General features: G+C 41.4%; 1 protein-coding gene across 4 annotated transcripts; it reads left to right on the forward strand.

Annotated features, from left to right (window-relative positions):
• The first annotated feature begins 25,513 nt into the window (after window positions 1-25,513).
• On the forward strand, window positions 25,514-113,927 carry Mfhas1 (multifunctional ROCO family signaling regulator 1). Of its 4 annotated transcripts, none has more exons than XM_090353977.1 (4): window positions 25,514-28,520; window positions 100,055-100,181; window positions 106,981-107,091; window positions 111,430-113,927. In XM_090353977.1, exons 1-3 carry the CDS (start codon window positions 25,523-25,525, stop codon window positions 107,006-107,008), a joined length of 3,153 nt encoding a protein of 1,050 aa, XP_090210103.1. In that variant the 5' UTR covers window positions 25,514-25,522; the 3' UTR covers window positions 107,009-107,091; window positions 111,430-113,927. The 4 variants fall into 4 exon arrangements, with proteins under 4 accessions (XP_090210103.1, XP_090210104.1, XP_090210102.1 ...); XM_090353978.1 differs by lacking the exon at window positions 111,430-113,927 and adding an exon at window positions 110,725-110,761; XM_090353976.1 differs by lacking the exon at window positions 106,981-107,091.
• Window positions 113,928-120,993: the final 7,066 nt, after the last annotated feature.

The raw sequence follows: 120,993 nt of genomic DNA on the forward strand, positions 1-120,993 counted from the left end.
ATAGTAGATCGGTTGAAAACACAAATAACTGTCTCTGCCAGGTGTGATGGTTCATTCCTGTAATCCTAGCTACTCAGAAGGCTGAAATCTGAGAATCAAGGTTCAAATCCAGTCCGGACACAAAAGGACCAGAGATTCTTATCTCCAATTAACCTCTAGAAAACTGGGAAGTGGGGCTTGGCTCAAGGTTAGGGTGGTAGCCTTGAGCTGGAGAGCTCAGGGACAGCGCCCAGGCCGAGTTCAAGCTCCAAGACCTATAAAACAAAACAAAACAACAACAAAAAAACCCATCTCCATTTTATGTCATCACATAATACAATGATCACATAATTTAAAGGTAAACAGTTCAAAATTGGAAATGTCATAACATTTTTCAAAAGAGCTTCTGCATCTAAAAAATGTGTTGATCTTTATTCATATATGTGTATGTGTTCTTAAGGACACTCTTCAAACTCTGAATACTTGTAGAATTTTTTTATCCTAATTGTAGATGCTGTGTTCTTTAGCATTCTTATGAAATACACACTTAGAGATTAGCCAGTGCAGATGGGTGGCTCAAATTTGTAGTCCTAATTACTCAGGAGGCTGAAATCCGGATGACAATGGTTAAAATTCAACCCAGGAAGAAAAGCCTGATAGTCATTTAACAGGTAGAAAGAGCTGAGTTGGTGGTGCAGAGCACTGGCCAGACAAGCAAGCTGAATGAAAGCCAAAAGTCCTAAGCCCTGATATTAGCACAAAACACCAACCAAAAAAAAAAGTAAAAAGGCATAGCCAAACATAAACACATGGCTTTCATATGTGACCTACTATATTACCAGGTCCAACACTGCTATTGTCAAAAGTGAGATATTCCTCCTTCTCTTCCTTTCCTTCCATCATTTTTTAATATATTTTTTATTGTAATTAATAGTAGGGTTACATGATATTTGCCAGATAAATGGTGCCTTAATTCCCACACATTGAAACCCTTTCACACGTCACGGTCGCCATTTCCCTTCCCCCCTCCCCCACCCCTCATCTTGTCCTTCCATCATTTTTTATGGGGGTTTAAACTCAAGGTTTCAAACCTTCAAGCACTGGACCACTTGAGCCACATACCTAGCTCTTTTGCTGTTAGTTTTTTTTTTTGTTTGTTTTGTTTTTTATTGTTTGTTTTTGGTGCCAGTCATAGGGCTTGAACCTAGGGCCTGAGCACTGTCCAAGGCTAGTGTTCTACCACTTGAACCACAGTTCCACTCACAGGATTTTTTTTTTGCATAGTTTATTTTTTTTTTATTTTTTATTTTTTTATTGTAATTAGTAAAAGGGTTACATGATATTTGCCAGATAGAAGGTGCATTAATTCACATACATTGATACCCTTTCACATGTCTTGGTACCCATTACCCTCCCCCCCACACCCCCCATCCGTCTTGGTTTTCCCCCCTTCCCTATCAAATCTCAAATATCCAAATACAAATAAATTCAATATATCAGATAACAAAGTGAGATACTATACCAATATGAGATAACCAAGGGACAGCAAAGGAGATGAGAGACAACATAGTACATTAAGGACAACAATCATTCATTATATGGCTTTTGTTTCAATATCCTGGAGGTCCTTTCAATTAGCTTCACATTATATGGCCTTATGTATCAAGATTTTGCTCTACTGCAGATCTCTGCTTGTAGAGCCCAAGGTTTCTACTGATTATGACGAATGAGGGAAACCATTGAGCCTAAGTTCCTTTGAGTCTGGCTTACTTCACTTAATAGGATTTTTTCTAAGTCTTTCCATTTCCTAACAAATGGGGCAATGTCATTCTTTCTGACAGCAGCATAGAATTCCATTGTGTACAAATACCACAACCTGTTGATCCACTCATCAACTGAGGGACATCTAGGTTGGTTCCATATCTTTGCTATGGTGAATAGTGCTGCAATGAACATTGTTGTGCTAGTGGATTTAGTATGCCCTTGTTTCTGGATGGTTGGGTAAATGCCAAGTAGTGGAATTGCTGGGTCATAGGGGAGTTCTATGTTTAGTCTTTTGAGGCACTGCCACACTGCTTTCCATAGTGGTTGAACGAGTTTGCACTCCCACCAACAGTGTAGTGGTGATCCCTCCTGGCCACATCCCCTCCAGCATCTGTTGTTATTCGTTTTCCTGATCCTGGCCATTCTAACTGGAGTGAGGTGGAATCTTAGAGTTGGTTTGATTTGCATTTCTTTTATGACCAGAGATGTTGAGCATTTCTTCATGTGTCTATAGGCCATTTTTGTTTCTTCTTCAGAGAAGACTCTCTTTAAGTCTTTGGCCCATTTTTAATGGGATGGTTGTTACTTTGGAGGTTAGTTTTGGAGTGATTCAATTTTTTGAGTTGTTGATATATTTTAGATATGAGGCCTTTGTCCGTTGTTTGGTTGGTGAAGATCTTCTCCCATTCTGTAGGCTTCCTGATTAGTTGACTAGCTATGTCCTTTTTTTTTTTTGCATAGTTTATTGAAGATAAGAGTCTTACAGGCTCTCTTGCCTGGGCTAGCTTCAAATCGCAATCTTCAGATCTCAATCTCCTGAGTAGCCAGGATTACAGGACAAAAAAGGAACTAGTATCTGACATAGCAGAGCTTATGTACCATAGACAAAATCCAGCCTCTCAGAGAATCGAGCAACACAGAAAAGATTGGAAAGATAGATCTGGAGAAAATGAACTACAGCCAATGGGTATCATCAATACAGCCCTATTATGGGAAAGCTTGCCATCCTTCTATGCTTCTTGGATAGAATTCTATGATTCTAATATAATCATTGCAACCCTTGTAATACAGAGTTGATTGCTATTAAATATATTCAAATTGTTGTGTAACCACCACTACCATCTATTTCCAGAACATTTTCATCATCTCAAAGTCAGAGTCTGTATCTACTAAATCATAACTCCCGTAGCCTCATCCCTCCAGCTCTGGCAATCACCACCTTCTCGTTGTCTCTGTCAACCTGCTTATGTCTGGAGTTCCACAGAAGTGGAACTCTAAAGTATTAGTTGTGTTACATCTGTATTATTTCACCTAACATAATATCTTCTAGGTTCTTTCCATGCTGTAGGATGAGTCAGAATTTCATTCCTAACTTTTTTTTGGCCAGTCTTATGGCTTGACCTCAGGGCCTGAGCACTGTCCCTGAGCTTCTGTTTGCTCAAGGTTAGCATTCTATCACTTGAGCAAAAGAGCCACATCTGGCTTTTGTGTGTGTATGTGTGTGTGTGGTGTTGAGCAAGAGGGCTTCATGAATGCTAGACAAACAGTCTATGACTGAGCCACTTTCTCAGTACCTTTCATTCCTTTTTAAAAGGCTGATTAATATGTGTGTGTGTGTGTGTGTGTGTGTGTGTGTGTGTGTGTGTGTGTGTAGCTCACATTTTGCTTATCTAGTCATGTATTGAAAGACACTTACTTTCCACCTTTTGGTACTATGCATCTTATAGACTTTGGTGTACAAATTTTTGAGTTCTGTGAGTTTCACTTTTAACAGAAATTCCATTTTTAACACATTCAGCATGTGTGCTATAGTTTAAATCTGACTCTTCTTTTAGATACATTAGAGCTCAAAAGCCCTTGTAAAGAAATTACACAAATGAAATATTATAGTTTTGAAATGTGAATAGCTATAAACAAGGAGAGAGGCTTAAAAGGTGGCAGTAGTGGGATAGCTCATAGATAGGATATAAATAGCAAGGGCCATAACCACATAGCACATCCTGTGTTTCTCCTTTTATAGATATTAGTTCTAGCTTCCTGGAACTGAAGATAAAGAGAGAAGACTAGATTAGAGTGTTCTTAGGATAAGACTTAACTGTTAGAAAAATTATCTCAAAATTGGCTTAAATTCCTCCAACCGAGTCTTTGGATTTAAATAAATTGTGTTTTTACTTAAAAAGTAGATTTTGGGAAAAACTCTATTTATGGGTTACAAAAAGCACTGCCATCATCTGGCATCAAGGAACTTTGAAAGACATTCTGTTTTGTCTCCAAATACTGTTGTATTTTCCCCCCACACCCTCACTGATTTTTCTTAAACATTAAGTCAAATCAACTTTTCAGTAGGTGAGATATGACAAAAAGGATAGATAATCAGATGAACATGTAACCACTGAAGGCAGTTTTTATTTTACACGTACAAAGATGTAAGAAGAGTGAAGATGTAACTCAAGCAAGTTTCCAATGCAGCTTTGCTCTTCACTGTTGCTAGGTAACCATTTGGAAATGGACACCTAGCAACGATTAACCACCATCTTGCTTTTCTACCCTGTCTATAAACAGCAATCCTAATTTCTAAACGCAGAAAAACATCGGCAATCTAGGGTGGAGGAGGAAGATAGAGAGAAACTTATGGAAATAATTAGAATAAAATCATGCTATTCATGGATACTTTTAAAAACTATTTTCATTATTTTAGATTCCAAGTTCACAATTTCCAAACCAAATTCATTTGTGTTGCACTCTCTATCTCTATCTATCTATCTATCTATCTATCTATCTATCTATCTATCTATAATTTTTTTGTGGGTCATGGGGCTTGAAATCAACCTGGGCTCTGCTCTTCAACTTTTCAGCTCAAGGCTACCACCCTACTCTTGAACCAAGCCCCACTTCCCATTTTCTAGAGGTTAATTGGAGATAAGAGTCTCAGATTCTTTTGTGCCCAGGCTGGCTGTGAACCTTGATCCTCAGATCTCAGCCTCCTGAGTAGCTAGGATTACAGGCATGAGCCACCACGCCCGGCTGTTGCTCTATATTTTTACAGGTTATACTTCTGGGCTTTTTCTCCAAATTCAGAAATGTGTGATTCTGACATAAAAACTTAGCAAAAGCTAATTTTAAATGTATTTTATTCTTTTTTATATTGTAAAGGTGATGTACAGAGGGGTTACATGTATTTTCTCACAGTTTTTTCCTCCTGTCCCCACCCACGAGTTGTATAATTATTTTTTTAACATAGTGTCCCTGAATACAAAAGCGAAACTTTTGTTGTCAGCTCATTTATAAAACATTTTGTGTATGGCTGGACACTAGTAGCTCACACCTGAAACCCTAGCTATTCAAGAGGCTGAGATCCGAGTATCACAGTTTGAAGCAGCTCAGGCAGACACTTATCTCCAATTAATCACCAAAAAGCCAGAAGTGGAGTTATGGCTCAAGTGGTATTGAGCTAGCCCTGGGCACAAAAGTTCTGAGTTTAAGCCCCAGGACCATCATACATAACATACACAACAACAACAACAATAACAAAAACTCTGTTTTGTGAAGATGATGACCAAATACAAATCATAACACTCAGTATGGGTTATTCTGTGCTAAGGCATAGTCTTTACTTCATAGCCACCTCTCATGGATCAGAATTGGATGCTTGAAAATATTCAGGATGTCTCTCAAGGAAAGTTATATCAACAAAAGCTTGCAAATTGTGGCAAATCATGGCATTCTTTTTTCTTTCTTTTCTTTCTTTGGAGATCATGGGGCTTGAACTCTTGGCCTGATCTCTGTTCCTAAACTCTTCAGCTCAAGACTAGTGCTCTACCACTTGAGCCACAGTGGCACTTCTGGTTTTCTGGTGGTTAATTGGAGAGAAGAGTCTGATGGACTTTCATTCCCAGGCTGGTTTGAACCTCTATCCTCAGATCTGAGCGTCCTGAGTAACTAGGATTATATGCATGAGCTACCAGCACCTAGCTTTCCATAATGGCATTTCTTGTTTCCATAATGTCTCAAGTCTCCTTTTCAAAATAGTACTTCTTCTTCCCATAATTCCCTGGTTCCAACTCCAAATCCTACCTCAGTAATGAGGTAACGACTTTTGCAAAAACTGCATCAAATCTACTTCTGCATTCCTCTGCACATGGACACAAGTGATCTAAATTATGTCTCTGCTTATGCTCAGTGGCAGAGATGAATAAGGAACCCTAGTTGGCTCATGAGCCCTAACTTGCCAATTCTGTCCCTGTGTAGAAAGAGAATTAGAAAAGAATAAAGGCCATGGATGTCTGGTTCTGAGATCTTTCTATGGAGAGTCTATGCTTTCTATCTCAGCTTTTGAGGGAGGTAGGACACAGGTAAGGAAGGAAGGATATGTTAGGATTAAATATACTTGTGACAGAAAAATCCAAACTAAGTGTGAATTAAACAAAATACAAGTTTGTTGTCCTATAAATTTAGCTTGCTATGGATGCTCCCTAATCATAAGAAAATAGACATTTCTACTCCTCAGTTCCATCATCTTATAGACTTTGTCTTCCATCTTATAGCCTCCAAGGTGGGTGCTCCATGGCAGACAGCCCCTCCTCATTCCACCTAGCAGAAGAGAAGTGATAAGATCCTTTGTCTTTACCATTAGTTCCAATTCCATTTCCAACCATTCATTTCCAATCTTAGAAAGTTGACATCTTTTTTCTCATCTTCTTTATCGAGGTTGACTTACTCTTAACTGTATTTTGTTACATTCTGCATTCCATCCTGGGATCCCAACACCTCCTGAAGGACTTACAAATTTATATACATGAAGGCTCCTTCTTTGTTCCATGAGATCCTATGTGTTCCTACATACCATCTTTAATATAAATAAAATACATTATTTAAATGTCACTTTAATAATCATATTTTAGCCAGGCACTGAATGGCTTAAATCCTAGCTATCCAGGAGACTGAACCTGAGGATTGTGATTCAAAACCAGTCTGGACAGACAAGTCAGACACTTATCTTCAGTTAACTGGCTAAAAGCCAGAAGTGGAGGTGTGGCTCAAGTAGTAGAATGCCAGCCTTAAGCAGAAAAGTCAAGTGAGAGAACTAGGCCCTGAGTTCAAGCTTCAGTGCCAGTACAAATAAATAAAACAGGCAACTAAATCTGCATGATGATAGCAGATAATAGATTAAAGGGCACAGACTTAAAAGGCATGGGGAAGGGCTAAATAAATGAAAGTCCACCCGACGTTCCTTGTTTTTTTTTTCTTCTTGTTAGATTCCTGTCTTTGATCCATCCACCCTCTCCATTTGCTTTCCTGTTTCACTCTCTTGCTCACAGCTTGTGATGAACTCTTTAAGGCTTTTCCTCTTGCTTCTCCTAGGATGGCTGATGACCGAGAAGGACAGTAGGAAGGGAAGAAAATGAATGTTGTAGGGCATGTTAGCAGGGAAAAAGCACCCACTGGTTTTGTAGGCAGTGAGATAAGATTCAGAATTAAAAAATAAAAGAGGTCTTCCAACATGAAGATCACTAGCAATCTTCTCTTACCTGTCTTTCCCAAGTTACACACCTGTTGGATGATACCAGGCTCATGGCCATACAGAATAATGTCTTTTAAGCACTCTAAAAATGACTAGTTTAAAGCTGTCTCTCATGGGCTAACAAAATTCTGAAATGCTAACAGCTAGCCTGGAATCGAACAATTCTATCAATGAGTGTGGATGATGGGAGCCACCTTTCTTCTCCTGTTGGAGCAGGGAAGGAAAAGAAGACTGCAGTGATATGTGGGTTGATGGATGGAACTGGAGACATTCCTATCCATGCCCATTTAGATTGTGAGAGATACAATTGTTATCTGCAGAAACATTCATGGATATGTAGAAATGTATAGGTTAGCATGTGCAGATATATTTTCTTCCTTGTTCAACTAGTAGACAAAGACTCAAACTTCTACAGGCATATCTAGCATCTACCTCTTAATTTCTAACTAATTCTCCAGTGAAAGGAAGTTGAGCTCTGAAGAAATGTCTGACTCTAGAAGAGGAATAACACATACACAGCAAAGGCTAGACTGTCTGGAAGAGCCAGAAATTAAGGAAGCACTCTTCTCCCCCAAGAGAAGAACATAAAAATCCCCAAATAACACACACACACACACACACACACACACACACACACAATTAGGACTATATTCAAGAGACAAAGGAACCAAGAGAAAGCGCTCCCAGTGGTCAAAGATGGCAAAATTTGATCATGAAAATAAGTAAAGAACTATTGAGGTATAGCCCAAAGTATGAAAAAAAAGCATCAAGTCCATATCGATAAAATGAATAAGCACTTCAAACAGTTTATGTAAGGAGTTTTCCTCAAGGAAGTGCACCACAATTCCCTGTCCCCTAAGAATGGACTGTGAAAAGACTTCCTAAAGGTGTACAATGGAGGCTGTGTGTGGAGGTAACTTTATAGTGGAAAACCAACCCAGATGAACACTGTCTTGGTTTCAAGATGTTGTCAATTGAAATAAGGCATACAGAGGCCATGTAGAATACTATGACAATGACCTTCTGATCAGGAACATTCAGTTAACCCCAGTCCAAAGAGAAAAACACCTGACTAGTTCCACAGAGACATAAGATAAATACCTGGCTAGAATTCCAGATTGTGATGGACGTTAACAGAAAGACAGTCTGAGAGTCTGTTCTAGTCCAAGCAGAATCTGAGGAGACATGGTGACTAAAAGTAATGTGGCATTTGGGATAGAGCACCATGCCCAAACCATAGATAAAAAGGGAATATATATGGATGCTAATCATTTTGCATTCGCATTTGTACAGTATTATGTCATTGCATCAGTAGTCCTACAGATGCCATACTCCAGTAAGATGTTAAGAAGCTTATTGGAAACAGAGATGAGAATCAGTATCTCATTCTGGAACCTTAGCTCCTCAGGAGGCTGAGATATGGAGGATCAAGATTTGAGGCCAGACTGGGAAGAAAGGTTTGAGAGATTACATTTCCAAAAATAATATTTAATAAGCCATGCTGAAAACATAGTTCAAATGATAAAGTTCCAACTGAGTAAGTAAGGTTCTCAGCTTAACCCCTGGTACCACCAAAAACAAAAAAAAAACAAACAAAAAAAGGTGAAGGAACTGGATAGGGAGTATATGGGAATTTTCCTTTTTCTTTTCTTTTTTTATTTCCAATCCTGGGGCTTGAATTCAGTGCCTGGGCACTGTCCTTCGACTTTCTCATGGCTAGAGCTCTACCACTTGAGCCACAGCACCATTTCCATCTTTTTCTATGTATGTGGTACTGAGGAATTGAACCTGGGTCTTCGCACATGCTAGCCAAGCATTCTTTATAATATTGTACACATCTACAATAGTTTTTGAAAGACTGGCATATGAAATGGACCTGGAACATCATAACTATCCAGCACTGGTGGCCTAGCACAGCGGTGATTTTGGTACATGTCCTCAAATGCAGAGAACAAATGACTTCATTCTGCAGAGCAGACTAACATTATTGAAAAGATCCCAAATCCTTGTGGTGCAAGTTCCACTTCAAAAGAAGGAATACAGAATGTTTGTAGAAAGAAAAAAAAATCAGCTTTTTTTTTTTTTTTTTTTTTTTTGCCAATCCTGGGCTTAAGCTCAGGGCCTGAGCACTGTCATTGGATTTTTCTCAAGGCTAGAGCTCTACCACTTGAGCCTCAACACCACTTCTGGCTTTTTCTAAGTATGTGGTACCAAGGAATCGAACCCGGCTCTTCGTGCATGCTAGGCAAGCACTCTACCACTAGGCCATAATCCTGGCCCAAAACCAGCATTTTAAGAGAAGTGTAGAGCGAGGTGATAAATACAGACTTACCCATCAGAGAATTGGGAGGGATACGTGAGCACAGAGCCAAAGTTGAAGCTGTCTCACTTCACAGCAAGTAACATAGATGCAGCAAACTGATGGATTAGTCACACACCCTCTCTGCTTGTGATTACAAAGCCACACTGTTTTTTAGGGGCAACACCCAGTGGGCCAGATTAAACAGGAGGAATTAAGGGAGTATACAAGCCAGGGTGCTGAATGATGACACCAGCCTGGCTGCTTCTGAGAACTACACCAAATGCAAGCCTCTAGGCCTGGAGCAAAGCTGGAGGAGAAGGCCAAAGTAATCAAGTGACAAGAATGGAGGCCCATAGCCAGTTAAGGGAGAGGAGGGCTGGGAATACCTACAAGGATAAAAGTGCTGAACCCTTACAAGTGGTAGATTTTCTAATTTTAACTCTTAACAATCTCAATGGCCATTGACATTGAATTTGGCTGCTTTTTTATTCCTTGCTTCTGTTTCAGCAATTCTTTCTTCATTTGCATCTAATTTTCGGTTACCTTCATTATCATTCGCAATTAAGCAAGCTAACTAAATATACACCATGTGTGAGAACTGAACAGCAAACAAACTCATGTATGATATGGCTCTTCATGTAGAAAGATGTGTACTATTAGAAGAACCAGTGTGTTCCTATGATGCTCTGGAGAAGAACTTTTATTTTTAATTTAGTTTTTATTATCTTTAAGTAGGAATCACTGTGATGCATTGTGATGAGAGCCATCCCTTCCACCATTCTCTTTCTGTCTATCCCAACTCAGCCAACCCCCTCAAATTTCCTAGTTCTTTTTTATTGTATGTACATTGCATATTATGACTATATTTGCTCATCATTTCTTTCTCCACTCTCTGCCACTCCTCCTTGAGTACAACGCCCCTCAGACAAGATATATTTCAGCTTCCTGGCATTCATTTGGTTAAGTTTTAAGTTAATTGTCCAAAGAAGTTACACTAGTATAAATTTAGTCCATTTAATCATGTGTATTAGCATGCAGTATTATATATGTTTTCACGTATAGTTTTTATTTTAGATCTACCCTTCTGTAGAACTTTAAGGTATGAAAAACTATTCACTTTCATGCAAGATTGGTTAATGATGAAATCATGCTACTGAAATTAATGTAGACATTTTTCATGCTTATTTCATTCAACATTATGTCTGAGGTAGTTTGTATTATGCATATAGCCACATTTGTTCTGTGCAGCTCGTGTGTCATGTCAAAGTTTCATTCAATAATAACCACATTTCACATTTTCTTATCAATATATATATTTTTGTTTGGCAGTCCTGTCCTTGGACTCAGGGCCTGAGCACTGTCCTTGGGCTTTCTCAATGCTAGAGATTTTCCACTTGAGCCACAGTACCACTTCCGGCTTTTTTTTTATGTATGTGGTACTGAGGAATCGAACCCAGGTCTTTGCACATGCTAGGCAAACACTCTACCACTAGGCCAAACTCCCAGCCCTCATTATATATCTTTATAGATATGTATCTATAGAGATATTGTATTGGTGTGTGTGTGTGTGTGTGTGTGTGCATGTATGTGCTGGTTTTAGAGTTTGAACTCCAGTGCTTGGTGCTTCTTTGCTCAAGGCTAGTGTTCTGCTCGATCATTTAAAAACTCCAGTTGCAGCTTCTAGGCTTAAGTGGAGATAAGAGTCTCATGGACTTTCCTGAAGCACTGGCTTTGAAACACTGATACTCAGGCTTCTGAGTAGCTAGGATTACAGGCCTGAGCCATCAGTGCCTGGCTTAGCTATATTTTTAGGATTAGACCTCACACTTTATCTTAATATGTGTCACCTTGATAGCCTTTTCAATTTAATCCAATTTAACATTAATCACAGTTTCTGAAATGAGACCCTTCTCAGAAATCACCCTAGGGTGAGAAGCATTATAAAGCATTGCTAATGACAACACTGAAATAGTTCAAAGTATATAGAACCAAACAGATTCAGAAACTGTTTTATATTCATGGTACTCTAGCTTTGCCTCCTTTTGGGGACTCCAGTATCAGGTCTTGGAATGGGAAACCCTTGTACTGAGCCTTTGTATGAAACCCTATAATCTGGTTAAAACAACTTAAAAGTTTTCCTCATCCCAGGTCAATTAAGCCACAATTTCTAAGAGCAATATCCAGGAATCACTATTTGTAAGGTTTCTAGAGAATTTCAAAGTACAGTTTAACTTGAGAATTACTGTTCCTATTAAAAAATTCCTGCCCACTGCCAGTGGCTCAAATCTATAATCCTCAGGAGGCTGAGATCTAAGAATTATGCTTTAAAGCCATCCTGGACAGGAGCAATTGTGAGACTCTCATCTCCAATTAACCATCCAAGAACTGTAAGTGGAGTTGTTTCTCAAGTGGTAGAGTGCTAACCTTGAGCAAAACAGCCCAGGGACAGCATCTAGGCCCTGAGTTGAAGCCCCAGGACAGACACACACACACACACACACACACACACACACACACACACACACACACCACACAAATCATTCTTGAAAACTGGGACTATGTGATATTAATTATAAGAAAAATCAATAGTAAAACTCGTCGGGGAATCTCTTTTATAGACACTACACAAAGGCTTTCCCCCATGTTTACAGTAGATCTGGGCTAGTATAACCCTTGTTAAACTTAGGGACAGACAGCCTGTAGTGAGAGTACTAACTCATAAATTACTTGCAATATTACTTCATATATTTTTGCTGAGACAGCAACTTTCTTTGCATGCTACCTGACACAGATTGAGGAATGCAATCTTGAAATAGAATTTACAGTGACTGAGTCACCTACTGTTACAAGGAATCATTGTTCATCTGCAAGACGTGTTTCAATTTGAGACTAATAAAACACATATGGATGTTTTTTAAAAGCACAAGATACAGCTAAACAACTCTGAGTAGTCAGGTTATTGCTTATCTTTTTTGCTCAAGGTTTGTGTGCTACCACTAAAGCCAGATTTCCAGTTCTAGCTTTTTGCTGGTTAACTGGAAATCAGATCTCAGCCTCCTTGAATAACTAGGATCGTAGGGTCTGCTCCTGGCCCTGGGCAAGACTAAATATTTTTATTTTCTCCTTTTACACGTAATCATTCATGGCCAATATTATTTCTTCTCTGGTTTTTCCTCACCAGGTTATCCTAAGGCACATGATAGATATCATTGCATCTTCAAATGTTTCATTGTGTACTACTAGAAATCCAAACCATCAGAAAATACTTCCTTTATGTTATTGTATATCTGGATCATGTTCAAATTTCCTTCATTGTCTCACATTTCTTCCCTTTTGGCCAGTTTAGGCACCTCATATAAGCAGAATCATCCATGTGTTCTTTGATGATTTCATTTAGTGTAAAGTTTTGAAGGCCCACCTTTATGCATTTATTGTGGCAACACCACAATTTTAAAATAAATTAAGTAAAAGACATTGATGTAATTGAACTCCTTCCTTTCATGGCAGATGACACTGACCACCAGGATTGCTGTTGGGCTTGACCCAGACAGCCTCAGAGAGAGGCAGGGAAAAGACTTCCATCCAGTTGCAAAGCTGTATCTATAATCACATGGTTATGAAAGTTCCAGAGAGAGTTCATCTATAACTTAGGTGGCTTGGTGTGAGATGCCCATGTGTTCCTCACCAGCCAGTCTCTTCTGCACCTGTCTACTTTTCTCCTAGCACATTTTTGTGTTTAACTTGGACAATCTATGTCCTCCATTTTGAGGGTCCTATCAGAAGTATGATCTAGATCACTAGAACCTTTTCTTTCATGCTAATTCTTTCAGGCTCTTTTCTTTACCTACTGTTAACCTTGCTGCACAGACATTTGTTCCTAACCTCAAGGTGTGGCTAGACAGGGGATGGGGTAGATGAGTCTCTGGCAGGCTTAAAGTTAAGGAAAAGCAATATTTACTCCTCCTTCTTATCCTCTTCCTCCTCCTCCTTCTTCCTTCTCAACTAGAAGCAGAGCTCTGAGATGTTTTGTATTATAATATGAAGCAACCAGATTCCTGACATTGTTGAGATGTATTTAAAAACTCCCCAGTTTTACGAGTCTCATGCAATTAAGTTAGAGAAACTGCACATGTTGGGTAAGGGTTGTGCTAAGGCCAAGGAGGAAGTTTAGATTCCAGGAAAGAAGGGGGATTTCCTTATGTGATTTGTTCTCAAACAATCACAGATGGAAACAGAAATATAGCACTCAATGTAACAAGAGCTTTTTACATCTGCTTAATAATATTTATTTTACATGTATGTCTTATGACATATCATTTATTCTGATGATAGAGATAAATACTTCAGAAAATTAAGAGAACATAAAAGGAAGAAAATAAAATTCCTGTAATTCCAACCAAAAGAAGTCATAGTAACTGACAATTTGAAACATATTTTCTGTCTTGTACACAGAATTATGGATATAGCCACTTTGCATCTAAATAGGGCCATGCTTTATTTGAAAAACTGTATGTAGATTTTTTTCCCTGAGACAGTATTTTGCCATGTGTACTCATGTTGGACTTGTGTACTCATGTTGGACTTGAAGTTGTTAGGTAGTACAGGCTGGTCTCAAACTTGCGATCCTTCTGCCTCAGTCACTTAAGTGCTGGCATTATAGCTATGTGCCACTTGTATCGTGATATTGTCAACAAGGTACAGTATAGCATACATATTTTTCAGCTATTAAATTTTCCTGGAAATCATTATTTTCTTACTTAACATGATGTTGGAGATAGAACTGAGGGTCTTGTGTAGCTACAGCAGAGCACATGTTTTTTCATTGATTTACAGTCCCAGTTCTAGGAAATCCTGGTTTTGAATACCTGCACAGTGGATTATACCAAGCTTCCAACATTTGTCTACCCATTGCTCTAATATCAGAATTGCAGAGTATTATCAATTTCCCACGAAATGTCCTTGTACATGCATCCTTCCTGCATCTTCCAAATCATTTCCAGGAATAGAACTTTGTACTTTTTTTCTAAAAGGCTTTTCCTGTGTATTAAGTGTTTTGCTTATGTTGTACAAAAGCATCTCTTTGTCCTGTTTTATTAATACTAGGTAGTTATAAACCGGTGGCAATTTGATTGACTAAATATGGCATCTACTATGATATGGGTCTGATATGAGCAGGTCCCCAACGGTCTCCTGTATTAGGAGCTTGGGTTTCAGTGTAACCTGATTAAAAGGTTGTATGCCTTTAAGAGTTGGGCCTAGTAGAAGGTTACTAGTTCTTTCGGGGGGGGGGCATTACATTTGAAAGAGATTAAGGTAGTTCTTGTGGGATCCTGAATTCATTTTCAGGAGAAGTTTGTCATAAAAGACCAAGCTAGCATGCATTCCTCAGTAGATCTAGTTTTCTGTCTCACTCCCATCAGTGATGCTATCTACCATGTCGTCCATACTAGAAGCAAACCAATGCCATTCAGAACTATGAGCTAAATAAACCTTCTTTCTTTTCAAAATTCTCAGCCTCCAGTATCTCACTACAGTCACATGAATGGACTAATAGCATATCCTATTTTAAGTTGTACCACTAAAATGAATCTTCTTTTTCATATGTTAATTAGCTATTTGCTTGTCTTCCAATGGAAAATGTTGCCTACTTTTCTATCACAGTAATAATCTTTTGCAGATTGAGTTGTATGAACTCCTTGTATAATCTGACTACAACTTCAGTCTTTATCATATTTTTTAGCTTATATTGACACTTTTTCCTCTGCTATGTCCTGAGCCACATAATTTGAGCTAAATTGCTTTACAAACTAACCTCTGTCATGGATAAGACTGTACATTTTTCTCAGCGATGGATCCAATTTTAGTTTCAAAAATGATGCAATACAGCATCTGGCTGCTGATAAGAGACATGATTGGTGTCCTGCGAGATAGTCTGAGGCTGACTGACAGCAGTCTTAGATGTCTGGCTAAAATTAGCTGCTTGCACTCCCATCTCTCCTCTCTCTCTCTCTCTCTCTCTCTCTCTCTCTCTCTCTCTCTCTCTCTCTCTCTCTCTCTCTCTCTCTTTCTCTCTCTCTCTCTCTCTTTCTCTCTCTCTCTCTTCTCTCTCTCCTCTCTCTCCTCTCTCTCTTTCTCTCTCTCTTTCTCTCTGTGTCTCTCTCTCGCTCTCTCCGTTCCTCCCTCCCTTCCTTCTTCCCCATTCCATCTCTCTTTTTTGTTTTAGCTATTTCTTGGGTCTCAAGTTTATGTCTGGGTCAGCCCGGACCTCAGTCTTCCTACTTATGTTTCTCTCTGGTGATATGTGCACCATTGTATCCAGCCTTATTGGTCAAGATGAAGTGTTGCTAACTCTTTGCCTGCCTGGGTGCTGGGATTATAGATGTGAGCCACTGCACCTGGCCTCATCTCCTTTTCATAAGGCAATCTGGCCTGAAATTTCTCTTCTTACTCTTATTGTACTTTGAAAAGCTGTTAAGAACTGAGCCTGCTCCCACGTGCTGTTCCTGGCTGGAGGACTCCAGTCTCATGCCATCTGCCTTGGCACAACCATTTTCTTTGATGTATTGGAACTTGAAGACTCATTTATGAATAAAAAAATTTCCATGCTATAATGGTTTCAGTTTCACAGGAGGCAATAAAGTAACAACAAGGGCAATCTAGCCAAGATGGAATATTTATTATAATGTTCTAGGGTGGGCACAGGACTCACAGAAAGCTTGACTTCTCTTGTCTCCAAGTCTCAAGTTCAAATGTTTAGGAGAAGGACTTTGGATGAGTTTCAAGTAAGTGCTGGCCTGAGGTCAAATGCACTGACTGGCCATGGAGCCACATGAAATAATGGCTGCTAGGCAGATTGGGGAAAGGTCACAGAACCATTGTGAATTATAGGTACCAGAGTCGGGCATCATGCCCTGTAATCTGTATCAGATACAATGTTGTATACAGGAGATTCAAAAAGGTAAGGCAATTATCTATTCGAATGTTACCATGTGCAAGAAAGTGACCACTGAAACTTGAGAGCAAACCTGGGAGTTTGTTTGTAGGTAAATGCAGTTGTTCTGTATCAACACAATCTCAACTATGACAATGGCCAATAGGAGAATATGTCACATTATGACCAGTTCAAGGAACCTGAATACTAGCATAAGCCTCCTGTAATCTTTCCAGCTAATGGGGATCATATTTTAATCTGTATATCATATTAGATTTGCTAAAAAGCTTAAGAAACCCCACTAAAGAACAACAGTAATAAATTTTATTTCATGCTAGAACAAATCACAAGACCCCAAAGCATCCATTTCATGTTCAAATTGTAGTTGTGCGAATGTTAAATAAAACATTAATATAATTACATTCAAGAATTATGCAGACAATGGAAGGACAGTCCCTCCCAGAGGAAGGGCAAGGCTTCCTCAAATTGTTCCTTAATACCTGAGCAGCCACTGTAGCTGGGAACAAAAGGACCAAACTATCTTTCGGCTATTTTTGCAGGTCCGCTGAGAATTCTGCAATATATAGTCTCTCCTTAACATAGAGGACCACAGCCAGTCCTGGGCTGAGCTCAAGGCCTGAGCACTGTCCCTGGACTTTCTCAAGGCTAGAGCTCTACCACTTGAGCCTCAGCACCACTTCTGGCTTTTCCTATGTATGTGGTACTGAGGAAGTGAATCTGGGTCTTCATGCGTGCTAAGCAAGCACTCCACCACCATTAGGCCAAACTCTCAGCACCAAGGACCACAGATTTTGGTCAATAACAGCAAGATAAAATGTTAAACCTCCATAAATGAACAAAAACCAAAGTCTTCTCAAGTCATCTTGTACTCAGCCACCTTCTACACCATCACTCACAGATTTGCGGGGCAAATGAAAAACATGCCAACCATGAGGCTACCATGATAATATGCCATCATTTATATTTATGTGGTAACTTTGGCTTCTCTGTCATTTAATAATTACATGGCTTTCATTATGGTACAGATCAGGGATGTATCCCAGGGTTCTTGGGTTAAAGGTTCAGTCCTCAATTTGGTGCTGTAGGGAGGTGGTCATATCTTTAAGAGGGATAGTGGGATGTCTAGGTCATTGGGAGAGCATGTCTTTGAAGGAGATATTGAGACCTCATGCTCTTGCTCTTGCTCTTGCTGTTTTCTTTCTTATCCATGAAATAGTTTGGTCTACCATGTACAGCCAACCATGATGTGCCACCCCATATCCAGAGGAACAGGGCTAATGGACCATCAACTGTGAACCAGAAAAAAAAACAACAACCACCAAAAAACACCTTTCTTCTTTATAAGCTGATTATCTCAACTAGGTCTTACAGTAGAAGAAACAGTGATAGCTGTGACTGATACTTTCATAATGATGATGACACTATATTACTACTACTACCAAAACTCAAATTATAGTTCTTTAGATGGGCTGCATCTTTGATGCTATAATTTACAATGCGTTATACTGTGCTCTTGTAAACATATAAAAATTTTAGAATGTCAGGGTTCAAAAAGGAAAGCCAAGCTGTTGGCATGGCATGGCATGGCATGTTAGAGTTCTTGTCTAGTAAATGTGAGTCACAAGATTTGAATTTCAGCATCATCAAAAAGGAAAGGAAAGGAAAAAAAAAGGAGGGCCCAATATCCATGTGCCATATATTTAAGAGAGAAGGGTTAAGTCAATTTATTTTTTAAAAATGGGACAATATTTTCAGAATTGTACAGATAGAAGCAAGGAGTTGAATCATTTGTCACATTGTCACCAAATCTTATAAAAAGTTTAGTCACTGAAACCGATAAAGGGAAATCAGGTTCCATACATGGCACACAGGGGCCTGGGAAAGTTCAGTAGAAGCTGAAACCCATGGACTTCAATGTACATCCCCTGGATGGCAGTGAGCTCTTGAAAGAGCTTTGTACTACCCTCGAGGCACCATCACAGAGCTTCAGTATGGAGTGGCACCTGTCCACAGCTGACCAGCAACGTTAGGCAGGAAGTAGAAGACATCCCCTTTTCCCTACTCAGGAATGTGCTTCCATATAAAATACCCAGTGTGCTGTAGTTAGCTTCCTTTGTAATAACTACTTTATGTACGTTTCCACATATCTTTCACTGGACTAACAGTCGATCTTTGTTTTCTCTGAAGGAACATACTTACGCTATGATTGGAACTGAGAGGGGTAAATGATGGAATGGGAAAGTTCTAGAATATTAGGTGATATTGCAGCAACTCCTTTGGCCTTCAGTGAAAGCAACTGTCTCCTGCAGCATATCCTCAGCTGAAAGCACTTCCAATAAAGGCTAAAAATACATTGCAGTTTATTTTGCTCAGTGGGGAACCTGTGTGTTCCCACTTGACCTGAAAACAGAAAGCTCCACTATGAAATTTAACGCTGCCTATTCCAAGACAAATTTGCTTTCTGTAGGCCAAGGGAAAGAGAAAACAACAGACATACTGCCTTTGCTCTTTGTAGGAGTCAGCGTCTTGAGCACATATTTTATGCTCCCTGCTGATAGGTAACAGGCTTACAGGCTTTGACCCTATGCTGATATGACCTGGCTCATATTCAAACCCGGGGATACATTCAAGGCAGACATGCAGTTTGAGGAAAGAAAGTGTCCTGTTTTAATTCTTAAAACAAAAATATTAAACAAAAGATGGTAGACTCTGGATTAATCATAGTTTGATATATCAGCCTTTCATCTATCTGTTCGTCTGTCTGTCTGTCTGTCTATCTGGTGTTCATTCTGGGGCTTGAACTCAGGACTTAGTATTTGTTCTTGCTTAGTTTTTTTCTGGTCACGTGTACCACTTGAGCCACATTTCTCTAGCTTTTTGTTGGTTAATTGGAGATATGTCTCCTAGATTTGTCTACCTGGTCTGGATTTAAACTGAGGTTTTCAGCTGTTAGTTTTATGCTTTTTAATATTTTTTATCAAAATAGAGTCTGAAATGCTTTCTAATTGATGTACAGATTTTATGATACTGGTATTAGACCCTTTAGTCTAAAACAAATCAAGAAACAATTAGGTCTTGGTTGATATCTTACAGTAATACTTAACAGAAGAGGTTAAGCTCTGAACTTGTGGTTTGGAAATATTGTTTATTTAGAGCTTTGGGATGCTCAACATTCTTTGGTTTTGTAATAGTAAAGTTCAATTTCCCCAATGGTTGGTACTTGAGCTCCTTTCTGTCTGATATCACAGCTCTATTGTAGTCTGTTCTAGAATAATCTTACAGGCTTGGTCCCTTCCACATTCTCAAACCTTCAACAAACAGCACAAGTACCAATACATGAATTTTGTAATCAGCTTTGCTTTGAGTCTGGATTTTCCTATATATTAGCTCTGTCTTCATTTTCTCCATCAGTAAATTGAGGATAATAGTTGGACCTACTATTTAAGGAGGGTTTGACATAAAATTCTGTGTGAAAAGCCTCTATCTGACACAATGGCTGCACAGAGAACCCAGACAGCTTTACTCTTAGGTACTGTGGTCTATGACACCAAGTATCAGGAGTGTTGATGACAGAACCTAAAACATCTATTTCAGTAACCTCTTCTATATCAAATTTTAAAATGGTTTTATTTGATTCTTTTTGATTGTTACCTATTAGTTGTAACTATTAGTAGTTTTCATTGTGGTATTTTAACTTATGCATACAGTGTGCACTGATAAATCTGGACTTCCCTCACCAACTCTTCTCTTCCTGCTGCTCCTCCTCTTCTTCCTCTATCTCTCCCTCTTCATCCTCAATCTACCACTCACCAGTCTTCATTCAAGTGGATATTTTTGTAGATTTCACATATGAGAGAGAAAATGCTGTACTTACCTTCTTTTACAGTCTGGCCTCTTTAACTTAATGCAGTATCCTTCATTTTCACTCATTTCCTGTCACCAACAATAGGATTTTATTCTTTTTATTTTTGTCTGGGTGATGTATGGAAGGATTACAGTTATATTCCTGAGGTAGTGGGTATATTACTTGTTGAGGGATTTTATTCTTTGCGACTGAAAATCTCCCATTGTACATATATACCATATTTTCTTTTTCCACTCATCCTTTGATGGGTACCTACATTGATTTCGTATCTAAGCTATTGTGAATAGTGCTATGATAAACATGGCCATGTTAATATCGTAATTTTATTTTTGAACTCAAGGCCTTGTGTTTGCCAGGCTGTTATGAACCCACTTGAACCACCATCCCCGCCCTTTTGTTTTAATTATTTTGGGGACTGAGTCTCCAATTTATACTGGTACCAACCTAGACTACACTTTTTCTTTCTTTTATATTTTTATTTTTCACCAGCCCTGGGGCTTGAATTCAGGGCCTGGGCAGCGTCCTTGGCTTCTTCACGACTAATGCTCTTCCACTTAAGCTACAGCTCCGCTTCCAGCCTTTTCTGTTTATGTGATTCCTAGGAATCGAACCCAGGGCTTTGCTCACGCTAGGTTAGCACTCTATCACTACCTACATTCTCAGCCCCAATCCTTCTATTTTTGCTTCCTATGTAGGTGGGATGGTAAGCATGAATCATGATGTTCAAGTACTGTTTGAGATGATGCCTCTTGAACTTTTTGACAGGGATGGCCTTGAACTATGATTTTCTACCTCCCAAGTAGCTGGAATTACAGATGTGAGCTACTATATATGGCCTGGTGTTACCTTTTAAGGCTTATTTCTAATCCTCTTTTGGGGACAAAGAAAACCTTTTAAGGGATATCACTAAATCTTATAGAAGGATTTCTCATCCATTCCTTTGTTTTCCTTTGAATCTCACCACTCTATACAGCTAAACCAAGGAGAGCAAGGACTAACCAAAAAAACAAAAATGAGATATACTTAGTTACTTTTAGCTGGGTAGGAGGAAACACAGTCATTTTTGCTCATTCAAAGCAAATTATTGGTAGAATATAAAATTATAGGAGAGGAGAAATGTATGCAACCTCATTCTGCATCATACTAAAAACAAAATTTAAGATCTCTAAACATCAGGGAGAGTTCAAGTTTATTTTCTCAGGAAGCGCTATACCTCAACCCTTTGTGCTTACAGTGTTAAGGAACTGCCAAATTTTCTTTCATGACCATACAGGTAGTTTTCATACTACAAAATTGGTTAGAACCTCCAGCCCACATATATCTTCTCTAAGCAGTGAAGTAAAGGAAGTCAGACTTAGTCAGAAAGTTTAAAGCTACTGAATCAAATGAAAGTGCTGTACTTCATGAAGATGAAGGAAGAGCCAGGTAAAGGGCTCTTTGAAAAGACCCAGTAAGTGGACTAACTGTATTTGTTTTCTAGTTTTAACAAAACTAATTCCTGATTTTAATTAAGCACACAATGTTTTTCTTCCATTCTGGGAAATATCTCAGCCTTTTGCAAATGGGGATATTGGGTTGCTTGTGATTGACAAAATGAAGACTAAGTGGAAAAGAGTTCTTATATGATCCTCAGAATTATACTTCTTAATATAAGAATAATATAAGAAATGTACAGTAAGTTATCTGCCATAAGAAGCTATCCATATCTAGGCAAACCATGACCTATTTGCCTGTGTAGTTACAGGTGGTCATTTGGAAGGAGTTATTCTAATTGCAAACCTGATGTCTAGAATAAAGTAGCCTTTACAACCTCTTTAAAAAACTAAAACATTAAAACAACACCTAATGGAAGTGGTTCTAAGGTGCATGTGGTAAAGGACTAGCCTTGAGCAAAAGAGGCTCAGGTTCAAGGTCCAAGCCCTGAGTTCAAGTCCCAGGACCAGCACAAAAATAAATAAATAGATAGACAAACAAATAAAAGAATACCTAATATACCAAGAAAGGAAAACATTTCCAAAGGAAGAGAACTTTTCCAGAGAATGTTTGCTACTGTTAATGATGGAAGGTTCCTGGGGAGAGGAGAAAGGGGCTGAGGTGAGAGAGCCAGGCTGATGTCATGAGGGAACCAGGAGAAGAGCCTGGCACACTGTGAGCACCTCTGTAAACTATTTTACAGGGAAAGGAAATGGCACAAGTGACCAAAGTCCAAGCATTAGCAAGAAGAAATCTTTTCGGGATGGAGGAAAATTGAGTATGTTGAAGACAAAGCAAAAGAAAATAGCAGTGAAAGCTCACTTCTGATCTTAGCAAGAGATAAGACCTATACTCCTGCATGCTTTCCTGCTGTTTCAGACTGGTATTGAAGATGTGAAAATGAAGGACCATCATCTGTAATGCCCAGGACTTTCCTCTTTAACTAGCCATGACTCTTAAGGCCTGATTTAATGCACTGTCTCTTCAGGTATATTCTTCCTGGCCTCTAAAAGACTGTGTGCCCTGCAGAGCAGGCACTCTGACCAGGGACCCTGTTCTCAAAATTGAGAAGATTGCTTTGTTATTGTTGTTTTAAGAAGAGTGTACCATTTTTTAAGGCCAAGAGTACCATTGGGCCATATGGGCAGCCAGCTATAGTCAAGCCCCATGTACATTCCTCAGGACCGGACCATATGCTCATGAGCAACTCCTTTGGAATTACTTAGAAACACTGCCTCATCCTGCTTGTGTTAGTCAGATTTCTGTGCTGTAATAGAAAGTTGTTACTCACCTTATGGCAGCCAGGAAAAGAAAGAGAGGAGGAGAAAGCTTCTCATTGTCATCTTTTTTTTTTGGTTGGTGGTGAGTTTGAACTCTGGGCCAGGGCGTAGTCCTTGAGCTCTTTAGCTTAAGGCTAGAGCTCTACCACTTTCAGCCAGAGCCCCACTTCTGGTTTTCTGGTAGTTAATTGGAGATAAGAATCTCATGGACTTTTGTGCCTGGGCTGGCTTTCAACCCTGATCCTCAGATCTCACCTCCAGAGTACTTAGGATTGCAGGTATGAGCCACCAACGCCTGACCCCATTATCATCTTTGAGGACATCAATAACCTAATTTCCTCCCCTGAAGCCCTACTTTCTTTAATGTTTGCACCACCACCATGCAAGGCACTAAGCCTTCAACACATGGGCTGTTGAGGCCAGTCCAGATTCAGATTATAACACTCTCCAATCAAGCATGAGGTTATTGACACCATCCCACCAGAGGAGTCAGCGTACCCCTCTCTACTTTTCCTTTTCCTTCAGACTGTAAAGTCATTTACTGTCTTTAGACCCCTTTCTGTCTTTGTGAAGAAAACATCAACCTTCATAACTTAGGAATTTTCTTGTAAATAAATTCCCTACCCTGTCTGTGAGGGTAGCAGGGAATCCTTATGCAATTTTAATTTCCCCAAAAGTCCTTTAGAGTGAATATAGATCAGTTGTGGCTGTGGAATTACTTACCTATGTTTCTCCTGGGGTGTCAAGTGAAATCTGACCAGAGTGACATCCTCCAGTTACAGGATGCAGGCCAAAGCTTGATAATCATCACTGGGTTGCTCTCTTTCAAGAGACAAACTATGCTACTCAAATAACTGTGCTGCAAATAGTCCTCAAATGACCACAGTGTGGGGCAGAGCTGCCATGTGTGGAGTGGTGTATTTAACCAATTAAGTGTAGTTCTGCCTCTTTGAAAATAACGAAAAATGAAAGGATTCCATTCATGAGGCAACGGTGGACATGAAAAAAAGTCACAGGCTCTGGCAAATTCTGAAGAAATCAAAGAAAGAGAAACCTCAAAGGGGAGTGGAGTTTGCCTGAAACAAGCTGTCATTTTCTTAAACCTACAGAACAACAGGTACTGTACCAAGAAGGCTGTGTTACTTGCTCCATGCTGTTGCTGTGAAGATAAAGGGAATACCCCAAGATCAAACACCTCGCATTGCTCCCTCCCCATACACACATTAGGTGAGGGAGGTGATTCCTTCAAAGCTCACTCCTGGGAGCTGAAAACTGGGCTTTTCGTTGGTCTGGGACAAAACTGGTTAGCAATAAATGTTTACCAAATGAATGAATGGTGGCGGCCTGCTTTTTCTTCAATCTTTTGTTTAATGATCCTATCATTCTAAGCTTCTGTAAAGGCCTACGGTCCCCGAATCTTGCCTGTGCCAGGACGGTGTGGATGTAAGGTGTCTGGAAGGGGAAGCAGCTGTAAAGAATAAGGGAAGCCAGCGAACCCCGTGTGTTGGGGTGGAGGTCCTTGGAGTCAGAAGCGCCACCAACAAAGAGCCAGACGTCGGCGAACCCACCCGGGGGAGCCCCAAAGCCCCAGATCCGCCGCCAGGACGTCTCCCCCGGGAGAGGCACGGCACACTCCGCGCGCGCGTCCCGGGTCCGGTGCCCCCAGCCCGGCACCCGGGCGCTCGCTCCGGGCTCCCGCCCTCCCCCTCCCGGGGCGGTGCCGGTAACACGCGGCGCCTCCGCCGGTCACGTGGCGGCGCTGCCGCTTCCCGATCGCGCCCTCTCCGCGCCGTGGACGCGGCGGCGGTCGCGCTCCCGCCCGAGCTCCGGGGAGACGGACACCGAGAGGTTCCGCCGGTCCTCGTTCGCCGCGGCGCCCCGGCCCTGCGCCCGCAGCATGCCCGCCGCGGAGCCCAGCGCCGCCCTCCTCCCGGAGCTCGCGGAGGCGACGACGCTGCCGGCCGCGGGGCCGCGGCTGCGAGGGTAGCGGGGCCGGAGACGGGCAGCCAGGCGCCGCGAGGCGGGCGGAGCCGGAGGAGCAGCAGGCGGAGGAGGCAGGCATCCTCCGCGGCGCGGCGGCGGGCGGCGGCCCCGCCAGCCCCGGGGCGCCGCGCCCATGGCCCGGGAGGACGGAGAATGCGAGCTGCACCCCGCGCCGGCCGCAGCCCCCCTCTACGCCGCGTGCTGGGCGCCCCCCAGAGCTGCTCGCGTCGCCGACGCCCCCCAGCCGCGGGCGCCCGGCCGCCGGCTGCGCTAGGACCCGCGGCCCCACCGCCTCCCAGAGGTGGTGGCCCGGGAGCGGCGGGAGCGACAGGGCCCGGGAGCAGGCCGGCATGCCGCTGCGGGGCCCCGCGCCCGCGTGAGGGTGTCGGGCCCGGGTCCCGCCATGGCTGGGAAGGACTGTGGCAACCTGAAGACGGTGAGGCTGTGGCGGGACGCCGCCCTGCGCGCCAGGAAGCTGCGGAGCAACCTGCGCCAGCTCACCCTCAGCGTGGCCGGGGGCTGCCCGGGAGCCGGAGCCGATCAGCTAGAATCGCCCGACGCTCCCCAGCTCGTGCTGCCGGCCAACATCGGGGACATTGAGGTGCTGAACCTGGGGAACAACGGCCTGGAGGAGGTGCCCGACGGCTTGGGGTCGGCTCTGGGTAGCTTGCGCGTTCTGGTCCTGCGCAGGAACCGCTTCGTCCGGCTCCCCCCGGCCGTGGCGGAGCTGGGCCACCACCTCACCGAGCTGGACGTGAGCCACAACCGGCTGACCACCCTGGGCGCCGAGGTGGTGATCGCCCTCCGGGAGCTGCGCAAGCTCAACTTGAGCCACAACCAGCTGCCTGGCCTGCCCACCCAGCTGGGCGCCCTCGGCCACCTGGAGGAGCTGGATGTCAGCTTCAACCGGCTGGCGCACCTGCCGGATTCCTTCTCCTGCCTCCACCGCCTGCGCACCCTCGACGTGGACCACAATCAGCTCACGGCCTTCCCCCCGCAGCTGCTGCAGCTGGCCGCCCTGGAGGAGCTGGACGTGTCCAGCAACCGGATGCGAGGCCTACCTGAGGATATCAGTAACCTGCGTGGCCTGAAGATCCTCTGGCTGAGCGGAGCCGAGCTTGGCACCCTGCCCAGCGGCTTCTGCGAGCTGGCCAGTTTGGAGAGCCTCATGTTAGACAACAACGGCTTGCAGGCCCTGCCAGCCCAGTTCAGCCGCCTGCAAAGACTCAAAATGCTCAACCTCTCCTCCAACCTCTTTGAAGAGTTCCCTGCCGCGCTGCTGCCCCTGGCCGGACTGGAGGAGCTCTACCTTAGCCGCAACCAGCTCACCTCAGTGCCATCCCTTATCTCCGGGTTGAGCCGGCTTCTCACCTTGTGGCTGGATAATAACCGCATCCGTTACCTGCCGGACTCCATCGTGGAGCTGACCGGCTTGGAGGAGCTGGTGTTGCAAGGAAACCAGATCGCTGTGCTGCCCGATAACTTTGGTCAGCTCTCCCGAGTGGGTTTGTGGAAGATTAAGGACAACCCACTGATCCAGCCCCCCTACGAGGTCTGCATGAAGGGGATCCCCTACATTGCGGCCTACCAGAAGGAGCTGGCTCATTCCCAGCCAGCCGTGCAGCCTCGCCTCAAGCTGCTCCTGATGGGCCAGAAGGCTGCGGGAAAGACCTTGCTCCATCACTGCCTCACGGAGGAGAGAACGGAGGGCAGCCCAGGAGCAGGGGACAAGGAGAAGGCCTACGCACCTTCTCCTCCCGCTGGGAACAAGGGCATCGAGGTGACCAGCTGGACGGCGGATGCGTCCCGCGGCCTGCGGTTCATCGTGTATGACTTGGCCGGGGATGAGAGCTATGAGGTGATCCAGCCTTTCTTCCTTTCCCCGGGGGCTCTGAACGTGCTGGTGGTCAATCTGGCCACCTATGAGCCTCGCCGCTTTCCCACCACCGTGGGCTCCTTCTTGCATCGGGTGGGGGCCAGGGTGCCCCATGCCGTGGTGTGCATCGTGGGCACGCACGCCGACCTGTGCGGAGAGCGGGAGCTGGAGGAGAAGTGTTTGGATATCCACCGGCAGATCGCCCTGCAGGAGAAGCATAACGCCGAAGGCCTGAGTCGCCTGGCCCAGGTGGTGGACGAGGCCCTGGCCCGGGACTTCGAGCTGCGCTCGGCCAGCCCGCACGCGGCCTACTACGGGGTTTCGGACAAGAACCTGAGGCGGCGGAAGGCCCATTTTCAATACTTGCTCAACCACCGGCTGCAGATCCTCTCTCCAGTGCTGCCCGTTAGCTGCAGGGACCCCGCGCAACTGCAGCGGCTGCGGGACAAGCTGCTGTCGGTGGCTGAGCACCGGGAAATCTTCCCCAACTTACACCGAGTCCTGCCTCGCTCCTGGCAGGTGCTGGAGGAGCTACATTTCCAGCCCCCGCAGGCTCAGCGCCTTTGGCTGAGCTGGTGGGACTCGGCGCGCCTGGGACTGCAGGCAGGGCTGACCGAGGACCGGCTGCAGAGCGCCCTGTCCTACTTGCATGAGAGCGGCAAGCTGCTCTACTTCGAGGACAGCCCTGCTCTCAAAGAGCACGTCTTCCACAACCTCACCCGCCTCATCGACATCCTCAACGTCTTCTTCCAGAGGGATGCTTCCTTGTTGCTGCACAAACTGCTCCTGGGGACCAGCGGAGAGGGCGAAGGGGATGGAGAAAGCTCTCCTGTCATGACTCTATCCACCGTGAGCCAGGACCTGCTCCGGGCCACCCAACTCCATCACTATGTGGAAGGCTTTCTGTTGCATGGGCTCCTCCCAGCCCATGTCATTCGGTTGCTGCTTAAGCCTCATGTCCAGGCCCAACAGGACTTGCAGCTGCTACTGGGGCTGCTGGAGAAGATGGGACTCTGTTATTGCCTCAATAAACAGAAGGGCAAGCCTTTGAATGGATCCACGGCTTGGTACAAATTCCCCTGCTATGTGCAGAATGAAGTACCTCACGCAGAGGCCTGGATTAACGGAACCAACCTAGCTGGGCAGTCTTTTGTAGCCGAGCAATTGCAGATTGAATATAGCTTTCCCTTCACGTTTCCACCTGGCTTGTTTGCACGCTACAGTGTCCAGATCAACAGCCATGTGGTACACAGGTTCGATGGAAAGTTCCAGATCTTTGCATACAGAGGGAAAGTTCCTGTGGTAGTGAGTTACAGACCTGCCAAGGGGGTCCTGCAGCCAGACACCCTCTCGATTGCCAGCCATGCTTCCTTACCAAATATATGGACCGCATGGCAAGCCATCACCCCTTTGGTGGAGGAACTGAATGTCCTACTTCAGGAATGGCCTGGACTGCACTACACCGTGCACATTCTTTGTTCTAAGTGCCTTAAGAGAGGGTCACCCAATCCACATGCTTTCCCAGGTAAGTGCAGGGAGTTGCTTGGCTCTGCTGTGGTCTGTTCTGCTGTTTCAAGTTGCTTTTCTTTTTTGAGACGTTTATTCCTCATTTGGGGAAAAAAAAAGTTTACTTCACAGCTTCCCCAGGAAAGCTTTTCTAGCTAAATATAGGGAGGTTTGGCGACAAGCCAATGGCAAGCAGTACCTAAACAATATGAAATGCATGCTACCCATGTGTCATCTTCTCCTCACTGGAAGAGTTAGACTTCCAAAACCATGACATTTTCAGTCTTTTCTCTCTTCCCAATTCTGCCTCATTTTTTTGCAAGAAAATTTCAGGTGGTTAAACAGAAGCTGGGATGTGTGTGACATTTGTGACATTAGTCACTTGCCGAGCCTTGGTTTTTGTCTGTGTTAGCTTTGTCTATAGAAAGGAGTCCTACTTGTAAGTGTCTTTGGTCATATTGTTTTGTTTAAACGTAGGTTGTAATCATCAAGTGGGTTGTGGCTTTGTTTTCCTAAGAAATTCCAGAGAAGAATGTTGGGTAATTGAAGATGAGTGATGGATGAATAAAGACAGACATTTCAGACCAATGCATGACTAAATCCTGAGATTTTTGTTTGAGCCAGCAGCTCCAGGGCACCAGAGAGAGAGAGAGACGACTGAAGTCTCAGAGGGGAGTCTCCTGGAGTATTTCCTGGCAATTTTAAGCTTTAGCTTAAGATTTATTTCTTGGGAAATGTTAAGAGATGAGGCTTTCTGGTAGTGGTTTATAAAAGTCTGACTCTTGTCAGACACTGACAAGAACCTCCTAGTGAATGTTTTCCAACAGATTTTTTTTCTTCCTCTTTTGGCAGGTGGGAGAATTCCATGACTAGTTATCTGAGACATTTCTAACATCTTTAAGGACTTTCCTTTTTTTTTTTTGAGCCATTTTAAGTGTGCAGCAAAACTGAACACAAAGTATGAGGATATTTTTCTTGCTCTCATACATGCATGATCTTTCTCATTAGTAGCACCTTGCACCAAAGAGGTACATTTGTTCTAATGTATTAACATGGTGTTATCATCCAGAATTTGTCATTTTCATTGAGTTCATTGTGTGTTGTATATTCTGTGTTTAGAAAAGAAAATAATGGTATTTATCACTGTAGCATCATACATGGTATGACACTAATATACTGTCCTAATTCTTCATACCCCACTAATTTTTTCCCCTTTCCCCAACCCTAGAAACTACTGATCTTTTTAATGTCTCCATAGGTTTTTTTTTTTTTTTCCTGGGATTTTGAGGGGCTTTGTTCATGAGTCTCAAACAGGACTCAGACATCTGGGAATTGTCTGTTTACACATCCTTTGTAATTCTTTAAATAGCTGATATTTGTAATAATATTACAAAAAATCCTATGTACAAGCCTGACAGCAACAGTCTTTCACCTCCATCCCCCAGAGTACGAAGGAGTGATGAAATGAAAGACTGAATGCTATTCTGATCTTTGTTCTGGCTGCACCTCCTGTAGTAGGAGAGAGGTCTAGATACCAATATTTCCAAAGGTAGCCTCTTTCCACTGTCCTAGATCTTCAGATTGAAAAGAAGACACCATATTCAGTTACCAGTCAACTGAGCCATCCTTTCTGTGTGATTACTGGGTATCTTGTCACAGTCTGTGACTTGGTAGACTCTAGTTTATCTTATATTGGCCACTGTATTTTTCTTCATGAAAAGTAAAATACCTTTTTGGGTTACTAAGCTGTATAAAGTGTTTGCATGAATGAAGTGTTCGCATAAAGGTAATTTGTTGAGGGAGCTCCCTAAAATCAGCTCTTAATTCAGAGAGGATGCAATAGTAATGTCATTAACAAAGGAAAGTGCATAGGTTGTTGAACAAGGGAAGATTTGTGCATAGAAATTACAAAATCTTTGAGAAGTAAACAATGGGCTTGGAATTTTTTTTCCTTTAACTTCATTTGTCTTTAAAAAAAAAAAATTGAACTCAGGGCCTAAGTATTGTCCTTGGCCTTTTTTTCTCAAGTCTAGTGTTCTGCCACTTGAGCCACAGCACCACTTCTGTCTTTTCTATGTATGTGAAATTGAATCCTGGTCTTCATGTATGCTAGGCACACACTCTACCACTAGGCCAAACTCCCGGCCCTTTAAAAAAAAAAAAATTAGCAGTCATTCCACAAATAAACTTGATGTGAGATGCAGAAACAACTCCATTGTTTCGTTATTGTTTTTCCTATTTGCCATTTGTTTTTAGTTAATTAAGTATTTTGGTGCCAGTTACTGAGGCTTGAACTCGGGTCCTAGGCCTTGTGCCTTCTTAGCTTTTCCACTCAAGGTTGGTGTTCTACCTCTTGACACACAGCTTCAGTTCTTGCCTTTTGGTGGTTAATTAGAAAAAAGAGTCTTATAGGCTGTCTTCTGTGGATTGGCTTTTAATAGTGATCTACAGATCTATGCTTCCTGAGTAGCTAAGACCACAGATGCTGAATGCCAGCCTCCTGGTCCTATTTACCTTTTTAATGAGGAATGTGAAAAAAAAAAAAAAGATGTTGAAAAGCTGTGGAAACTTCTGTGTTAAATAGAAATGAACCATTAGTTTAAAAATATAGACTGAATATATGTTACTCCTCCTCCCCCCCCCCCACACACTTTTTCTTTTGTGGGTCATGGAGATTGAACTCAGCCTGGGTGCTGTCCCTGAGCTCTTCAGCTCAAGGCTACTGCCTTACCCTTGAGTCAAGCTTCACTTCCCGTTTTCTAGAAGTCAATTGGAGATAAGAGTCTCAGGTCCTTTTGTGCCTTTATTGGCTTTGAACCTTGATCCTCAGTTCTCAGCCTCCTGAGTAGCTAGGATTACAGGTGTGAGCCACTGCGCCCAGCTATATTACCTTTTTTATTTGTTTAAGATTGTGGATTTTTTCCCCCAAAGTTGCATAGGATTCAGAATTGTTCATGTTTCCAAACATTATGAAGATAGGGAAAACATAATGTGTGATACCATCATTTGTAGTAATTTTGTTTGTAAATTTGTAGTAATTGTTACAGTTCTCAAGATTTGGTAAAAGCTAAAATGATAAAAGCTTGAAGATAACATGGGAACAATAATCACACTGAATGTGCAGTTCCTTAGACATCCATTACCAAATCCTTAGATAATTGAAAACATACTTTAATTCAAAAGAAAATTTCAATCCACGGATTCCCCCTCCCACACTTTTTTTTTGTGTGCCAGTTCTGGGTCTTGTACTCAAGGCCTGAGCACTGTCCTTGGGTTTTATCAAGGCTAGGTTATTCTGCAGGTTATTTTGGAAATAGAATCTGCCTAGCTTTTCTGTTCATGCTGACTTGGACCCTCCATCTTCCAGATCTTAGACTCCTGAGTAATTAAGACTATAGGTATGAGTCAGTGGTGTGACAACACATTTCTTACTATGAAATATATTTTGTGTTCTTAGTCTATCTTCCCAACATGACATTTAAACAAAAACTGAAGTCCAACTCCTGAGGTTAGAGGAAGACTTGGTGACTAGAACTTAGTGCTTTGAGATTTCATTTCAAAAACCAAAGGACAGCTGTGTGTTTTTAAATTGGAGGAGCCTGCCTTGGTGAGTCTAACTTGGAAAGGGCATTTTGAAGCATAATGACAAAGCGACTCAAATTTGAAGGCCATATTAATTGTAAGATTATTTCTTTTGTTCAATTTATAATATAAATGTCTTCCTATATTTTCCATCTAGTGCCTTTAGCCTCTTTGGTGTCTTGCACCTGGTGTGGACCTGTCTGAGAATAACAAAGGTATTTTGTTGGATGTCACAATATCTCTTTGAATAGATTCTTCACTTCCTCTAAGCAGGCAGTCATGCCTGAGGCTTTGTAGTTTCTGGAAGTCTCTAAGATGTTTTCTGCGTGAGTGCCTACCTTCATGAGGGGTTTCTTTTCCACACTGTTACTCTCATACAGTGTCAGAGGTTCAGGTAGCTCTGTGAGGATAATGTTGTCTGGTCCTGTTCCTCTTCTGCGGTTGCCTTCTATGCCTGAGTTGCTGGTCTTGTTCTTCAATGGAGCCTTCATTCTGACTATTGGAGCACAGCATAATCTTTGCCTTATTATATCCCCATATTACTGGAAGCTGAGTGTGACCTACTTATTTGAATTGAATCAGTCATTGTTTTTAATTTCCCAAAGGTGATTCAATATCTTTTTAGTTTAGCTTTATTAATATTGATTCCCCTTGGCTTTTATTTCTATAAACAGATCTCTTTGAACTCCTCTGTAGTTTGTTTTATATAAAAATTAAAACCTTTATCATGCAGTGGAGGAAACAAATCCTGCATTCAATAGAATTTAAAGACTGGGAAGGCCCTGTAAGTATTCATAGTATCTTAAGTACTAGGTGATGTCTCTTTAGACTCTGAATGTTCTCAAATATAGACCTGAGTTCATCCCTGAATGGTTTAGAGCTTCCTAAGAAAGTTTTTGTTTTTTGTTTTTTTTAAATTTGGTAACACCTTTTTTTTTGCCAGTCCTGGGCTTGAGCTCAGGACCTGGGCATTGTCCTTGGACTTTCTCAAGGCTAGAGCTCTACCACTTGAACCTCAGCACCACTTCTGCTTTTTTTCTATGTATGTGGTACTGAGGAATTGAACCCGGGTCTTCGTGCACACTAGGCAAGCACTCTACCACTAGGCCAAACTCCCGGCCCAACACCTTTTTTTTTTTTTTTTTTTGGTCATAGTTTGTCTGGTACCCTCACTTCCAAGTGGGAACTCCTGCCGATTTTAATTCTGACTCATTTGCTTCATTTTTACACAGAAGCCATTGATAGGGTACACTTGACATGGTTATTTGATACATGGTAAGAGAAAGGTTTGGGAAACCATTATCTTCCACTATATCTGGGAAGAAGTGAGGGGCTTCAGCGCCTTATTTGGAGAAAGACTGGTAGAAAAGTGGAGATTTCACACTGTCTCCATCTTTTCTTAGCTTCCTGGGTCCAACCATCTATATATTAGTGTGATTTGAATTTTGCTTTTTGCAAATGTTAGGCAAGTGGTAGTTTTGTCTTTGCCTTTTTTGTCTTCTACAGCCAGGTGTTCCTGTGCACTGGGGTGGAGCTTCTTTTGTGTTTTCAGTCTTTGGAAATATACTAGGTAGGATGTGCCTGGAACAAGCCCCACCAGGTCTCAGGTCTCCTGGGCTCAGCTTTGCAATTGCAAAACTGGTTTCTGGGTAGTGTGACTTTACTTTCCTCCAGGGCTGGCAACCTTTACTTGAGGCAAAGAGACTGAGTCCACTTTTACCTGGTTCTCAGGGGCTGCTGTAGGACGAATAAAGCTGACACCATTTTGGCTCCACTGTGATTAACCGGCATCTCAGACAACCTGAGAAATCCACACATCCTTGTATGTAAAGGCATGGTGGTTCTACCTGACAGTCATCCACTCTGTTCTGTGTTCTGATGCTCTGTGGGTTGGCAGAGCACTCTGAGCAGCACCTGGCACAGGTATTTTGCACATGGGTATTTTGAAAGGCCTCAAGAAATTCTATTGTTTCTTAATTCCTGGAAAGTAGTACCAGGGCCTCATACTTGCTAGGCAAAAGCTCTACTTCTTGAGCCACAACCTCAGCTCTTTCTGGCTTGAGAATCTAGTGCCAACTTTGGATCTTCACACTTTCTTTTCCTGAGTAGGTGGGATTAAATGCATAGACCACCACTCCTAGCTGGTATAATTTAGCAAAACAAGGTAGGATTTTCTTTGATTTTTTTTTAAACTTGTTTCTGAATGCAAACAGGCTGAACATCAATTTTTAAAACATCTACATATCAAATAGTACATCCTTTCTCCAGGATTTTGGGTGTCTTCATCTTCTGAGTCTTACAGACATGCAAGGGTGTGGACAAAAGGCACGTTTAGTAGGACATCAAGATGGATTGAGTGTTGAGTTGAGCTGGTTGCTGAAAGCTTCTGTTCCCCAAACATAATACTCATTCTCCTAAGGAAATTGATCACCCTTCCTCCCAAAGCCAACTGTTGTATAGTTCTTTCTTTCTGACCCAGACCCATAACACTGATCTCTCTGAAAGGGAGAGGATGGATGAGGAGGAACATGAAGATGTGGCTGGCAAAGGTGGCATGTGGGCAAGAAGGAAAATGTGGATTGTACCAGTGGTGGTACCTTTCTCTAGCTTTCTAGATGCTACTACGTGAGTTCTGTGAACTAGAAGAAGCTCATGGAACTCCACAGAACATTATGCCAAAGGGTTTCATGGAGAAAAGTGCTGGCTGCAGATACAATCACAATTCCACGTTCACTAACACCATGGTTGCGGCGTGGCTAATAATTCCCAGACGTTACTGCCGGCAGGGCTGATTTACTTGTGGAGATGGAAAAAAAAGAACATTTTGTTGAGTTATTTTTATTTTTTTGGCACTACGGCTGAAAATCCTAGGGCTTGGTTTCTTAAAGAGTAAATTAATGAAAAGCATCCGCCACATTTCTTCCTTCCTTTGCAGTGCATTTGCAGAATGGAAAGAAGGCATAAGGTATGGGCTTATGGGGTGGGGGATTTTGGGGGAGCCTGGATAGGGTAGGTCCGAGGTGTAGATGGGTGATAGATTAGCAGAGCACTGTGAACCTAAAGGCTGCTTCCTATTGGCCTAGGAATGCTTCTCTCCTCTTGATCCATCCTTCTGGGTAGTCAGTTGGTTCCAGCTATTTCCTTCCTGTGCCCAGATCTGTGCATAAGGGCACTGGGAGAAGGGCATGGAGGCTGTGCTACAGGGGATGCTGTTTTGTGAATGCCATTCTGCTTTTGGCTGAATCTGCTTAATATGTTTAGTGCTCGATACCTCTGCTCTTCATCTTGCTCTGATTTTGTACTGGGGCTGGTACTCTGGGCACTATCCCTTTGTTTGTTTGTTTGTTTGTTTTTTACACTTAGGGTTGTCCCTTGGTCTTTCATTCATGGCTGGCACTTAAGCCATACTTTCACTCTGGCTTTTGGCTGGTTCTCTATTACTTGAGCCACTCCTCAGTCAGCATTTCCATGGTTATTTTGTAAATTTTTTTTGTTATTCATGGTTTTTGACCTCTGGACCTGGGCATTGTCCCTGAGCTCTTCAGCTCAAGGATAGCACTCCACCACTTTGAGCCACAGTGCCAAACTTTGATGGTTATTTTGAAGCCTTTTCTGCATTGGTTGGCTTCAAAACTTATTTAGCCTCCCTGAGTCACTAGGACTGAGCCATAAGTACCCAGTTCATGAATCACCCCCCTTCTTTTTTTTGCCAGTCCTGGGGCTTGAACTCAGGGCTGAGCACTATCCTTACTCAAGGCTGAGCTCTACCACTTAAGCCACAGCATCATTTCTGTTTTTTTCTCTGTATGTGGTACCGAGGGAATCAAACCCAGGTCTTCACGCATGCTAGGCAAGCACTCTACCACTAGGCCAAACTCCCAGCCCTGCTGTTGGTTTGTTTTTAGATGAAGTCTTATTCTTTTGCCCAATAGGCCTGAGACCCAATATTCCCACCTCTACTTCCGAGTAGCTGGGATTACAGGTATTAGTGATATACTTGGTCTTATCTTTCCTTCTTTTTTTTCTTTCTCCATTTTTTTCTCCCTCTTTGCTCCTTCCCTTTCTCCTCTCTCTCTTTTTCTCTCCCTTTCTTCCCTCCTTCCCTTTTTGAAAGGAAGGAATTAAAAAAAAAGATGATGGAAAAGGAAAATGTAAAACAGGAAAACACTTCTCTTGGTACTGTTGTTGGACTTACCAACTTTATTACTGCTTTAATAAGATTTTTATTTTTCATGACATAGAGGTTATTTGTTGTATTTGTCATCCTACCAATCTTAAGGGTGTGTGTAGGTTGTGGCACCATGAGACTAGTTGACCGTATTGTTTCATCATGGTCTAGAGAATGACGTGAACTCATCCGGTCCTTGAAGCAACTCTATGGAATAGGTATTTCTACCTTCATTTCTATTTTCAGATGGAGAAGTTGAGGTTTGGAAGATAAATGAGAGAGCACTCTAGGATTTGTTTTCTTGGCTTTTTTTTTTTTTTTTTTTTTTGTCCACTGCTATTTCTTCCATCTCACATTAGGTTGGAGACAGCTTTGGGACATGTGGGAACACACTTCTACTCCTGTCCCCTTCCCCATCTTACTGCTAGAGGCGTAGAGGCGAAGCCTGCAGAGGCCTGCAGGGAGGTAGAGGTCTGTGAAGGTCAGGGCCAGCTGAGGGCCAGAGGTGAGGAGTGTGTTGCAAGGGATCTTGGAGAAGTTTGTGCAAAGCCATCTGTGGCTGAATGCTGAAGGACATTTCCAGGTGCCCCACATAGGAACAAGCACTTAGAATGGTATTTCAGCAGGGAGACACCAAGGGCTTAGTGGGCCTGGGGATGTCTATTCCTCAGAGCATTTAGGACTTGTAATAAGGTAGAGAGTTCTCTGTTTAAATCATTCATGGACTGCTATTCTTTGACTGGGACCACACTGGTCCTGAGCTGGAGTTTTGGGAGCACTGTCCTAGCAGGGCCTTTGCTCTTGGGCTGGTCTCTGTGGTCATTGGAAAAGATGTAGAGCTGGAAGAAGATAGTTTTCAGGGTCAAAATTAAGCCACTATGGGCTGACAGGAGGGACAGCTGTTCTGTAGATTTGCACCTAAGTGTGCCAATGGCTACCTTTTCCATTGGGGACAGAGAGGAAAGTGGAACGATGGTGGTGGTTCTTCTTCTTCATCTTTGTTTTCTTTTTGTTGTTGTTGTTTTTTCCTGTCAATCCTGGGGCTTGAACTTGAGGCCTGGGTGCTGTTCTTGAGCAAAGGGATCAAGGCTAGTGCTTTACCTCTTGGAATCACAGCACCACTTCTAGTTTTCTGGTGACTAATTGGAGATAAAATTTTTCTGCCCAGGCTGGCTTTGAACTGTGATGCTCAGATCTCAGCCTCCTGAGTAGCTAGGATTACAGGCATGTTCCTGCCAAATGATGGTTATTATAACAGCCATGTGGCTTCATAATCTCTAGGACCTGCGTGAATTTTCCTTGCTGTGAATCTTACCAGATGAGTTTAGATCTAACACAATTAGCATTTTCCTGCGGATTGTTTGTTCTGCTACCTTTCTTTCATGACATTGTAAAACTAACTGAAAATACCATTTTTAAAATTTAATTTACACTACTCATGTATCATATTTTCAGCATTTTATTTGTTTGGACATAACTTACTACTCTAAGGTGCTGGTTTCCTGGGTCTTTCATTCTTTAAGCAATTAAGTTTGTATTTCCTTGCCTCAGTTTACTGAAATATACTCAATTGCATTTAAATTGAAATATTAGAAAGTACAGGATGACTTTAAATTAACATTGGATATTGTCTATTTCTTTTGTATTTTTACTTAAATGGGTGTTTTTGTTTGCATTTGTGTGTCTGTGTGTGAGTATGTGTGCACGTGTGAACACCTTCTGGTGTGTGCCTGCTGGTACTGGGGCTTGAACTCAAGGCCTGCATGCTGTCATTTAGCTGGTTTTTCCTCAAAGCTGTTATTTACCACTAAAGCCACAGCTCCACTTTGAGCTTTTTGCTTTAACCAGAGATAACTTTGTGAACTTTCCTGCCTCTTCTGGCTTTGAACTGTGATCCTCACATGTTAGGCTCCTGAGGAGCTAGGATTACAGGTATGAGCCACCAGTGGCCAGCCTTGCAGAGTATTGTGAAGTGTGAAGCATTGTGTATGATATAGTGATTAGTTGTATGGGGCCTGGAGATGGATTGCTGAAAAGTCCAGCAGTGGGCACTTGTTTGTGTGGTTTGGGGAGTTATTACATTTGCTGTGGCATTTGCCTAGAGATGGAGTTGGTATAGCCTAAATACATGCTTGTCACAGACCGAAGCTTAGTAGCTGCTCAGCTTAGCTGCTTACCGTTTCTTCAGGAACTGTACAAGGAAATTTGATATACTTGTGAGAAAACTCTTCTTTTTTTTCATAGAAGAGATGAAGTACAATGTAAACACCTTCTGCACTTTTTAAAATGCATTTTTCCCCATTAGCAAAATGTACACAAATTTGAAGGGTAGAGGGAAAAATTAATCATTGCTAGTTGTAATGTAATCATTGCACATGTTTTGCTCTATTTCTTTCAAGCCCCTCCTCCTGCAGCTTAGGTTTTTCAAATACATACTCATTGTATGAATAATTTAAATATTGATATTTTTAAGAACCTAGGCTATTATGAATATAGTTAGAGGGCATTGGTGCTTACACAATGATTATAAATGCTTGTATAATACTACACCTGAGTGATTTTATCTTTAACCTTCCATCTTGATTTAACTATTTGGACACTCCAGTTAATTTTTGTTTTTGTTATAATTTTGTGATGACTGTAATTTCTTTATAAAAACTCTTTCTCCAAAATGAATTGTTAAGTAGTAGGCCATTAAGTCCCAATGCCTCCTGTAAAGTGGCACTTTGGGAGTGGCACGTGGCACAATCTACCTACTCTAGGTGCTGAATGGTGCTCACTGTACCTCCTCCTTGCAAATGCACAACATTTAATAGAGAGTAGTTTCTTCATTAATGGAGTGAATGTCTTCATTAGTGAAGGCAAACGTTCTCTTGTATGTGTGTAATGCCTCATGGTGGTATTTTTCTCTAAGTTCTCTGATGATTGTGGCATCATCTTGGTGGTTTGCAATTGGTAAAAAAAAGTTTCTACTATGTGTTTTGTCAGTCTTTAGTAACTCTTTATAAATGAGAGATAATCTTTTGCCTATTGATTTAAAGGCATTTTTCTAGCTTGTGTGCCTGTTTGATTGCTTAAAGAACTTAAAGTTTTAGAGTTTTAAATTTCAGTCAATATTGTGATAGCACCCTTTGTGATTCTCTCGAGCTGAAACCAATCTATATTATTATTTTTCTAGGTGAGCTCCTAGTGATTTTTCATTTGTCTAACTTCAGCTGATAATCAAAATTTAGTATCTACACACAGATTCTAAGCTTAATACACCTTCTGTTTCCCATTCTACTGAGCCTTTTTTTCTCCGATATGAATTTTTTTTTTGCAGTTTCTTCTGGGGAAAATAAAGCATGCATTTGCACATTCTTTATTATTATTTGTTCATTGTTATTGTAAAGGTGATTAAAATGCAGAGGGGTTATAGTTACATAAGTCAGGGAATGAGTACATTTCTTCTTGAACAGTGTTATCTCTTCCCTTGTTTTTTTTTCCTCTCAACCTTCCCCTACAACTTGTATAATTCATTTTCAACATTAGGTCTAGTGAGTATCACTGCTGCATTTGTTCACCTTTTGTCCCACCATTTCTGTGCTTCCCTTACCATCCCCCAAACAGATAAATGTACTTAAAGACTAAAATAGTAATAAAGGAGAAATAGAAATGAAATAAGAGACCTTTTGTTTCTATTTCTTGGAGATCCTTTAGATAAAAATCATTTTCTATGATCATATACACATAGCTATTGGGCCCTTGTGGTCCTCTCCTAAGAATATCCTCCACTGGTCCCACTGTAGTTCATATTTTAATGTGAAAGAAATCATGCTATGTTCATGGGTCTGCATCTTGAATTTGATTACTTAAAAATGTAATTTGCAGGGACTGAGAGCATGGCTTAAGGGCAGTTTTGACAAACCAACATGCACAGGTCCTGAGTTTAAATCCCAGTACCACCAAAAGAGAAAGAAGTGTGTGTGTGTGTGTGTGTGTATGAATATCACATTTATATATATACATATATAATGCATAGCTCATAATATTCTAATAGTGGCTGTATTACTTAGTCATATCAGTACTGATAAACCTTTGATCTAGATTGTTTTTTAGGTTTACAGTTATTAAAATTTTCTACTTTTCAGAGCATTTAGAAATACTGTTTTTTTTTTCTTTCAAGATTTTTAGTCTCTGTGCTCAGCACCCTCCAGATGCAACTAAGCAAAAGACAATCCTCTGAATTAGAACAGTCAGTCATATAAATAGCACGGGAACAAAACAATACTTAGTTTTGTTATTTAAAACAAAATAATGTTTTCAATTGATTTTCTGTGGCGCTGATTGATATAGTGTTGTTTTCGATGTAATTATGCATTTTCTAGCCTAATTCATCTCGTGTCATGCAATGCAGTGTTTAGACATTCAATAATTATGCTTCTTTTTTTTAATATTTTTTATTGTAATTAATAAAAGGGTTACATGATATTTGCCAGATAGAAGGTGCATTAATTCACATACATTGATACCCTTTCACATGCCTTGGTACCCTTTACCCTCCTCCCTACCGCCCCCCCATCTTGGTTTTCCCCCCTTCCCTATCAAATTTCAAATAACCAAATACAAATAAATTCAATATATCAGATAACGAAGTGAGATACTATAACAATGTGAGATAACCAAGGGACAGCAAAGGAGATGAGAGATAACATAGTACATTAAGGACAACAATCATTCGTTATATGGCTTTTGTTTCAGTATCCTGGAGGTCTTTTCAATTAGCTTCATACTATATGGCCTTATGGATCAAGGTTTTGCTCTATTGCAGATCTCTGCTAGTAGAGCCCAAGGTTTCTAATTATGCTTCTTTCATGTTTACAAATAAATAGATCCTTGATCAAAGTAAGACTGCGATAGCAGCTAATGCCATACAGTGTCCATGTAAGAAATCAATGCAAATAATTAGACCTCATCTTGCTGACTCAAAGCATTGTTCCTGCCTCTCTGCCCACACATGGGAATCATGTGTGCTGATGCTTAGATTTTTTTTTTCTCATGATTGACTCATGCAGTTGTGCACAATTGTGTTTTTCAGCCTAAGCCCAGGACTCAGGCCCTCGGTGTTTGCTTGTAATACAAAGTGGGAGTTGCAAATATAATAGATTATCCACAGTGTTTGCTTTTCTTGGTGTGCAATGAATAAAGAATGAGTTTTATTCTGGAAAAGTGGTACACAAAAGATTGCTTTTATGTTTAAAAGGTACTTCCTGGCATATTCTATTTGAAGCTAATGAAGTCACCAATTAGCCTCTTAAGAGTCAGAGATTCTTACAGGAGGGCTCATTGGCTGTGGGGCTTTTAACATCTTTCATCTAACCTGAGGAGTCCAGTCAGTTCGAGGACTGTGTGGCAAAGGGAAGATCCCTGAATATGTTATTTAAAACTATATTTATGGGGATTCTCATAACTCATGGTATAGCCGAGGTGCCTTTGATTCAGGAGGGTTGTTGGCTCATGGGAAACACTAAAAATAGATATGTGAATTTTCCAAAAGAACATTGTAATGCCCAAAACAGCTCACTCATCCCCTGAGAGCCTGGCTTTTTATATACCCCTTCCCCCAAATAGCAGCAACAACAACAACAACGACGAGGACGACGACAACGATGATGCCGATGATGAGATGCAAAGCCCCTGTAGGATGCATCTGTTCCCTTCCCCATCATTGTTCCCCCAGATGGCTTATGAGCAGCAGCACTGCTGGTTGTTCCCCCTCATTCTTCAAAGATGTCTTGCTGCCTCTTTTGGCTGGAGCAGGTGGTCCTTTGAATTTATTTCTTTAGTAAGCCAGCGCAGCTATGTATGCTTCTTCCTTTCCTGCATACAGACACAATGTGTATGCTCTCTGCTTCTCCCTGGTTACCTTGAAGGGAAAATTAAAGCCCCTTGGTTTTTCAATTAGGATATTGCAGGAATGTGGTTTGGTGCTGTTGGGCCTGGCTTTACTGCAGCCTGGAAGCTTATCTGCAGCCTGTTAGTCTCTTCTGCTTCTCGAATCCCGTTAATGCATGGGTCTCGTCTGTGTAACACACTCCAGCATCCATAGCTCATGCAAGTAGCAGGGTTGATTGTGGCTTGATGAGTATGAGGGCTGTTAAAATCTTCTTGATTAGCCCCCAGAAGCAGGTGACTGGTCTCCAGGTGTTTGTTTGGCACACAAGAAGGTATAGGGTGGAAATACTCAGGCCACACCTCCTTTTTCTTTTACAGTCCATAAACTCTCTGATTTATGGTGCCATTTGTGATTCAAGACACGTTCATTCCCTGGGGAATCTCCACTGAGCTCATAATCCATTGCAAACCAGGAGGCAGAATAGGAAATTAGAATGATGTCCACTGTTGTTTGTTAGAAAAGAGTCTTGGTTGTAGACAAATACTTGCTTTTGAAGAATGTGGTGTGTCAGTGGCTTTGTTCACATCCACGTACAAACACATGTTCCCTGGCCTTCTTAGGAAGAAGCATGTGTCATTCAGATCGTTTCATAATGCTTGCAATCTGGGTGAGTGTTACTCCAGGAGAAATGACTTGGTGTTTCACCTTCCACTTCCTACCGTCTCCCTCCTCCGAGGTAGCTCATTTCTGTAAAGGTGGAAACAGGTGTCTGGCTAGCTACAGCCAGACATGAGAATTGTCATGTAGTTTTCTTGCTTTGTGGAAAACCTGCATCACTGAATGAGAGCTTGAATCTTTTGTCTTTGGATTACGTCAAAAGCAGTGGGTTAGGGAGCAAGGAAGCTGCTATGTGTGGAAAGTCACTTATCCTTTCTCAGTCTCAGTTTCTTCATCTGTAATTGAAGAGAAATAATCCTCACAGTTCCTAAGTATCTTACCCCTTCTGTTAGTCTCCCCTTAGAGGTGATAAGGATTAAGTAAAATAATGGACGTCAAGACACCAGGGTTGTTTTTCCCAAGTAATAGTGCTCAATAAATGGCAGTTCTGATTATCATAATCTCTGTTCATAAAAGAGGTGCAGAGAACCAATTAATGTGGGCATGCATCTGAATCAGAACCCAGGCTGTCCCCAGGTACCTACTATCTTTACTACCACCTCATACTGCTCCTCAGGAAAATAGTAGCTGATACCTGTCAGAAGTGGGTGGTGATTTGAATTAAGCATAGAATAACATGCACAAAACTGCAGGGGGCTTTGAACTTGGTGGATTAGGCTGTGAAGGGTAACTGGAAATGTGCAGTGGCTGGGTATAGAGCTGGTTGTGTGTCAGCAGAGCAGAGATGCTCAAGGCCCTACTCCTAAGAAGGTATACTCAGGGAAGTGTAGCTAAGCAGAAACCCATAGCCAAAGTGCTGGTAACCAGATTCCAAGGGCTAGGCTCCTGAGGCTTGAGGAGGGCTTCCATCTGGAGGCATGTGGGTGGAGCAGGATGGATGGGAGGAATTCAGTGGGAATCTAGGGGACTTTCTGTAAGGCTGAAGGGCTTGACAGGACTTGAGGATGGTATAAATTACTGGGAGCCCAGGTCTTCACCTATCAGAATATCTCATGTGTAGTTAATATTTAGCCTGTCTAACTGATTCACTAAGCTTTCTTTTTTTCCGCCAAAGAAAAAATCTTGACAGCTTTATATCAGCTAAAATGGAACCTGATGCCTTTTTTTTTGTCCTCAAGGATGAGAAGGAAATATTGAAGAGTTAAATGGAGGAACTATTGAGTTAATATTTTATTGGCTATCTTAGGGCAACAGGGTAAAAGATGGATTTGAATGGAGTTCAGGTGACCACCTGAGGTCATTTTAATAAGTGGTAAAGGCCCTGGACAGGTCCTTGGAGACCAAAGAAACAGTATAAGACATTAATGAAGTAGAGACCTAGGTTTCTCCCAATGGCTCCATGATATTAGCAGCATTAGGACCGTCTGTGAGTTTCAGCTTCTTTGCCTGGCATGCAGAAATTGGGCCTCTGGTTGAATGTCTTATTCAGGAGAAATTTTAACCACTGTGGAGAGAGATAATGGGCATACATCTTAAAACAGAAATCAGAAGTGATTTGGTAAGATTCATCTTATCAGTACTAATCTATGTCACCTACTGCCTAATTGGTTTATTGAGGTCTATGTTTAGTGTCCTCCGTCAAATGGATGCCATGTAAATTCCAGAAGATTTGTAGTCTTCTGTGTGTAAACAATGGCACTGGTGGAAGTAAAAGTTCTCCATTTCTTGAATTTGAAAGACTTGTGTAGAAGTAAAAGACTTACAAATTTTGATCTCCACTTTGAGAGGATGGATGATGCTGATGACAGCCAAGCTTTGCTTCATGAATTATGAATGCAGGCAGCCCTGGAGTTCTTTATGGCTCTGTGGAACGAATTACCTTTTGTTCTAGCTTAGATTCAGTGGTAGGGCTTGTAAAAAGAGGTCAGAGCAAGTGCATTATAGAGAGTTGTTTCATGAGGGAGAAGTGGGTCTGCTGTCTTATGCTCTGTTGCTTTTGGATGCTTTATTTTTTCATTATCAAGCTGGGAAGCTGGGAGAAGAGGCAGAGTGGTGCTTGCTTACAGCTGTAGTTTAGGCTAATGAAGAGCATAGAGCAAGCACACTGCTTGGTCCATGGCATGTTTGAAGCAGTCGCACCCTCTTCTGTCCACATTCTTCAAGACAGTGGGCCCAACAGAAATCTTTACAAAATCAGGGAGGTCTTAACTATCTTCTGACCTAGTAAGAATAAAGTAAAACAAATGCAATATATGGTTAGGAACATATCCATGATCCCTTTCCCCCCTAGTATAATTTCTCTAGCCTAGAGGAAAGGAGAAGATTTAGTAGTATAAAATGCAACATTGACCCATTTGGTATCCCCCTTTCCCTTCTTTCCTAAGAAGGTCATCAGAAGGACATGTCAAAGCTACTGTTTAAACTGCACCCATGAGCCAAGGAAGGCTGTAAATGGAAGGCAGTTGTAACATTGTTACTTTCAGTCATTTTTCCTTTAGTCATCTGTAACTTCTTTTTGCAATGGATGCTACACTTGACTTTCATGAGGTGGTAATTCTGATTGGTATCTTGCCAGACTTCTCCACAATTAATTAAGAAGGATTCTGCCTATACCATATTGGTGCCTGACTTTCCATAAGATGATCAGAAGTAGAGATACAAGGACTACTTTAAACGTATTTGTCAGAGTGACCCAGTCTCATCACTTCCTGGTTTATTTTATTTGTTTCTTTCTTGGTGGTACTGGAGATTAAACTTGACTTAGTGTTTGCTAGGTGAATGCTGTACTCCTGAGCCACACCTCTAGCCCTCTGTTTAGCTTTTTTGAGACAGGGCTTCCCAGGCTGAATCCATCTGCCTCTAGAGTGCTGGGATTACAGATGTGTGCTACCACATCTAGCTACAATCAGTTAAAAATATTAGAATTGTAAGTATAATTTTTAGCTCATATATGAGATTAAAAATAAAATCTCTGCAAGAATCATCATTTAACCTAATTTGTAGTATTAATGAAAAATACAATATAATATCTCACAAAAGTAGAGATTAAGAGTATTACAGAGGGTGGAATCAGGAGGGAAAACTTGGGAGAGCATGAGGGAAGAGATGACATTGTTCAGAAAGTAATATACTAACTGTAAGCCCTCTATACATCACCCCCCCTTGTATATAATAACAATAAAAAAAGTAGCATGCAGAGTTTACACATAGGTAGATGATAGTTGTCAGGATTTTCATTTAGTCCTGTATTTTTTCAACAGGAAGATACTGAAGCCATTTGTAAGGTTCAGGACGTAGGAGATGAGCAGGCCTGTCCTCAGAGTCCACCCTCTAAGACCTGGGTCCAGAGGGGAGAGCAGGCTGCCCACAGTTTTAACACATTGTAAGAAGGCAATCTAGGTTATGTGCCAAGTTCAGATGACAAGAAATCCTTCTAAGTGAGTGGGCCACAAGAAACCAGAGGCCCATTGATACAGTGTTGGGGGAGGCATGTTGGGAATAAAAGATAGACTTAAACAAATTACATTTTTTTTCTTCTAGAGATATCACGCCTTCTCTGGATTTTTAACATGGTATTAAACATTTGTGGTCATTAATAAGTTAGAACGAACCATTCTAATGAATTAGAATTAACCATTAGCCTTTTCTCATGTAGCACTATTTTGCATTAGTTTTTTTTTTTTGCCAGTTGTGGGGCATGAACTCAGGGCCTGAGCACTATCTTTGTACTTTTCTCAAGGCTAGAGCTCTACCACTTGAGCCACAGCACCACTTCCAGCTTTTTTTCTACGTATGTGGTACTGAGGAATCAAACCTGGGACTTTGTGCATGCTAGGCAAGTACTCTAGCACTAGGCCAAACTCCTGGCCCTGCATTAGTTTTTTTTATTGTAATTAATAGAAGGGTTACAGTTATATTTGCCAGGTAGAAGGTGCATTACTTCAAACACATTGATACCCCTTCTCATGTTGTTGTCCCCATTTCCCTTCCCTACCCTCTCCCATCATCTTGTTTGCATTAGTTTTGAAATCCTGCAATTGATTATAAAAAGTAGAAACACTGATTATTTAATTTTTTTCTTTGTGAAATCTATAAAGAAGTACACGCATATTTCCTTTTTATGTTCTCTTAGGAATGTTTACTGTTGCTCTCTTAGGAACAGTTGAAATTATGCTTTCAAGACTGTGTGATTATATTTTGAAATTATACTCTAAAATGTACTGGGAAGTTTGGGTGGAAAGGAATTGTATCGGTCTCTATGCACTAATAACCATTGTGATTTAATACAACTATAGTTTTGTTTAATTACATCCTTTCCTGGCTTGGATGTGGACTATTCAATTCATGAGCATTAATACATTTCCTTTCACCTGAAAACCTGATTTGTTTCTTCTGTTGGATTATACTAGTGTGTTATAGGAATATGGGATGTATTTTTAATATAGTATATGATTATGTGTAACTGAACTCATCCCTTTCTATTTTTTTCTAGTGTCACCTCCTAAATCTATAATTCATCGATAGTTCAAATGATAGTATTATACCTTTAAAACTATTTTGTATTAAATGTCTATCTCCCCATGCTCTAAAGGTTAATTATATAGGAAACATGCACTGTTTTGATTCATTAATTCATATTGTAATTTTGTTTTAGTAATTCCCATCGTAATGCCAATTAGGAGAGCCTATCAAGAAGAAAGTGATCCGAGTAGTAATATGAATGTTTTCTGTCCTGCTCCTGCAGTTACAGTAAATAAGGATGTCACCATTTTAAGAAGACTTAGGAGATAAGGAGAGAGAAGGGACCCAGGGGCCATTTAGCATCTTTACTTGGACCTTTACCAGGTCCAAGAGTGGCCCTTATCAGTTTGGGGTGCGATGATCCCTCTTTCAGGTCTGTATTTGGGTGCCTGAATTTGATCTTTTAAAATAGCAGTAGCTTTTGGAGGGAGATCATGGGGCAGGCACTGTCCATTACCACTCTGGTTCTCCTGGACCTGAGGTGAAGACTGGCTTAGCTAGTATGCCTACCTTCCCTTTATTCTGAGTTCTTCCTGCTTTGAGAAAGAAACTAATAAAACCTCTTTGGTTAGGAGCAAAACTTTGCAGAAATGTAGGGGTCTGGTTCCAGAGGAACCAGAATTTAATCCTCATCATTTAAACCTTCTTCTGAGGTTGTTGTGACCTGGTGCTTTCCCCATGCCTCCTCTGTCCAACGAGCCAAGAGGATAACCTAGATGAGGCTGATGGGAGGGCAGCTTTCTCCGCTCCGGTTTTTCTGTCTTCCTGAGTCAAATAATGTAACTCTAAATATTTTATATGAGTCAGTCTGACCTATCTAGTCTATGAAAAATAAAATTCTTTTAAGGTACTGCCTATCAGTTTTGGGAACAAAAATTTTGATTTCTGTGCCCTTTGTCTCATATATGTTTATCTGATTGGGGAAGAGAAGGAGAATCACAGAAACGGGACAGAGGGGGAACCAATTCAAGTGATATTCACTAGACACTATGATGGAAATGAACTATGCAACTTGGAGAGGGCAGGAGTGGAAAAGGGTAGAAAATGAGGGAGGGAGAAACACTGTTTAAAAAGAAACATACTCATTACCTGACTTACATAACTGTAACTCCTCTATACATCACATTTACAATGAAACTAAATTTAAAAAATAGTTAGATTAAGTGGCCGAATGGCTTAACAGTGGTAACTCTGTGTTAATAATACTAGAAATTTCAGAGACATGAATGGCAGTTCACCTTGAATAGTGGAGGATTTGACAGTTGAATGATTAAAATTATTAACACTCTCTAAAACCAAAAGTTTTCAAGGAAGAAGTTAATGCCTCATATCATCTACTTTTTTAGCATGATTATCCAGAACTATTATTTCCTACCTAAAACTGTCTGTGGTTGGGATCCCATTCTAATGGCTCTGGGCTCTGGTTAGAGTTCTCACATCTGGCTTCCTTCTCCATCATATGCACTAGTGGTTTTCTATCCATTTTAAATTATCATATCAAAGTTTCCACTTTTTTATTTGTTATACAGTAGAATTAGGTCTTTTTCTTTTTTTTTTTTTGCCAGTCCAGGAGTGAGGGGTTGAACATATATTTTTGCCAGTCCTGGCTTGAACTCAGGGCCCGAGCACTGTCCTTGGGCTTTTTCAAGGCTAGAGCTCTACCACTTGAGCCACAGCCCCACTTCCGGAATTAGGTCTTTATGAGGAACATTTCTGTCTCTTATCTTGAACGTGAAACTTTTTTTTTCTTCCTTAATGGACTCCTAATTGATCTGTTTAGAAAATGGGTTACCTTTTTAGTAGCTAATATATGATTCACGCATAAAAACAAAAGAGACCTCAAGCAATCTTGAATAAGAAAGTTTTAGCACTGGTTATATAACTTATATATGATGTCATCTCATTGCTATCTGTTTCATTCCCCCTGTCTCCACCTCAGAAAAAAAAATGAGCTTAGAGTAAAGTGACTGTCATGTGACTCCCAAGTCTAGGGGCCCTCAATCTTGGAATAGAACTATTACATAATAAAATTCAAAACTGTCTTGTAGGTAGCTGGTAGAGATTTAGAAAAGGAGTAGTTTTATAGGTAGTTTTATGGGTAATTTTATGCCCACTGTAGTCCTATAAACATATTTGAATATTTCAGAAGGAAGATATTTATAAAACAATAAAGCAAAGACATCTAATTGTACCCTTAAGAGTGAACCTTGTCCCCTATTTCATATTGTATATACAAGTTGACTTCAAGTGGTTATAGATATAATTGTAAGATAGCCAATTATAAAATCTTACTAAGAAAGCACAGAAGACACCTTTTTGCCTTTGAGCAGGAAAACATTTATCGTTCTTATTTTTTTTTTTAGTAGATTTTAGTGTTTAGAGCTGTTTTAGATTCAAGGGGCTGGGAGTTTGACTTAGTGGTAGAGTGCTTGCCTAGCATGCATGAAGACCCAGGTTCGATTCCTCAGTACCACATATATATATAGAAAAAGCCAGAAATGGTGCTGTGGCTCAAGTGGTAGAGCTCTAGCCTTGAGAAAGCCCAAGGACAGTGCTCAGGCCCTGAGTTTAAGGCCCAGGACTGGGAAAAAAATAAGAACTGTTTTAGATTCATAGCAAAGTTGAGTGGAAGGCATAATGATCTCTCTCCATGTCTTTCACCAAAATGGTACTTGTTACAACTGGTTGACCTACACCAGCTACCTTGATCAGCCCATGGTATATATTGGGACCCACTCTTGGTGTTATACATTGATGGGTTGGATAAGGTATAGTGACATGTATCTGCCATTACAGTATTATAGTATTACATAGAAGAGTTTCATGTTCTCTGTGCTCTCTATATATCTCCCATGCCTTAGATAGCAAAGTTTTTTTTAGCATGGAAACTATATAAGAAAGTATATTTTGGGCTGGGAGTTTGGCCTACTGGTAAAGTGCTTGCCTAGCATCCAGGAAGATCCAGGTTCAATTCCTTGGTACTACATACATAGAAAAACTGGAAGTGGTACTGTGGCTCAAGTGGTAGAGTTCTAGCCTTGAGAAAGCCCAAGGACAGTGCTCAGGCCCTGAGTTCAAGCCCTAGGACTAACAACAAAAAAAGAAAGAAAAAAAAAGAAATGTACTTAATCCAGATTAAAAATTTTGGTCTTAGTAAGTTCTGTTGAGAAAATGAAGAGACAATCTGTAGTTTAGGAGAAAATATTTGTAAACCACTTACCTGACCAAAAATAGCTGTTCAACTCTGTCAAGACAGCATAGTTAAAAATGCACAAAAGAACTAGCATGGTGCCTCACATTTGTGCAATTCCAGATAGTTGGATGGTTGGAGATCTGTAGGATCACTGTTGAATCTAGCCTTGGCAAAAAACGTTTGCAAGACCCTGCTTCAAGTAATACAAAACTGAGTGTGGTGGCATGTGCTATTCATCCTAGCTCCATAGAAAGTATAAATAGGATCACTGTCCAGAGTCACACAGGCAAAAAATGAGATCCTATTGAAACAATAACAAAAGCAGAAATGGCAAGGGATATACCTGAAGTGGTAGTTACCTGCCTGACAAGTGCAAGGTTCTGAGTTCAAACCCCTACTACTTCTGTTAAAACAAAGTCAAATTCTTTTTTTTTAATTTTAAATTTAATTTTTATTTTAATGTATAGAGGGGTTACAGTTATATTTTCCAGATAGAAGGTGCATTACTTCTCACACATTGACATACCCCTTCTCATGTTTTTGTCCCCGCTTCCCTCCCCCAACTCCTCCCCTCATCTTTTTCCCCTCTTCCCTTTCCTATTTCAAATAAATATACAAATAAACATATATAAAATATACCAGGTAACAAAGTCAGATACTGTAACAATATGAAATCAGCTAAAGGGCAACAAAAGAGAAGAGAAAAAGCATAGTACCTTAAGAACAACAATCACTCATTATTAAGCTCTTGTTTCTATGTCCTGGAGGTCCATTAATTTTGTCTCATCCTATATGGCCTTATATAGCGTTTGAACTCCTCTGCTAGGAGGAGTTCTAGGTTTGTACTGATTACAAATGAGGGAAACCATTGAGCCTATGTTCCTTTGGGTCTGGCTTACTTCACTTACTATAATTTTTTCCAAGTCTTTCCATTTCCTTACAAATGGGGAGATGTTCTTTCTGATGGCAGCAGAGAATTCCATTGTGTATAAATACCACAGTTTGTTGATCCAATCATCTACTGAGGGGCATCTGGGTTGGTTCCATATCTTAGCTGTGGTAAATAGTGCTGCAATGAACATCATTGTGCTCGTGGCTTTTAGTATGTCCTTAAAACAAATCAAATTCTATAGTTAAAATTATTGAGTATTATTCTATGTGAAATCGCTCACTAAAATTATGTTTTAGAATAAATTTTGGTTAAGATCATTTTCTTAGTTTTTTCATGTTAGCTTGGTTCATATCTTCGTCCTAACAGCTTGTGTGACCAGTCCTGTTCTGTTAGGCCAAACAACATGAATTTGCTGATATCTAATCATTTCAGACCCATACAAGCTGCAATGTCATATGATCTAACTAGCAGAAAAACTTTCGTTTGCTTTTTAATTCACTGGAATATGACCTGACAGTGATGTCATCACGAGACTGTGACAATTGTTAGATTTCAAGGGTTTTATAAGACAAAGAGCCTGAATTGCTTTGTTTTGAATTATACATTTCATTTTGCTATATTTTGCTTTAATTCACTTGAAGATATGGATTACCAATCTCCACTACTTCCAGAGCATTGTCTTGGGAATTACAGTGGAATACTTTTTTGGGGGCAGGGAATCAGTTGTAGGGCTTGAATTCAGGGCCTGTGCACTGACTCTGAGCTTTTTTGCTCAAGGAAAGCATTATACCACCTTTAACCATAATACCACTTCTGGTTTTCTAGTGGTTAATGGGAGATGAGAGTCTCATAGACTTTCCTGTTTGGGCTGGCTTCAGACCACAACTCAGGTGATGAGGTTGAAAGGCAAGTCCATTTCGGGGGTCATGATTGCCAGTAAGACAGTTTATAATACAAATTTCAGGGTTTCTTTGTTTGCGAGTGTGTGTGTGTGTGTGTGTGTGTGTGTGTGTGTGTTTGTGTGTCTATGTGTGCACACACATGTCAGTACTGAGAGTTGAACTCACTGAATACTTTCAGTGTTTTTTTTTTTTTCCACTTAAAGGTGGTGCCCTATTACTTGAGCCAACTCTCCATTTCCAGCGTTTTTGCTAGTTAATTGGAAATAAGAGTCTCACAGATTTTCTTTCCTGGGATGGCTTCCAATCGAGATCCTCAGAGTTTAGCTTCCTGAGTAGCTAAGTCTTGAGGCATGAGCTGCCTGTGCCCATCAGATGTGTTTGTTGTAGTGATTCAAAGTTGATGTTTGGGTTTTCATATTAAAGAAGTAAGTAATTGTGGATTTGTACATGTCCTTATACATAAACATGTATGCATATGAGCCTGAAGAAAACAGAAAGGAGTTCTGGGACTCAGTGTGCATGCAAATGAGAGTGGTCTACTGCCAGAAGACTGCTCTTAACCATTTCCTAAGAAATCTGGGTAGTTTGCCACTAACATGTCTGATGACCTCTTGCCCATGATTCCTTTTTTTATTGGTAGTATGCCCTTGAACACTGGTCCTGACAGATGGCTGATGTGATTTCATTCTGAGTGACAGAGCTGAGCTTTAGTGAAGAACCCTGGGAAAGGGAAAGCCTAAAGATACCCTCCAGAGAATTTAGTCCAACAGTGTGTCTTGGTTACTCAGCTTGATACACTGTTTTCTTAGATCTCCAGTGGAGACCCAGCCAGCAACATGGAGAAAGGCTAAATGCATACCTTAAACTTCCTATCTGTGACATATTCTCTCCTGCCTTTCTAGTAATTAAGTACAGGGGACTGAGAAGGCAGATGGTGGTTATTGCTTCTGTGTGAAGTGGGCCTCACCTTGCAGTGTCACAGTGCTGTTGACACATAGCATCTGATCTGTTGTCTTTGGACCACTGCCACAGAAAGTGTCCTCAAGGAATGATGTCATATAAGTGGTTGGGCTTTCCTGCTTTGTCTTCTTTCTGTGGAATCACAGGCTCACCCACAGGTCCCTCAGACAAGCCCTCAAACTTCATGAAGGGTTTGTAGCTCTGAGCCAGAGAAGCTCTACCTATATTAATTACTTGGAGAATGTAAAGGGTTTTGTGAGGCAGTGCAGAAGAAATAGAAGCAGTGCTGCCAGTGAAATGTGGTTTCAGATCCCAGACCTTTCAGCTAAGGCAATTTTTTAATCTTGTGAGATACCACTCCTTAGTTGGAAAATAGGTTTAATTTAATAGAATTAACAGATGCTAGATTGAGAATGTAACTCAGTAGTAGGTACTTGTTTGGCATTTGCAAAATCCTAGATTTGATCCCCAGTGCTACAAAACCAAAACAAAATAGTTCAAGGACTGGAGGGGTAGCTCAGATAAAGATTATTTGTCTAGTCATTCTAGATCCCCAACCAACCCAAATCAAACTAAAGAACATTTAAAATTATTGGGAAAAACAAAACAAAACAAAAACAGACACTAAGTAAGTGCTAAAGTGTTACTGTAAAAGTTATATGGTACAGTTGGTGTTTTTGGTGTAAAGTTCTCAATTTCATCTCAAGTGTAGATTCATGTAAACATCGGCATCATTAGTGTACAGAATAGTCTATTGCCCTAGAAAAACTCCATCTTGCTTCTCTTTACATTTACTCTGTTCCCCTTTTTAGAAGACTTAATAAGAAGGGTCCTGGGTACAGATTTTATTTCATACTACCCAAAGCATAGGAAAATATCGGGCTCACGAAGTTAAAAAAAAAAAAAAACTATTGTATGTTCAGAATGCCTGATGGACAATGCAAGTTCTTTCTTTCTTTTCTTTTTTCTTCCTGCTTTTCTCAGAAAAATGTACATAATCCAGCATGTTCCTTGTCACAAAGTCTAATTACAAAATTACTTCCCCTGCATTGTTAATAAAATCATACATTGACTTGAAATTTACCCAAATCATGTTGTGTCTTGTTTAACACTAGCCCAAAGTTGTAAGTGATACAAGCTTCAAAATATGGAGAAATTTTGTACAGCATTCTTTAAAACTCACTGTTTGAGTTGGGCAGATTGGCTCACATCTGCTTTCATAGCTACTTGGGAGGCAGAGACAAGAGACATGAGTTGGAGGCCAGCTTGGGCAAGGATAGTGACACCCTATTTCAAAAACAATGCAGGGTGTGGATCAAGTGGTAGAGTGTCTGCCCAGCAAGTGACTTGGGGTTGAATCCCAAGAACTGAAAGGACAAAAAAAAGAGGTTTTAGCCTTGGTTTACTTGTAGTCTAAATATAGAGTTAAAACTGTCTTTGTATTAGTCTGTTACGGGTTGGGTTGTATCCTATCCAGAAAAAGATAGATGGGAATCCTAAAGCCTAGTACCTAAGAATGTGAACTTCACACATGGACAGGGTGGTCACAGAGGAAAGTTAATTAAAATGAGGTCAATAGCATGGGTTCTGAACTAGTGTGACTAGAGTACTTATAAAAAGGAGAGTGGAGGACACAGCTACCCATAAAGGGAGAACATCATGTAACAATAGAGGCAGAAACTGGGTAATTTTGTCAGAAAGTATGTGAACCCCAAAGATGTTTAGCCCACCTCCATAGGTTTAAAGGAGAGGTCTGAGGCAAAATTTTCCTTCTGGCTCCCAGAATCAACCTGCTCACCATTTAATTTTGAACTTACAAGATTCATATAGGACAGCAGGGCAGATAGTACACTTCCGTTAAGCTCAGTCTGTGGCATTGTGATGGAAAACATGGGAAAGTGGCTTAATAAATATGGTTGTTTTTTTCCCTTCCTTCCTCTCTCCTTCCGTCCTTCTTTGGTTCTAGTACTATCAATCATTAAATATTATCCCTTGTTAGCTTCCAAAGTTGGGTAGACCATTTGATAGCATTTTCTTGCACTTGATAGAATTTTCAAAGGGTAAAAAAGAGACCTATGTAAAAGCAGTAAATTGATATATTTAGGTTTATCTAGCATGGAGACAATTTACTGTATTTCCTTGGTATAGAGCATTTGTAAGGATTAAGTAAATCAGGTGTGCATAAGTATATACCACAATACTTGGCACATAATACATATTTATCCAAACAATTTCCTTCCTCCCCTTCCTGATTCTTTAGCCACTGCCTGCCCCCTTATCTCCACCCCAGTGTGAATTTAAATACTATGGTCCTTATTTCTGAAGTTTGCCAGGCTTAGGACAGGAGAATGTTCCCTGACCCTTAGTCACCAGTTATTCTGTTAAAACTTTTGTTCTCAGATAGTCCAGTCACCTTGGCTTTTGTCACTGTGGTTGGCTAGAAGTTGGCATGTTCAATACTGATAGCATGTGTCAATGTCATTCATTATGGAAGCTGGAGCTTGTCCAAGCTTATCCACCAATGAAAGAGGAAAACTTGCCCTAAACTTTATGTTTTTAAAAAATTACGCATAAAAACTAATTTTGTTAGGATAGTGGTAATTTAAAAAGTGATATATCAATTGAATTTACATGATAAAAGATTTTAACCTTTTTCCCTCCCTCCTTCCCTCCCTCTTTCCCTCCCTCCTTCCCTCTCCCTCCTACCCTCTCCCTTTCCCTCTCTGCTGCTCTCTCTGCCCCTCTTTCTCTCTCTGTCTTTCTTTTTTTTTGTGCTGGTGTTGGGGCTTGAATTCAGGGCCCAAGCACTCTTTTAGCTTTTCTGCTCAAGACTAGCACTCTACCATTTGAGCCACAGCTTCACTTTTGGCTTTTTTCCCATAGTTAATTAGAGATACCAGTCTCACGGGCTTTATCTGTCCCAGACTGGTTTTCAACCTGGATCTTCATCTCAGTATCCTGAATAGTTGGAATTACAGGCCTGAGCTTCTAGTGCTCAGTTAAGTGTATTTGTAATTAAAAAAATTAAATTTATTTCATTTGGCATATCCTTTTAAAAGTTTTGTAAATATACTACCACAATAAACATATGTATACACACACATGCTTTTATTTACAGTATATAGTTATGTATTGTTACATGTAGTTGAAGGAACTACATCATTTATGGTTGAGTATGAGGGAAATAGCCAGAAAATTCACAGTTTCAAACAGGAAAACTTGGTCTATTCTGGCCTGGAAGTTGTCTCCTTTTGGAATCTTAGATCTGAAAGGGTTATTAAATTAGAAGCAAACTCGTTCTGTGTTGCTCAGCCAATGAAAGTGGGATTAACTTTTTTTAGTAGTTAAACAATAGAGCCACATGTGGAATTTATTTGTCGATCTTTTATGAAATTTCTATTTAAACTTTTGCCTTGATTTGATACAGTTTTCCTTTCTTTGTTTCATGAGCTGAATTTGTGTTTGACATTTACAGATTCTTTTTAGATTTTGTCAGTGCTTTGCAAGATGTTTGCTTTTGTACTGCCTCCAAAACAAAATTATAACAGGCTGATGTGTGTGTGCGTATAAAAGATTTTAAACTTTTCTCATATAAAAGTGTTGCAGAGGAAATAGGATGCTGGGACTTGAAAGATGAGAACTCAAGTAAACTTCTTATCTAGAGAATGGTGCTGGCTGTCAGGGTAGTTCATAAACAGCCATGTGGATGCTAAGCTTACCATGTGCAATAATAAACTAGGGAGTGCTGGTGATAAGGAATCTGGCTCAGGGGTTGAAACTTGGACAGGCACCATCCATTAACTCATTAATTTATGCAGATATGGGGGTGAGGGTCTGCTAAGTGTCACAGTGATACTCTCTATGCTGGAAGTAAGCTAGGAAGAAAAGACCAAGACATTTTTTGTTGTTGTTTTAACTCAGAGTCTCACACTAGCTTTACTTGCTCGCTCACCTGGTACTCTATTGCTTAAGCTATACTGCTAGTCCAGCTTTTTGCTGATTAATTCAAGGGGGAATCTTGTGGAATTCACCTAGGCTGGCTTAAAACCTTGATCCTTTAGATCTTAGCCATCTGAGTTATGATTACAGTGGTGAGCCACTGGTGCCTAGCTCTAAGTTAAGTTTTTTTTATATATTAAAATCTTAAATATTCTAATGTGAAGACTTGGAATTAAAATAATATAAATACCTAATTTAGAGTTCAAACTATTACCTGTATCTAGTGGCTCATGCCTGTAATCCTACCTACTCAGGAGGCTGAGATCTGAGAGTTGATTCAAAGCTAGCACAGGTGGAAAAGTCCCCAGGAAACTGTGTTTCTATCAATGGATCCACACAGCCTTACCTGACCAGACACACATGGCATTGTCCTGCCCATTTTCTTTGCTCTTGAAGAATTGCAGCAGATAATGACACTCATTACCTCATACCTTCCTTTCTTCATCCTTGTTTGAGAAAAGCTGACCTCATACTCCAGCAAGGATAAAGTAGCCCTTCAGGTGAAGGCTAAGGTTACCTTTCAGGCTAAGTAGGTAGTGTTTCTGTGCTAGCTGTCCATGTCACACCTGTCTTGTCACCAGGAGAAGGGCCTAAGCCATTGGCTATAGTACTACCTTGGCTTGACCTCATTTGACCTGTCTTCTCTTGTGGCTTTTCCAGCTCCTTTGACTGCTGGGGCAAGAATAGCTGAAGATGTTTGTAAATGTGGACTCCAGACCTTCCTTTCAGAGCTCTGCATGCAACGAGTATGTGTGGAGCCCTTGCCTTGACAGAAATGGTATTGAAGGGCTTCTTAATTATGACCCTTGAGTCAGGTAGCCTGGTTGTATATATGAGCCAAGGGTTAACATGAGATCCTAGGCCCACTTGTCCCAATATGTGAGGGCAGAGAAAGTCAATTTATTACATGCATAGGAGTGGTAGGAAGAGGAAATAATGCATTGCAATCCATCTTTATCCGCTTTCCTGAATAGACAATGTGCTGTAGCTTTGAAGAGGAGGGATTAGGGACAAGGGAAGGGAATGCATTATTCAGTACTCCCAGCCACTGAGTGATCATTTGGTCATGGCTGTCATGTAGGGCCTTATTATGTTGATAGTGACCGGTGGTCCAGTTTTTCCAGGATTCCAAGAGGGTACAAAGTGATTAGAGGGGAAAATGGCTGAGAGCAAAGGACAGAGATGTCAAGTGGAAGCTAAGATGCCCAGATCTTACCAGCTTTCAGTTACTTCACAGGCCCAATGAAGGGCTTCTCAGCAGATGCAGCATTTAAGCACTTATTACGAAATCAGGAAAGTGACGAGGATTATTTTGTATTTTAAGCAGGTTGGCTTACTTTTCATCTACTTTTCCTCTTTTGACAGTACTAGGAATTGAACTGGGGGCCTTGTGCTTGTTAGATTCCCATGATCTTCCTACCTCTGCCTCCAGAGTAGCTGGGAACCCAGGCCTGAACTACCATGACCAGCCTCCTTTTTGGGGAGAGGGGGAGCAGTTTCAGGGCTTGAACTCATGGCCTGGGCACTGTCCCTGATCATTTTTGTTCAAGGGTAACACTCTACTCCTTGAGCAACATTCACATCTAGTTTTCTGGTGGTTAATTGAGGATAAGAGTCTCAGACACTCCTATTTGGGCCAGTTTCAATCCTCAGATCTCAGCCTCCTGAGTAGCTAGGAATGTAGGTGTAAGTCAACAGTATCTTGCTGTCATTATGTATCTTTTTGAATATATTTGGTGGTGAGGATTTTGTAACTCTCATCTAATGCTAAATACCAGCAGAAGGCCTAATTCACTTCTTACCTATTCATAGTTCTCAGTGGCCCATGTTTCAAGCTTATACATAAAGTTAGTCTCTGTTTTCTTGCTCTAGTTTACCTGCTGTGTGCAGTCCATCTGATGTCTATTTTTATGAGAGTTCTAAGGGGGTTTACCTGGAATATTTTGAAGCCTGTAGCTCAGGGAGTGCTTTTCAACCTGTGGATTTTATTCTTGAGGGGTGAATAGTGGCTGATGTCTAGTCAGTGAAGAACATTTGAAACACTTAGCAAGTTCATGAGTTGGGATTTAAGGATTGTGGAATGTGTGTGTGTGTGTGTGTGTGTGTGTGTGTGTGTGTGTGTGTGTGTGTGTTGGGGTTTTTAGTCCTTGGTCCCTCCTGACCTGCAGGAGGGATAGGGAGAACACACCCCAACCAAGACAAGCGGACAAAGGAAAGGGCCAACTGACCGCCCACACCTAGTCCTCCCTCATCGGAGGACAATCAGACACATTAGGGAGACCAGTCAAGGCAGGAACTCATTTATTGAGGCAGTCCATTCAGCCAACATAGGATGCAGGAGCCTATCAGCACAAAGGTAAGCAGGGCATTGAGGAAGTCCATTCAGCTAACGTAGGATGCATGTGTTGTCCAAGAGGGCGGAAGGGTTCGATCCCAGAGGTGGCCTTGCTTTCACAAACCACAGCCACACCTTCCAACCTGGCAGCAGGCACTATCTCAGCCAGGTGCTGGTCCCAAGACCAGGAAATGAGCACTGGGCCACGAATTAGGCCTCCTTTTACAGTATAGGTTTCCATTTCCCTGATGGGATCTCTCTCTCTCTCTCTCTCTCTCTCTCTCTCTCTCTCTCTCTCTCTCTGTCTCTCTGTCTCTCTCTCTGTCTCTCTCTCTCTCTCTGTCTCTCTCTCTGTCTCTCTCTCTCTGTATATATATATAGACACACACATATGCCAGTCCTGGGGCTTGAATTCAGGGCGTGAGCACTGTTCTTGGGCTTTCTCAAGGCTAATGCTCTACCACTTGAGCAACAGCCCCATTTCCAGCTTTTTCTACATATGGGTACCAAGGAATCGAACCAGGGTCTTCATGCATGCTAGGCAAGCACTCTTACCACTAGGCCAAACTCCTGGCCCAGAATATATATTTTAATACATTGTTTATTGTGGGGTTTTTTTGTTGTGAAAGATGGGGCTGTTAACATGCACTGAAATAAGGATTGCATTTCCTTCTCCTTCATCACCAACCCCAAAGAGGTACAAACCAACCAAAAACAGAGTACACTTTATAAGCACTTGAAACCCTGAATAACATCCATTGTTCTTATCCAGGTCTGGTTCCTTCACTATCAAGCACTTGAGTGTCAGATGTAGCATTAATTCATTTTTGTTCTCCCAGTCCTAATACAGTGTTGAAATTGCCAGATCAAATATAGAATATACGGTTAAGCCTGAACTTCAATAAGCAATAGGGTGCTCATATTAGGTACATCCCTTGCATCCATAGGTTGTTAAACTTGAGTTTCAGATAATAAATATGTATTTTTAGTATTACTATGTCTTATAAAATGTTCAGGTATAATTGGTCTTCTCATTTTTAAAATTTGCTATACTGGATTTTTCTACCATGTCCATTATTTAAAACTATGCTTTTTAAATGTAAAATAAGTATAATTATATAATGAGTCTACAACTAAGACTGATCAATGAAGGTGTCTATAGACTTAGTTTTTTCTGTGAAATACAGGACGGAATTGTAAAGGAGTTGCCACCATCTCTCACCAGCAGTGGGGGGGTGGGGGGAAGAGGGGCTGGGGAGACTCCATGTCATCTACCACAGCTAGACTGTCTATCTTCACAAGAGAACATGCAGCTATGAGCCCAGTTAATGTGTTTGCTCAGGTCTCTTGCCTTCTGCATGCCAAGCACTTCTAATACCAGGTTTTTGTTGTTAATCATGAGCAGGCATCTTGGGCAATTGTATATATTACCTAGTATATCCATCGCCTAGAATTCTACAACTGTGGTTCAAATCTGGTTCTGCTCTCCTTCTGCTTTTGTTTTTATTGCTGAGATTCTCACCACTTGGTGTAGTATTTTACCTGTACTTTTTGAGAGGGGGACATGGCAAACACACCAGGAGTTTGTCACCAGTAGAGCAAGTGGCCATAGCCTGAGGCATGTTCTGACAAGCTGGGGTATTTAAAACCCTCATTTTCTTGGAATGGGTGAGTGTGGCTGTGTGGCTCAGGGAGGAAAGCATCAATGGGCAGTGATGGCCTCTATATTATACAGGAGGAAGTGGGATAGGGACTCAGGAGTAAGGACCATTGAGTCAGGCAGTAGCTGCAGCTAAGAATAGTCAGTGCCAGACACAGTGGCTCACACTGGAATCCTAGCTACTCAGGAGTCTGAGATCCGTGGATCACGGTTCAAAGCCAGCCTGAGCACTACAAAGCCTGTGGGACTCTTATCTCTAACTAATCAGCAGAAAACCAGAAGTGGCTCTGTGGTTCAAGGGGTAGGGTGGTAGCCTTGAGTTGAAGAGCTCAGGGACAATATCCAGGCACAGAGTTCAAGTCCCATGACTGACCAAAAAAATAAAATAGTCACAGCCTCCTGTATTTTTAATTTTTTTCTTTCTTTATTATTTTTTTTCAGGCCAACTTAATACCCACTAAAGATGACTCTAAAATATATCTGGGCATAAAAATATTGTCCAAATATAAACAGTTTTGGCTTTCGTTATTTGGAGCACCAGACATCTCACCCAGCCTGTAAATTTGAGTCATTGCAGGCTCAAAATAATAAGAACTGAACCCAAGAAACCAGGCTTGGACTTTAATCTGATGTGAGCCACATTAAAGCTTTGCGGCCTGTTCCCTATTATGGAAAACAAAAATAGGAAGCTGGATCTTTGGACTTTGGAACCTAGTCAGTGCCTGGTCATTAAAACCGTCAGTGGCAGATGGCCTGTGGAAGTTGAAACCTCAGCCTTAATGAGGGCCATGGTGGCCAAAGGACCCATTATTTAGCCAGAAAAACAATGTTCTTATTGGGTAGGAAGCCACTAAGAACAGCTAGCTCTGGGGATGGAGGCTCTTTCCTTTTTCCTGTGTGGCCAATCCTCATGTCCTGGATATTTGCGCTGCACCAGATGCTCCTGAGACCTTGACTCTCTAGAAGGTGGAGAATTGGTATGCTGTGACTGCCATGAAGCCACCTTTCCCAGTGCACTCTGGCTTGCCACCCCTATGTCTCCCAAACCAGGCTAGGTATCCTTGCTGCTAAGGGAACATTCAGCTCTAATTAGGAATCTGTTTGATGACCTGGGTTTTACATATAAGCTTTAGCTTTGTCTAGAGAAAATATTTGTTGATCACCCTTGAAGTCTCACATGCCAGAAACTTTGTTTTATTGGAAGCCTCAAATCTTTTTTGTATGTTGTTTAATTTAGCTTGATATTACTATAAGTGTTGCAGTTGGATTAACTTCCTTTATTTGGGCTTATTTTAAAAGTTCATTCTTAGATGAGTGCTGGTGGCTCATTCCCAGAGGGGGCTAAGATCCTGATTCAAGGAAGAAAAGTTAGACCTTTAACTCCAATTAACCAGCAAAAAGCCAAAAGTAGAACTGTAGTTAAAGTGGTAGAGTAGTAGCTCTAAGTGGAAAAGCTAAGACCAACACCCTAGCCCTGAGTTCAAGCACCTATGTGTTCTGTGGTTAAACTGTTAGTGAATAGAAGGCAAAAAAGAGCAAAAAGTACACCATTAGTGAAGAGAGTTTTGATTTATATTGCTCAAAACCATAATCTCTCTATCCCCAGCACTTGCAAATTCATCATGATCTGATGAACTGGTTAAAGTGCCAGACAAATTAATGTTCATATTTGAATAGAGAATTCAAGGAGGCTATTTGCTTATGTCCCCACTTGACTTTGGGGCATGTTCTCTTGCACATAACCATGAATTCACTAGATGACTGTTAGCTAGTGTGTTATGTGTTTCCATAGGGTGTGTGTGTGTGTGTGTGTGTGTGTGTGTGTGTGTGTGTGTGTGCGTGTGTGTGTGCGCGCGTGTGCACCGGATATGGAACCCTGGGCTTTGATCGTATTAAAACACATGATCTATCATACCGATTTATACTTCTAAGTTTCCAAACTGTTATTTGTTGTTTTTAATGCCAGTATCAGGGATTGAACTCACAGCTCCTAGTACTCACCCAGCTGTTTCACTCACTGCTAGAGTTCTACTTAAGCCAGCTTTGTGTTTATTAGTTTGGAGATGGAGTGTCATAGACTTTTCTGCCCAGGCTGGCTTTAACTTGATCCTTCAGAACTCAACCTCCTGAGTAGCTAAGATCGTAGCTATGAGGCACTGGTGCCTGGCCAACTTGGTATTTTTAATTTTCTATAATTTATGTAGCCCTGGAATCTGTTCTCATGCTCTAAGGGAAGTTTGCATTCCTAATCTTAGGTACAGTTTTTGGATTGTAAAGTAGACATCTGAAGATAAGATGGTGCCTGTTAGAAGGTCGAGCAGTTAGTAGACTTATCAGGCCAAGTATGGAACTGCTGAGTGTTCAGTCGGAAGTCGGGAAGTTCTGTGGAGATGACCTGAGCACTGAGGGTGAGGCAGGTTGGTGGGCAGTCCTGGCCTGGGAGGTCTGTGTGTTCTGAATCAATTTGGGCTTATAACCTCTGTGAATTTGGAGTTTTTAAGTCTCTGCTCCTAACTCCTAATCTTTAAAATGAAAAACTAGATTACATGACCTCTCAAACCTCTTCCAATTTAAAATTATTCTAACATGGGAAATATTCTAACAGGAACATATTAGCACTATAGTCTGCCTGTATGTTTTAGCTTTGTGTCAGTGTGACAGAATGTCTGAAAAAAACAACTTAAAAAGAAGGAAGATTTATTTTGGGCTTCAGGGGAGGGAGTTCAGGCTATGGTCAGTTGGCCTGTTGCTTTGAGGGCAGAACTTCATGGTCGTGAATGTGTAGTGGAGCTCACCTCATGGTGACGAGAAGCAGAGAAAATGAGAGGAAGGAGCCAGTGTCCCAATAATTCCTTCAAGACCATGCTCCTGTCACTTGATTCCTCCAGTGAGGCTGTATTGTTACATACTTCCTCCATTGAGGCTCCATCGCCTAAAAGTTTTATCTCCTCAATAGCACCATCAGCTGGGAACCAAATCCTCAACAACCTGTATGACTCTGTAGATGGGAAGCATTTTCAGATTGAAATAATTGAAAGTTACTACCCTTAAACATGTTTATAAAAATCAGAAAATCAGAAAACTGATCTTGAGCTTTGGTAGCTTTAAACCTACTCAAGAAACAAAAATACCTTCTTTAGAAAAGGTATGGCATTAGTGACCATTATTACTCAAGATAAAAATGTCAAACTATGATAATCTTATTTGTTTCACTTTCCTGAAGTTTTCTCCTATCCTAAGAATGTCTAGAAGCCTCTTTGGAGACCTGATACTTTCTACTTCTAAGTATATAAAGGAAAGTACATTTTTCTCGAAATGGAATTTTCCCTGGCTCACAGCAAGCGTTGAGAATTTCTGGCTCTGAACTGTCTCCCAGGATCTGGTTCCCTTTGGGCAAGAGAGAAAGCAGATAACTTTTGCCCTTGCTAGAAAGTGAGGCTTATCTCTGCTTTTGTACCACAGCTTAGAGAAGAATAGTTTAGAGATAAGCATAGTGAAGTAGCCATAGAAAATGCTCATCTTGGGGGCCAGGACACCTAAAATGTAGTCTTAGCCCCTTGGGAGGCTCTCTCTTTGGTGTCACACTTGGGCTGAACAGCAAGGTAACTGTAAGCGCATGAATGAGATGTGAATATCTTCATGATAGTTCCACACTCTTAGAGGTATAGAATGCGCAGGCACACAATCACACATGAGAAGGAATGAGACTAGTGATCCGTGAGCTTTCAGAGTTAATTCCTGTCTAATACTGTTCATTACTGGTGGCTTGATTATGGAATGTTGTTTCCACTCAGTGCTTTGTCCCTTTCTCTGCTGAATGATTTATCCACTGTTTGAAAGCAACTACTAGTTCCTTCATTAGCCATTGGGTTGTCCTCATCTCATGATGCCTTTTCATATTTCCCTTTCAGGATAAGCAGTGATCTTGAGGTTCCCACAGGCCCCCTTTGCTGTGAGATCTATGTCTCTTTGTATTAACAGTTTCACTGTTTGGCCTTTGCAGGTGATGGGGAAGAAAATGAAGCTGGAGGGTTCCCTCCCCCCCTTTCAGTTTTAAATCTCTGATTCGTTATACAGTGTAGGGCCTCTCCTTCAAAATGGCCCGTGTGGGTTCTGCCATGTGTAAATTGGGGTTATGATCCTGTCTTTGAAGACCAGGGAGAGTGCTATTACGGTAAATGTAGAAATGATTAAAGATGAGAATGCTGTGGAGCACACGTTGAGTTTCAAACCTTTCCATGTGTATGAGACATCTCCTGGGTAAGCTCAAAGGGACAGAAGGGAGAGGTGGGTCAGTGCAGCCCTGGCTGACAGGAGGGGAATCAGGGTTCCCCTCCCCCCATATTTTCCCAGCAGCCCAGTTGTCCTGTGGCTTTGACCTTGTAGGATGAGAATTCATCATTACAAAGAGGGAAGGACATTTGTATACTCTGTTTTCTAGCCTTTGTTTATGTCAAATGAATATATTCAATATTATAACCTGATTCGTTTATATTCCCACTATCAGTCTATGGGAATCTATGTGACTTCTTCCCGTTCTTGCTATCATATTCTTAGAAATCATTAATGCTAGCCTCATTTTGGTAGAGCATTGCTCTGAGAAATCTCTAAAAATCTCTGAGGTTCATTTATTCATTCACTGATTCATTCATTCATTCATTTATCCACCTGCCCATTCAACAAGTAGTTACTGTGTCAGCACATAGTTGCTGAATCGTAGATCCATTTGTACCTTTAGCCTGCATTTCAGTGTGCACAGTACACCAGAGGCCACTGTGGATGCTAAAGACAGTAGCTGCTTTTGTGGCTTTTGATGTTAAGGGGAAGAAACAGGTAGAGTGATATGAAGGGAATGCACCCTGAGATTGAAGTGGTGTTCTGGGTCTGAGGACAGGAAGGAGGCTGCAGGCATGTGGAAAATGACAAGTGAGATGAGGGTGGTGCTGGCCCAGGGTGTTCTGTGAGGGTTTGGAAGCCATCATAGTTTTGGAGCTGAGGTTTTATATATTTTGTTGTTTGATGCAACAGGTACCTGAGGCTACACTTGGCTCCCCATAAGCCTCAACTTCCTAAGTGCTGAGATTACAGGTATGCACCACCCCACTTTCAGAATATTTAAAATTAAATGTTTTATTTTTTTTTAAGCTCCCTGGAGGATGTGTGCTGAGTAGGTAAGAGAGAGCAAGAGCTGGAGTAGGGCACTTGGCAGTAGTCCAGGCAAAGAAGCTATAGCACCTTTCGATAGGGTGAAGGCAATGGAGGTGGCAAAAAGTAGTGGGAGATGGAGCTCAAGAGATAGCTGTTGGATTTGTTCTGGGTTAGGAGCCAGGAATGTGGCACTGTTGGGGGGAACCCTAAAGAATCATATAGGTTTTTGTCCTGAGCAATCAGAATGATAGAGGAGATTTGAAAACATTGAAAGCTGAGTATATACTGTCTGTTTTGTTTTGCTTTTTTAATCATGAAAGTTAAGAGAAAGCTGGTGTCTCATTCATTCTTCAACTCGTTTCCATGGAGATCTGTGTGCTTTTGCTAGTAGGTATTAAAGAAATACTAAAAATGAGGTATGACATTTCTAAGTCAAGGAAAGAAAAATTCAAAATAGAGACCAGAGAAGGTTGGTTGGGAAACAATTCCCTAGAAGCATGTCATTTTCCTGACAGGAGGATCTTATCAAAGGCAATGGAATGAAGCTATGGGGGTATCTAATCAGGAGTCCCTTGCCAGGCAGTCTCACTGATGTCACTTCTGACCTTTCGTTCCTGTTTGGCAGTAACAGAATATGAATCAGGAGTGCTCCTTGTTACCAGGTGTGTATGTGATGGGGCTGATTTTACTAAAACGCATTTTTGGATAATAGTTTAGGGTTTTTTTTCTTTTTTCCTCCCCCACTTCATAGGTACATCAATTGTCATCTTACCAGTATTAGTTACTCACTGTAAAGCTATTTTTTAAGGTTATCTTTTTTTTTAATTCTAGAAATTAAGCTTAGGGCTTTACATAAACTAAACACATACTCTACTCTTTAATACCACCATAGCTCCTAAGTTTTAATTTTTTTTATGGAGTGGTTTCAGACTTCTATATAAATTAACCTGGAAAACTTATTATCCAATGAAGAAGCCAAGCACAGCCTATAATTAGGAGGGTGGGAACTGAGGATCAAAGTTTAAAGCCAGTCCAGAGAGGAAAGTCTGTGAGACTTTTCTCTAATTAGCCACCAAAAAGCTGGAAGTAGAGCTGTGGCCCAAGTGGTCGAGCACTAGCCTTGAGCACAAGCACTAGCCTTGAGCTCAGGGAGCACTCAGGCCCAGAGTTCAAGACTTAGTTCAGAAAAAAAAATAAAATAAAACAACAACAAAAAAACCCAATTGAAAGAATGATAGTTAAGGCAATTTAAAAAAGTTACCTGATTTTCTTTTTTTGCATATAAATGAGAGCAGGACTTTAAATCTCTATCTCTAGCTTTAAGATGAAAAGAAGATATATTCAAAATTTAGGAGGAAGTTTAGGGCATGGTCCATTTTAAATGGCTTATAGTTTCCCCTATGTTCTAACTAAAATGAGACTTCTTTTTTTTCTTCATTGTTTCTTGATATTGTTCAGAACTTTACTTACAAATTTGTTATACTGATAGTATTTAGGGCCTTCTGTTCTTTTTTTAAAAAAGATACAGGATGCTTAATGTCCAGAATTGTCATTTGAGCTTGCCTTTTAGTCAATGCTATGGAGCAGGCCATGTATTAGCACCAGGAGAGGAGCTAAAACCACCATGACAGTGTACCCTGCTGTCTACCAGCTGAAAGTCTCATTGTGGGAAGGAAGGTCAGAGTTCATTGTGTAAGCTTGCAGTGATTTGAGCTGTGAGGAAATACAAGAGAAGAGTCAGTGGAAGGAGAGCGATGGGCAGCTTGTGCAAGATGACTGAGAAAGGCATCAGAAGCAGGCACCTGGCCTTGCACAGACCCCAGCTTATGACTGAAGGTGGCTAGCAATTACCTTCTACATGTGCAGTTACAGCTCTGTCCTGTAATCTCAGACCTTCTCAGATAAGCGACTGCAAGAGCAAGGCTAATTTTAAACAATGAGAGCAGTGGAATATGTGCTAGTCCACATTTTATTTGAAGTGTGAATGGAACTGTATTTTGAAGAAGGCTGAATTACTTTCTAAAATGAGCAGGTGACAAGTTTGAAGCCTGCATCTGCTAAGAATATCTGGGAATCCTTTATCCTGGTCCTTGTAAGCTTGTGTGTGTGTGTGTGTGTGTCTGTGTCTGTGTGTCTGTGTGTCTTGCTGCTGGGGTTTGAACTCAGGACTTTACTCAACTGGCAATCTACCAATTCAACCATGCCTTCAGCCTAGCTTATGGCTGGATATTTTGGAGATGGACTGTCACAGAAGTTCAGATGTTTCTGTCCCAGTTGGCCTCAGAATGTCAACTTCTGAATCTCAGCCTTGTAAGTAGTAGCTAGGATTACAGGCATCAGCCACCAGTGACTAGCCTTTCACATGTTCTTTTCCTTGTTCTTTCTTTCTTTCTTTCTTTCTTTCTTTCTTTCTTTCTTTCTTTCTTTCTCTTTTTCTCTTTTTCTTTTTTTTCTTTTTCTTTTCTTTTTTGCCAGTTCTTTGGCTTGAACTCTAGGCCTGAGCACTGTTCTAGGGCTTTCTCAAGGGTAGGCTAGTTCTACCACTTGAGCCACAACACCACTTCTGGCTTTTTTTTTGTTTTTTTTCTATGTATGGGATACTGCAGAATCAAACCAGGGTCTTTGTGCATGCTAGGCAAGCACTCTACCACTAGGCCACACTCCCAGTCCCCATAGCCTTTCACATGTTTTTAAAACAAGTAATAATACCACAACTATATTCTGTACACTTTAGGGTTAGAGACTGCATCATTGTCTTTCAGGGTGGCTTCCATTCACTGTGAACCCCAGAGAGGACCTGATTTGTAATTCAATTGAACTGATCTTACAATCACTTATCAAATAGTTTTCTGTTATCTGTATGTTCCCCTCTTTAGGCTAGCATTCCAGCTTCAGAGAATGCTATAGCAGGTCTTTCTCCAGCTCTGCCTTCTATTTGGGGTTGGTCACTGACCTTATTGTGAATGTTAGATTTTGTTGTGATGCCACCCTGACATTTTCTACCAGTAAGAGATGGATGAGTCTTAGGGAGTAAGGGAAGTATGACTCAATTTTGCAAAGATGGTACAAGTGGCATTGCCAGCCCTTCTGAAACTTAATGTGCCTGGTTCACCACTACCTACAGTCCCCCCTTCTTCACCCCTTCTTCTATAGTTAAAGATCTTGATTTAGGAAGTTGGGGCCAGGGCCAGGGTTCTGTTTCTGGCTCTGGGAGCAGCTCTCAGAGGTGAGGGTTTGGCTCCTGGTAGGATTTACAGGGGCCTCCAGATTACTTTGAAGTTGTGATTCATTGTGTTAAGAGGAAGCATTAGCATCTAAAATTAGATGTCAGAAACTGGAGTCTCTCCAGATGCACGTGGTATCCCTGGCTGGGCTTCCCTACCAAACCAAGGCCAGTGACTTAGATCAGGGGGCAGAAGAAATGCTTGTTGCCTCTCCACCTTACCTTTTCTCTGTGGAGGGTCAGGCCCGGATTCTTTTCTCTGTGGAGATCAGGCCCTGATTCTTTTTAGCCCCTTGAGATTGAAGAGGGAGATACAGACCCACTTGCTTATTTTTTTTTTTTAGTGAATTCTGAAGAAAAATCTCATGTGCAGTTGCCCTAAAAGATGGCATATTTACAAAAATATAAACAGCATACTGGCTGGCTTACTCTGGGAAGGGGCAATGACATCAGCCTTTTGTCCTTAGCCTGTAGAGAATTCAAGGTGCTGTGAGTTACATGGGAATGGGGGCTTCGTGGGATGTGGGGAGTAAGGGCTTAAGCTTCTTATTCTTGTTCAGCTTCTGTAGCCTGAATGAGCTTCCTGAGGGCCTTTAGGACTAGGCACTAGCATTTTTGCAGTCCAGATCCTTTCTGGTAGTCATTGACAACTTTCCAGGGCTCTTATATTTGACATACTTGCTTGGGAGAGCTAGGAGTGTATGTGTATGAGTGCATGCATGGGTGCATCTGTGTGTGTATAGCATCAACCACATTCTCTGCCTCCCTTCCCTTTCCATTCCTTTTCAGCACCTATTTTTTAAGTGATGTTTCATGTTTAGCTTGATGACCTTTATTATCTTCTAGTATTTTAAGGTTTAATGAATACATTTAAAATATTACATAAAGTTCTACTTCTAAATGTCTGAGTTTATATATATTACAGTTATTATTTTTTCCATGTCTGAGTTTATATATATTACAGTTATTATTTTTTCCATGTAGATGTTTGTATACTTGTTTGTTATTTTTGAAATCCAGATAATCTTGAGGCAAATCTGAAATATCACACTCTTTTTTTTCTGCCTGTATTAAGGATTATACTTAGGGCCTCTGCACTCTCACTTGGCTTTTTTGCTCAAGGCTAGTGCTCTACCATTTGAGCCATAGCTCCATCTCTGGCTTTTTGCTGGTTAATTGGAGAATAAGAGTCTTCCTAATATGTCTGGCCCAGCAGACTTAGAACCATGAATCTCATGGTTTGTGATCTTCAGAGATTACGTTTTCTTCACAGTTAAACCTATCTTTGAAATTTGAGAAGAAACAGGTTCATTTTTCATTCTCCGGTAGTTTTTGCATCCAAACATATAATCCTTATTTTTTTATTCTCTCTTTTCTCTGGTGTAATTTTTTAAACTGCAATGCCAGTTAGCTTCCAGAATAGATAGTTCCTACAGGAAATAGGTTTGTTAGTCTCATAAATCTCAGTGCTTTAGTTTGTTGATATTATTCCTATTTCCTAGTCACATTTATCTTTTCAAGTGACATAATTGAATTAGGATCTGCTTCTCTCATGTGTGGAGTGTCAAACAATCACTTTATGATAGATTTTTTTCCTTAGTAGGCATTGTGTTAGGTCACAGAAAATGAAAATAGCTGATATATGGGAAGTTTCCTTCTTGACAAAATTGATATTAAAGGCAATTTTGTACGAGGTTTTTAGAGCAGAGGTGGTAATATTAACAGAAGAATGGATAGGTTTCCTACTTTGCTTTTCTGATTTGAAATTGCAGAGATAATTTAATTTTGCTTATGTGGGATTTACTTAAAATAATATGCACCATTTTAAATGTACTATAAGATGAACCGTGACAGATTTACACGTATATCTAAGCATCACCTCAATCAGGGTTGTTGATAAAGATTTCCAAGAATTCTTTTTAATTCTTTTATGTTGTCATGGGGCTTGAACTCAGGGTCTGGGTGCTGTCCCTCAAAGCTGGCTCTCACTCTACCACTCTGAGCCACAGCACCATTTCTGGTTTTCTGGTGGTTAACTGGACAAGAGTCTCTTGGACCTGCTCAGGCTGGCTTCAAACTGCAATCCTCAGATCTCAGCATCCTGCCCCTTTCTATACCTCCATTTCTGTTAGGATAAACTAGATTTGCCTGTTTTAGATCTCCATCCAACAGGAATTCTAGATGTCAGCAAAAAAAAGGGTCTTCTACTTATTCTCTGGTCAACACAATATTCTTTCTTTTTGATTGTTTTAATGGGCATGCAATTCATAAATTTATTTTATTGATGACTTAGGAAGCTGAGCATCTTTTGATATGCATATTGATTATTTTTATGTCTTGTATATTTTTGCATATTTTTGCATGTTTTTATTTTGCATGTTTTATTGGGTTGTGTTTTTATTATCAAATTATATATTCTGGATGCAAGTTATCTGTTGCCTTGCTTTCTATTTGTTATTTATATTTTATGTAGTAAAGTACATTTAACAGCATTTGCCATCTTAATCATTTTACGTTTACTATTCATGGTATTAAGTATTCATATTGTTATAAAACTATCACCACCATGATCAGAACTCTTCCCCTTTCAAACAAGAGCTCCTGTTCCCTTCTGCTTCCTGAAAACCAATCATCATTCTACCTTCAGTTTTTATGAATTTAACTGAGTACCATATATGAGTACAATGATATAATAGTTGTCTTGTTGAGACACTGTCTTATTTCACATAGCATAATGTCCTTTTTGCAGTCCATTTTGGAGATGGAATCTTGAAGACTTTTCTGCTTAGCCTATCCTTGAGTCTGGATCCTCTTGGTCTCAGTTTCCCAGGTACCTGGGATTAGAAGCATGAACCACTAATGCCCAGTTACTGCTTAAAATATTTGACTGGAAAGTCTAACAGGATTATATTTTGCTTTTCTGCTAGAAGAATACATGAAAAGCATACTTATTTTAGAATATCTGTATTTACATTTAGATGCGATTGCAGAGGTATAACAGTGCCTATTTTGAAATTCTAAATGAGTATTTGTAGATACAAAGCTTAGTTATGTTTTATAAAGTCACAAGTTCTTCCCAGTGCTCTCCCTAGCCCAATTCAATTTAAACTTAATTTGTGTGTGTACGTGGGGGGGGCGTCTATATTTTTGTTACTACATTAAATAGGAAAAATAAGACATATTTGTGTGTAAAGAAAGAGAGCTCTTTTAAGTAGTATGATAACAGGGGAGTTAAGAAAAAGAGAAAGAGGAAGAGGAGGAGAGAAAGAGGAGATGGTCGATGCTGACACTGAGGACATATTGGTTAACTGACCGAAACTTAATGAAATTCAGATGGGAATAGAAATGAATTTTCAAGCTCACTGTGTTAGTCATCTTCTGCTGTTGTAAGAAGATACCTGAGTTGGCATAAAAGAGGAAGATTAGTTTTGGGCTCAGAGATTTGTAGATTCCAGTTCATGGTTGGCCTATTGCATTAGGGGCTGTAGTGGAACAGTACATTATGGTAGAAGCATGTGGCAGAGAAATGTCTTCACCCCGTGGCAGCCAGGAAGCAAAGACAGAGAACAGGCTGTGGTCCCAGTGTACCATTGAATGCAACTCCAAGAACCCTTTCTCCACTGTAGCCTCTCATCCTGCACTTACCACCACCTCTCAAATGTACCACAAGTTGGCAACCAAACCTTCAACAGATGCCCAAACCATAGGACTCCTATGAAGAGAAGGGGAACATAAAACCATCTCGGCTTTATCTCTTCTAACCTTGAGTTTATGTGTGGGTGGGCTGGACCACCCAGGAACTGTTTGAAAAGGAAAGCTGGATAGCTATGTGTATGTTTTAAAGACTCTTAGGGCCATTGATAATTACAGTTCACAGAAGGCTTTCCAAGTGAGATACAATCCAGACACTAGGCATTGGAAGCTACAGATATTGTCAAAAGCAACAGAGTTGCCTGAAAGTTACATTTGAAACATATAATTGTTTAGTTATGTTGGCTAACTTTAGTCTTTCCTGGCTCATCCTGTTGATTTGGGTCATACACAGTGTAGATCAGGATGCAGCAAACTAACTCTGAGAAGGGTGTTTGAGAAAATATTTTCAGCTTTGCAGGACTTTGCAGCTCATGGTCTCTGTCAACTGTTTAACTCTATTGTGGTAGCAGAATTGGAAAATAGAGTTGCACCATTTTGGAAAGCAGCCATCTATAGAATGTAAATGACTAGCAATGGAAGTGTTCCAATAAAACTTTATTAACAAGAGTAGCAGTGGCAGTATTTTGCTGACCCATCTTTTAAATAATTGCAGGGGCCCATGAAGAGTTTAATATCAACTTATACTTTGAGGGGAATTATGTGTGAATGCTGACCTTTACACAGAAGTATTGCTAGAGGGCTAAGGAATCTTTTAAAGATTTTTATCTGAAATCTCATTCAGTGACTTGAATCTTCAAGCAGGTGAGGGAGAAGGATTCTATAAGTACTTACAAATGCTGAAAACTGGGAAGGAAGCAAGATGGCGCCGAAACAATAGGGACCCAGCCTAGCTCTCTCCCACACAAATGCTGAAAACTAAATTGCTGAGGTCCAAGTTCTTATAAAAAGATAATTGCAGTTTTGGACTTCTGTTTCAGTTTTTATTTCTTGTGGAAGCATTTTCACTGTAAAGAAAAGCAGGGAATTAATAGACAAATATTTGTTGAATGTGATTTGCAAGTCTGTTAGTGACTGTGGGGACAGCTAGTGGCCGCTCCACATAGCCCCTGTTTCATGTGCCGTAAACCGTCCTGGAAGGATGCTGAGCCTAGGAGAAATGACTGTTTTCAATATGTGCATTCTTATCTTTGGTGAGGGATTTACTTTCAAATAAAATGTATTTGGGTATCCTGTACATCCAGTGAACACTTATCCGTTTTAAGTGTGTCACTGTACATGGTCATCTTTCCTTCTTTGAGAATTTCATGGAAATGGATTCATATATTGCATGCTTTTTGTGTCTGGCTCAGAGGCTACCAGACTTCTTTGGTTCACAGCATTCTTTGAGAATCAGTCATTCTTTAAAGAATGTCTACCAGTTAATTCCATTTGGTCCAGAGAACTCAGTAGAAGTGGTTCACATAGGGTTTTACACTTGCGATTTAAGATATCCTATGACATGCTTGTGAGTTCACTGCCTAGGCTAGTTAGTGTGGAGCTTGGGGAACTCAGCTTCCTCAATCTCCCAGCCCCCAGCTCTGGCTTTTTTTTTGTCACTTTACCCAGTGATTTTTGAGACTTATTCATGTTGTTACATATATTAGTATTTTGTTCTTTTTTTAATTTGGGAGTATTACATTCCACTTTATGATATTCTACAGTATATTCATTTGATGAAGAACATTTGGGATATTGCCATTTTATTAATTTTTTGTCAATATTAATAAAGTCATTGTGAATGTGATGGGTCAGTCTTTGGTCTTTGTATATGCATGCATTATCATAATGCACATGCTTGACTAACTTTATATGAAACTTTTCTAAAGTGATTATGCCTGTCAACAATGTATAAAATGCTGTCTGTATTCAGTACAGTATCCAGTTTAATTTGAGTTGTTCTAGGGGTTGTGTTGAATATGACTCATGAGAATCTATATGTGTGTATGTATGTGTGTGTAGCATCTGCTCAGATCTGCCCATGTTAAGTATGAATTGCTTGTCTTTTTCATTACTTGAAAGAGTAACAGTATGTATGTGTGTATTTATGTATGTATTAAGGGCACACATCTTTTGCTAAATAGTTGGTGGCTTTCATTTTGTACGTTCGTTTTCTTACCGCTTTTTTGAGAAACGAAAGTTCACAATTTTTAATTGTTCCCCCCCCCACACACCATTGGCCCTTCTTTGTTGTCCTCTATCTCAACTAAATTTTCTTTTTTTTATTTCAGTGTATAGAGGGGTTATAGCTATATTCTCCAGATAGAAGGTGCATTACTTCTTACACATTGATATCCCTTCTTACGTTTTTGTCCCCATTTCCCTCTCTCTACCCCTCCCCTCATTTTTCCCCCTCTTATGTCAAATAAATAAGTAAACATCTATATAATATAACAGGAAACAAAGTGGGATACTGTAACAATATGAGATTAACCAAAGGACAGCACAGAGAGGAGAAAAAAAACATAATACATAAAGAATAAGTCACTTATAATTAAACTCTTCTTTTCATGTCCTGGAGGTCCATTTATTTGGCTTCATCCTATATGGCCTTATGTATCTAGGGTTTGAGCTATTGTAATCCTCTGCTGGGAGAGTTCTAGACATGTACTAATTATTGCAGGTGAGGGAAACCATTGAGACTATGTTCCTTTGGATCTGGCTTACTTCACTTAATATGATTTTTCCCAAGTCTTTCCATTTCCTTACAAATGTTCACCAAAATTTTCTTCTATAAGTTTTGTAAATTTGGCTTTTACAATTAGGTGTGAAATCAATTTCAGGTTACTTTGTATGTATACTGTGAGGAAATAAACTGATGTTAGTTTTCTCCATATTTTTCCAAAGTGGTTGTACCATTAAATTCCTGTCAACAGTGTATTCAGTTGTTGTAGTCCCATTGAGAAAACTCCCATGTTTTTTTTTTTTGATTGACCTAATTCACCATTTTTTTTGTGAAGATAGAACTGGGTTCTATCTTCTGTGTATGTTTGTGTGGTCTTGATTTTGGTAGCTTCATGATGAATTTTGAAACAGGTAGTGTTCTGGTGCACGTATGTTTTGAATCCAGATTTATTTTATCCAACTATTTTCTCAAATGCATTATTCTCCTTACTTCTGAAAAACAGAGAATATTTCTTTTCAAACTTGGACTGAATTGTGTTCCCTGCATAAGTGTGTACATTGAGCCCTGCACTCAAATGGGACTGTATTTAGGCAATGTTGTATCTGGAAGTAACTAAGATTAAATGAGATTGTAAGATTGTACCCTGATCCCATGGGCTTAGTGTCTTTATAGAAGAGAAACTTGAGTACCATATTCCAGGAAAAGTCCTCATCCATGCCACCCAGTCTTGTACCTCCCAGACTCCAGACACTTGTTAGAGTTCCCCAGTCTTTTATAGTGTCTTGGTAGCTCAAGCTATCCAAGACTGACAGTGTGAGTAAATTTTAATGGCAGGCTGAGTATACTGAGAATATAGGACAGGAAATCTTGCTTTGATGGCCTAGGGCCTCAATGTCCTTGCCTATGTCTGAGAGGATTCACTGGGAAGACTCTAGACTGATCGATACTAATGTCCCAGGTAAATATAGTCATCTATAATATTTTCTGGATCATAAATTATTTTGACTTTTGCTAGTATACTAGATGATGATTCAAGTTTGAAAATAGCCAAGCAAAAATAAATAGTTTATGAGATCAGTGGCTGGCAATAATTTAATAATTCAGGAAAATTCTGATAGGAAGATGCTTTAGTTCATCTTAGGAGTCTTTACCATCATTCTCTCCCTTTAGCTTTTCCCTTATTTTCTGGCACATAAGTCGAGCTGATGCCTGTTCCTTAGTAATAGCATTCTAGTCATAAAGGCATATTCCTGATCAACTCCAGAATGGTAATGCACAGGTGCTGGGGTGCCATGAGGGGGGATGGTCCATCCCCTTAGTGTAGAATGGTGACACATCATGGGGACATTGGGAAGTTTGAAGCTTATATAATAGTGGTAGGGCTAGAGATGTGTGTGGGGTCAGCTGACGAAAGGCTCATTATACAGTACCTGAGGGGTAAGGCTTAGTAGGAAGTTGGAGAAAGAAAGACAGCTGCTGCTGTACAGAGGAGACTGAACAATGGACCAGAATGAGATGGCAGTCTCAACTCATCACTGATATTGTCTAATCTAAAGAGTCAGAACAAGCAGGATCTGTGGGATTTCCCAGAGCACTGTGGGCATCACTCAGAAACTTAAAGAAGCAGTACTACCTCTTTATATTTTTACTTTTGTTCAACTCCTCTTTACTAGATGCCAAGGATTCCTATTCAGAGGGGCCCTGCCCTTCAAGGGATTTCATCATTTAGCAGGTGATAGGCCTTCATCTTTGGCTTCCTTTCCTGAGTCCTTATTCCTCTTCAGTGCTAGTGTCTAGAACAGCATTTGCTAGGCCATGTGTGAGTAGAGTAAGACCCAGGCTGGTCTCTGCCTTCTGGTAAGGTGCTCCAAGACAAGGATTCCAAAACCACTTATTTTAAGGCAGCCTGAGGGCACTTCAGCTTTGAACAACCATTGCTCAGACCTACCAATACAATTTGAAAAAAACCCGTCAGGTTATTTCCCTGTCTGTGTTAGATACCTTTTGATGTATGACATCTAACTTCATGTACTATATAGTATCTCATTACACATTTCTGATTGCTCCAGCATTTTAAAATTTCTTCTAGTTTGTGGTTTCATCCTGTTAATTAATTCTCCTGATTATAAGCCAAACAAATAATTTATACACTTGCTTATATTCACCTATACCGGTAATTGAAATGCCTTTGGAGATGAAGACTAAGTCAGACTGCTGTCAGGTATAGGCTGTTTCATGCTGAATTTTACAGAAAGGAAAAGGTAGCCTTTCTAGTCAGTGGAGAAAAAAATTTTCCATGAAGGCCAAGTAACCATGACAGTTCTGGGGCTTGAACTGAGGGCCTGGGCACTGTCCTTGAGCTGTTGTACTTAAGGCTAATGCTCTGCCACTTGAGCTATGGCTCCACTTCCAATGCCAAGTAGCTGTGAAGAAGAAAGAAAAAAAATTAATTGCATTAGGCTCAAAGATTTAGACTTAGTCGAAGAGATGATAAGAAGAATATGAGCAAACGTGAAATCTTTCTTGGAACAGACAAGACTTTTGTTGGTGGTGGGTTGAGTGTGGCACCCAACACAGAAGCAGAAAAGGGACAAATAAAAAAAAATGATTTCAGCCTCTCCAGTAGGTAGGATTACAGGCATGGGTCATTAACACAGTGCTAAGCTTTATGAACTTAAAAAAATCAGGATCAGGGCATGGATCAAATGTTAGACAACTTACCTAGCAAGTGTCAGCTTGAATTCAATCCCCAACACACACAAAAAAAACTGTAGTAATATTAAAATAAAAATTTAAATAAACCCAGTAATGATCTCACTTATTTTACATGTTCAGAGTATGAAGAAACATGGCTGATGAGTGTTTTTGAATGGGATTTCTACAATATTCTGTTAGACTCAGGAAGGTTACTTCTAACCTTATCAAAGCTTTCTAGCAAATATACAAGTAGCTGCACAGATATTTGTTATAACAGTATTTCTAATAATCAAGATAAAAAATAGAATAACAAAAAATATTAGCACAAAATGGAAGCAGCCTGTATACCCACAAAATACTTGGTAGTATTACAAAGATAAAATTCTTTGTATACTACATGGAAAAGAAAAAGTATCAAATGGAAAAGGAAAACAGCTTAGTAGGTTGATAAGCACTGAAATTTTTTTAAAAAACATGAGATATATCAGCAAGGAAAATATTAGCTATAGGAAGGGAACCTGGAGGAATGCTTACCTGTGATATCAGCAAGGCAGAATTGGCTTAGAGTTTTACCTGTGCCATGCCTAACTTGGGTGTTAGCTTTCTACTCTGATTTACTAATTATGTGAGTCTTTGTCCTCATGGCAAGGTGGTGGATGAAGCTTCACATATGTACTTTCAGATAGTAAAATGATGTAAGAAGAACGTAGGAGGATAAATAATTTCTGTATTGTACATGCCAAAATGTTTTCAGAAATCCCTAATCACCTTGACTCTGATTTCATTAGCTAGAAATATCCCCTGACTTTCCAGATAGTCACAGGAATTTATGAAAGCAAACATTTTATTCAAACATGTATTCCTTCTTGACACACAGAACCCAAGGTCTTATGGCTATGATAGAAGAGGAGAGGAGGCAACAAGCAGTATGAGGCTCATGCACATACACATATATGTGTGCACACACATGTATAAACATGCATGCATATAGGTATTTGTATGTGGTATTTCTAGAAGGCATATGAGGAATGTCTCTCTGTACAGTGCCAAAAGCAAAGAGGAAGAGGGCTATGTACTTTTTATTTTATATTGTTCTTTCCTGCAAATACTTTTTAATATATGTGTGTGTGTTTGTATGTGTTAACTTTTTTATGTTTCTCCTTTGAATATATATATATATATATATATATTTATTGTCGGGGTAATGTACAGAGGGGTTACAATTACATTTGCCAGGTAATAGATATATTACTTCTCACACATTAATACTCGTCATGTTTTTTGTCCCGATTTCCCTCCCATTTGCCCTTATCTTGTTTTCTCCCCTTCCCTTTTTTATTTCAAATAAGCAAATAAATATGTACAATGTACCAGGTAACAAAATCAGATACAGTAACAATATGAGATTAACCAAAGGGTAACAAAAGAGAAGAGAAGAAAAAAACATAGTACATTAAGAACAACAATCATACAAGATAAAACTCTTGTTTCCATATCCTAGAGATCCTTTCATTTAGTCTCATCCTATATGACCTTATGTGCCTAGCTTTTGAGCGATTATAATCCTCTGCTAGGAGAGTCCTAGATGTGTACTAATTATTACAAATGAGGGAAACCATTGAGCCTATGTTCCTTTGAGTCTTGTTTACTTCACTTAATATAATTTTTTCTGAGTCTTTCCATTTCCTTACAAATGGGGCAATGTCGTTCTTTCTGACAGCAGCATAGAATTCCATCGTGTATAAATACCACATCTTGTTGACCCAATCATCTACTGAGGGGCATCTGGGTTGGTTCCATATCTTTGCAGTGTTAAATAGTGCTGCAATAAACATCATTGTGCTAGTGTGTTAACTTTTGAAGGCAGGAAGTTGGTAGGAAATTGGTATTGATGCATTATCAGAACCCTTTGGGTACAGCTGTCCAACTAGTTATCAGACCCTAGCTCCCCAAGACACTGAGGTCTCAGCCAGGCAGTAAATAGTATCATTAAATGTTATCTTGGCTCCATTGAGCTCCTCCAGCTAATTGGCCAGTCCCTAGGCAGCAGAGAAAAGGAGAGTAATTTCTTTCAGGAAAAGTACAAATGCAACATTTTGAAGCAGTTTTTGTTCAGTCCTTGATAGGGGCTAAATTGTGTTAATGAAATAAGGTTGATCTTCTAAGAACAGGAGAAACATAGGACATGCATGGAGGGACCACATACAGGGCGACAAAAGTAGAAGGTGCCAACTTCACTGTGGGAAGAAAGACTCAAGGAAACACCTTGCTGACACCTTCATCCCGGACTTATGATCTCCAGGCTGCTGCTGGCTACAAGTCAGTGCTGTCTGCCTTCCGCCCCTGGTCCAAAGGTCTGCATCTCTCTCTCTAGGTATTGCAAAACCTCTAGGACAGCATGGCATGGCACTACTCCTGGCTCTCTCCTCTATTCCTGTCCCTGGTGAATGCTGGTCCCTTGGGAATCTAACCCGGAATGAACCTGGGCTGGCCATGGAGAAGGCCTGCACAGGAAAGCTATGTTTCCTTTGCTTTGCTTGGTGGCAGGGTGGCTGAGGTCATCCCCTAGCTTTTGGTGCCTTGACTGACTTCTTACTATTAACTCAGCCTCACCACAGGGTCTCTTGGAGACCCTGCATCCCTTCACAGACTGATCTTCTATTATAGAAGTCAAATTGAAAAAAAAAAGACTATGAAGTATCATTTTTATTTTTATTTTTTGGTGATGTTGAGAAGTGAACCCAAGACCTCATTCATACCCTTCCACTGAGCCATACACCCAACCCCATAGTTAAAAGAAATTGTTTTTAGTATTTTCAGTGCCTAGGGCTTAACACATGCAAGGCTTCCTCTGATCTATACTCCAGCATCCTAGCCACCTTTTAACAAATCCTATAAATACTGATAAGACTTTATAACTGATGGATCAGAAAGATATATGCACATATGTGTATGTATGTGTATGAGAGAAAGAGAGAGGGAGAGAACAAATAGCCTTCGAGTCTTTGTTCTAGCAGCAGTCTTGTCTGAGAACTGGAGGACCTGACTTGACATCAAGACTTCAGGAGAAAGGGAGCAAATCTCCTCTTGACCCTGTTGAGTGATTGAGGGTCTTTGGACCAGAAGGGAGTCCTGGAGAGAGCCAGGCCTGTGTGCCCAGCATGTGTTTAGGTAACCAGAGATACGCAGAGGTAGGCCACTAGGTACTCTGTCCCATCCTGAATCTCTGATGGGGCAGCCCTGCATACGGACTCACCTGCCTGCTAAGTGACATCTTAGGAGAGTGGACACAGTACCTCCTTGTCAGGTGTCAGAGGCATTCAGGTATCTGCCCAGGTATCCAGCACCAAAGGCATGTTGTTGTGAGCACCTACAAAAGACATTGTTTTGCTAAGTGGGAAATGCAAAGCACATTTGTTTATGTGGAAAATAAAAATCTGCCTCTTTTCCTGTGGCTTACTATTGCCTCTTTGCTTTGGGGAAATTTGCCAAGATAGAGCATAGAGTAAGGAGCCTTTCTTGTGAGTACGGGGCTCATCCATTATGCACAATGTGGCTGAACGCTCCAAGCCCAAGAGACGGCTCAGCTCCTCTACACAGGGATGGGCTGCGATGGAGTGATTGTTCTTTCTTTTAGCCTTGACCATTCTCTGTGGTAACTCTGAAACTGAGCACTGCCATTGGGGGGATATGTTAAAATGTCACAGAAAACCATCTTTTATGCTGGATGTATTCAATGCCCAATGGCCTTTGCCTATTTGAGAACTAGGGAAGCGGCAGAAGGGTGGCTAAGGACGTCCGCGTGCCCTATTTAGGAACTCGTTCCACTTCATGCTAAATTTGCAAGGATTTTAACTTGAGAAGCCTAGAAAATGAAGCAGAAAATACATTTGCACTGTATTTTAGGCGACCACTGACTATTTAAAGCTAGAAGGGCCTTAGAGGTAAACCAGTTCAGTTTCTTCCTTTTTAGAGCAGATGACTGAGGCCCTGGGGATTCTGGGTTTGCCTGCCAGGAGTGAGTACACTGCAAAGACCTGGGGCTCTAAGCTCAACTTGTTCTTTCTACCCTAGCAAGGAAGATCACCTGGCTCAGCTCTTTGTAACAAGAAACTCTGGGTAGGAAAAACACATCTGTAAGCCAAGGTTCCAGGAGTTGTATTTAATACTAATTCATCAGAGCCATATAATGCTCTGCAAATAATAGCTTCAAGTTAATGAAAAAAAAATGTGCCTAGTAAAAGTGGCTTTTCATCTACTCAGAACTTGTGAGCTCATGGAAGGAGAAATAACAGGGCTATGGTAAAAGAGAGTGTGACCCCCAGAATCCCAGCAGGTTTCTGCTGTACAGTATTTCCTTGTGCGACTGGGCCTTTGGAGCTGGCCTGTGTCCCTGTGCCTCTGCCCCAGCTTCTTTCTGTTCCTTTGATTCTGTCCCAGATCCAGTTTTGTGCCCACTGCTCCCAGGTGATGGGTACATCCTGTTCTGTCATTTTAGTACTCAGTGCCCCATCTCCCTTGGTCTCCTTTTCTCATCTTGGTCTTTCTGTACTTATGTTGGTCCTTAGTCCCCATTTGAGATCTTGTATCTCTACTTCAATCCCCCAACTCTGATTCAGCCCTGTGTCTCATCTGGGTCCTCTGTCCTGAGTTTAGTGTCCCAGACTCATCTCTGCCTTCTGTCCTCTTCGCATTTCTGTCTTCTCATCCAAGTCTCTGATCTCTATCTCTGTTCTGAAACTTGCCCCTGCCACTTGCTCCATTCTAGTCCTAGTATTGGTGCTTACCCCCTTCCCTCCATCTCCCCTGTGCCTCTACATTGTCTCTCTGTCTCTGTCTCTCTGCCCCTGCCCCTCTCCTCTGAGGACTTGCTCCATTTCTTCCTCTCCTCAGAGCAGCTTCCTCTGCAGTCTGTACAGAGACTGCCTTCTCTTGCCTCTGTTTCAGTCGCCCATCACAAACTAATTCTGCTTCTTACCCCAGTTTTGCACTCCCTAGGGCCATTGTAACCTGCCTTCCAGGCTGTATATGGTGGCTACACTGAGGAATCAGCAGCCACTGGTGGCCAGGTCACCGTTCATGGGGTAGTTCTGGGTCCTGGAACTAAATATCCTTTCCTCAAGAACACCCCATGAGGTGTGTGATGGGGAGGAGGGGGGATCCACTGCTGGTATGTTGTGGAGCTGGCTGACACCCACTACAATAGCTCCATACCCTCTCCTGCTGATGCTGGATTATGTAAAGTGCAGCAAAGCCTTGCTGTCATCATCCCCCCGTCACTGCAGAGATGCCTCCAAGGCTCCCTCTGTGGATGACTGAATCCGGCAGTGATGCCAATCCCTACATGCCCTGGGCCTTTTCCTGTATGTCCTGCAGTGTGATCACCAGGAGCTTCAGTTCACCTGTCCTTCCATAATCTTTTTTTCAGGAACCTTGTTCCCTCCAGTACTCTTGAGCTTTGAAGTCACTCTAAATAAATGCAGTCAGTTTACTTGAACAGCAGCATTCTGATGCTGTAACCATCAGTGCTACTCACAACCAGTAGGCAGGTACTGTGTTTGAATTGCATTCCTTGGATACATTGAGATGGCTCACACCCCAGCTATGACAGAGCCAGATGGTGAGAGATTTCATTCCACCTCTCAAAACCGTACATGACTTAATTTATGAACTACTTGTTTCTAGAATTTTCCATGGGGTGCTTTCAGACTTCCAAAGACCACTGGTAACTGAGACTGAAATGTGTTATAGGGAGGATTGAGTCCAAATGTCCTGATGCTGAGCAACTCAGCTGTCTTATGCACATGTTTTACAAGTCACTACTTTGGTCCCTGAGCTATATATCTTGGCTTGATGCTAATTTTTATGATAGCCTCAGTTGAGAACCTGCATAGCATCCACTGATATCAGGTGCAGGATTAGTTCTGAAGGAAGGCTACTTTGACATAGGTCATGTCCTTGTAGGAATAGCAAAGGAAGGGTTAAACACCATGGGCTGATGGATGGGATGTTTAAAAGCCTCTTTTAGAAAAAAAAAGTACAGCTCTGACATAATTGATCAGGGATGATTGACTTGTCTTTATGTAATCTCTGGCATGAGTAAAGATCTTTTCCTAATGTAAGAGTTGTGAGCCTATCTAGTAAGAACGGATCATTTCCACACCAGTTTCCTTAGCAATCTGAGCTAAGTCCTTGTGTTCCACAAACCAGCGGGTGATGAAATCTAAGACCTGAGAAGTGCAGGATAGAAATAGGCTTAGAGTAGAAATAACCTTCCATTTCCACTCCCTCCTCCTCATTAGGATTCCTGGAGCTCCTGCCACTGGGGCCTGGAAGGCCTTGTCAGCTTTGCACAGAAGCTGCTAATCCCCCAGCAGTTCATTCTCCCTCCATCTGGCAGCTGCTCACCTTCCATTCCGAGTCAGGCAGGGAGTGGCCACTGGGGCTGTGGGCCCAGGCAGGTGGTGTGCTTGTGTCTGTCATTGAGGTCCAGCCTCCTTCCCTGCCTGCTTTGCCTGTTCTCTCATTTCAGTTGACTTTAAGAAAAGGGAGGGACAGGGCAGTGAAACTAGAGGCCTTTCCTTGCTTGATAGGTTTCTTCTGCTTTTCCTTCTATGTTGGCTTAATCTAATGTGAGATTTGAGCTTTGTATAATGCACACAGAGCCTCCTCTGGTTAGATCATCTGATCCCATGAGGTAAATAGCACTGCATCCTGTCCCTGGTGTGGTCTCATCCATGGTACTGGAATGACCTCCAAATAGGAGCTGTCCTCCAGGAGAAAACCTTGAGTGGAATAGCGATATGTGTCTGGAGATAGGGTTAGACGAGTATTTGGGAAATGGGGGGCTCCATTCAAACAATTCATGTGTGACTCTGCAAGCAGAGTGACAGGAAAAAGTGGCGAGGGGAAGTCATAGAGCTAAGGGGAATGAAGCAATTGGTCTGAGCAAGGTGGCTTAAGCCTATCTATTCAGGAGGTAGTGATTGAGAAGATCAGAGTTCAAGGCCAGACTAGGTAGAAAGTGACAACTCAGTTCCAACCAAGCTATAGTATGTTAGCATGCGCTTGCTACAGGAGGCATGGACAGGAGGCCTCCATCCAGAGTTCAGTGAGGATTATAAGTGTGAGCTACTGGCACCCAGGAAATTTTATTTATTATAGGTCATATGTGTGATTGGTCCAAACTGCAAAAAAGTACAAAAGACTCAGTAGGGCAAAGGCTCAGCCTCTGTTCACAACCATTTATTTTCCCTCCAGAATTTCCAGGTTCTTGGCAAACATGTTTATATACACAGACACATACAGGACCTGGACCTCAAAATGGTAGCATATATATTCTTTTATGTCCTACTTTAAGTTAAAAGAGTATGCAGAACATAGTAGTATATAGAGAGCTATCCACTTTTTAAAAAATTTTATTATTGGGTTGATGTACAGAGGGATTGCAGTTACATTCATCAGGCAGCGGGTACATTGCTTCTTGAACATTGTTACTCCTGCCCTGTTTTTCCCTTACCTTCCCTTTTTCAAATATACAAATAAGTGTATGTACAATATACCAAGTACCAAAGTCAGATATAGTTAACAACATGAGATAAACCTTAAGAGGAAAAGAAGAAAAAAAAAGAAATAGCTTCACATAGTACATTGAGAACAACAATCACAAAGATAAACCTCTTGTTTCCATATCCTAGAGTTCATTTAGCTTAGCCTCATTGTATATGGACATATGTACATAGCTTTTGACCTATTATGATCCTCTGTTAGGAGAATCCTAAACATAAAATATACTATTTGTTACAAATGAGGGAAACCATGGAGTCTGTTTCTTTGGGTCTGGCTTACTTCACATAATATAACTTTTCTAAGTCTTTCAATTTCCTTACAAATAGGGTGATGTCATTCTTTCTGATGGCAACATAGAATTCCATGGTATAAATATGCCACATCTTCATCGTTGAATCCTCTACTGAGGGGCATCTGGGTTGGTTCCATATCTTAGCTATGCTGAATAATGCTGCAGTGAACATAGTTGTGCTGGTAGGTTTAGTATGGCTTTGTTTCTGGATATTAGGGTAGATGCCCAGAAGTGGGATTGCTGGGTCATAAAAGGAGTTATCACTATGAGTGGCTGCCCAGCTCACTCTTTTGTGAGCTGAGTTTATTTAACCTAAACTATGTTTAGTCTTTTGCTTTAGACCCAAGACTACAATGATTACCACAGACTATATCTGCAACCAAAGTAGGTATGCCTGGAGAATAAATATCCTAATGTTGATCAGTCAGCTTTTTCCTTCCTTCAGAAACCCATGTAAGAGCAAGCCTTTTTCATAAATTAAGTTCTGCTTTGAAGATGGGGTGCAAGATCAATGGTGGATTTTGGAAAAAGGAAATTGAAAACCTACTTTGGGATTACTCCTCTTACAGACAACTGTTTTTGCAGGTTAGTCTTATTCAGACTTTAGTTTCAGATAAATAGCATAAGGAAAGGCACAAACATTTAATGAGCTGCTGTTGCTGTATGCTGGGCATAGGATTCAGTCAGCTGAAATTTCTGTAGTAACTTACAAGGAATGTATTTGGTTCTTGCCCACTACATTGCTTAATTGAGAATAATGAGGCTTAGAAGGGCCAGTTAACTTCCCTAAGGTCACACAGCCAGGAAGTGACAAAGTCTGGTCTTAGTTTTTGTCAGAATACTTGTACATTTAAAATAGTTTAGAAAACTAGAAAATGCTGTAGGCTTTGCATTTTGAAAAATCTGAGCATACATTAAGCAATAAATTTAGTATCTGGTCCGTTTTAGCTAAGGCTGCCTGACTTAGTGTGGCTTTGCTTATCTCCCATGTGCTTTTAATACATTTGTGTGGTGTCAGCAGAGTGTGCTTCTGGAGTACAGAGGTTGCACGTAACCACAAAGAGCCAGCAGTTCTCCTTACTCTAGCACCTCTGAAGGAATAGCACCAGCCCCAGAGCAGCTGTGAATGCTGGTGATGGACACATCCACAAGCCCAGCAGTGTTCTGGAAAGAAGCTGTCAGTTCAAAGCCGTTGGCCACGACTCTTGGTCCCAACAGAGCATGTAGATGAGAATGGGTAGGAAAGAGCTAGGACTACAGCAGAGACACACAGAAGCTGGAACACCCATGGATGGGATAAGAGCAATTTTCAGGGATGTAAGGTTAACACTGAAGGCTGCTGAGAGACAGGATTGGAACTCAGAACACTGCATCATGCAATATCCTACTAAGGAGGAAAGGCCACTTTCTGGTTTTGAAAATCAGGTGTGTGTGTGGCTGGTGATTTATTTCATCTGGACTTTTTATTTCAAATTGCTTTATTAGACTCATCATCTCTGATGAAAATGGGGTCTGCTTAGAGTTGGGATGGAACTTGGTGTAATTTCTCAGTTCCAGAAATACTTTTTTCATAAAAGCCAGAGAAATTTTCTGCATAGATGATAGAGACTATTATGCTAGATACTCATTTTCTTTTCATTTTCTCAAAAAAATTTCCTGCCCAAGTAGAGCAGATGGTGCCCTTCTGAACTAATTTGGTAACTGTGTCACTAAATCACTTTGCACTTTGACAGTGGAAGGAGGCAGAGTCCTCAACTCCAGTTGCCATTAGCCTATGTTCTGGAGTTTGATGTTGAATGAACCAGCATGTATGGATAACATTGAAGTTATAAACCTTTCAACTTGAAACAGGCAGGCTTCATTGCCCCAGTCCCAAGAGGAGAAAAAGGCCAGATTTGTCCTTGCAGTTCCTATGTTTACCTCCTAGTACCTGACCTGAAGTGTCAGCTTTCCATGTTTGTGTAGAGCAGCATTCATTAGGGGTATTCTAAGAAGTTTGCCCTTCCTTAAAGTTTATACTTTAATTATTACTTGCTCCTTCGACTTTCAGTCTTTATACCCATTGGTGATTGGATACAACTCCAACTGGCATTTTTTTTTTCCAGTCCCTAGGGCTTGAACTCAGAGTCTGAGCACTGTCCTTGGGCTTTCTCAAGGCTGGCGCCCTACCACTTCAGTCACAGCACCACTCCCAGCTTTTTCTGTATATATGGTACCAGGTCTTTGTGCATGCTCTCCAAGCACTCTACCACTACGCCAAACTCCAGGCCTCCAACCCAATTGTTTGCGCTTTTTCCTCTTAGAAATATTAGTGAGACTCAAGTGAAATAACCAAAAATAGAAGCTAAGAAAGGTATTGTAGAGTAGGGATACAAGCTCTTGTGGCATGTCTGCTTTTCCACAGATGAGGTTTGTAATAGACTATAAAGCTACCTCCTTCCATAGTGTAAAACTCATGGGGGAAGACAAATGAAACCTGTCATTCCTGGGATCTGTGAACCACTCCATTTGCTCGGGGACTGTGTTGCTATGGTCTGAGTGTTTGTTCCTTTCCCAATTCATAATACCTCCAGTGGTAATATGGTGACATGGGGCCATTGAGAAATGACAAGTCACGAGGAGGGTTCCACCATCTTGGATGGGATTAGTGTCCTCGTGAGAGAAGCTCCAAGGAGCCTCCTTGCCTGCCCCTAACTATTTCAGACCCAGCAACAGGTTCTCTCCAGAACCCCTAAGAATCCTCACCAGACAGAGCCCACTCCAAGAGGGGCTTCTCCATGTACCCTCACCCTCTCTTTAATAAAGCCAGCTTCTCTCTGGTGACCCTGCACTTTCTTCCTGGCTTGAGTGATGCTTCTGTGAGTACGTGTTTCTTTTGTCCATCTGTGTTTAGGCTGCAGTCTTGCACCTATTGCCTCTGTTGGCTGGTTAAGTTATAATTGGTGCTGCCTGTGAGGCCAGCAGTTGCGAGTCTGAGGTAGGACAATCACAAATTCAAGGCCAGCTTTGGTTACACCATGTGTTTGAGGCCAACCTAGGGTACTCAGTAAAGCACACAAAAAGGATTCGTTCTTGTTCACAGTTAAAAACTTTGCTGGAATTCAGTGCCTTTGAGGTCCTGGTGGGTGCTGTGTTATAAACTGCCTCATGGCGCTTCCATGAACGTGTATGCAGATGTAAGGCAGGAGCTACTGTTCCTATGCAAAGCGAGGAAGTTGAACAGCTGTGTCACATCCTTTCAGGCCTTCAGGCTCCATGCAGCAGATTCCAAGGCTTGTGCTTGCATCATCCAGACCTCTTCACAGAACTCCCTGCTCTCCCAGCCCCAACTTCCACTCCTCTTTCCTCCCTTTCTGAGGAAAGGAGAACTTGCAGAAATTCTTGTCCTCTTTTCCCCTGTTTGGATTCTGCTCATCCCTGAGGACCTCACTGACCCTCCCCCATCACCCCAGTACCGCAAAACCAGGCTGATTTCAATAACATCTCTGGGCCAGACTTCCAAATTTCAGATAATAAAACTTCCTCTAATTTTCCATTGCAAACTAACATTGGAGGGAGCTGTTTTAGCCTGAATGCTTCTACACTGTCTGTAAAGTTCTCAGAGCTGGGACCATTTCCCAGTAAGAAGTAGGTGACAGGCTATCCAAATAAAGAGTCCCCTCTGGAAAGCACTTCAGTGCAGAAGAGTGGGGTTTATGATCCTGACTTATGTTTGAGAGAAGATGGCCAAGTGGGGTTTGGGCTTTGCTCTTCCCCCTCCTCAGCCCAGTAATACGCTTTGATCTGGAAGGCTTGTCTAATCCTCAGCCAAGTCGGCTGGAACTTTATCCAGAGCAGGAAAAGGGGAAATACTTTTCCTTTCTTGGGTGGATTTGTATTTATATAAACGCTTAGCCATAAAAATGGAGCCAAGTGACTGGCGCATGCATCTGTGGGGCGGCTCATGGGAATGAGTGGTGAGTGGCGGGAAGAGGCTAGGCAGGCTGGGCGGCTTCTCTGTCTCCATGCACTTGAACTTGAACCAGACTGTCTCATTCCTGTTGAGGGTCAGCGAGAACAGGATGGTGCAGGTCCTCAGATCTGCCTCCCATGTGTTTGTGCATTGCTATAGACAATGATAATGTCAATGAGAAGGTTACCATATGTTGTTGTTACAAAGAGAAATTTGCTCAAGAAGCCATACCTGTCCGCTGTCTATGCAATTCTAGTCTCTGAAGCTTCAGTTTTGCAGTGTCTAGTGTTCCTTTACTTCAGCGAATTTGTTGAAATCTTTTGGGCCAACTGTCGCCACTTCTTTCGGGGAGTGGATTTATTTGCATTTATTCCCAGTATGAATGTATTCTTTTCAGAAGCTCCTCTTTTAAGATTAAGTGGTGTCTTGTGGTTCTGTCTTTCTGGAGCATGGAGTGGCTCTCTTGGACTCTCTAGGGAAATGTCATATAGAATCGTAAGAAATGGCTAGACATGGTGAAACATTCCTGTATTTCTAGCTATTCAGTCGGTGGAGGTAGGAGTTTCATGGTTTAAAGTCCTGTGGGCAAAAGCATGAGACCCTATCTGAAAAACAAACTCAAAGCAAAAGGCCTAGAAGTGTGGCTCAAGAAGCCCTGAGTTCAAACCTTTGTATGGAAATCTATCCATGAATTCATCACTTAATCAATAACTATTCAGTAAGGAGAGAGAGAGGGGCGGGGGAGAAACTTAGCTCTTGACTTCATAGAGTATCCATGATTTCAATTTGTGCATTGTCTAGGTTAATCTGGGCCTGGTGAAGATACTGAGTACAGCAAGTTAAAAAGAACTTTGATATAAAACAATCTTTCTTCTATTGTTTGCTCTTCTTGAACCAAAACCTGAACCCTTCCCTAGTAAGTGACTCAGCTTCCTACAGCCTCCCTGGAAATCATTCTCCTGAATGTGAAGAAATGAGCCTGGCCCACCTGCTGACACCAGATGTTGATTCTGGCCCTCAGGAATATTTACTTTGTGACTTTTAGAGCTGAATACTTCAGAGTGAATCTTCTGAAAGTTTCTATTTGAGTCTCATCCACAGGGACTTTGGGGCTGCTGAGACTTGATGCCTCATAGAAGACAAGCTTCTAGAAGAAAAGGAATAGGAAGGGGAGGGGAAAAAGAGGCAGGGAAAGAGACTGGAGAAGAGGGAGAGAGAGAAGGCAGGAGAAGGGGAAGAGAGCTGCTCTCATTCTGCCGCAGTGCTAGGAACCAGCTTTGGCAGAAAGGAGTGTCACACAGCTTAGTATAAGAAGGCTGCAGCTACCAAGGCTTGGCTGTGCCTGAAGGAAAGAGTAGAAAAAGAAAGACTCAGAAAGAGAAGGTTTAAGGTTATAACATGAGGGAAGGAGTTCAACTTAGATGAAAAGAAATTTTGTGCCAAGGTACTAATGGCTCACACTTATAATCCTAGCTTCTCAGGAGGTTGAGATCTGAGGATTAGTATTGGAAACGAAGCAAACAAATCCAAAGGACTCCTATCTCTGGTTACTACCAGTCTGGGCAATATAGCAGTGGAACCATGTCTCAAAAACAAAGAGCCTGGGAGTGGGGCTCAAGTAGTAGAGCACTTGCCTAGCATGCTATCTATATGTATTTTTTTTTTTTTTGCCAGTCCTGGGCTTGAGCTCAGGGCCTGAGCACTGTCCTTGGACTTTCTCAAGGCTAGAGCTCTACCACTTGAGCCTCAGCACCACTTCTGGCTTTTTTCTATGTATGTGGTACCGAGGAATCGAACCCAGGTCTTCATGCATGCTAGGCAAGCACTTTAACCACTAGGTCAAACTCCCGGCCTATATGTATTTTATTATTATATACTTTTTTATATATTTGTGTATCTATACATTTATATATCTAAATTTATTTGCATATTTTATTATATATTGCATATGTTTTTGCATTGCATATGTTTTGCATATATGTTTTAAAGCCAAATAGTATGCTTCCTGAGCCTCTACTAAACCTGCACATCTCCATTCTGAGTCACAGCCTCTGTGTTCCGTACATAGCATTTTCCTGCAAGTCCTGCGTTCCTTCCTCCTTTGCTCTCCCAAAGGGGCATGTTCGGAGTAAAAGCATCTTTGGATCTGAGGATCCTTTCTGAGGTCACACTTTTGTCATCTAGGAGAGTCCTAGGTGGTTACTCACCCGTGACCCTGGTGACCAACTGCTGTTTTTTCTTTAGTGCATCTGAGATATTTAGTCATTCCTTCTTCCTGTCCCTCAAACAAACAAAAAACCATTGTCATAGTCATAAGGAAACAGTGCTGTCAGGACAGTGAGGGCATCTGCGTGTGCGTGCTACAGATGGAGCCCATGCATCATTAGAACCGGCTGCTGCATGGCAGCACTTGCACTCCATGCACAGGCCCTTGGGCTGCTGTTGCAGTATTCATCCCAAGAATCTGGGAAGTCTGCAGGAGGGATCGTCTAGTGAGTCACAGGCAATCACGACTGTGGTCTTTGTTTTCACTTCTGCCTCTAACTGCCACTACTGTCATCACTTTGGGTGTGTGGGGAGAAACTGAAGATGAGTAGAGTTTAGCTCAGTGCGTCCTATTGATCACACTGTAGGTGAGCTGTCACCCACAGCCACAGCTCTGATATGACTGTGCAACTTGTTCCCAGTGTTTGAGAGAGGGGATACAGAGAGAGACAGAGACAGAGACAGAGACAGACAGACAGACAGAGACAGAGAAAGAGACAGAGACAGAGAGACAGACAGAAGAGACAGAGAAGACAGGAGAAGATACATAGAAAGAGAGAGAAACAGAGAGAGAAAGTAGACTTGAAAATTCAATAAACAACTAGAAATGACAATTTCTTCATGTTAATTTGCATAAAGCTCAATTGATATCCTATGTTTTGGAGAATTATAGGACTACAGGTGAAACCATAATTCTAGAAGAGTTTGCCTTTGGAATTTATACTATAAGCTGTATCCAGTTATGAAGTGGCCCTGTCTTAATTGGGTACTTTTTTTAGAACTGTCTGAGCTAAAAGCCAGCCTTGGGCTGGAAGTTTGCCCTAGTGATAGAGTGCTTGCTTAGCATGCACGAAGTCCTGGGTTTGATTCCTAGGTGCAACATATACAGAAAAGGCCAGAAGTGGTGCTGTGGCTCAAGTGGTAGAGCTCTAGCCTTGAGAATACCCTAGGATAGTGCTCAGGCCTTGAGTTCAAGCCTCAGGACTGGAAAAAAAAAAGCCAACCTTGTTTGTGGCTAGGATGCAGCCTTTCTGCAGTGTCAAGGACCATTCTCTGAACCTCAGAACTCTGTAAAAATAAAGGCAGTGCAGCCATTCCAGCAGGAAGCTTACTGTCAAGCACAGCTTCCTAGAGATTTTGTTGGTTATAGGGGACAGTCCTCTGTCTTCAGCTTTGGTCAGCTGACTCTGGATTACTCTGTCCTAGGACAACTCAGCAACTTTCTCTTCTACCCTGGGTGGAAGTACTACTCAACAAGGCCCATATCTCAGCCTTGAAAGTCTCCCCTCATTACCAGGGTGTTCTTCCTTGGATATACTGAGGGTTTCTTGGTAGTGAATTCCTTGTGAGTACTTAGTCACTTTAGCAAAATTCTTTCATTCAGAGACAGAGCACAGTCTCTTCTTGCTATGGTCTAAATGATTCAGTCCCCTCAAGGTTCATATCTATAAATTAGTTTTAATTTATATATACTTCACTTTCTAGATAACTTTTATTGCTTTAAGTCAATATTTCATCTTTATCTTAGATCAGGAAATGATTTTTATATTTATACTGAAAAATATTTTGAGTGTGTGTGTGTGTGTGTGTGTGTGTGTGTGTGTGTATGTGTATGCTGGCACTAGGGTTTGAACTCAGGACCTGGATACTGTCTTTTTGCTTTTTTGCTCAAGGAGACAACAACAGAGCTGTATTTTGCCCTACAACCTGAGCCACAGCTGCATATCCAGCCTTTTGGTGGTTAGTTGGAGATAAGAATCTCATGGCTTTACTTGTCTGGTCTAGTTTTGAAACCATGATCCTCACATCTTAGCCTTCTAAGTGGCTAGGATTATAGGCATAAACCATCAGTGCCTGGTTATTTTTTTACTTTTTTTTAAATTGTAGTTTGGGTTATCAGTATGATGAATTTTTAGCGTTTTGCAATAATGTGCCAAATGTTAAGATTTCTAATGACAAGGGAAAAAAAGAAAGGCTTATTTTCTTTATTTCTTACTAAGAAAATCTTCATAAAACAGTAAAAGCTGTTCCCATTCACAGGCAGGAATCTTGAGCCCAAGTGGTGAAGCAGTTGCTCATGGCTTTAAAGGACAGAGGAGATGACACAAGGGCCCAAGCCAGGCTGTGTCTGCTAGAAGTTAAGAACAAAGATGTATTTCTGCACCTTTGAAAAAGCTGATTGCATTAGAATGTGCACTGTGCCATCCTCTATGAAGGCTTGGGTGATACATAGGGTGAGGTTGGTAGATAGATGGATAGATATATCGATTGATCTATTGATAGAGTAGCAGGGCTTGAATTAAAGGGACTTGGCTCAACTTTCTTGTTCACAGCTGTTGCTTTACTACTTGAGGCAGGCCTCTAGTCTGGCTTTTTGTCAGTTAATTAGAGAGGAAATCTAATGGACTGTTCTGCCCAGGCTGGCTTCAAACCAAGATATGTGTACTCACCCACCTCTGTAGCTAAAATTACAGATGGAGTAGTGACTAGTGCCTAGCTGGCTCCCTCCCTCCCTCCCTCCCTCCCTCCCTCCCTCCCTCCCTCCTTTCCTCCCTCCCTCCCTTCCTTCCTTCATTTAACCTTAGCATCATTTAATCTTGAATGGCTCATGGCACACTAAATTCAAATTAAAGAGTGCTTTTAAATATACATGGAAATGTCAGCATCATGATAAAGACTACAGAATGTTCCATCTAGTTAGTGTTGTAGTTTTTAGCCACTTCCCAGTCATGGGGTATTTAGGGTGTTACCAAATTTTCCCATATTATAAATAGTGCCTCTATGAGCAATCACTGGGTAATTTTTGTCCTTAAGAAAAGCCCATTTCCTTTTGGCAAGTTCTTAAGATGGAAATGCCCATCAGGCATGACTGAGTACTTTGCTCATGTGTCTTCCCTATGCACACTGAGAGCCTCTGCTCTGAGGCCAGCCCTTTTACCTGGATCTTTGCATCTTTCCCAACCATATTGAACTCTCGCTGGGGTCACATCACTACTTAAAGAAAGAATATACCTTTTCATCTTGCTTTGGGAGATTAAGTCAGTATTGAATTTCAGGATGACTAAGTCAATTAGTTTACTGGGCAACATACACATTGTATAAACCACTCCTCACATTCATGTTAAGACAGGGTTAAAATGAAAAAAGCTGCTCCCCCCACCCACCCCTGCCCAAGTCCTGGGGCCTGAATCCAAGCATTGTCTCTGAGCTTTTTCACTCAAGACTAGTGCTCTACCAGTTGAATCACAGCTCTACTTCTGGCGTTTTTGATAGTTTATTGGTAATAAGCGTTTCATGGGCTTTTGTGCCTGGGCTATCTTCAAACTGCAACTCTCAGATATCAGCCTCCTGAGTAGCTAGGATTATAGGTGAGAGCTACCAAAGCCAGGCTTAAAAGATAAACAGCCCTTAACTAGGTACCAATGACCCTGTAGGTAGGCCTCTAACCCTAGATACTCAAGATGCTGACAGCTAGAGAATTGCAGCTTAAAGCAGCCTGAGCAGAAAAGGTTTACTGGGCTCCATCTTCAACATAATCAGCAGAAAGCTGATGCTGGAGACATGGCTCAAGTTAAAACTCTTTATCTTATATCTGACCAGTAGCTTTGGGACTGGTTGACTTCCTGGTTTTAGCCTGGCGGATCTGTTCCTAACTGGTGTTGGAGTATAGTTCAGATATTTATGTGTCCATGAGACCAGCTTATGATATTAAAGTCACTTTTTTGCAGGAGTTTGGTTAGGGAATTCAAGCTTGAATTTGTGTCTGAGTCATTCAAAGCCATATCAAAATGTTCCAACTTGGAAATGAATGCTGTTCTTTTTTTAAAAAAAATAATTTGTTATTATAAGGATGATGTACAGAGAGATTACAGTTTCATTAATCAGGTAGAGAGTATATTTGGCTTGGGACAATGTCACCCCTTCTCTTACTTTCTAAGAGGATGTTCCTACTAAGAGTATCCTCCTTTGGTCTCACTGTGTGAATTAAGATTCTTTTTTCCATATGTATTTATGGTAATTAATAGAAGGGTTACATTATATTCACCAGATAGAGGGTGCATTACTTCACATATATTGATACCCTTTCTTATGTCTTGGTCCCCATTTCCCTCCTCCATCCCCACCTCTCATCTTGTTTTCCCCCCTTCCCTATCTGATTTCAAATAACCAAATACCCATATATACAATATATCAGATAACAAGGTAAAATACTGTAACAATATGAGATAACCAAGGGACAGCAAAAGAGATGAGAGATAACATAGTACATTAAGGACAACAATCATTCATTATATGGCTTTTGTTTCTATATCCTGGAGGTCTTTCATTTAGTGTCATACTATATGGCCTTATGTATCTAGGTTTTGTTCTATTGTAAATCTCTGCTAGGAGAGCCCAAGGTTTCTACTGATTGTGACAAATGTGGGAAACCACTGAGCCTAAGTTCCTTTGAGTCTGGCTTACTTCACTTAGTATGATTTTTTCTAAGTCTTTCCATTTCCTTACAAATGGGGGGACCTTGTTCTTTCTGACAGCATAGAATTCCATTGTGTATAAATTCCACATCTTGTTGATCCACTCATCAATTGAGGGGCATCTGGGTTGGTTCCATATCTTTGCTATGGTAAATAGTGCAGCAATGAACATCGTTGTGCTAATGGATTTAGTATGTCCTTGTTTCTGGACAATTGGGTAAATGTCAAGTAGTTGAATTGCTGGGTCATAGGGGAGCTCTATGTTTAGTCTTCTGAGGAACTGCCACACTGCTTTCCATAGTGGTTGAAGGAGTTTGCACTCCCACTAACAGTGTAGTAGTGATCCCTTCTGGCCGCATCCCCTCCAGCATCTGTTATTATTAGTTTTCTTGATCATGGCCATTCTCACTGGAGTGAGGTGGAATCTTAGAGTTGTTTTGATTTGCATTTCTTTTATGGCCAGAGATGTCGAGCATTTCTTCATGTGTCTATAGGCCATTCTTATTTCTTCTTCAGAGAAGACTCTCTTTAAGTCTTTGGCCCATCTTTTAATGGGATGGTTGTTTCTTTGGAGATTAGTTTTGGAGTGATTCAATTTTTTGAGCTGTTGATATATTTTAGATATGAGGCCTTTGTCCATTGTGTGGTTAGTGAAGATCTTCTCCCACTCTGTAGGCTTTCTAGTTATTTTGCTAGCTATGTCCTTTGCCATACAGAAGCTCTGCAGTTTAATGCAGTCCCACTTATCCAGACTTTTTCTGATTTGTTTTGTGTCTTGGTCCTTATTAAGAAAATTTCAACCCGTGTCAAGGAGACCTAGTGTATCTCCTATTCTTTCTTGTAAAATTTTCAGTGTATTTGCTTTTACCTCAAGGTCTTTGATCCATTTGGAGTTATTCCTGGTGCAGGGTGACAAAGAAGGATCCAACTTTAGTTTTCTGCAGGTGCTTAACCAGTTCTGCCAGCACAACTTGTTAAAGAGGCTATCTTTCTTCCATTCTATTTTTTTTTTGGCTGCCTTATCAAAGATTAGGTGTCATAGGTCTGTGGGTTAATATCTAGGTCTTCAGTTCTATTCTGTTGGTCTTCAGGCCTGTTCTTGTGCCTGTTTTGGCCTGTTTTGGTCACTATAGCTCTGTAATAGAGTCTAATGTTTGGTATTAAAATTCCTCCTGCGCTGTTCTTTTTTTTTTTTTTTTTTTTTTTTTGCCAGTCCTGGGCTTGGGCTCAGGGCCTGAGCACTGTCCCTGGATTTTCTCAAGGCTAGGGCTCTACCACTTGAGCCACAGCATCACTTCTGGCTTTTTGCTATGTATGTGGTACCAAGGAATCGAACCCAGGTCTTTGTGCATGCTAGGCAAGCACTCTGCCACTAAGCCAAACTCCCAGCCCCCTCCTGCACTGTTCTTTCTGCTAAGAAGTGTTTTTGCTATACGGGGTCTTTTATTATTCCATAATGAAAGTTTGGATTACCTCTTCTATTTCTTTAAAGAATGACAGTGGGATATTGATGGGTATTGCATTGAATTTGTAGATTAAATTAACATTCTTAAATGTATAAATATGGCAGCACTTTTCTTAAAATAGTGGCTATAGAGTGTCTCGGTAAGATACACTCTAGTATAGAGAATAGCTCCTGCTCAAAGGTGGTACTGGTGGTTGGTGTGAAGGCAGCAGCCCCAGAGATAGGCTCCCAGCTTCTTGCCCTGTGTCTGTCACTCATCATTGGCACGACCCTGAGCACATTAGTCTCTCTGCTTCCTCATTTATGAAATGACAATGACTGCTTCTAGGGCCATCATAAAGATGAATTGAGATGAAAAGCTCTGAGTTCCTGTTGGCCCATAGCATGCTACTACTAGCTGATGTGATTTGGAAATCTGAGATTGGGGTGTGATGTGATGATTGCTTTATCCTAGCATGAGCAAAGCCCTGGGCTCAATCCCCACAGTGTATTCTTTGCAGTCTCTGTGAGAGTGGAAGTGATGGCTCCCCCAGAGCTGCAGTTTGAGTTTGGGTATTGTCTTTTCCCCCCACCAGAAAACCTTGTGTGTCCTTGTTTTGATTTAATGATGTTTTAAGCTTTTCCTTTTTTAAACTGGGGATTGAACCCAGGATGTTGCACTGGCTAGGCAAGCAGTTTGCCTCTGAGCTACACCCCAGCCCCAGCTTAACTGAGGTGATCTAGGCAGAAGCATCTGCCATTGCCAGCCAGACCGCATTGATTGAGTGCATCTGAGTGAAGGACGGCTCTGTGCTGGCTCTGTGAACACAAGGAGGGAGGGTTCCCTGAGAAGTAGACCCCCAGTGGGGAATTGAAGGGCTGAAAGCCATCAGTGCTCTTAGGAAATTAGTGATCATTGGAAAGATTACATTCTGGGCAGGCAGAGTATCTTATTTCCTTTAGGTATTGTGGTAATCCATTATGTTATTAGTCATAAAATAGAATCCTGGTGATGTCTTTAGATCTGTACACATCCCTGGTCCAGGAACTGTCTTGCTAAAAGGAAGCTAGGTTGCTCTGGGGCTATTTGCAGTGTTAACTCAGTCTACTGCTTGTCCAGATTCATTTGTACGGGGATTTATGAAGAGCCTGTCCAGACCCCATCTGCTAAAATCTTAATTATGAACACATCCTGGTTTGGGAGCCCTGCCTTACTGGGATGGGCTACAGGAGTCCTGGCACATAAAGACCTCAATACCAAGGAAACTGAGCAGAATGTTGCAGATACTTTGTCCCCAGCTCAGGCCTTCTCACCATGATACCCTGTACATGGTGATGAGATTGTAGGCTGGAGCCCAACTAGTTGTAGCATTTCCTTCCCTTCCCCATTCTGAATTCTGGGTTTCTGTATTAAGTGGTCTCAGTTCAGGTTACATCGCCTAATGTGTTTCCTCTCTCCTCCTGCAGGGGAGCTGCTGAGTCAGCCCAGGCCCGAAGGAGTGGCAGAGATCATCTGCCCCAAGAATGGCAGCGAGAGAGTGAATGTGGCCCTGGTTTACCCACCTACACCGACTGTGATCAGCCCCTGTTCCAAGTGAGTTCACAAAGTTCCAGTCCTTGCTTTCTACCCCTGATCCTGGTTTTGTGGATATGGTAACGAAAAGTCAAGTCCAACTACATCTAACAGAAGCCACGGAGAGCTGCCAGGACCCACACAGTTCTACTGAGTAATGTCAGCACCACACATGGTTTATGTAGCAATGTAGGAGCTGCTGGTTTTCACTTTTTTTGTGATGTTTTTTCTTTTACTTTACTTTTAGAACATTGTTCGAACAGCTTTAGGAATGCATTCACCAGTCACAGAGTTTTCCTGGTTTAAAATGCTCTGGGGTATATTTGCAGGTATGTGCATTGAAGACAACATTTTCCCTCCAGTTCATTTATGCAGATTTGTTGAAGGCTTCTGGGGTCTTCTAGAACCCCATCATTGGACTACATGAGTTAAGTCTAGCATTGCTGAATGATACGGGCCTCATTTCCTAGAGCAGTGAGGTCCCTTAAGTATGAAAGGACTGCAGAAAGTCCATAGTGCACTGGGTTTTGCTGTGGGGCTCTGATGCTCTAGCCAGTCCCACAAGTCAAGATTTGTGCAACTTGCTACAACCTTCTCCTTAAATGGAGAGAGCTATAGAGAACACACCACACCTGTCCACTAGCTTACACAGAATGTAAACATTCTAGATATGACTAGAATGCTCACATTGTAGAGTATTATAGAATACACCCTGTTTTCATTTCTTTTTAGTATATTTTTGTAATATCAGGAACTCGAGAGGCAACTTTTGTGTGTATATATATCTGTAATGGGGATTGAACTCAGGGCCTTGCATTTTGATTTGGATTTTCTTTTTTTTGTATAAGGCTGGTGTTGTACCATTAGAGCCACACTTATGCTTCCATCATTTTGGTGGCTAATTGAAAATAAGAGCTCTGCAGACTTTTCTACTCGGGCCGGCTTTGAACTGTGATTTTCAGATCATAGCCACAGGAGTACCTAGGATTGCATACAAGACCCACCAGCACCTAGCTTTCCAAGAGGTCATTTTAGCCTGTACTGAAATTCCTATAAAGTAACAAACACAAATATTTTTGGATCCAGTCCTTACTTTGATATTAGCAATATGACTTATTCAGCCCAGTAGTCATATTTACATACAGCAAACTTTAACTTTTAGATTTTTTTTTAGTTCATAAACTGTTTATAAATGACTAACAAGTTTGCATTTTGGGAATTGTGGCTTTTCATGTTATCTTGGAAAACTGAGCCTTCAGCCACATTCCAGAGCTCCTTGTGGTCAGAGCAGTGTCTTTCACTGAGGTGGCAGCTCCACTCCCTGCCTGTGTTTTCTGCCTGGGGTCTCCAGCCACACTGGAGCTAAGGGGGAGTGTGATGCCTCCTCTGCTCAAAACTGAGCAGCTCATTAGACAGAACATCCTCCATCCATCTTGGCTGGAAACTATCGAGGAACACCCCTGGAGAATGCTTATTAATGCTGCATTTATAATATTTTTTCATCTAGGATGTGCTTGAGATCATTCATCATGGGTGTGTCTTGAAGACACTGAGATTTTGAAGTGACTCATAAATGCTGGAGAGAGACTACATAGGAAAATCTTGTTGGGTCAGCAGATGTCCATCCTCACTATCTCAAAACCCAGAAATTTGACTATCCTTGGGACTTCTTTGAATTTGTGCATATTGGCCTTCCCTGTCTGCAGATAAAGGGATGTTACAGAGCTAGCAAGATAATAGACCCAAAGGAAAGAGTTGGCAATGATGCCCATTAGTCTATTGTTTTGCTATAGACACATGTCATTTAATAGGTGAGCTAGAGGTGAGAGCTATATGATCCATTTCTACAGGAAGCCACAGGGTTCCAGGCCTACATTAGCAGTGTTTCCCCATGGACTTCTAGCTGCTCTGGACAAAAAGGACGCATTTACACCACCTGAAAAGAACACTATCAGCCTCTCCTTTGAAAGCGTATTGAGCCTAAATGAACCAACAGCTTTGAGATTCTAGGTAATCAGAGGCCTCAGGCTTAGCCTTCATCTTGAGAGAGAGCAGGAACACCTTTGGGGCCTGAACTACTTTACACCTAGAAATTAAAATCCCTTTTTTGTTGTTGTTGGGGTTTGTGTGTGTGTGTGTGTGTGTGTGTGTGTGTGTGTTAAAGGGGCTCAAAATGTCTTGTAAAAATGGATAGCAGCTTCACAGTAGAATTTTTAGCATTGAATAAAGGAATGTTATTTGCTGGGGGGGGCGGTGCTCATGGGGCTTGGACTCGGCCTGGGCACTGTCCCTGAGCTCTTCCGCTCAAGGCTACCACCCTACCCTTGAGCCAAGCCCCACTTCCCATTTTCTAGAGGTTAATTGGAGATGAAAGCCTCAGGTCCTTTTGTGCCAGGGCTGGTTTTGAACCTTGATCCCCAGATCTCAGCCTCCTGAGTAGCTAGAATGACAGGCGTGAGCCACTACCCCTGGCTAGAAATATTCTTGAAATAGGAAAATTTCACATCTCTAGCTAGACTTATTTTTTAGTATAGAAGCAAGGAGAAAAGTATCTCTTGTGACCACTTCCATTAAATTATGTTTCCATTCAAAGCCTAGGATTGTGTGGTCTGGTTTACACTCTATTTTCCTTAAGCATTGACTTCAGCCCTGAGCATAAACTAAAACTGAACACACAGAGGCCAAACCAGGCCCAATGAAAAGTGGAAAGCACCATGACTGACAGCATAGCAAGGAGAGGTTTGGAGTGATTTGGGAGGCTGGTGAGAGTTGCTATCAAAGGAGAAGATCATTGAGTACTGTGGCTTGGCCTGAGCCTAGACTGAAGTTGCTGCCCTATTTTGCAACTAAAGCTAAGTCAACTTATCTTCTACCTCTCTGTCACCCTCCATGTGGAGGTAGATGGACAAGACCAGGTTTTAATTACCAGGTATTGATATGCGGATCACATGCATATGAGTTTCCAGGGAAAATGATCAGGCATGAATCTTTAAAAAGCACAGAAGTTAGCCAGGTCATTGGTGGCTCATGCCTGCAATTCTAGCAACTCCACTAGCTGAGATCCGAAGGATTGTGGTTGAACGTCAGCTCCAGCACAAAAGCCCTAGAGACTTCATCTGCAAACAACAAGCAAAAAGCAGGGCTGAAGGCATAGCTCAAGTGATAGAACTCTGACTTCAAACACAAGGAAATACACACACACACACACACACACACACACACACACACACACACTATTTAAAAGGAAGAGATAAGAAAATTAATACTCAAGCCAGCTCAAGCCAAATGAAAAAGAAAAAGAAGAGAAAAAGGAAAGAAAAAAGTTAGGAAGATCTTACCAATGAGCTGGGAATGGTGGTACACATTTGTAATCTGCGACACAGAAGGTATGCATAGCTAAGTCATGATTTCAGACCAGCCTGGGAATAAAAAAAAAAAGAAAGTAAAAGAAAAAAGATGTAAAACTTTATCAGGGTTAGAGATGTGACTAAGGTGGTAGAGTACTTGATTAGCAAGCACAAGGCCCAAAGTTCAAACCCTGTACCATCAAAACCAAACAAAAAAGTCACCCAGTTGATTCTAATGTGTTTCTGGCAGGCTTTGTGATCCCTCAGTCTCTGTCCCTAGAAGAGTTGGTTCCTAATGAGGCAGGCCTAACCTCTGCCTCATGGACCTTTCTGTGGCCAGTTGGCTGCCCCAGTGCAGAGCCTGGCACATGCTCCTTTGCTGTCCGCTCTCAGTCCCTTCTCCTGGCATGAACATAGCATTCGGTGTTCAAACCAGGAAAGTGTGAGTGTGACAGGAAGTCATCAGTTAATATTACTCCTCCTGAACAGTCCCAGACACTCTTAGGTCTTTGATCTAGAATTCATGGTAGTTTTCAAGATACTCCAAGCCCTTCTGCCAGTTTCCATCTGTGTAGGTCAGATCAGACTTGGCATATAATTGCCTGCCCTTGACCCAATGTAAATAATACTGCTGTATATATAGTTTATGAAGCACAACCCCCAAAGCCAGGCATGGTGGTGCACACCTATAATCCCAGCTCTATAAGGGGCACAGATAGAAGAAGGGGAGAAGACCCTATCAAAAAACATAACCTAGAGCAAAAAGGACTCTTTTATAGCAGGTGTGAGGCCCCAACTTTAATCCACAATGTCAAAATAAACAAATCAGCCAATGACTTGTTCTTATTTGAGGCCTTCCTTATAAATACCAAATTTTCTATTTCCTGTATTTAAGATTTGTAGGTATTTTCTTGCTTATTTCTTTCTAGGGACAGTAGAGGTTTTTGCCGTTGCTGGGTGTGTTCATGTCTCTGTGTGTGTGTGTGTGTGTGTGTGTGTGTGTGTGTGTGTGTGTGTATGTCTGTGTGTCTGTGTATGTCTTGTATATCAGTGTGTGTTTGTGTGTGGATGTTGGCACCAAAATTTGAATTCAGATTTTCTGTTTCTCACTTGATTTGCTTGCTTAATGCTGGTGTCCTACCACCTGAACTAACCTCTAGACTGGACATTTTGTTGGTTAATTAGAGATAAGAGCCTCAGAAGTCTTTCCTGCCAGGCTGGCTTCCAACTTTGCATGCATTCAGTGGAGATGTTGAGAGTTACTCGTGGTGTTGGTGGCCAGGGACCTCCCATTATGCAGATTCTTGAGTTAGGAAGAAGTTGTCATAAACTCATGTTATCCCTGACACAATTTAGTATAAAGGCAGTGAGTTCATATCCCTCCCCCACCATCTCACTGCTAGCCCCCAACCTACAGGACAGTGGAGGGATGGAAGTGAGGGGAAGCTGACTGGAGGGAAATAAGGAGCCCCTGTTTAAGAACTACACAGAGCTACTGCACCCAAGGCGTCCAGAGCCTGCTGCACTCTGTACCTGAGGCGTTGGGTCATCCTTGGGTATTGATTCTACTTACATAGAGACTGCTTCCTGGATCTCCCTCCCTTCCAGGAATACCAGAATCAGCTGATGCTCAAAATGTTTATAGAAAAATGGGATTTGCATATAGCCTGTGCAACATACATTTTTAAGGCAATAGTACCCAACCTAATGCTATATAATATGTAATAGATTGCTACATGAAAGTGATGTTATGCCATGTTCCTTAGAAAATAAAACCTTGGCCAGGTTCAGTACTGATCAGAATTTCTCAGTCTGTGGTTTGTTGAGTCTGAAAATTCTGAGTTCAGAGATGCAGGGAGTGAGATAGAGATGGAGATGACATCAGTAGAAAAGGAAGAATCTTTTGAGTTCTGAGCTGTCAATTTCTGACTGTCCAATGGCTCTTTGAGTAGAGATGCTGCCTACTTTCATCCCTCCGGCTGGGAGAGCTTCTATGCAAAAATACTACTGTTGCCAGTTGGAGATATCAATTGTGTGTGTGTGTGTGTGTGTGTGTGTGTGTGTGTGTGTGTGTGTGTGTGTGTGTAGTAGTAGTAGTAGTAGTAGTACCAGGGATTGAATTCAAGTCCTTGTGTTCATGGTTAGGTTCAATGCAGGATGTTTCTCATTCTTTCTAAAGAAATTCTGAAGTATATATTCTGTGATATGCTGCCTGAAAACCCAATATAACCTCTGATTTTCATATCAAAGACAAAACAAAAACAACATATTAGCAGATGAAATTTTTTAACCTTATGGGATATTGTACTACAACCTACACTCTGGCATGTAGTTTCCCTCCCTCCCTCCCTCCCTCCTTTCCTTCCTTCCTTCCTTCCAATATTGGGATTTAAAGTCAGGCCCTAAGAACTGTCCTTTAGTTTTTAGCACAAGGCTGGCACTCTACCATTTGAGCCACAGCTCCACTTCCAGCTTTTGGGTAGTTAATTGGAGATAAAAAGCCCCACAGACTTTCTAGCTTGGGCTAGCTTCAAACTGTGATCCTCAGATTTCAGCCATCTAAGAAGCTTCTAAGAATCCTTCTAAGAAGGATTACACCAGCACCATACCCAGTCATATGGGAGAACAGGAAAGAGAATGTATTAGCCATCGTTCCTGAAGCTTTCTTTTGGGGTGGAATGTCTGTGTGCTTTCTCATCAGAGCAGTGAGAGGGGAGGGGGAATTTATGAGAAATGAAGAAGGGAAATAATTCTGATTTGATCAGGTTATGAGTTACAGGATTAACAAAAATGGACTGGTTTGAAAATTGTTGAGCTAAGCTTTCTCCTTTTTCAAAAGTTTTTGATGAGAACAATAGGGGAAAAAGCTGAGAGACTGTATTTCAAAACTCCTTTAAAAAAAAGAAACTTGATTTATTGTCTGTACATAGTGGAGTTCTCTTTCAAGCACAAACCCCATTAAATTCCAGATACTTGCTATTTGCAAGTATTCTCAAAAATTCATTGATGACTTTTCACAAAACCTTTAGTCATGATTTTGTTATGGCAGAAAAGTATTTAAGACCAACAGAAACAGCCTTTATCTAAAATGCAGGATTCAGACAGTAGCACCAAATAATCAGGCAGAGTCAGTCTACACTTGCTTAGATTCCTCAGTGAACTTGAAGAGTGATGTCAGAACGCAGTAGGAGTAAGATGAATTTGGTTTTGATCATAATGGAGTACTTTCCTACTAACTACAGAATTTTAAAGCATGGTGAGAGGAGGGGCTGGTATTTGAGAGGACAAAGCTAGGTTTGGAGGTTGCCCAGTGGTAAAGCTCATTGATTCGCATTGATTTGTTTTGTCCTGTGCTAGGAGTGACAGGCTTGTGCTGTGCCTGGCTGCTTCCTCAGGCCAGGAGCAACTGTCTCTTTAACCTCCTAGCCGCCTGTCAGCCACATTGATCCTGGAATTCTCCCCTCTCTGCTTAGGTATCTTCATACTTTCTTGGAAAATTAAGTGGAAATGATAGTACATCTTTCCCTAATGCCAACATTTTTACTGTACCCACTCTGTGACTTTAGGAGCACCAGTTTTTAAGGGTAAGTCTCTGGGGGAGCACAGGTAGTTTTTTTTTGTTTTCTTTTAATAGAAAAGGCTGTGGGAGGCCTGGAGACTGTAGGGGGAGTTGGGAGTGGAGAGATTTCTAGGAACAGGGCATCACAGGGTAACGTCATTTCTTTGTCTAGAATCCACTTACATTTGCAAACGGCTTGATTCTCTTCTTCATTGCATTATATTAAACTTTATACCCTTGTTGGGGGAAAGAAAAAGTTGTTGTAAAATTTGTGTGTGTGTGTGTGTGTGTGTGTGTGTGTGTGTGTGTGTGTGTGTGCGCGCGCGCTCTCACGCGCTCTCGGGCCCTAATACTGGAGCTTCAACTCAGGGCCTTCAATTCTTGCCTAACTTTTTCTCTCAGAGTTAACCCGCTAACACTTGAGCCACAGTTCTGCTTCTGGCTTTTTGCTGCTTAATTAGAGATAAGAATCTCACAGACTTTCCTACTCAGACTGGTTTGGAACTGCAATTCATAGACCTCAGCCTCCTGAATAAATAGGATAGCAGGTGTGACTCACCAGCACCCTGCTCATTTTCTGTTAATATTATACAGAATATAGCACCAGGAAAAGTCTAAGGGGTTTAACACTGCATATATCTTTTTTTTTCTTTTAACACTGTATATATCTTAATAGTATAAGGGAGGAGAGGTGTCACCTGTGATAATTCTATAGATGGGATATGTTGAACAGGAGTTCATTCTCTATTAGCATGTAGCTTTATTTTATTTGATTATTTTTGAGTTAGCATGTGTTGGTAATATGAAGGTGTCACATTGTGATATATCCATACAGTGATCTGGAGGATCTAATCATCCCAGGGTGAGTTTATTCCTACAGAGAGCAAACCACTCACCTGCCAGTACCTCCTCCACCATCAATACCAGCCAGTCCACAGCCCAGACCCCGGCCACCTGTGGTATTGGTACTCATGTTTTAGGCCACTGACCACCTGCCCTAATCCCCCCAAGGCCAGATATAACATCACTAGTGACAACCTTTACACCTACTGATCACTGAAATTATGCACTTCCAGGCCTATACCTGCTGATCCAGGAAATCACAGGAAAGGCTCCTAGGACCAACTGTGGTTTCCCTGTGAATTCCACATGGTATCATGTTCCCCTCTCGAAATGTGATGGCTTCAATTTCAGTCTAAGTGTCTAAATACTTTGAATCATTTTGTCTTCGTTGTATCCTACGAGGTCCCTCTTGTATGTCTTGAGAGAATCTGGGGTCTGAGCTCAGCACCCCCAGGCTGAGCCCTCCCCCAGCTCTATACGTCTCACTAAGATCCTGTCTGATAAGCTTTGTGCCTGTAACTGGATTTACTGACTTCCTCCCACAAAGTTTTTCATCCAATCTCTTTCTCAGGTGATAGGATAGCTTTGCACCTCTCTGTCCAAGCCAGCAATCCATCCATTTCGATGCCTTCCTGTCCTCCCTTCCCCATAAGTACTCTGTCATCAAGACCTGTCGTCCCATCTTATCAGAGTCCCTTGTCATGACTGAATTGGTTCATGTAGCTTTCTCCTTGATCCCTTGCTTTTCTCTAGGGCTACCATCCCAGCAGAGATTCCTGCGAGTCTCAGTGAGCTTCCTACTAGCTACTCTTTTTGTCCTTGCAATAGATATTATCTTGTAATGTTAGTCCCTATCGCTTCTCTCCCAGTATAAAACCCTTAAGTGGCTTCCTGGTAATTACACACTCAAGTTCAAATTCCTGAGAATGACTGTTAGGACCCATCATCATTAGACCCAAGCCACTCTGCTGACCCACAATATGCTCCCCTTATTGTGGGAGAGGTCAGCTATGTTTCATGTGGGGGGGTGGGTGTGGGTGTGGGTGTGTGTATGGACTGGTTGGTGCACACACTATGGAGGAGGTGCTGGCAGATAAGTGATTTGCTCTCTCTAGCTCAACCATGTTCCCTGTCAATAAAGGCCCATCCTTCTTTACAGGATTCCCTAACATTCTAGACTCTATAATCAGAGATATTTTCCTATACATCTCTTTAATACATGTTTGTGTGTGTGTGTGTGTGTGTGTGTGTGTGTGTGTGTGTGCGCGCGCGTGCGTGCGTGCACGCGTGCACATACGTACATGTGAGTGTGCTGCTCTTACCAGGCCTGGGTGCTTTTTTAAGCTCAATGCTAGCATTCTACCACTTGAGCCACCATCTCCACTTCTGGCTTTTGGGGGGTGGGAAGGGTGATTAATTGAAAATAAGAATCTCATGGACCTTCCTGCCTAGTCTTGTTTTGAATAGCAGTCTAGAGATCTCAGCCCTCTTAAGAAGTTAGGGTCCTAGACAGCGAGCCATCAGCACCCAGCTATCTCTTTAATACTATGAGCACCTCTGTTACAGGAATGATCTCATAGTTCCTCAGCTACTTTGTCAAGACAGTATATGCATCATCTATCAGTAACTCTCTGTTGAGTAGTGGCTTTCTGGTAGGCATTGACTAGGCCTTGAGAATTCAGAAATGACCAAGTCAGACACTCATGAATCTAAAAAGACAGGTATCAAAGGAATACTCAGACAAACTTATGTCAGATTGCAGTTAAAACAAATGAGTCAATTAATAGATGATGCCTGCCACAGAGGTATATGAACAGTCATATGAACAGTGACAGAACAGAATCTCCCAGAAAAATCAGGAAACGTTGTGGGAAGAAGCAGCAGAAATGGCTTCTGAAAGACAAGGATAAGTTTATTGAGATAGGAAAGGCTGTAGATTTGATGGCTCTTGATTCTTCTTGGATTCTTAAAGAATCCCACCATAAGATATGGGATGGATGTGGGACTTTCTGGAAACAGTGAGTGGTGGGATGTTTTCTTGCCTGCTTTTCTCAGTCTTTTTGTTACTCAGAGGAGCAGCCAGCCTGACTGACACAACTATCTTTGTTTCTGAAGGGTCATCAGATTCAATGAGGAGAATATTGATTGGCACATTCACAGTCCCCCACGAGGCACCTGGTTGAGATGTGCGTTTGTGCACTGACATCCTCTTTACAGTCCCTGCTGGAATTGAACACAATGTCAAACCTTTTCTTCCAAGGACTCACTGTATTTCTAGGATTTTAAAAAGTTTATGTAGTTGATGGTGTGGCCCATTTGGTATAGCACTAGCCAGTGAAGGAAAGTAGCAGGTACCAAGTTTGAATCCTGGTTTGGAGACATAAAAAAAGTTTATCTCTGTCTGAGTGCCTCAGAAATATGAAATTCCTCAGGACCATCAAAAGCCAGGTTCTCTCTCACACATGAAGCATGTTTCAGGGCAGGCTTGCCAAGGTAACAAACCAGGCCTTGTCTGCAAGGGAAGAGATACCTTCCTATTGGGACCTGGTAATGCTGATAGAGGTTGAAAAAGAAATAAAATACTGCTCCATGAAGTGCAATTCCTGTCATATAATAAATGGAAATGAATCTTTTGGGGATGTTTTTTCTTACCTAATTTGAAGGAGCCTCAGATGATTCTTGGATGAGCTGGAAGGCTATCTTAGGTGCTAAATGATCAATGTCCTTGAAATCAAGCATCACTGAGAGATGTGGAACAGGGGGGTGGGAGCAGCAGGGTATAAACCCCTTCCCTTTCCTTCCCATTGTTTTGTAGGTTTCATTACATGTTGTTAAAATACTTTTAAGAAAACACTCAGGCTGCTGTAGAAAAACCCAGGTAAATGTTGGAGGCATTTGACTATGTTTTTCTTCATTGTGTTTTAGCTATCTATCACTTTGATTAGCTGGGAATGCAGCTAATGACTTCTCTGTGTAACACCAAACTCAAGACCTGGTTTGACAGCCTGGCTAAGAACACTTCTGTCCTGATGTCTGTGCTTATTTTTGGCATATATTTCTTTTTTTTTCTTTGTGGGTCATGGGGCTTGAACTCTGGGCCTGGGCACTGTCCCTGAGCTCCTCACCTCAAGGCTGCCGTTTTGGCATATATTTCTGTTCCTACATGGGTTGACTGGAAGGGAGCACACCTGTGTTTAGAGTTCGGGGTCCTTAATTAGAAATCTTGTTAAGCTATACAATTATAAGGGAATATCTAGTTAAAGCCAATTAGCATCATTCCACTTTAAGGCTGATCTGAGCTTAGCCTCACAAGCAGTAATGTTTGACTAGTTTACTACTAGAAAGGCTTTGTTGGGGGCGGGGCTGGAATTATTGGCGTGATATCTACGTTTATATTCTAGAAGTCGACATGGAATTCCATGCAGAAATGCAATTTATGATATGACTTTCTTTTCTTATACTTGAGACCTCCATTCTCCTTTACTGATGTCATTTCTGGGCTGTCTTATCCTCAATCCAGGAAGAGCGTTGGTGAAAAGCACAGAAACCAGTGATGTTTGTGGCTGTGGAATTTCCATGGAGAAAATAGAGTGGAACTCACATGGATCATCTTCTGTACCTGCGAGCCCGCCCCTCTCCCAGGCACGTTCGTGGCCAGGAGTGAAGCTGTGTTCCGGTGCTTTCAGAGGGTCATTGGAAAGGTGTGGAGGGGCGGGGAAAGATGGGCAAGAACATGGAGCATGTTTCACAACCTGAACCTCAGAACTGTGATCCTCCACGTGGAGCGCTACTTGAAGAAAAGAAAAAAAACAAACAAAAGTCTAATGGCTTCTCAGGGATTTTGTTTTCTGTGCACATTCAAGCCATAGTGACAGTACAGGTGGCAGTATTTCGCACACTCGGATTTCATTTCTGTTCAATGTGAAAGATGGATTGATCGACTGACGTTCCTTGCTGTTCCGTCACTAGTGTAAAATATGTATATGTTTATCTTTATTTTTATAATATGCAAATACATTTAAATTTATACAGTTTGAAGCTTCTAGCATTAGTTGACACTGGGTGCAATATTTTGCATGAGAACTGTGCCAGGATGAGGCTGATTTCTTATTTTAGTGTAGAACATTTTTTGTTCTTTCTTTATTCTTTATTCCACCTTCTCAAATTAAAATGAAGAGGTTAAAGAAATCTATTTTGCCAGTAATTAACAAGATCTTACAACAAGCATTTCAGAAAATGTCCTTGCCTGGCAGTTACCTTGCATGGTGGGGAGAGTATTTCTGTTCTCTTTCCACATTCGTACTATGGCAGCCTCTTGTAGGGGGCCCTAGGGGACAAATAATCCATGGAAAAATCTGAGTTTTTCAATAACTTGAGGTAATCTGGAGTCAGTTCTGAATGCTCTGTGAGGTTTTCCAATTAAGTACCTCTTTTTCTAGAATGGGGTTCAACAATTAGCAAATGCTTTGCCAGCTCTTCCACATCTGGCTGAGAATATCCTCAGTGGAGAGCACAGCCTGACATCGTGTATTTATTCATACAGAGCCTCTTGTTGGACGTCTATTGCCAAGAAGTAGTAAAAGCCTTGTTTGAGAGTCAACATGAGGTAAAACTTAGAAGCAAACCCAACCAATTGCTCTGTCTCCTAATTGGGGCCAAACAGCATATGCTGTAGTAGTAACACATTCTTTGAGGAATATAAAGGATTCTGTTTACATCTTCCTCTTCCCTGTGTGGATAGAAAATGTGTAAAAACTGTTTCTCACTAGTGTCAGACAAAGTGAGTCAGCTGGTATTACTCGTTCCCTTCTTTTACAAAGTATTGACTGTTGGAATGCCATAGAGTACAAAGTCTCCCCGTATTTAAAATTTAACAGTGAATATACAACTGCATTTAGAGAATTTGCAAATCAATTTGTGTAGGAACAGTTAACTCTGTTGACTTCAGAACTTGATTATAAAGTCAGGTGGGGTACCCTATTTGTAGGTGTAGTTTTGAAGATAATTGCATATGACAATTCATATGTAAAGTTTCATTTTCCTTTAGAACATATTCACAAGGTGAATTTAGTTAATCCTTTTGTCACAGTTCTCGTGCGTGCGTGCGTGTGTGTGTGTGTGTGTGTGTGTGTGTGTGTGTACTGAATGATAACATTTAATTGCTTTATGGACCACTGGCAGTTAGATTTTTTTAATTGGCACCAGATAGTTCTTCAGCTGTCAAATCAACCTGCTTTGTTCGGGTTTGGCAAAAGACTTCCAAATATGCAACTCTGGGATCACTCCCCAGAGGTTCTGCTAAGTGAAAGTAATGTCACTGGGGCTGAACCCTTGTGAAGGATTTACTATTTTCATGAACCCATATGCCCATGTTCTTCATATCTACTACTTTTTTTGACAAGTGATGTTTTGTGCTGTTATCTGAACCCTAGAGAAGCAGTGTATGAGGAAATCTAGTGTGTTGTGGCCAAAGAGTTGTCATGGTAGAGGGTCATATGACTACAAGAAGCTCCAGATAATACTGAGAACTTGCTTTCAGCATGGGCTGGGGAAGGTTGAAGATACAGAAAACACTGCTCTACAGGAATTTTGCCATCTATATAGGAAATTCCGTTTTTTTTCTCGCAACACCTGGAAAGACTCAGCCACCAGCAAAGGCTGACAGACCATTCATTAAGCACAAGAGGCATTTGTTCCATCCAGTGAGTCCCTTGCCTCTCATACCAATGCCCTCCAAGTTTGTTATGGTTTCTATTCCTGCAAAACCACTTCCTGGAATTGTAAAAGTGCTGCCAGAATAAATGTTTTCCCCCTTCTAAGAAAAAACAACTCTGCTCCTATTGACACTTATGTATTGGACTCTTCTGTCTGAATAAAGAGGAAAAGGTTTGCTGTGATTCCGGATGGAATGTGTTCTTCATGCCGCAGTCTGTGAATTGTAATTGCGATTTCTCACTTCATTGTCTTAATGGGGAAAGAAATTTAAAAATATTAAAATGTCAATAAAAGAAATGGTTAAGCAATGTATTGCCAGTTTGATTATTTGTTTTATTTCAGTGTGTATCAGTTAAGGAGTAATTATGTTATATTTTTACTTAACTTTGAGCTACAGGGGGTGAGGGTGGCAGCCCTTGAGGAGAAACTCAAAGTTCCCTTGCTTTAAAGTTCTGCCTCTGAGTCGAGTGCTAGTGGCTCATGCCTATCATCCTAGCTGCTCAGGAGGTTGAGACCCGGAGTGTCAAAAATCAATGTCATCCCAGGTGGAAATGTCTGTGAGATGACCTCTGCAGAATAACTGCAAAGAGCTAGTCTGGAGGCATAGCTCAAGTGGCAGAAAATCAGCTGTTAGCAAACAACCCGAGTCCAATGCCTAGAAATAGCATTAAAAAAGGCAAGCAAACATGTGCTCTGCTTCTGGAGCACCTTCAAGCTTCTTGGGACTGGGGTTAGAACCTAAGACCTCACACCTGCTAGCCCTGTGCATCCTCAGCCCAACACTGGCCATGTGATGTAGGTCAGATTCCTTCTTCAGTGAGGTATTATATTCCTACATCAAACTTACTGAGTTGGAAGTTCCCTCTTCCAAGTCTTCCTTTGCAGGAACTCTTTGCATGAGGCCCTCCAGGACTTCTATGTAACATATTCTGAGGACCTTCTGACATTTACCCACTCCCCACCTTCCACCTAGTGCTCTGTTCCATCTGTTTTGTTTTTATTTTTCTTATTAAAAGGAGCTGATAAGAATCCACAAATCCTCCAGAGAAATCCTGCCCAGAGGCATTAGGATCCTGGGTCCAAAAAAGAAGGAAGCAGCTGAGATGAGGAAAATGTTAATGAAAGATGCCTGAAAAGGTAGGTAGAATCATCAGATGCTCTGAGTTCAGATTTGCCTCTGTCAGTGAAAAAGGAAACCAACTAGCAGAATTTCCAAGGGCATTGAAACCTGATGGGCTCCAGGTCAATGGCTCTCTTGCAGCTATATCAGGTAATGTCAACCTCACAGCTGCCTTGTCCTGATGAAGACAGTGTCATTACAGCATCTATCATCAGCTTTAGCCTTTTGAAAAAAAATTGAAAAATCTGCTGAGCAGGTGACAGAGAAAAGCAGATTTCCGTGATAACAATTAGAAGTGCATAATTTATCACTTGTATGCTTACTTCCCACAACTACTTCCCCCAACTCATTGTGGGCTTTTTAAAATAGGCTCTACATTCTCTGAACGTCAAATCCAGCAGTTCCAACACAGGGAGGCCTTCTGTGCTGAATTTCGATGAGGGAGAGGCAGAAAGAGAAAACTAGACAGATGAGGAGAGACAGTGGGGCAGGTGGAGACAACACCTCTTCTTCCTGAAGACCCTGAAAAATACATCTGGCAACCCTAACTAAGACAATGTTCTTGATGTCCCTAGAACAAACCTGTGCAGGGGCAGGAGTCCCTCCACATGGGTTGAGGTGCCAGAACAATTGAGATTCCCACAGGGATATATATATATATCCTCACAAGTGCTACAATAGACTACCAATTTCCATCTCTCACTTCTCATTCTCCTGCCTCAAGAAACCTGTACTCTTCTCCTTCCCTCCTCCCCTTCCTCATCCTCTTCTTTGTCCTCTAGGGCATAAGGCATAATGCCAGTAGCTCTAACAGTCAGGAATCTTAGTTGGGAGGTTTATGCTAACCCACCAGTAACCAAGAGGTCCTCACCATCTTTGGTGCCATAGTGTCACTTTCAAATAAATTTTGCCTCTGCTCCCACTTTTCCTACAGCATAATTCTTTATGTGGTAGAGGAAAGAAAGGTCCCTAGCTGGTAGCATTGCCTGTGACTATTTGATTCCCCCATGGAACAATAAGGACTATGACCTGATGGGATTTGCTATTGCACTAGAAAGGGGCTTTAAAAAGCAAATGACCAGTAGGTTTGAGGAACATTTTGTTAATTAAAGCCAAAGGTCCTGGCTGTGGAACTTAGAGAACATTGAAGATGCTGATAGAATTTAGGAGTCTCCAAAAGCAGAGGAGAATGTGCAGAGTTTGAAAGGAAACTTTTTCTGAGTGTGATCTAAGGCTGTCCCCAATGGTTTCCAAACACTGGAAATCTGCTTCAGCAACCCAGGGGTGTCAATACTGTCACTTCTCTTATGATATATGGGGAATGTGCCCATAAAAATGCACCCCTATCTGTTGGAATCTTGATTCCACCATCTGTAAGTGCCTCACTTTTCCTTGTGTGTACAAAGGAAATGGCTTACTTCATTCAGTTATTATGAACATTAAATTGGCTACTGTCTGAAGAGCTCTGGGCAGTAAGTTCTTACCACATATGTGAATACTTCTCTACTTTGTTGGTATAGAAAATAGGCCATCAATTCAGAGTCTTCCGTAATATCTAGCCCAGAATTTGTGTTTGTTACCATTGTATTTGCTAATTGGCTGTTTATACTAGTCATAAAATATTTGTGTTAAAAATAAATGCATCTAAAAAGAAATACCAATGCCAGCAATTGAACCCAGCCTCTGGCATGTGCTAAACAAGGGCTCTACCACTGAGCTGTACCTTAACCTAAGAAAGACATAATATGTTTTACAAAAAAAAAACAGCTAATACACAAATAACAGAGAAAAAAGCCATCATGGAAGTAGAACAAAAATGTTGCTGATATAAAGGTGAAAATATTCATTTTTTTGGTGGTTTTTGTGGTCAGTTGTGGGGCTTGAACACAGGTCCTGAGTACTATCCCTGGCTCTTTTGCTCAAGGCTAGTACTCTACCACTTTGAGCCATAGCTCTACTTCCAATTTTTAAGTGGTTAATTGGAAATAAGAATCTCATGGGTCTTTTCTGTTTGAGCTGGATTTGAACCGCAGTCCTTGGAGTACATAAGATTACAGATGTGAGCCTCTGACATCTGGATGAAAATATTTTTAAATTGAGTGTGCTGAACATAATTCTTTTATTGTTATCATTACCCCCCAAATAATTTCATAACTCTTGGGAAAATGGAGAAGAATGGAAAAGGAATAGATCAGACTGTATTACCAATAGATGAGCACTGTTTATTGCCAGAATGGGTCACAGACCTTTCCACAAGTTGGATGGTTGTGAGAATGACTGGATTTTGTGGTGGGCTTATATAGGGCTTAACAAGAAGCAGAAAATAAAAATGGGTTATGGTCTCTTGGATGCCAAGGGTGGTGTCTTTGGCCAGGCCCAGAGTATGTAATATTCTACCTGGGATGAGGGGGCTGTTGTCTCCCGTGCGGAGGGGAGGGTCAGAAGGCCCTGCTTGCAGACAAACACATAAGCATGCACCTGTGCTTTGCTGGATGAGGCAGGAGTCAATCCTTCAATAACTACTCACATAGCAGCTACATGGTATTAGCTGAATGGTTAGAGACAATGTGAAGTATATTGGAAGCTGAGTATAGGCTATTCCAAACACTAAACTGTTTTCTGTAGGATTCATACATATGAACTTTAGCATTAGTGTCCTTGACCCTTTATGAACTAAGATATCCATGAGTCACCATGCCTTGAATCCCTAGTGGACACTGAGGGAAGTAACTGCAAATATATGATTGTTAACAGCAGTCCATGTCAGATTGTGACGTCTTTTACTGTGTTTCTCCTTTAGCTCTAGTTCCTGGAAGCTCTACCTAGGCTTTTTATTCTAGACAAATGTGGCAAACTATATATAAGGCAATTCTTTCTGCCCTTACCTCCCCATCTTGGGCTGCATTTTCCTTGAGAGGCCTTTCTCTTCTTGCTGGAGTTTCTATCTCCCTCATCCCTTCTTGCTGAAGCATTTCACCAGGCAAGAGTGGCTGGGAAGGCTGTGGCCACCTCCTAGAGATAGGGCTGCCAAGAGCACGAACCTCATTACCGCTGCAGCTCTCCCACAGGGCAGAGAATCCACACCCCTCAAAAGTTCAGAACAAGAGACTGGGGAGAGTGGAGGGGTGGGGAGGCACAGGGTAGACACTTGAGACATTGCTGAGCCTCAGAAATGGATGCAAACAAAAGACTGAAGGGAAAGATTTGGAAGAAAGGAACTCTTGGACTGTTGTCTAGCTACATGTCACAGTCTGAGAGAGAGAGAGAGAGAAAGAGAGAGAGAGGTTCGGGGGGAGGGGCATGCTGGTCCTAAGGCTTAGACTAAGAATGTAGGTGCTATTCCTGAGTTTTTCACCTCAAGGGTAATGCTTCACCAATGGAACCACCACTCCACTTTCAGCTAATTGGTTGTTAATTGGAGATAAGAGTCTCATGCTGCTCAAGCTGGGTTTGAACCTCAATTCTCAGATCTCAGCCTCCTGCTGAGTAGCCAGGAATACAGGTGTAAGCCACTGGCACCTGGCACAAGTACTTCCTTAACACCTATGTTCCGATTTGGATCTGAGGTATCCCCCAAAGCTCAACAAGTTTGGAGGCAGGACTTGAGAGGTGATTGGCTCATAAGGGTGTTGACCACATCAGTGAGTGAGACTATGGGGCTGGGCTCTAGTTAGCAGAAGGAGGTCACTGGGAGTGAGGTAGGGGAGAATAGAAGGGAAGCATGTCCTTAAAGAGACTAGGGTTCATCTCTCTCTTTCTCTGCTTCCTGGCTGCCATGATGTAAGCAATGTGCTCTCTGCCATGTCAACGCTCCCAGAAATGATGGAGCCACACATTCATGTACTGGAACATGAGCCTTCTTTAATATTTATTCCCACCCCTGCTTGGGTATTTTATCAGAATGACAGAAGACTGACTAATGCATTCATATTCTGAACTACAATGCAATGGTGCTACATAATTATCCAGTTTCTCCTACAATTCTTCCTTCTAGCCCAGAACAAGCTAGTTATTCTTCAACCTTGGCAAGTGGTCAACGGTCATGGCCAGGAAGAAAGCATAATGAAACACTTCCAAGTGCTTTGAACTGGCAAATGTGTGTTTATATAATGACACAAGCACAAGCTAATGCAATGGCATTGCTGGGGGTTAATGGTTTTGGGGTCAGGAAATTACAGTTCTCCGGCTGCATATTTCATTGCACATTGGTTTCCATCGCATCGAGAAAGATTTTTGCTCCGGAGTTAGATTCATGCACAAAGGCTAAAAATAGAGGGCTAGGGAAATGAATTCTTAAGTGAATTTTATTTCCTTCTGAGAGATGACTGTGCAAAGAAGAGGAGTTGGCATCTGAATTGCTCCAGAAAAATTCCACCAGGTACAGGTGGCAATGACAGAGAACAATAGAGGTTGACCTCTTATGGCTTTCAACCACTTCTGCCAAGCTGAATGGACCTCTGCTTTAGAGGCACATAATGTAGTATGAGAAAAAAAAATCACTGGACTTTCAGTCAGGAGACCCAGCTATAAGATCCACAGAGCATCTTGTCATGCAAAATAGTATGTATTGAAATGAACACCAGGGAATGAAAACAAGTGGGTTTTTTGGTTACTGCTTTTGTTTTCTTTCCTTTTGGTTCTGTATGTTTGTTTACATGTCTTTGGGAGTATAAAGGGAGACAGAAATGGAGGGACAAAGGACACACAAATGCAGCAATGGTACTCCCTGCACACTATGTTGAGAGTGAATTATATAACTTCTTGGTGGAGATGGGAGGGAAAAACAGGGAAGGAGTGAAGGGAGGGGTGATACTGCCTCCAAAGGAATGCACTGTCTATCTGACTTACATGACTGTAATCTCTCTGTGCATCACCTTTATAATCACAGTTTTTTAAAGTTTAAAAATAAAAATAAAGAAAATTCACATTGGCAGCGCATAGCCCTGGCATTTGGGGTAAGTGCCTAGACTGCTTTGGGCCGTAGGTTGCTCTTCTCTGAACTAGATGCCCGCCTAAGTCCACTTCACAGCTGAATCTATGCCAGTTCATTAGGCTGTTGTCCCACATCCACCAAATTACTGGCGCTGACCCACCAAGATTAGGGTCATTCTCTAATTGTGCATCCATCTTGTGACCTGCTTCTTCTTATGACTCACCTTGCATCTGTCGCACAGAACCCGAGGTAATGCTAATGTGGTTTGGCTGAGGCCTTTGCTGTTTCCTCTTCCCAGTGCACGGTAGAAGGGGTGCAGCTTCTAGAATGGATGGTTCCTTGGCAACCTCCTCTAGCACTTAACAAACCAATCTACGGAATCTACAAAGATTGTATCTGAGTATTATTTTTTAAACACAAGTGGAAAGAGTGGAAAGTTCAAGCTCTAAAGTGGAGAGGTTGGATGGAGGATAAATTTTCTATGAAGGGATGATCACTTGTGAAAAGGAGCGTGACCTTGAACAAGACTGGCAGAACACAGTAAATCCTGCCTCTCGAGGAGTGTTTACAGTCTGGAGCCTTGGAAATGATGTTCTTGGAACCCAGGGTTTTGAAACACAGATGGATAAAACTATAAAGTGATGATGAGGCCACAGGCCAAAAGTCCAGTCCCTAGCAGGTTTGTATCCATTATTAGAATTGTAAATAAGAGTGTGAGGAAGAATTGTGTCAGTAAATCCCTCTTATGTTGCTAGACATCTCATGGCTTCTAGTCCTCTGAACATTCCCAAACATGGTCTCTTTGAAGGTTTTGTCTTCAGCACTGACAGGATGCAGTCCCACCCCCACACCCTAGGAGGAGGAGTTAAGTTGCACTACTCTCCGATGCAACTAGAAAAACAGCTAGCTACCACACAAGTTGTTAGTGTGTTCAAGCCCTTTACTAAGTCAAGCTTCTTATAGAAATCTATCCCAGCACCACAGAAAGAGGCTCAAAGTTTATATACAAACATGTTTCCCATAAAAAGTAAAACAATAGCCATGGAATTAGTGCCTCATACCTGTAATTCTCACTATTCAGGAGGCTGAGATCTGAAGATTGAGATTCAAAGCCAGCCTGCCCAAGGAAGTCCAAGAAATTCTTATCCTCAATTAAACACAAAAAAACCAGTAGAATTGTGACTCAAGTGGTAGAACTCTAGCCTTGAACAAAATGCCTCGGGGTTAATGCCCAGGTCCTAAGTTCGAGCCGTTAGATGAGTAATAAAAATAAATAAATTAAAGAAATGAATAAAGAAAAAAAGGTAAAGCAACTA

Source organism: Megascapheus bottae, chromosome 20 (assembly GCF_031878675.1).
Source record: "Megascapheus bottae isolate mThoBot1 chromosome 20, mThoBot2.hap1, whole genome shotgun sequence".
Lineage (NCBI taxonomy): Eukaryota > Metazoa > Chordata > Mammalia > Rodentia > Geomyidae > Megascapheus > Megascapheus bottae.

Bases quoted from the DNA above. Each gene is read 5' to 3' on its own strand.
- Mfhas1 (XM_090353976.1), top strand. From the start codon at position 25,523: ATGGCTGGGAAGGACTGTGGCAACCTGAAGACGGTGAGGCTGTGGCGG. The intron at 28,521-100,054 runs GTAAGTGCAGGG...CTCCTCCTGCAG, and splicing joins CAATCCACATGCTTTCCCAG to GGGAGCTGCTGAGTCAGCCC. The intron at 100,182-111,429 runs GTGAGTTCACAA...TCCTCAATCCAG, and splicing joins GTGATCAGCCCCTGTTCCAA to GAAGAGCGTTGGTGAAAAGC.